The 142,118-nt window shown below is 50.2% G+C and overlaps 3 protein-coding genes across 5 annotated transcripts; 1 reads left to right on the top strand and 2 right to left on the bottom strand.

Moving 5' to 3' along the window:
- The first annotated feature begins 32,451 nt into the window (after positions 1-32,451).
- ACAN (aggrecan) lies at positions 32,452-94,550 on the top strand. 3 transcript variants are annotated; one of them, XM_081229881.1, is made up of 18 exons: positions 32,452-32,834; positions 59,349-59,425; positions 61,170-61,553; positions 62,502-62,676; positions 63,991-64,118; positions 65,855-66,148; positions 67,160-67,564; positions 69,421-69,595; positions 70,094-70,221; positions 71,549-71,842; positions 73,634-73,849; positions 76,982-80,062; positions 87,921-88,034; positions 91,266-91,424; positions 91,848-91,930; positions 92,794-92,938; positions 93,750-93,932; positions 94,305-94,550. In XM_081229881.1, exons 2-18 carry the CDS (start codon positions 59,356-59,358, stop codon positions 94,379-94,381), a joined length of 6,111 nt encoding a protein of 2,036 aa, XP_081086007.1. In that variant the 5' UTR covers positions 32,452-32,834; positions 59,349-59,355; the 3' UTR covers positions 94,382-94,550. The 3 variants fall into 3 exon arrangements, with proteins under 3 accessions (XP_081086007.1, XP_081086009.1, XP_081086008.1); XM_081229883.1 differs by lacking the exon at positions 73,634-73,849; XM_081229882.1 differs by lacking the exon at positions 87,921-88,034 and having other exon boundaries at positions 32,453-32,834.
- Positions 94,551-96,106: 1,556 nt separating this feature from the next.
- Positions 96,107-111,822, bottom strand: HAPLN3 (hyaluronan and proteoglycan link protein 3). Its single transcript, XM_081229880.1, has 5 exons — positions 111,695-111,822; positions 103,681-103,860; positions 101,434-101,802; positions 98,722-99,024; positions 96,107-97,802 (listed from the first exon to the last, which is right to left on the bottom strand). Exons 2-5 carry the CDS (start codon positions 103,802-103,804, stop codon positions 97,516-97,518), a joined length of 1,083 nt encoding a protein of 360 aa, XP_081086006.1. The 5' UTR covers positions 103,805-103,860; positions 111,695-111,822; the 3' UTR covers positions 96,107-97,515.
- A 3,102-nt stretch (positions 111,823-114,924) lies between these two features.
- Positions 114,925-129,113, bottom strand: MFGE8 (milk fat globule EGF and factor V/VIII domain containing). Its single transcript, XM_081228487.1, has 9 exons — positions 128,927-129,113; positions 125,872-126,000; positions 125,354-125,485; positions 122,962-123,143; positions 122,386-122,541; positions 121,547-121,691; positions 117,078-117,262; positions 115,795-115,950; positions 114,925-115,673 (listed from the first exon to the last, which is right to left on the bottom strand). The coding sequence occupies exons 1-9, from the start codon at positions 128,997-128,999 to the stop codon at positions 115,536-115,538; spliced, it is 1,296 nt and encodes a 431-aa protein (XP_081084613.1). The 5' UTR covers positions 129,000-129,113; the 3' UTR covers positions 114,925-115,535.
- Between the last annotated feature and the right edge of the window lie 13,005 nt (positions 129,114-142,118).

Genomic DNA, 142,118 nt, shown 5'->3' with positions numbered 1-142,118 from the left:
AAACATCTGCCCAAGCCATCCACTTCTCTCCATCTCCACGTCAACACTGCAACAATCTCCCAGCTGTCCACATTCACCTTCACGTCCATCCTCCAGCAACAGCCAGAGGGCTCTTTCCAAAATGAAAATCATCAAGTCCCCTCCCTCTCTAAAAGCTTCCCTCTGATTATTCTTGGGAGAAAATCCAAAGACTTGAATAAGATCTACAAAATCTCACTCGAATGGTTGATTCCAAGAGCTTCATCTCACATTCCCTCCACGGCAGTTCTGTACACCCACTGACAGACCATGTCCAAGTGCCTGGCATGCTCCTTGTTCCCCAGCATCTTTCCGGGGGCCATTCTCTACATCTGGAAGATTCTCCTCCTCCCCCTGCCTCCCCCGTGACCCAGCTAACCTCCATTCATCCTTCGACTACAAGCTGCCTTCTCCTCTTGTGTGCTCAGTGTTCTCTGCACTAATTAACTGACGTAGAGTACGCTGGTCACTATAGCTGTATCTGGGTTGACTGGTTTGGAAAAAGAGAATTTTGTGGGAAAGGATGTGGAGTTAGAAGTGGGGTAAACTGGACAAAAAATATGGGGTGGTCAGGGAGAAATAAATAGTCTCCCAGAAGCAGATACAAGACAGGCCTTCCAGAAGGGCTTGGTCAATCCTGTCCTCCCCAAAGCTTCCCAACAAAACTGTCACAGGCAAAGTCCATTAACAATTCTCAGTGAATAAACAAAAGAATCTGGATAATAAAATAAAGTCTAACCTTTTTGTGTGTGTGTGTGCTTAGTCTCGTCACAGGGTACAGCGTGCAGAGGCCTGGGCCCTGGCACTTCAGACCAGAGTTCCTAGTGTGAAATGGCCGCACCCAACACTTCAGCTCCATGGGCGGTGTGCAGAAACTCTGTGCACAACACCTCAATTCAAGATGGCAGCATTTGGCCATGTGCTGGAACTCCAACCTCCTTCCCACTGACAAAAGCCCTATAAAGCAGCCCTGCCAAAAGCTTTTCAGGGATAGCGTGCACTCTAGAGTGTGACCGCGCACCTCTCTATTCTTTGATCAAAGAATAAAGCTTTCCTTTACTTCTGAACCTAACTCAGTCTCATTCTATTGCCCCGAGCGACACCAGAAGAAGGACCCTGTTGGAAACCGACCCAGGAGAGATGGTAACAAAACTTGTCTTAAAAGGAAGAAATGAGCAGTCAACCCAAAGGGACTTCAGAATCAGAACAACAAGGAAACTGTGGGTCCTACTGACCTGAGTGAAACCGCACCCCTTGTGGGCTTTCTCTAGCCTGTGATGCTCTCTGGGGCCATGTGTGGCTGCAGGGCAGGGAGGAGCCAGGCCAGGGGCAGCATGGAGAGCAGGACCTGGAAGTTTGACCCTGAGTGTGAGAGCGAGTAGGGGTGCAGGACCCAGAGGACAGAGCCCTGGTGGAATTTCAAAAGGTCCTTCAAAGTTCTCAGAGCTTTAACCCACCATTTCTCAGAGTGCGACAGTGTAATTTCCCACTGTAGCCACAGCAGTCTCCCCCATCCCACTTGCTCTTCTTAATGTGACCTTGACACCCAAGCCTGTCATAAAAGACATGTAGCTGCTGCATGGGTTTCTTGGAACACTCGCCTGGGAGCCCTAAGCCACCAGGTAAGAAGTCCGACTACCGAGAGGCCGCTAAGCCCAAGGCACGCGGATGAGACACGCAGAGGTGTTCCAGCTCCCAGCCCTGGCTGAGGTCCCAACCACAGCCAGCATCAACTGCCTGGCACATGAGTGAAGACAGCCTCCAGCCATAGTTACCCCCAGCCTTCAAGGCCTTTCAGACAAGGTCCCAAACAGCATGGAGAAGAGACAAGCCATCCCTCCTGTGTTCTGTTCGAGTTTCTGACCCACAGAATCTGGGAGCATAATAAAACGGTTGTTTTATGCCACTAAGTTTTGACATGGTTTATTACTCATCAATAGTAACTGAATACACACGATGTTAATAGACATTATGCAAAATAGAGTGGGGGGTCCCTATAATTAAATGTTTTGGAAAGTGCTCTGTTACACAAATTCCAAGTGAAACAGGGTTTTATTTTTCTCCAGGACTCCTCCCTCACAGCCTTTAATACACAATGTGCACTGTGAATCTCCAAGAGGGAGATATGGTATTTGGTGTTCCCAAAACATACTTTTTTAAATGAGCTGTCATCCTGCAAAAGGCTGAGGGTCCAGCCCTAATGGGATGGAGAATCCATGTGAGGCCCAGAAAGGTCCAGAGACCCGTCCAGTCATAGGCAGAGTCAGAACTGGGAAGCCAGGTCACCCGGCACCTGGCTTGGGGCTGGTTCCACGGTGCCAGGCTGCTCCCACGGGGCCAGCTCGGTGTCGGGCACGTGGGCTGTGCAGACTCAAGTGGAAGTGTGCGGTCCATCTGTTTCCCCATCCCTTCAGCCTCTCCTGTGGGCTGCACCTCTCGCCCCTGCCTCCTTCTCACCCCTTGCCTGCTCCCCCCACCTCTTCCTCCTGTGAGGACGCCTGTCTTCCTCCACAGGCAGCTGGGAGATGGGAAAGGAGAGGCAGGGGTGGGGAGCAGCACAGTCCTCACCCCACCACACCCCAGGCACGCACCACACAGCCCACACACTGCCACCTCCACAGCCAACCTCAGCCCCTCACAGCTGGGCCTGCCTCCGTGAAAGCTGCTTCTCTGCCCTGAACACTGCCTGTTGTCCCATCCATGCAGCCTGGGGCTTCTCCTCCTGCTTCCAGCCCCTGCTGGAAGAGGAACACAGCCCTGCCTTGTCCCTCCTCTTGATATTTCCAGTAAAAGCACCTCGAGCACAATCTCGCTGCCACAGCCCTAATTATGTGTGAAATAATTTTTTTTTTTAGCTCGAAACCAAAGCAAACAAGCGCACACAGAGAAGCCCATTCTCTGCGGCCCAGGAGGAGCAGCCTCGCTCCTGTTGGGTTACCTCAGGCCTGCACAGAGACCCCGCTGTGTTTCGCAATCTGCCCGCCTGGCCAAGGTGCCTCCCAGGCCTGACCAGGGAGGCAGTCCACCCGCTCAGGGGAAAGAGTTTGTTTCACACTGAAACTGGGTTTCAGTTTGTTCTGCACTCTCCACACAGGCTTCCAGGAGCCTCACACAGGCCTGGTATACTGTGAGGCCACAGGAAAGGCCTCTTTAAAAAAAAGTGGGTTCTCGGGAGCAACATGGGGCAGAGCGCTTTCCCCAGAAGACAAGTAACTGTTTTCCTGATCCTGACAAATAACTATGCACCTTGGTGAAATTTTTATCATTTTACTTTATTTTACTATTTTGTTTTATTTTAGGGCTTCAGGTAGCCACAAGAAGATCATACGCATCCTTGTCCCCACATGGCCACTTTCTCTGGCTTCCATTTCTTCCTCTTCTCCCCAGATCCTCACTCCCAACCTTCTCCATTGACAACTGCATTCAAATTTGTTTAATATGCATTTTTTATATGTATGTGCCTTTGAAAAGATAATACTATGGTAAGTGTTTGTGATTTTAATTTATGTAAGCGGTACTGTTAGAGATTCACTCTATTTCTAACTTTTACATCATGGTCCTATATTTGGAAAGTGTATAGTGTTGCTATTTAGCCCTTCTACATACGACCACTACTGCATAACAGCCCACCACACGCCCCCACCACCTAGGTCCATTTGCCTGTTGATGGATACCTGGGCTGTCTCCAACTCCTAGCTACCACAAATAATATAATGATGAACAGCCATGAACATGTCCCTTTATGGATCTTTGCAAGAAATTCTGGGACTTACATGTCCAGGATTTGGATTGCTGACTTGCAAGATACACACTCACTTGGTTTCACTAAGTATTGCTGGAATGGTTTCCTGAATGCCTGTAACCAGTTTACACTTTCACCAATAAGGTATCAGGGTTCCTGTTTCCTCACCATCTGACCAGCACTTGATATTATTCAGCTTTCTAATGATTGCCAATATTTGCATTTAAAATGCTATTGCTTTTTAAAATTATTTTTCTTATGGCTACTGAGGTAAAGTATCTCTTCAAAAAGTTCAGGTTTCACTTTCTGTAAATTGCCCCTTAATATCTTTTCTTAACCATTTTTCTAAGTTACACACACACACACACACACACACACACACACATCTCTGCTGGAATTGTGATTGGAATTGCACTGGATATAGATTGATTAAAGGACAATTTACATCATTACTGTGTTAAGTTATACCATCTATAATCATGATCTACCACTGTGAAACAGAAATATAATGTGAGCCACATATGTAATTTTAACAATTTAGTAGCAATATTTTTTAAGAAGTAAAAAGAAATAGGTGAAATTAATTTAACCCAGTATGTCCAAAATATGATCATTTCAACATGTGATCAATATAAAGAAACTAATGAAATCCTTTACATTCTTTTGTTATACTAAGTCTTTGAAATAAGTCTTTGAAATTCAGCGTTTACACTTATGCCACATTTCAATTGGAACTAGCCACATTTTAAGTGCTCACATGTAGCTAGTGGCTATGGATTGGATAGCATAAGTCTATCTCTTCATTTATTCATGTATTCATTTAAGACCTTAATTTTAAAATTGTATTTATAAATATTTCAAGCATTTTTTTGTCATTAAAATTTTTCTTACTATTGCAAATGTTATCCCATTTTCTGGTTGGTTTTTCCTGGAGTACAGAAATGTTGCTGATTTTTTTCAAGTTGATCTTGAATCTGGTAGATCTGTTCAACTGTCTTAGTAGTGCCAGAGGTTTGTTGATTCTGCTGGGTTTTTATGTAATTGATCATCTTATTTATAAATGATGACTGTTTTAATTCTTCCCTCCTAATTGTTCTCCCTATTATTTTCTTTTCTTGTCTTACTGCACTCACAGCACCCCAGTTGCTATGTCAAATAGCAAGCATCCTTGTCTACTTCCTATTATGAAAAGGAATGTCTCTAAAATTTCTCTTTAAGTATGATGTTTTTGGTAGATATCATTTATCAAGGGAGCTTCTGTCCATTCTTAATTTTCTAAGAATTTTAAAAGTCATAATTAGGTGTGCACTTTATCAAAAACCATGTATATATCTATTGCACAAAACAGATAAGATTGTCTCTTTGTCTTTGGTGTGTTTTTTCTCCTCTACTCATTAACATGGTGAATTGCATTGACTTTTTTCCCTGATGCTGAGCCATTCTTGCTTTCCTGGGATAAACTCTACTTCATTGTGATTTTTTAAAAATACATATTTAGATTAGTTCAATTAATGTCTCACTTAGGATTTTCACAGTTATGTTTATAAATTAAACAGGCTTATAATTTTCTTTTCTTGTGATGTCTTTTATCAGTTTTGAAATCAAGATTATACTAACCTCATGAAATCATTTTATTCATTTCATTCCTATTTTCTGGAAAACTTGTATAAGATAGGGATTATTTGTCCCTTACATGGCTCATATAATTAACTGATCTTAGGGCTTTTTGATGTAGGGAAGTGTTTGGTTACTACTCTAATTTTTTTTTTATTGGTTTATGCGGGTTTTCTGTTGCTTTTTGTGAAATTTCGGTCGAGCTGACTTCCACTTATGTCTCATGGCATAGAACTGGGCCCCAAGGCCACTTCACTTGGAATGGAAATTATGAGAGTAACAGTTTAATGTTTCAACCTCTATAAAGAAAAGCAACAAGGAAAAAGGAGTTAGGAATAACACTTTATCTGTCACAGTCTCTGGAAGACAACATATTGCTTAATCTTGTTTTGTTTTCATTTTGTCATCCAATCTGATCAGTGAGTTTAACTCACATTTATTTTAATTGCTGGTATATTGGGACTTATTTCAGCCATCTCACTTTGTGTTTTACTGTATTTACCATCATATTTTGTATTTATTCTATGTGCTTTCCCTCTTTGTCTTACTTTCCATTGCATGAATCAGATTTTCTTATGCTATATTGAAAGTTGTATATTCTATTTTTATTCTTCTAGTTATTTCCCCTAACTTTTTAAGTATGATACTTATGTTTACTTTTCATTGTCAATTTCTTTTCCCTTGGCACTCACTCACCTCTTTCCAGTCTCTACATCTCCTCAACATCATCCCCACCCTGCCACACTGGTATCACCCAGAATTGGTTCTTAATTGTCACAAACAATTTTTATCCCTTTATTTAAAATTTTATTTTTAGAGAATGACAAACCTTAGTAAGTTATTTACAAGTCCTTCTTTCCCATGCCTCATTGCTTCCTGATGAGAAATCTGACGTCAGTATAATTCTTATATTTGTACATGATCTGCTTTTTCTTCTGCTTTTTCTGAAAGTAAACTTTCAGAATTTTCTCCTGTATTTGGTGTTCTGAGACTTCTCTGTAATGCCTCTAACTTGAGTATTTGTTTGTCTTGAGTCAATGTGCCCCATTTAATACTCTATGAACTTTTAAAATTCGATTTATTTCTTTCAATTCTATGAAATTCTTAGTCACTATTTCCTCTTTTCCATACACTTTTTTCTATCTTTCTGGAAATCTTATTTAACGATCACTACTAAGTACCAAGTACTTTTCTAGGTGATGAGGTTACAGTGCTGAACAAAGCAAAGCCCTCATGGAACTTGCATTATGGTGGGGGGAAATAGGCAACAAACAAATTCCTATGTAATATGTCAAAGATAAAAATGCCATGGAAAAAAATTAAGCAAGATAAAAGGGGTAGGAGGTCCCAGGTGGGGCTGGGGGTAATGGGAAGGTGTCTCTGTGCAAATGCCTAAAAGAACTAAGGGAGCATTAGTTAGAACTAAGCCATGCAGACATCTAGAAGAGCACTAGGCAAAGGCCTTGGGACAAGAGCATGCTTGGCTTGTTTGAGGAGCAGAAGGCAACCAGGGAAGATGGAATGAGTAAGGAAGGGACAGGGCAGCAGGGAGAGGTATCTGGGAGCCAGATCAGGTACATCCTTGTGGTCATAGTAAGGACTTGGGCCTTTATACTGAGAGAAGGATAGCCATCAGAAGGTTTTGACCAGGGCTTCCCTGGTGGCGCAGTGGTTGAGAGTCCACCTGCCGATGCAGGAGACGCGGGCTCATGCCCTGGTCCGGGAGGATCCCACATGCCGCGGAGCGGCTGGGCCCGTGAGCCATGGCCACTGAGCCTGCGTGTCCGGAGCCTGTGCTCCACAGCGGGAGAGGCCAAAACAGTGAGAGGCCCGCGTACCGCAAAAAAAAAAAAAAAAAAAAAAAAAAAAAAGGTTTTGACCAGAAGAATGACATGACCTGGATTTCTTTTTAAAAGACTTATCCTGAAGGAGAAAAAAAAAAAAAGACTTACCCTGGCTGCCTGGGAATAACATGGGGAGCAAGGGGGACAGAAAAATTAAGAAACTATTACAATAATCCAAGTGAGAAATGATGGTGTCTTGGACTGGAGTGGGGAGTGTGGAGGTGGTAGAAGAAGGTCAGATGCTGGATATATTTTAACAGTAGAGCTAATGGAATTTTCTGACATATTCTATATGGAGTGTGAAAGGAAGACATGAATCAGCAAAATTCAAAGGCATGAAATGTCTGCAACAGTTCCAGGCATTACATCCAATCCAACAATGTCCAGTAGAGGAAGAGATTATCTCTTGCATTTCTCTCTTAAGGACTAGGAAATCTTCCCAGAAACCACCCAGCAGAATTCTCTTCATGTTTCACTGGCCAGAATTATGTCACATAACTATGCTTAAACCAATCACTGGCAAGGGGACTAACATTATCTTAGACCAGTGGTTCTTCAAATGTGATCCTTTTCTAAAAATTGTTTTATTTTATTTTTATTCTTATTTTTGGCTGCATTGGGTCTTCATTGCGGTGCGCGGGCCTCTCATTGCAGTGTCTTCTCTTGTTGCAGAGCACGTGGTCTAGGTGTGCGGGCTTCAGTAGCTGTGGCATGTGGGTTCAGTATTTGTGGCATGCAGGCTTCAGTAGTTGTGGCACGCGGGCTCAGTAGTTGTGGCTCAAGGGCTCTAGAGCACAGGCTCAGTAGTGTGGCACACGGGCTTAGTTGCTCTGTGGCACGTGGGACCCCTTTAAATGGGTCTGTAAGATTAAAACAATTTTCATAATAATAATAATTAAGATTATTAAAACAAAATAATTAAAACAATTTTCAAAATAATATAAGACTTCCTACGTCTTGTTCATGTTCATTCTTTCCTGAGTATATAGTAGATTTTCCCAGAGGCTACATGATATATAACGATATATAATGTCAGATAGTTCATGAAATGTATACTTGTGTATTGCTCTGTTTTCTAGAATTTTCTAAGAAAAGTAAGCTTAGGGCATAAATATCAATACAGGCATTTTCAGAGATTAACTCAGTTTGTTCTCAGTACTTCTACTGTGCTTTTATTGGCTATTTTTAGTTATACCTGCTGTATTCTGTGACCTCATTATCATCCAACAAACCATTATTTTGAAATCCCAAAGTTTCTTCTGCACCTACACAGAAATATCAGAAGTACAACTTGTTGCTCGTTTTGAAATACTATTCACTAAATGTTCAAAAACTTTTCTTAATTTTTAAATTGGATCTCAAACTCTTATTTAGAATTTAATAATATTTTATTCTGAAATTTACAAATTTATTTATAATATATATTTTCTTACATTTAAGAGTCAATCATTAGCTTTAAAAGGGGTGCTTAGAAGACTCACTTTCTCAACCCATCACTAAATATAAAGATCCTGAAGAAGATGAAAGTGATATGTCAGAGAGTTGGCTGACTACTGATAGGAGGAATCTACTCTAAAGAAATTGGGAGGAACCGTGAACAAGAAGCAAAAATAGGATGAAAGCAATCTCTCCCTCAGCTTTATAGAAATTAATTATTTACCTCACTGTGCCTTATGCAACAGAACATTTCTGAATGGCATTATGGTGCCCAGAGCTAGTTCTAGCGGGAGGCTAGTGAGGTTCCCAGGGTGCAGGATGTCAGGAGGCACTCGCTCTCAGGCTCCTACAAGTGCAGGGAGGCAGCGTGGGCACCTCCTTATACCCTGTGCCCTCGGCTCTCGCTTGTCTCACCCCTGTTCCAGCCCTGATGGGGCCATTTGAGTTGTGGCATCATTTTAAAACCAGAGTTTAAAGAAAAAGGAATTAAATATTTTAAACGTAGACGTTATGAGCTCTTAAAAAGCCAGAAATGGTTTGTTACAGCTCTTGCAACTAGAAGTGAAAAAGCCACAGAAGCATCTGACAGAATAAGTCATCAAACGGCATTAATCGAAAGACCACGAAAAGTCTTGTCCAGTGGACACTGCTGAATGCCTACTGAATGAAAACTCAGTAAAAAAAAAAAAAAAAAAAAAAAAAAAAAAAAATCACAGCACTGCCATTTCCCAGTGATACGACAACTTGTTGAATTAACAATTTACTTGTCAACATGAAGACTGAATTGATCTCTCGTTGGCAGAGTTGTACATTTGTCTTATAAATGGACAAATGCACAGGGGTGGCTGTGTCAGCTGCTTTGTTTGTATTTGTTCAAGATCAGCACTAGCTAATCATCAAAGATCTTTTATGTGAATGCTCGGCAACAGACGAGTGGTGCTGAAATATTCAGTGTTGAAGAATTTTTTTTGAATCTTATGGTTTATCTTAAGGGTTATCAACCATGTTGACATTTGCACTGCTGAAGCAAAAGCAGTGGTGGGTTAAACTGCTGAGGTCTTAGCACCCAAGCAGTGGCAAACAGTAGTATCATTGTATACTTTGGTATCATGCTCTCCCAGTTAAAAAAAAAAGCCAGTTTCACTTTAGGATGTCCGTGATGAAGCAGTAAGAATTATTAATTTTATTAAATCTCAACACCTAAACACGTCTTTTTTAACATGATATTTTAATATCCTGTGATGAAATGAAAATTATGCATAAAGCATAAAAGCAAACAGCATGTCTGATGTATGAAAATGGTTGTCTAGAGAAAAAGCATTTGTACAATTGAGTTGTAAACTAAACTAGCCACTTTTTTCAGAAAACATTATTTTTACGTAGAACAACAATTGCCAAACTATAGTTATTCAAACTTGTGTATTTGGCAGACATTTTCTCAAAAATTAACAAAGTGAGCCTGTCATTTCAGGGAAAACAACTGACAGTGTTTGTGGCCAATGACGAAATTCAAGCTTTCAAGCGAAAATTCAAATTTTGGAAAACTTGTGTCTGACATCATGACTTTGGCAGCTTCCCAATAAAAGCTTTTTGGTGGTGATGTTAACAAATATGATTTTATTTTTTACACTGTATAACAAAATGTGTCAACATTTGGAGTATGTGCATACTCAGTAAGCCAGTATTTTCCAAATATCACAGATGGGTAGACGATCCACCCAAAGCACAAGGTACACCAATAGATTTTCCTGCGACAGGGTATGAAAAGTTCTTTGACCTCCTTTCAGATAGCAAATTACAACTAACTTTTTCAAAACTACCTCTCGTTGAGTTTTGGTGTAGTATCAAAGAAAAATATCCAATTATATGAAAGAGCTATTCAAATATTCCTTTTTTCTTTCCTTCCTTTCTCCCGCAGCCTTATTGAGGTACGACTGACAAATAAAATTGTATACATTTAGGTTGTACAACATGATATTTTGATACTGGTGTTACATGGTGAAATGATTATCTCAACCAAGCTAATTAGCACATCCATTAACTCACACAGCTATCTTTTGTGTGTGTGGTGAGATTTACTCTCTTAGCAAGTTTCAACTATACAATACATGAATACTCCTCTCTTTTACAACTAGATAGTCCCATGAAATATTTTTGTGTTAGAAAATATACTAATTTGTCATAAAAAGTATGTTAACATGTAATGGGTCTACTGTTGTTGTTTTTTTTTTAATAACAGAGTGGAGGTTTCTTTGATGTTTGTTTTTATAAATTTATGTATTTATTTTTGGCTCAATTGGGTCTTCGTTGCTGCGTGCAGGCTTTCTCCAGTTGCGGCAAGCAGGGGCTACTCTTCGTTGCGGTGTGCAGGCTTCTCATTGTGGTGGCTTCTCTTGTTGCGGAGCACGGCCTCTAGGCACGTGGGCTTCAGTAGTTGTGGCACGTGGGCTCAGTAGTTGTGGTTCACCGGCTCTAGAGCACAGGCTTAATAGTTGTGGCACACAGGCTTAGTTGCTCCGCAGCATGTGGGATCTTCCCAGACCAGGGCTCGAACCCATGTCCCCTGCATTGGCAGGCAGATTCTTAACCACTGCGCCACCAGGGAAGTCATCTACTGTTATTTTTTAAATGAACTAATAAATAATTTTTTAATTCTCAGCTATAATTTCTAATCTGGTAAAATCAATTGATATACCACATAAACAAAAGCTCGTTAGGGGTCCTCAATTTTTAACAGTCCTGAGAACTACCGGTTTAAACCCAATCAGGATTCACCCTCTGGGATCCAAGGGTTGTCCACCCTTCCCAGAGGCACATGGCTGCCTTGATGTGAAAGGGGCCTGAAAACCCTTGAGGTTCCCTGAGGAAGGAGGAGTGAATGTGGGTAAGTGACCACTTGGTCTGCTACAGTGGCTGCAGAGTGAATGATGACCTGGACCAGGGACTCCTGAGACACCTCTGGCCAGCAGGGCTGCGTTAAGGCCAGTACGCACTGTGGCAGACGGTTGGAGTGAGAGACAGGGGACCTTTCTCCTGTAGAACAAGAAGGCTTTGTGAGGCACGAGGCATCTGCTCTGCAGTGCTGCATGACCTCTTCTGTGAATGGGCAACCCCCTGGCTGTGGAGGCCCTTCTCTATGGAGTGCAACTATGTATTTTGACTTTCCATACAACACCCCCTCATCCCATCTTTTCACTATATTTGCAAAGTGAAAAGCCAGAGCCGACAATTTAGTTCTCCTGCCTAAACATACAATCCTATCACTTACCCATTCAAAATTCTGAAAAATCCAGTGTGTACAGAATAAAGCCCAAATTTTTACCATGCACTTAAAAGATTTCCACATTGTGGCCCCAGACCATCTTTCCAGACTTTCAGAATAAGTTTAACCTAGGGGTTAAGAGCATGCACTTAGGAGCCAGGCTGTCAGGGTTCAAGACCCAGGCCTACCAACCACTTACCAACTGAGTGCCCTGAGAATGCTATGCCGGTGAATGTTTAACAACTGGCTCTCGGGGTGGGCTTGACACCCTGATTTGTGGCATTTGCCAGTTTCCATTAATACTTCCACTATGGCCAGTTTCAAACTACCAATATGACATCACTAAATTTAGAGTTGGGAAGAGATGCTTATAATCTGCTCTCAAGAGCCAGTGCAAGCCAGCTCCAGCACCCCTCCGGACCTTGGGTAAGTTACCTTCTCACTCTGAGACAGCCTCCCCATCTGTACAATGGAGATAATGAGTGCCCGGCTATGGCGTTGTTGTAAGCATCAAATTGGATGGTGTAATGGTTCTCAATCATTAGCATGCATCAGAACCATCTAGAGGGCTTGTTAAAACACAGATTGCTGGGCCCCGCTCCCAGAGTTTTTGATTCCACGAGTCTGAGTGGGGCTCAAGAATTTTCATTTCTAACAAATCCCCAGGTGATAACATTTTGAGAACTACTAGTTTGGTGCCTATAAAAGACTGAACCCAGTCCTAGCACAGAGATGCCCAAGCACAGAATTAGCTCTCCTTTGCCTGATGCCTCCCCACGCATCCCCCATCATAGCCACACCAGGCCTCCCATCTTTCCCTGAACCCACAGTACACTTTCCAATCTCTGTACGTTTGCTTCCTCCTTTTCCCTGCACCTAAATGCCATTCTCTCTGCACCACTAACCTTTCCCGTTGAAATCTTAATTCAGCTTAAATACCACCTCCCTGCTAAAGCCTTCCCTGAATCTTCTACTTAGAAATAATTGTTCCTAACCTGTCCCCTCTCAAATTTGCAGTTGCTCTTATTCTTCTCATCAAAGTTTGCCTCGAACTGGAATGACTGCCTCAATACCATCTCTCTTACTCAAGTGTAAGTACCTGGTGTGCAAAATACTGTCACATCCATCCCTGTCACCCTAGCCCAGCACCTTATATATAGAAGGAAACTCCAATCGCCTCTCAGTGGACAAGCCTCTTGCTAGCAAAGGAAGGTGTCCTGTTCAGGGATATATGACCCATCCCCAAATTACAGGCTTCCTCATGTTCAGCAGAGTTGTGCTAAGGGAGCTCCCAGGCACCCTCTGGGGTTAAATGAATGATACATACATAGAAAATGTAGCAAACAAATAAAAATATTCTTAAGTAGAGGGAAAACAAGAAGTTCTGTAAGAAAAGAAAATATATGACAGTATTCTACATGGCTGAGCTGTGAAGCACATTTCCACTCTCATAGTAATGCTCTTACTGACTTGTCCAAAATTATGATTTAACTCTACCAGGAGGATGATGGGGACAGAAAGTGTGCACATTTTGGGAGATGGTGGTGAAAGAGAGCTAAATCTTCATTTCCAACACAATGAGAAGTCAATAGATAATGCCTAGAACCTAAAAACCAAGAAGTATTACTATGTTCATACTACTTAAGGATATAGAGATGAATTCCAAATGAAAAAGATAAAAGAATTGAAGTGGTTGCCTCCAGGGAGCAAAAAACAAAGAGAGGCAGGGTCTGATTTGAGAGGTAGAGTAATAAGCCTTAAAGTATAATTGACTCTCTAAGCTGTGTTCACACACAGACACACACATACATCTGTGAAAAAACAAAAACTAAATGTTTTTTAAAGTGACAAAGAGGAACCTATGACACAGCTATAATAAGCAAAACGGTGTGGCACTGTCATAAAGACAGATATATAGACTAATGGAATAGAATAGACACCCCAGAAATAAGCCCTTGAATATATGGTCAAATGATTTTCAACAAGGGTGCCATGCAGTGGAGGCCATTCAATGAAAACAGGACAGTCGTTTCAACAAATGGTACTAGGAAAGCTGGACATCCACAAGCAAAAGAATGAATTTTGGACAGTTTGTAACTGGCTTTGAACAGAAGGATAACGGCACCTAGGACCCAGCTTGGGGAATGTCTACATTTAATGGCTTGTGAGAAAAGAATGAGTCTACAAAGAAGACTGAGGAGGAGTGAGCAGAGAGGTAGAAGGAAGTCAGGAGAGAGCAGGGAGGGGGGACCTGAAGAAGGGAGTGGTCAGCTGTGCCTCCTGCTGTTGACAGGTCAGGAGGTCAGTCAAACAGAGAGTAAAAAATCCAACAGATTTGGTTACATGGGAGTTAAAAGGTAACATCAGCCAAAGCTGTTTCAGTAGACTGATGGTGGTGAAAGCCAGTGGTTGAAAATACAAAAGAGAGAAGGGATCACCAATGGGAGGTCCTGAGAAGATAGTGGGGTTGGGGGATGCATGGGTTCTCCGAGGTGAGCTGGAGGACTGGCCTCAGAGAGGGGGAAGGAGGTTCCACTATGGCAACAGGAAGGTTGGGGGAAGGATGAGTGAGGACACTGCTGGGTTTGGAAGTTGCAGTATCTTAATCTACAGCTTCAATTTTCTCTATAAAATACAGGATGGGTGCAGGAGTGTAGGGGGCTGGCAAAAGAGTTACTGAAATGATAGGTTGAGTAAGAGAGAAGGAGAGGGTGAAGACTAGAAGAAAGGCGAGATCCCACTGAGGATGTAGCAGGATGGGGGCCAAAGGTGGCCGGAAGGAGAAGCCATCATGGTAGGAAAGCAGGATGCTTGGATTGGGGGTTTGTGGGGATGACAAGCCCAAGATGAGAATCAGGGCTGAGTCGTGAGGTGGGACAGGAGAAGCCTAAAGAATGAGCCTAAAGCCCCTAGACCAACCAGCTCTCCTGAGTCACTGCCCTGCCCTGCCACTAATCACCAATCTGCGGTATCATGGCAGCATGCAAAGGACGGAAAACACAGAGCCAAACAAAGCCTATGCCCTTTGCAGCCTGTTCCCCAGCCTGAGGTACTATGTTTTGCACCCAAAAGGTGATCTTAGGGTGGACACTGGAAGAGCAACAGTTACAGCTGAAATAGGAATTTAAAGAAAGTGGGGTGAGAGACTTCCCTGGTGGTCCAGTGGTAAAGAATCTGCCTTCCAATGCAGGGGACGCGGGTTCGATCCCTGGTCAGGGAACTAAGATCCCACATGCCGTGGGGCAACTAGGCCGGCGCGCCACAACTACAGAGCCCACATGCCCTGGAGCCCGCGCACCACAACTAGAGAGAAGCCCTCGAGTCACAATGAAAGATCCTGCATGCCGCAACGAAGATCCCACATGTCGCAACTAAGACCCAGCACAGCCAAAAATAAATAAATAAATTAATTAATTAATTACTTTTTAAAAAAAGAAAGTGGGGTGATACCCCTATAATTTTAATCAAAAACAAAATAGACTGTGCCATGTTTCATCCAAGGAGGCATGTCGACTAAGGTTGGCTCCAGACCCCCCAACTCTGCCTCACCTCGTCTCAGTGTTGTCCTTTTAGATAGAGCAGCTGCTCTCACACTTAGCAGTGTGTTGGAATCACCTGGGGAACTTTACAGATACTGTAACCCCCGATCCCACCTCCAGAGATCCTGGCTGAATTGCTCTGGGATACAGCCCGGGCTCCAGGAGCTTTCAAAGTTCTCCAGGTGAGGGGCTTCCCTGGTGGTGCAGTGGTTGAGAGTCCGCCTGCCGATGCAGGGGACACGGGCTCGTGCCCCAGTCCAGGAAGATCCCACATGCCGCAGAGCGGCTGGGCCCGTGAGCCATGGCCGCTGAGCCTGCGCGTCCGGAGCCTGCGCTCCGCCATGGGAGAGGCCACAACAGTGAGAGGCACGCGTACCGCAAAAAAAAAAAAAAAAAAAAAAGTTCTTCAGGTGATACTCGTGTGCAGCCAGGGCTGAGAACCACTGCTTCTGACCAATTTCAGAGCTAAAGCAGCTGTGCCCCAGTGCCCAGGCTACCTCCACTTCCAGGACAACAGCCAGTTGCTGGAGTTTCTGGACCATTCTATGGAACAGCAAACAGGCTCCCCTCTCCTTACAGAACTGCAGGGCTCTAACCCAGACCAGAAAGAAAACCATGTAAAGCTGAGCTTGGTTAATGCCTCCAGGGCCTGGATGCCCTGTCTATTGAGCTGGGTTTGCACATTTTGAGCAATCAGGCTGGACAACGTGCCCAGAAGCACTGATCAGGTGGAGGAGGGGGCGGGGAGAAAGGCCAAATGGCTTCAGGTCTGGTGTGAAACTGGGCAAGAGGGACAGTCAACCCTACTAGGAGAAGCGACCCAGACGGCAAACAAACAGGGCAGGGTGGACCGAGACCAATTTACGCGGACAGCTCAGCAGTCACAAATCCACCAGACCCAACAGAGCTGCCTTCTCTCAGCACCTCCAGAGACCAAAACTTTCCACTAGGGACAGAGCACTTGGAGACAGCCTGACGCAGCTGTCCCAAGACAAAGCCAGAAAGTTCACAAGTGTAGGGAACGTGACATGCAGTCTTAACCTCAAGAAGGAATTCACACTCAGACTCTAACCAGCACGGGGGTATAGCTAGGTCTCATGGGGGTCTTTGCAGGACAAAGAGAGGCTCCCTGTATCCCCAAACTGCAGCATCCACAGTGGCACCCAGGACCACCAGATTCACCCACTCTTCCCACAAGGCTCTGTCGGACCCATCTGCACACACGGGGCTGCACTGGCCTGTTTGCTTGTTCAAACAAACCTTGTTCACTGAGGCACCTCAGAGCCCAGCAGAAGAGCCAGTCATTATGTGTCTAAGGAACACACGAATGAAAAGGAGAGGATGTATCCATTGTTCTTAAGCAAAGAATCAATAGCTCTTAGTCGGGGAAGTTTTCTTCTGGGGGCTTACTCTAGACCTGCTAAATCAGGCCCTGTGAAGGTGGAGCCCTGGCATTGGGTGATTATCATTTCTATTCCTGATTAGGAACCAATGCCCTATGACCCAAGGGTCTCATACTTTAGCCAGTACACGAATCACCAAAGGTGCTCGGTAAAAATGCAGATTTGAACCACAAACCATTTGGGAAAAGAAATCTAAAAAGTAATATCATCAAGTAGCTTCAAAAACACATGATCCGTCCATGGATGAATGGGTAAACAGCCTACAAGCTGATTTTCAACAAAAGGGCCAAAGTAATTCAACGGGGATAAACTAGTCTTTTCAACAAATGGTGCTGAAAAATCTGAATATCTGTAAGAAAAAAAGTTAATCTTAGCTCTTACCTCACATCACACAAAAAATAACTCAAGATGTATCACAGACCTAAACATAAAAGTTAAAACTATAAAACTTCTGGAAGAAAACAGGAGAATATCTTTCTGACCTTGGTAGGCAAAGATTTCTTAGGTGGGACACAAAAAACACTAACTATACAGGGAAAAAACTGGAAATCTGAACTTTATCAAAATTAAGGACTTCCACTCTTTGAAATTCACTGTCAAGGAAATGAAAAGGAAAGCCATAGACTGGGAGAAAATATTTGCAATATTTGCAATATTTATATTCAACAAAGGACTTGTAAAGTTCAGTAAGAACTCTTAAAGTTCACTAAGAAATTAAACAACACCTCCTACACACACAATGGGCAAGAGATTTGCACACGCATTTCAGAAAGATATATAAATGACCAATAAGCACACCAAAAAATGCTTACTTAGGGAGATGCAAATTGAAACCACAGTGAAGTACCTCTATACATGGTACATATCATGGAGGAATATTAAAATCAAGCTGAGCAAAAGAAATCAGACACAAAAAATTGCATACTACATGCATTAATTTCCTAGAGCTGCTGTGAAAAATTACCACAACCTTGGTAGCTTAAAACAAAAGAAATTTATTCTCTCAGAGTTCTGGATGCCAGAAGACTGAAATCGAGATGTCGGTATGGCTGCACTCCCTTTGGAGGCTCTGGGAGAGATTCCATTCCTTGTCTCTTCCAGCTTCTGGTGGCTGCCAGTATTCCTTGGCTTATGGCCACATCACTCTAATCTTTGCCTCTGTCTTCACACTGATTTCCCCCTGTCTGTGTGTGGTATTCAATCTCCCTCTACTTCTCTCTTATAAAAACATTTGTTTAAAATCTCCCCAGTTCCACTTGAAAAAAAAAAAAAAATTTGTGATGGCACTTAGGACCCACCCAGATAATCCAGAAGTATTTCCTCATCTCAAAATCATTAACTTAATCCCATCTGCAGAGACACTTTTTCCAAATAAGGTAACATTTACAGGTTCCAAGGATTAGGACACATCTTTGGGACTACCATTCAACCTACCACATCACATGTTTCCATTTATATGAAATTCTGGAACGAATCTCTAGAAACAAATAGAAGTGGTCATCTGGAGCCAAGTGGGGTAGTTGATTGACTGCAAAGGGGCAAAAGAGAACTTTCTGGTGTGAAATAAATGCTCTATATCATGATGGAAATGATGGTTACATGACTGTGTAAATTTACCAAAACTCATCAAACTTTATTACAATGGGTACATTTTGTTATACATAAATTATGCTTCATTAGCATTAATTTTTTTTTGATGTGGACCATTTTTAAAGTCTTCATTGAATTTGTTACAATACTGCTTCTGTTTTGTGTTTTGGTTTTTTGGCCACGAGGCATGTGGGATCTTAGCTCCCTGACCAGGGATCGAACTGCACTCCCTGCACTGGAAGGCAAAGTCCTAACCACTAGACAGTCAGGGAAGTCTCAACAGTAATTTTAAAATCAATCAAAAAAGTGAAGATTTGGGGGGCCAACCTTGGAAATTCAGATCTGGCAAGTCTGGGGTGAATTCTAAACAAACAGCCCAAGTACCTGGAAGGCAGGTGGCCCTGGAACGTCCCTGGAGAAGCAGCACTCTGGAAGATGGCGAAAGGACCCACCACGTCCTGCAGCCTTCCCCTTGGCTTCTCAGATACCTGAGAGCCAGGTGCTAGGCTGGGAGTCCCCTGCGGTGGGGTCCTGTCCACAGAGAGATCAGGCTGTTGGGAGAGACAGCCGTAACTAACTCGAGCACAAGGCACCTATGACAAGAACTGACAGATATAGAATCATAGAAGAAAGTATATTTTGATCCGAGATTACAGTAGAACTCTCTAGATGGGGTAGCATTTGAGCTGGGCCCTGACAATGGGGCAGGGTTTTTACATGCAGAAATATCAATGCCAGTTTCCTCTTGCTCAGAACCCTTTAGTGTGTCCTGGGTCCTCTTGGCCCCTTCCCCATTCGAGTCAAGCTTACTCAGGGTGGCCTCTCCAGGCATTCTATTCTGCCTCCTGTCTTTTGCCCATGCTATGCCATGTACCAGTCATGCCAATGCCTTCTCTAGATTCGTCACCAACAAAGCCCCAACGACAAGACATGACCTTCAATAAGGCCCCTGTTGTAGACAAGCTGCCTGGTTGTCCCTTCTCTTGACTCCTCCACCCCAGGTTCCAATCCACAGCTCCAGCCAGGCGTTCATGTTCCCAGGGTTCTACTTCTTTGACTTGAATCCTTGGTCCCTTCCTGCATCTGCTATAGCTCTGGTTCCTCATGAAGCCTTTACCTGCCTCCGGGTGAGCCCTATCTTACATAGTGCAGGGGGGGGGGCTATGGATGGTTAGGCCTTCTCCTATGACCTGGCTCCTGATCCCCACCTCCACTCCCCATTCCTGGCTCTTCCTAGGCCACAGTATTTCAACTCCTAGATTCTCACAGATGGACCCAGGCCAAGGCCCCATGGCTTCCCTGGACCAAAAATGAAGCAATTTGAGGCTTCTCAGGCCTTAGTCCCAGCTCAAACCCTTGGATTTTGTTCTGTGTGCCTTGCCTAAGGAGACAGCTTGGAATCCCTTAGCCTATATCCTCCCCTTGTCCCAATAAGCCAGGAAGCTTCTCCCTCCTTTGCTGAGTGAGGAAGGGCAGGCTTCCTGGAGCCAGGGCCAAGCCGCGACTAGGAAAGCGGAGCCCTGTGGCTCCAGGTATGCCTCCCTGCATCCTTGCTGTCACCGCACAAGATGCTCCATTCCTTTCTTACAATCATTCCTTGTTTGTATCATTTTTAGGTGTCATCAGAGCTCCTCACTGACCAGCTGAGCAGGTAAGCCTGCAAGAGGTCCCCAAATGGGAATAACCGGCAAGACCACAACCAACTCCAGTGATGCCTCCACCTTTTGGAGAGCCCAGTGGCCTCCAAGATCTGGTCCCAGAAGACAAGGAAGAAAGCCATGGGGAAGGAAAGGGGCCTTCTGCAGAGCTAACAATCCTAGAGTGAAGAGGAGCCCTCACCCTGGCAAGCACAGTGAACCCACCACCTTGTGTCAAAGACTTGAACACATCTTAAGTGGGGCCTCCAGGTCCCAAATGCCCAGGTAAGGAACACAAGGAGGAGGCTGCCCTCCTTTCTTTCCAGAAGAGTGGGTCTAGACCACAGGCAAATGGGCACTAAATGGGGTTCCACCAAATGTCCCAGACCCTTGTCAGAGTATGAAGGCTGTTATGGCAACAAGGATCCAATAATGGGGCCATCCAGGCTGCACCCCCAGCCCCCCATGCATCATATCACCCTTATCTACTCTGGGAGATATTCTGACCCCTAAAGAAGGGATCCCAGGGACCGAAATAGCCAGGTAGAACCCAAACCTTATTCGACCACTGAGATACTGACTAGAGACAGTAATCATGCCTTTCACAATATTCCAGCTTTTCATCTACCTGGCACATAGCATTACACTTCCTCTCCCACAGTAGCTGGATAGGATCACCTGACTAGTTCTAGCCAGTAAGTTGTAACCAGAAGTGACGTGTGCCAGTTCTGGGCTGGAGCATTTAACTACTGATACACAACATTCCAGGGCTCTCTTCCCCCTTCTGCCATGGAAACCTGCAATGTTCAGATGGTGGCTGCTCCATCAGGCTGACCTGGAGGATAATGACCTGGTGCAAAGCTCCCAACTATCCACAGTGGACGTGGGCAAGAACTAAATCTTTGTTATTTCAACTCACTGAGATTTGGGGACTGTTGTTACTGAAGCATAACCCAGCCTATCCTGACTGAAACATGGGCCAAAGGCCAACCAGCACAGCACAAGGTCAATATCACTATTCCCAGTGACCCATGCTGCTTTGCTTCCCCATCATCCACTTTTAATTTGGGGTCCAAGTCAACGCCTCAGTCCTAACACAATGAAAGAGTAAGGATGCCACAGAATCCTGCCCAGCTTGAAGACTCCAAATCTATAACCTTCTCTGAGTCAAAGATGCCAACTCTTCCGGATTTGGTAGATTCTGGTTCAGTGTTAAAGTCAGGGTTAGGCAGCTACAGGTGGCAAACTTTAGGCTGCAAGCAAATGCCAGAAATTGAACCATGACATATGAACTGACGTCTGACGTCAGACTCCGGAGCTCGAACACTTCTTGCCAGGTTTGACTAAAGAAAAACTAACTTTACGTCTTCTGTGGTTTCATCTTGGAAAAGGAGAACTCCCATCTGTGGGTCCTGACTTGACGGCTCTGCTGGGTCATCATCTTCAGCTTCACGTCCTAATGCATCCTAGCAGTACTCCTCTTCTCCCGTCAATTGTCTAACTTGCTATCTCATGCGATTTGTAGCTTCTAGTCATTTTTGCTCCCCACCCTTGCCAGCTCAAGCCTCAGCCCATGGCCTTGGCCTGTCATCACCCTTCTCTCCTGTCATTTAGACTTCTCCTAACCCCACCATGCCCAGGAAATTCTCCTGGCTGATAGAGGCTGGCTGATCAGTACAGAGGCCTCACCCTACACACCCTTAGAGATTTTATACCTTACACATCTTTACTGTCTTATATAGCTCTAATTTGACCCTTTCAACCAAGTGGACAGGGAGGGGGAAAGGATAAATGAATGTTTATGAGCCTCTGCAATGAGCTAGTTGCTCTCCTTCACTCACTTCTCATTCAAGCAGGATGGTGAGAGGTTAAAGGCACCATCTCTGGGACCTAATTGTCTGGCATTGAATCTCTGCTCTGCCTTTCACTAGCTATGATTTACAGCAAGGGGCTTGACCTCTCCGGGCCTCAGTTTCTTTTTTTGTAAAACAGGAATAAGTTGTGAGGGCCATTAACAAACAGTAAGATTACTATGGTTACTAAATGAGTTACTAGACATAAAATGTTTAGAACAGTGCCTAACACAGAGTGCTCAATGCATGTGAGTTATTATGATTCACTTCTAGATTCTCTAAATGTGCCAGACACAGCAGATACAAAGGAGAGCAAACTAGACCTACTCATTCATTCAACAAATATCGATTGGGAGGCTGCAATGCCCCACACTGAGATGGGAGCTGACGATATGTGTCCCTACGCTCCTGAAGCTCAGAGTCTGGTGAGAGAGGGCGGTGGACACTACACAAGTAAACAGCTCAAAATACACACCAGCAAGGCGTGGTCTAGCCCGGGAAGGGAAGGAATGAGATGCCGTAATAGAAACTGGGGGAGGCAGAGAAGTTAGGTGGTCAGGCAAGGCCTCTCTGATATTTAAAGTACAATCTGAGGGACTTCCCTGGTGGCGCAGTGGTTAAGAACCCGCTTACCAATGCAGGGGACATGGGTTCAAGCCCTGGTCTGGGAAGATCCCACATGCCGCAGAGCAACTAAGCCCGTGTGCCACAACTACTGAGCCCACGCGCCACAACTACTGAAGCCCGCGTGCCTAGAGCCTGTGCTTGGCAACAAGAGAAGCCACCGCAACGAGAAGCCCGCACACGGCAACGACGAGGAGCCCCTGCTCACCGCAACTAGAGAAAGCTCGTGTGCAGCAACGAAGACCCAACGCAGCCAAAAATAAATCAATCTATAAAAAAAATAATAAAGTACAATCTGAAAATGAAATGGAGCCAAAACACAGAGGGGAAGAGTAAGGTGACTCGTGGGGAGATGAGGTGAGAGAGGCAGGGCCAGATTGCTCAAGCTCTGTTGGCCGTGGTGTCTTGAATGCAACTAGAAGCCACTGGATGGTTGTAAGCAGAGAAGCAGCAGGATCCCATCTGCATCTTTCTATGGGAATATTGAAATTCCTCTTTTACTGAGGTCCAAGGTCACATCGTTGGTAAACGGTACAGCTGGACCTAGAACAGTTCTCATAAGGCCAAGCTCAGGGAACTTGCCAGTTCGCCCTGCACTGCTCATTCATCCCTGTCCCATACAACGGAACCAAGTGTACAAGGTAAGAGCTTATTACCTCTAAAAGCCCTTCACCTGCTCGTGGGGTCATGGTGCCTGCCTTGGGGGCCTGGTGACAGTTTTCACACCAGTGGCTTCTGCAAACGGGCTGCTTCCCTGCACTTCTTGCCACCACTTTTTCCGTCCCCCACAGTCACCAGAGTTGACACCCAAGCCAACAACCACAGGTAAAGGTGTTTCTCCCTGGGACACAGAGTTAAACACACAACCACAGAGATGCGTCTTGGGCCCAGAATGGAAGGGGTCAAGGTGCCAGGGATGACAAATCCCCCAAGAATCCAGCTCCAAGCTCCCCCAAGAGAAACCCCTTCCCAAAATAGGCAGAGGGGTCAGGAACACTCGTGCAAACAGCTGATCCACAAAATCCCACTGTACCCACGGCTTTCCCCACCTCAGTCCCTTCTATTTTTATCAGGAGGGTGAGAGGGGGTTGCCAGGTGGGGCTACATGGCTGTTTATGTCTGAAATTTGAAAAGATGCACAGTGTACTTGGGAGAAGGCGTTTGCAGTTAAAGGAATTTCGGAGGAGAATTTCAAACCCAGCAGCGTGAATAGGGGCCTTGTGCTCTGGCTTTTGACTCTGGAAAAGCCACGTTTCCAACTAAGGCATGCAGAGGGGCCCGCGATGGGGAGAACATTTACGGGTGTGAGATTTGGACAGGCAGTGGGACCCAGCTCACCTGGGCACAGGCAACAACTGATTTGCAGACTGAGGGTACTTGGGGAGGAAGCTCTCTGCCCCTCCAGTGTAATTTCTATTATTTATCCCCCAGATATTCATAGACTTTCCTTGCCCTCTTAGTCTTCCCTGATTCAGCCCACTCAGTGCTAACCATTCTCTCCTCTGCATTTGTCATTTATCACCTCTCAATCAGGGACTTTTACTGAGCATTAATTTTCTTTTATATACATATTTGCTTGTTATGGCTTTAAGTCACTCTCATTTGTCAATTTTCTGTTTTTGAATTCAATTGTAAGTGTCCCTTTGGTAGCTATATGGCTACTATTCTTTTGACACACACACACACATACACACACACACATACACACACACACACACACACACAACTTAGGACCTGGTCGACGATTTCACTCTGTAGGCACAATAGTGGGGCTCAATGGTCCTATTCCTTCAACTGTGGAAGATGGGAGGCAAGAAAGAACAACAATTAAACGACACCACTTCCTAAGCTGAATGAATTTTACCATGTCTCTTTTCTTCATTTCTCAAAGGTTAAACTGGCTCTGACACAACTCTGTGGAGAACTTCTAGCCTGAACTATACATGCACTTATTAAGCCAGGGATCCTCAGGAAGGCTGGGGTGACTTTTGCAGGGCTGGACTTCTGAGTTGATCTGGGACCTAAGGTGGACTTGATGCCATGGTTCCATGGTGAGATCTGGCCAGTGTATATAAGAAGGTCATAGCTGTTGATCTCATTTATTTGGGCCTAGGAGTAAGTGCCACGAAGCATCAGATTCATATTGTATTTGTGCTTATAGCTGCAAAAATGCAATAGTCATTCAAAAAATGAATTTAAAAATTCATTAGCTACACGGTCCTAATAGCCACAAGATGCAGCTGTCATGCAGTCAAACCCTAGTTTTGTCTACGGCCGCTGGAAGCTCACTGCTTGATACTTGTCCACATTTCTTTTTCTCTAGAACCCCCTTACATGCATCGCTTTTCCTTGGTGCGTCAGGGTCTCTGGCATTCCTTTCCTGTTTCTGCGCATCCTTGCATTTCTCTCCAACAGCCTCTCTTCCTCCCCCTTTTCTGCCCCTCTACTCTCTCCCTTAATTAGTTACAGTATGAAATTAAAGTATATTTTAGCATTTGTTGATTGGAATTTAATGTTCCCTGATCTTATATTAAAAGCAGACGTGTGGAATCTCAGGCCCAGCATTTCCCCAAGCCCCAGCCCCACATTCCTCTCCGCCTGCTGGCCACCTCCTTCTGGATGTCCCTCCACCTCGGAAAACCTAACTTGTCTACAAAGGGGACTCCCTGTCTTTTCTCCCCTTTTCTTCCCCTTTTCTGCCCTTCCCGACTGCCCGGCTCTTGACAGGGACTCCCCATTCCCAGTCATTCAGCTTCAGAAGGTTGAGGCCATTCCTTTCTTTCTTTCTTTTTTTTTTTTTTTAAAGTCCCCCATGGAGTCTTAACCACTGGACCACCAGGGAAGTCCCGAGGCCATTCTTCATTCTCGCTTCTCTCTCTCTCCCTCAAGATCCAGTGTCTCTGATTCTTCCTTTCAGATGTCCTTTCCTGTCCATTCTCACTGCCATCACCATAGTATTTATCCAACCACCCATAGATGAATTTTGCTTATCCTTCAGTGTTTTGACATGTACTATAACTTTTCAAATTAATCATTTGATATTCCATAAAAATCTAGATATTTGGCTTCTCAAGGAAAACAACAATAATAACTACTACTACTACTACTACTACTACTACTACTACTACTACTACTACTACTACTACATGACCCAGCAACATTGAGCCTGAACTCCTGAATGGCGACACTTAGTTGGAGCTGGCTAGTGGCTGTCCCTTTGGGTGGGCCATACCCTCTCCAGTTTGCCTCTGGTTTGAGTGAAAGAAGCCAGACAAAAAAAGAGTACTCATGTGAAGATCACATTTCTATCAAGTAAAAAATAGACAAAACTGGTCTGTCAGTGAGGTTAGAACAGTGATCTTCCTGGGGCGGGGGCCGAGGGGGGAAGGGGGCAGGAGATGGTGTACTCACTAGAACATGCACAAGGGAACCTTCTAAAGAGCTGAAAATTGTTCTACATCCTGATTTGGTTGTGATTACAATGGTGTTTGTTGATGTAAAAAAATTACATAGAATAAAGTGCATACTTAAGATGCACTTTATTCTACGTAAGTTATATATCAAAAGAAAGAAAGGGAGGGGGGAAAATGGTACAATGCCTAGCCTAGTACCAAGCACATAGGTGCTCAATAAATGACTGATATTGACATTTTCTTTAAGTATGAGAGCTCTGAAGCCAGGTGGCCTGGATTAGATGCCTGGTTCTACCATTTAGCAACTACACGAACTTGAGCAGCTTACTAAACTTCCTTGTCCTCAGTTTCTTCATCAGTGAAATGGAGGCAACAAGACCTCACAGGATCATTGTGAGGTTTAACAAAGCACTTAGCACAGGGCCTACCTAGCACATGGTAAGTACCCAGTAAATACTACTGTGAAATAAAGAAAATTCTGACGCCTGCTACAACATGGATGAACCTTAAAGACATTAGGCTAAATGAACAAGCTGTCAATAAAGGACTAATGATGTGTGATTACAGTTATACGAGGTACCTAGAGTAGTTAAACTCAGAGACAGAAAGTAGAGTGGTGGTTGCCAGGCGCTGGAGGGAGAGAGGGCATGGGGAGTTTACTATTTAATGGGTACAGAGTTTCAGTTTGTGAAGATGAAAGAGTTCTGGAGATGGATGGTGGATGGTGGGGGTGGATGCACAACAATGTGCATGTACTTAATACCACTGAACTAAACACTTAAAACGGTTAAAATGATGAATTTTATGTTACTTATATTTTACCACAATAATAAACATTAAATATTATAAATAACAAATAAACAAACCAATAAATATTAACACGATGATGAGGCTGTGCTAGCCCATGAAGAAACTGAAATTCCAATTTTAAACTTGGGATTTTTGAGACCAGTCAGAGAACCCTCCAGCATTTTTAATGCCTATTTTTATGACTCTTTCAAGATTAAAATGCTAACAAGTAAATGTCCTAAGAATAAAAGATAATCTGCTTAATTAAGACTTTTTCTCATATTCTGAGTTTTCTTATATATTCTGGGTTTTCTCCTCTTGAAGGACTACACATTAAAAAACCAGATAGATCAGGAGAAACAACCAAAATGTCAAGATGACTATTCTCCAGCACCGTATATCAAATGAGTACCAAGTTTTGTGGGGAAAAGTCATGCCTGTGTCTTAGCAGATCATTTTCAAACTATGGAGTTGCTGTCTGTCCCTCTTATATTTCATTTCTAGCAAGCATTTGTTTGTGGGGTACCATATTTGTTCATTTTATACATATTTTGTATCTGTACTATAATGTGTAAAAATCCAGGAAAAATTTTCCAGAATAACACAATGTTTACCAGTGAAAGAAAATGAAAACCTCAAGCCCAGTGTGACAAGGGCTGGGCGGTCAGTCCCCAAAGACTCTGATGGTTGGAATAAAGGGAAGAGCAGAGAAGAGCCAGCTCAGCTCAGGCCCGGTTGTGGGAGGTGCCCCATAGGATGCAGGGTGGGAAAAGGAAAGATGGGGAGGCTTTCAGGAGCTTTGGGGCCTGGAGTTACCTAGGGAAGCATTCTTCTACACCTCTTCTTACCCCAGACCTGCTTGAAAAGTGTTTTTGTAATTGGTGACAATGATGATGAAGATGATGATGACGACTATGATGGTAGAAACCAACACGGTAACACCCCACTTGGCATCACTCCCTGCATATTCTCGGTGATAAAACACAACTGAGGGACTTTCCTGGCAGTCCAATGGTTAAGACTCCGCGCTTCCACTGCAGGGGGCACGGGTTCAATCCCTGATCAGGAAACTTAAGATCCCGCATGCCGTGCAGCACGACCAAAAAATTAAAACAAAACAAAACTAACAAACAAAAAACACAAGTGAGTCACGAGTAAAATGCTTGCCCTGATTTTCTCTTTTATAAATGGGGTTTCTTGAAAATAGAATCTGAGATGAATTCGGGAGAAAAAAATCAAACTGAATCTTCAAGAAATGAAAGTTTCCTTAAACGTGCCCTTCAACTTCTATGTCTTAAATGACACAGCACTTTCCTGTTACTGTACATCATTATTCCACACAGTCCAGTGTGGAATTGTAAGTGTTTCATTAACGTACCCCATGCTCTTTATTATTAGAACATTTCCCTCTGAGTTTGTCATTCGCACAGTGTCAGAGAAATAAAACGGTACTTTTCAAATGTTCCACTAGTTCTCAGAAGACTGCACTCCCCGGCCCAGTTCTGCAATAAGAAGGCTTTTCTCTATCATGTTTCTATGGCCCTTTGCTTCCAGAAAGGATCACAGTGTTTTCTACACACATTACATATAGTATTAATCATTGACACACTCCTATGAGGTGAGTATTTTTAGCTTCTTTTACAAACCCAGAAACCAGCCTACAGAAGAGAATGCACTTATTCAGGGACATCAAACCACAAAGAAGCACAGCAGGGAAGAAAACTAACCACCTTGCACCTTGAGCCAGATCATTTGCTAGGTGCTAACATCCTAGCTCATCCTAATTCTCACAACAATTCCATAAGGTAGCTCCATTTTTCAGATGAGAACATCAAGACCCAGAGAGGTTACAAAACTTGCCCAAGATCTCTGTGCCAGACATGGGATTCACATCCAATGCTCTTGAACATACAAGGAACCTTCCCCTCCTCAACCCTGTTTTGTTGCTTGAGATACACAGGAAGCCCTTTCGTGGTGGCCAGCATGAAAACAGTTTGATGGTTTCAACTGTCCACAAGTTTCAATATCAACCAAAAGCATAAGCTCAAAGACTCACCAATCTTTGGTGGCACCAATAGGAGCAGAATGCCCAAACGGTGAGAGGGAAATGTTGTCTTGGCTCTGCCCTGGTCAGTCCACAGCTGAGCTTGGGCATCCAATGCTAGGAATTACACATTTGAGGGGCATCCACAAACAGGAGTTTCCAGAGAGTGAGGAAATCAGAAGGAAACTGCTTTGGGAAATAGTTGAAGGACCTGAGGGCATTCTGCTGTGAGGAGAGACATAGAGGGATGATATGAAAACCCCCTTGGGCTAAATGAAGCCTGTCCTGCAGAAACTGAGACAGATGTGTTGTCCCAGGGAGCAGGTTAGACCCTTTACTCATACAGGGGTACTGGAAAGATGCTTCAGAGGAATTCTGAAAACACCTTCAACTTGGACTTAGTGAGGCATTTACATGGTATCACCATGTAAGGAACAATAACATGATGATACAGTTAGATGGACTGGGAGACTGGCCATCCTCTAACAGTCAGTTTAATGGAGGGTAGAAGCCAGATGCCTCCAAGATGCCTCTCGGCAATCGCCATGCCCTGGTATTCACACCCTTGTATGTCCCTTCCCACACTAATACAGGGCTGGCCCTATGTGACCAATAGACTACAGTGGACATGACCATGTGTGACTTCCAAAGCTAGGACATAAAAGCATTGTGGCTTCCCCTTCGGCTCTTGTATCACTCACTGTGGTGGAAGCCAGGTGCCATGCCATGAGGCAGCTCCACCAGCAGGCCCTGTATGGAGAAGATCTGAAGCCACCAGCCAATAGCAAACACCGACTTGCCAGCCATGTGAGTAAGCCACCTTTGACCTGGATCCTCAAGCCTCGGTCTAGCCTTCAGATGATGGGCCTGCAGCTGACATCTGACTGCAACCCCATGAGACAGCCCAAGCCAGAACTGCCTGGGCGAGCTTCTCCCAAATTCCTGACCCATAGAAACCATGAGAGATAGTAAATGAGTCTTAAGCCAGTAAGTTTTGGGGTGATGTGACATACAGCCATAATTACTGAGATATGGAGCCATGGCGTCCTAGGAGGGCTGTCTCCAGTGCTCTGCCCTAGAACTCAGTCCCAGGCTGAGTGAAGACCCAGAAAAAGTTGTCCTCAACATTCTCTAAGAGCGCTTCCTAGCTCGGAGATTCTCTTGTTCTGCAATGAGTAAACCTGCTGAACAATGCCAGCACAGTGCTTCTCAAACATCAGCAGGTATAGAAAATACCTGGGGGGTCTTATTAAAATGCAGATTCTGAGTCTGGGGTGGGCATGAGAGTCTGCATTTCCAACAAGCTCCCAGCTGACTGTGCTAGTCTATAGACTACTCTGAGCAGTGAGAGGTTAGAACTTGCCCATGACAGCAGACCAGGTCAGGCAGCCTGGAAAAGGCAGTGGGCAGTTACAAAGTATTTGAGCAGAGGAGAGATGACCAGGATCAGAAATACTACACAAGGAGCTCCCTTGTGTAGACTCCTGCATTGAATAGGGGAACGTCCATATGCCACCAAGGGCTTCCAGACACTCACGTCCTTTGATTCTCTCCACACAGTCTTTAAAGTATCCAAATGCTTTCCCATCATGCAGCCTGTAAAGGTAGGCAGTGTGGAGTCATGCCAACCTGCACTCATTCACTACCTGGGTGGCCTCTTAATCTCAGCTTCTTAGTGTTTAAAATGGTAATAAGAGCCACATGCCAGGCCGTGGTATCAAGCAGTGTCTGGCACACAATAGGTGCCTATTATATGCTTCTTAGTTTCGTTACAAACTAGATGATCAATAAACATTCATTCCCTTCATTACAAAGATTAATTAGCTAATTAATATTTGTCCTTGAATTGAATTGTCCTTCACTAAACCCACGTGTCCTGGGATATATGTCAGATATGGCCCCATTTCACAATGAGGGTGTGGTTTGTTCTCACCAAGAGCATCTGATGAATGAATACTGACATGAGAATTCATGACCCTCCTGTTGGAATTTTAAAGATTGTTTTTTTCTAGAAGGGTCATGTCCCCTGGTCCTGACATTAGGGCCAGTAACTAATAAGATTTCATCCCATTTCTTTGAAAGTTGCTGTTTCCGCCTAAGGGGCTCTGGTCACTGTCCTGTCAGCAGTGCCCAAAGTGCTCTGCAACTTAGAGACCTGACTCGGAGAAGCCAACAGACTCAGGTAGAACACTGGTGAAGCCAGAATCGCCAACCAGTGGAACACCTTAACCCCGGCTCCCCGGACCAGCGGGTGGAGTGGGCACCACGCCCTCCCTAGGCTTCACTGTCCTGTGCAGGGAAGGGGTGGTGGGCCGCTCCAGAGAATGTGCTGGGCCAGGGCCAGTCCTGCCCCGCAGAAGAGACGGCCAGTAAAATACCCACACAATTCCAGAGGACTCACGCTGGGGAAAGTGAGGCACTCCGACTCCTTTTAACCAAGGAAAAGCTGGGTCTGTTATCTACGTAATGGGCAGCCCACAAAGATCCCACTTCTTGTCCTTCTCCATTCAGTCCCTGCCCAATGAGGGGTCTAGCGGCTTCTACCACACTGACCAAGGCCACTAAATCTTAGTGTCAATCACCAGCAGCTTCCTCCATAAGGACCTTGAAGGCCACCAGCCAGCCTGGGTCCCCCAAAGTGCTAAGGTTGAACCAGCAGCTTGTGTAGCAGCAAAGAGTATATGACCTTGGGTTTGAATTCAAACCCCACCTTGACTGGTAACTCCATTGCCCTCTGAGCCTCAGTTTTCACATATTTTTTTTTCTTTGCAAGGGGAGATTAGTTGTAATATTTACGTGTATTTACCGCATTGGGCTCTTTGAGAAAATTAAATGAGACATTAATGTGTATTAAACAACCAGCTCAGAAGGTCTTCAAAACCTGTTAGTTCTTTTATTCTTTTGCGTGGAAACAAAATTAAGGAGGGTGGTCTCTGCAGCTACTGGAGAATTCCTGCTTCATTTGAGATGTCCTTGGTCTCCCCTAGATTTTGAAAACCCTCAGCCTTTGGTCTTGAGGCTCCCAGCCCCAGCACTCCTCCCCGCTGTCCCCTAACTTCCTCCCCACCACCACCCCCAGCCCCGCTCCGCACTCCCCTGCCATCTCGCCGCACCCCATCCCCAAAAACTTTTAACCAGCTCTTCAGGAGGGTCCTTCCGAATTGTGGCCTGGGAGCAGGGGGCCACGCCCCTCCCGATCTCATCTTGAGGGGCGTCAGCTGCAGACCCCCGCGCGGGCGCCGGGGAGCCCTGTCCGGTCGCGGCGGCTGCGGAGCCGGGCCCGCAGGGGCTGCCAGTGCGGGTACAGCCCTCCCGGGCCCCTCCGACTGAGGAGCGGCCGACCGCATTGCAGACGCGGGCGCTCCAGCCCTTCCCGCGCCGCCGTCCTCCGGCGGGCGCCGGGGCTGCCGGGGCCGCGCCGTGGCGGGGAGCGCTCCTCTCACGCCCTGCGCGCCCGGCGGCTTCCCTAGCCGCGCGCCGGTCCGGAGCTGGGGACCAGCGCGCTCCAGACGCCTCTGCCTTCCCCTCCCCTTGTCGGCCGCCCCTCTGGTCCCCCGGGGGTGGGGTTTCCCTTCGCGCTCGCCCCCTCCCGCCCCCCTCCTGGGCCTTCCCCTCCCCCGCCCGCCCCTATGTATGTGTCACCGCGCGCCGTGCCCGCCCGCCCACCTACCTTCCCGCTGTTCCAGAGGGGGCTCTCAGAGCTGAGGACGCGCGCGGCGCTGCTCAAGTCTCTCTCTCAGCACCCTCGCCGGCAGGCATCTGACACGGGTGCCAGGGGGCTACGGGCGCCTTTCAGTGTCCCTTCCCTAGGCCGGCCGGGATTCCGCAACCCAGACGCTGCCGCTGCGGCCACGGCCCGAGGGGACCTGCGGACAGGACGCCGGCAGGAGGAGGGGTGCGCAGCGCCCTCCCAGAGCGTCTCCCTCTCTGCGCGGCGAGACCCGGGCGCCTGGCCCTAGGAGACCCCGCTGCCTCGCCAAGTGTATGGGACTGAAGTTCTTGGAGAAGGGACCCAACTCTTCAAGGTAACCGTCTCCTGCCCTCCAAAGAGAGGCTCTCCCAGGGCGCCTGGCGAGCAGGGAGCGGTGCTGTGGCTGCCCCCTCTGTGCTGGAGGCTGTGCTGCTTCCGTCTCCCCCCACCCGCCGGGGAGGTGTGTGCTGGGGGCCCAGACATCCACCGGCTGCGTCCGCAGTGGACTTGAGCAAACTTTCTGGCTGTTGCAGACTCAGAGTGAATGGGGCGAAGGGACACGTGAGGAGGGGCTCTTGTCTCCTGGTCCCCAGAATTAAGGGACCCACTTTTCAAGCCCCAGTGTCTGGGAGGAGCCATAGTGGACAGAGTAGCAGCTCCAGAGTCAGGAAACTGTGGGTCCAAATCCCGCTGTGCTATTTTTGAGCTGGGGGAGTTGATTCATCTTCCTGAGCCTTGGCCTGCCCTCTGTCAGGGGTGAAGGAGGAGGCCTCTTCAGCAGCAGAGTGGCTGAGGAATAAACGAAATGACACGGCAGTGTGTCAGATACCCAGCAGGTGCCTAAGTAGAGGCTGAGAGAACCCTTTGGTTCCACTTTCTTGGCCACTGGGCACCCGGAGGGGTGGGGGAAAGCCAGGAGGAATTGGCAGAGCCTGGGACAGGGCTCCTGAGCTGCCAGCAAGGGAGACAAGAGCAGCGCTCTGAACATGCCACCAAGAAGGGGCATTTCTCAAGGAAGAGGAGGGGAGGGGAGGACACATGGCCATGGGTTGCCTTTCCATCTCTGGATCCCTCTGCAGAAGCCAGTGATGGTGGAGCAGGAATCCTTTCTACCCCTGGGGTTGGGTAGGCAGTTGTCAATGCCAATGGAACCCACATTCTATGCTACAGCAAACTGTAGGGCTGGGAGTCATGTCCTATTGGGGGACAGGATCCAACCCAAACTTCTTCATCATTCTCCTCCTTGCAGTCATAGCGGGGTTCTGATGGGGTTTTTCTAGGGTTTCACCACTAAGGAGCCCAGGTCTCTGCATTTTGATTGATGCGTAAATCCCAGTTCTGCGGGGGTGGCTGGCTACCAGGAGGGAAGGGAGGAAGATGCAAAGCTGAATTGGGTTAGTGTGGCATTTTGGTTCCTGGATGCTGCGGTGGGTGGGTAGCTGACAGTCTGAAACACACTCATCTCATCTCATGATAAGTGAAAGTGAACCTAGAAAGGTGTGATCATTCACTAAAGGTTGCACTGTGACTTAGGGGTAGGGGTAGGACTAGAATCTAGGTTTTCTGAGGCCATAGTTGATCACTAGTACTGATTGAAGGGTCCGGAGGTCTGGGATCAAATCCTCCTCTCTCTTCCTTGTCTTCTGGGCTGCCAAGGAGAAGGGGCAAAGGGGCTTAGGAGGCTCTGTGAAGATCCATGCTGGTGTGTTGGCCTGTCAGCCACTGAGCCAGGAAGAGACGACTCAGGAATGGAAAAGCAATGGGGGAGAAAACCCAAAAGCTTGTTAGGGGTGGAAGTGTGGGGTTGGGGAGACGCTTCTAACCTGAAAGAAAAAATTACAGAACCAAAGATCTCTCCAGTTTAAGAAGTTTGGGATAGAGGAATTATCAAAAGGAAGAAAATCTCTCTCAGAGAAATGCTGGAATTCCTCAGGTTACATCAAGTTGTGTTTAAATTAGATGTATTTCTGTGCAGTTTCTAGCTAAACGCATGGTATATTCATTCATTCCTTCTGACATCTACTAAGCACCACCTAGGTGCCAGGCTCTGTGCTCAGTGCTGGCCCATAGCGGGTCCTCAATAAACAGAAGCTGTGATGTGACCCAAGCAAAGCTCTTAGCACAGTGCCTGCCACTGGACAAGTACTCAAAGCTGTTTGATATTATTATTATTACTGATTTTAATCTTAAGTAGAAGTTTTTCCTTCCTAGAATTTTCAGTGAAAATCATACTTAAATTGGCATTCTTCCTTTATTATTTGAAAGCCCTCTGATCAACACAAGAGCAAAGAATCCAGAGGAGAAAACAACATATATTATTACTTCTTTGGAGGAAGTCTGTGCGCTTGAGGGGTGAGCTCCTGCTCTGTCTGGTGTGAGCCACACCTGTCCCCACGCCCTTCCTCACACCCAGGCACACATTTTGCCCCTGTCACCCTCTCACACACACACTCCTATCCCAGGCAGCCTGTACCCCCGCCTGCCAAGATGGGGCACTCTCCATCCTCATAGACCCAGAATGGCCTGTCAGACTCCCCAGTCTGAGAGGGAGTCCAAGAGAGAGCTCACCTGCTGAGCTGGTGGGAAAGAGCCATGTGGGTGGGCAGACAGCCTGCCGGCCAAGGCAGACCCGGGTTCAATAGCTACATGACTTTGTCAAGGTTTCCTTGACAAAGGAAACTCAGTTTCCTCTTCTCTAAAAAGGGGATGAAAACCTCCGATTGGGGATTTTTGTGGGGATTAAAAGACCCAATGTGGGTGCCTTGTTCGGCTCTCAGCAGGTACCACAAGCCTGAATTCCTCTCCTCTAGTGGATTCTAGGCCCCTTTGGGGTCCCAGTTCTGTCTTAGTAAAAGACTGTGGGTCCAACTTTTGGTGTGGATTTTTTTTAATGATCCCTGCTAGAACCTGGTCCCCCCAAGGCCCTTCTTGTTGGATACTAGGAAGACCTCAGCTGAGCCAGGGGAAGCCCGCAGGACCCTGTTCGGAGTGTCATTTTTAGTCGGCTCCCACATGAACATCTAGAACAGGAGTGGTCCAACTGCTGGTTTTGAAACCAATTTCGTGGAGGTTTAATGAAATAGAAAAGAATAATCTCATAGTGCCTCCCACGTCATAAAGGTAAGTATTGCTTCTGGAAACTTTTCTTTCTGATATATACTTATGCAGGTCTACATAAATATATATATATATGTTGATAATATATATGTATACACACAAATAGACACAAATTTGATATTTGTATAATGTATTTCTTGCTGCGGGTTGTGATCAAAAGAATTTGAAAGACTCTGATCCTGATGATATTTCTGTCTCTGAGAAATTCCTGCCTCGTGGCTCCAGCTGGTGGACGCTGGGGCATATCCTTGCTGGCCCTATAGGAACAAAACCCTTAAGTATCGTGGGAGTAGAGGCAGCGAGGGATGGAAGCTGGAGGTGGGAGTGAAGGGCAAGTTCAAGGAAGAGGACAAGCCTGCTTACAAGTGGAGCAGAAGAAGCGACAGGGCTAATGGACTGCCCTGGTAAAGGGGGTCTGTGGATGGGAACACATCTTGAAATGGGAGCCGGGAGCCGTCCTCTCCTGCTGTCACCAGGCTGCCTCTGGGCCATGCTTTGGGTCCTGACGGGAGCTTTACTACCACCCTCCTTCCTTAAGAAAGCCCTGTTCCAGGGGCCAAAGGTTGGGCTGTCCGTGTGGCATCTCCCCTGGGGAGGCTGCTCTCCTTCCCCTGACCTAACAGAACAACCCCATCCCTGTCAGGGGGTCTGGGCCCCTGGGCACGGTGGGAGCTGGAGTGGAGACTGCAGAGGATGGGCTGCTGGGGGTGGGCAAGGGTAGGGGTAGAGGGAGGGAGCGGGATTGAGGCAAAGGGAAGACCAGAGAGATGGGAATTTGTAGGGAAAACGGTAAAACGGTTCCTTTTTTCAAAAGTTGAATCCAGGGCAAGAACGGAAACGGTAGAGTTTACTTTTAAAAACTCAGAGCCTTCTTGTAAGCGGCCGAGTATGTGTGTGTGTGTTTGAGTGTGTGTATGTGTGTGCTGGGAGGGAGGCCCTGTGGGCTGGCCTGGGCGTGTAAGAGGCGACTTTTCTCCCTCTCAATGGCCTTACAGTGTATCCTAAAGAAGCTTTTTGTTAAACTCATGAATAGGTGGATTTGGGGTGTGTGATGCTGGGCACCGTGATTTGGATATTTGGTTACCTTTGAGGTTACATGTTTTTCCTTTTAAGACACACACCCAAAAAAGGAGCCACCTCTGCTGCATATGGTCTTGGGGCGGGAGCGGGCTGGGGGGGCGGGTACTTCGCGTCTCTCTGTAATTGATTTGACTTGGGGAGCAAGAGTAGGAAGGAGAAACTCAAGACTGGGCAGATCTCAGTGTCCAGCCTGGGAGAGAGCCCCTCTCCTCAACCCCTGGACTCCAGGCCTCTGAGGTGGAACATGGCAGTTCCCAGGCCACAGACGTCCAGGGCTTCTGGGCCAGTGAGGACCGTTATTTAAGAGATGGCAAAGGGGACCAAGGCCTAGAGAGGAAAAGGTATTGTGCTCCAGGCCAGCCCAATGCAGGTCAGTGAGGATCTGGAAGGGAACCTAGGCCTTCAGGCCCTCATCCTGAAACATACCGTGTCCGTGGAAACTACTCGTTCATTCATTCATTCATTCATTCTTCTTTCAGCAACACTTGTCACATGCCAGGCACTGCACTAGGTGTGGGTAACACAGCAGTGAATAAAACAATTCACTCTTCCTGCCCTCCAGCCACTCATGGTCTAATGGGGAAGACAGGTTATAATCAACTTGACCCTGACCCCTCATTTCTATAAAGCAGTGGTTCTCAACTGGGGAGCTATTTTGTCCCCCAGGGAACATTTGGTCGTGTCTGTAGACAATTTTTGTTGTCACTGTGGGAGAGGAGCGATACTACTGGCATCTAGTGGGTAGAGACCAGGGATGCTGCTAAACATTTACAATGCACAGGACAGTGCCTTCTCCTCAACAAGAGAGAATTATACAGCCCAAAATGTCCCTAGTGCCAAGGTTAAGAAACTCTGTTCCAGATCTTCATTTAGTCATTGGGTCAGGCCATGCCCCCCCCAGCTGTGTGTAACAGCAGGAAGGTAAGCTGGGGGTAGGAGGGCAAGAAGGGAGAGTTTGGCAGGCAATAAAGAGGAGACAACAAATGAAAAAAGAGCCAGGGGCACAGAGGTAAAGTAGAGAGAACTTGGACTCTGGTGGCCCAGCTACAGGTTGAAATCCGAACTATGAGTACTTAGACAAGTCATCTCAGCCTCAGTTTCTGCACCTGTGAAATTGGGCTTGTGAGACAGCTGAGAGAATTCAAGATAAAGCAAATAAAGGACTTGACACAAAGTAGACCTACAATAAAATTGCAGCTGTTATGATTATCTGAGGTTTTTAAAGGTCCCACTATGGAAAGTTACAGTATCAGCAGGTACGGACATGTGATCATGAGGTCAAAGAAGGTTGTTGTTTGGGACACGGTTGCCACAATAATGCCTTCTGATTCTGGGGGTGCAGGGTCAGCACCTCCTCACACACACAGCTCCCAGCAAGGGGTGAGAAGATGGGAGAACGGTTAGCTGCAGCAAGAACCCCAATGTGTGCATCCTCCAGTGTGTGCAGGGGGAACAGCACTGACTTGGAGTCACATGAACTGGGCACTGCCTGGCTGTGTGATGTGGGGAAGTTGTTTCACCTCTCTGAGCCTGAGGTTCCTTATCTGTAAAATGGAGATACTAAGCCCTGCCCTCACAGGTCGAGATCCAGTGAGAAATTACTGTCCAGGAAGCTGCCTTCTGGGGGTGCCTGTGAAGCCTAAGCAGGACTCTTTTGTATCTGGTGAGCATTGTGCTCAAACCAGTGCTAGGCACAGACAGTCTGAATGAATGAATGAACAAACCAGTGGACCACTGCACTATAAATTCCTCTCAATTCTTGACAAGGAAAGTGCCAGCAACACCCAAACAGGCATCCTCCACTTTGCCACTCCATCCCAAGAAAGCCAGAAGCCAGGACCTCTGGTTCCCAGTGCCTGCTAGGGTCAGGTTACCGCACCAGGCAGCAGCGCCCTCTAGAGGGAACTGCAGATACAGCCATTGAGCTGTGACAGTCCCAAGAGCAGGATCCCCATGGGGGGAGGGAGGGAGGAATGGGACATCAGAACTGAGGAAGCTGCTGAACAGAGGACCAAATCAGGATCAGGAACCTGGAGACTTATCTCAGTGCAGGCATGTCATTGAATACCTCCATTTTCCTTTCTTTAAAATGGAACCATTACTCAACCACATGGAGTTGAAATCACAACAAATCAAGGCCTAACTGAAAGCCACTAGCCAAATGGGTGGATTTGGGAAATCAGCAAACTTCCCTGAGCCTTCTCAGAATCATGAAGCATTAGAGCTCAGGGGAACTAAGGAGACATTTAAATCACCTGGCTCCTTCATCATGCAGGTGAAGAGACTGAGTCCCAGAGAGGGGAGGGCCTTGGACTGGGAGGGCACAGGATGCTCTTGGCAGAGCCACGGCTTTAACCAGGCTTCTGAGGCTCCTCCCTCCACATCATATGTCACATCCAAACCAGTAATAGGAGGTGCTAGGTCACATAAACACTGTGCCATCCCATCCAACCGTGGACACATTTTGTCCTGGGACCACCCATTGCCCACCCTTGGGCCACCTTCTGACTCTGTCCTTCCAGGGTCCTTCCTGGCCCCAGGGTTGCTTTTGGGAAGAAAACCCTTTAGAAGAGAAATGTCCAAGGCAAGGGGGGAGCCCAGACTCCCATCTCTCTCAAGAAACCTGGGCTTCCTTGTCCTGGCCACCACCCTGGGTCATACTTAGGGGAATTTTCCCCAACAAACCCTGGATCTTCCCTGACCTTCCCCCCACTACTTCCCTTCCCCATCAAGGGTGCTCCTTCCTCCTCCCAACCAAACCCCCTCACTTTGACCTGCTTATTCAGATGGTTCAGGGGAACACCTGGATTTTAGGATGACTCAGGGATGTAGCAGATGTTTGCCAGTTTTACGAGGCACTGAAAAGGGGGCCTGGAAGGCTGTCACCAGAGGTACTCTGTCCCTAGAATCAGAAACATTTAAGGAGCTTTTGAGAAACAAGGGTTCCCAGGCCTCATGTGCCCCCAGAGGTTTTTGGTAGTGGGGGGCAGGTTAGTAATCTGCGTTTTTCAAAATCTCCCCAGGTGATGCTAATGCAGTCCTGATTCTGAACCCCTAGTTTAAAGCCCAAAACAGTTCCTCTTGTTGCATTTGGTTCTAAGCCCCTCCCTCTAGCCCTGCCTCTCAAGGTGTCTTGTCCTCCCTTCCCTGCAGACAGAACTACAGCCTCTGGCCTCACCTTTGTCCTTTAGGGGAGTGAGAAAGTGGAAGCCTGCCTCCCCTCTCCTGCCTGAGACAGGGACCCTTCTTCCTTAACACAATTGTCCTTGACCCTGGATTAAAGTACATTTGTCCCAAGGGGCAGAAAAAGCTAGGCCAGGGTTCCCCAACGTAGAACATTCCTTCCAGGGATGTCAATAGCATTGCATGTAAAAAGGATCTCATCCCTTAGGGTTAAACAGAATAAAAAGTGCCCCTTTCTTGCAGGATTTCACAATATGCTAAGGGGCATTGGAAATCTCCATCAAGTTCCTCACATTGAATGTGACCAGAGAACTCTTCTTCCCCAGAGCAGAGTGAGGGACTCAGTCTAGAGATGCTGATCTAGGCAGTCAGCCAGGTCTGATGCTGCAGCAGGAATGAGGCTGCTGCACCAGGGCCCCAGGGCCAACCCAGGACAAGGGAGACCCCACCAAGTAGAGGTTAAAACCCTAAACTTCAAACGTATTCACTGACGCAACAAGCCCTCTCCACCACCAGGGCAAGGCTGGACCCAACCTCTCCTTTTCCACCTCCTACCTGCTACCTTCCGTTTAAAGGTTGGTCATGTTGGAAGTTCATTTTGGTTCCTTTTTTTTCCCTGGATTTAAAAGAAAAATGGGGAGAGGGGTAGAACATTCAGTGTGGTTTTCCAGAGGGTGGGGCCTTGGCTCCTTGGCTGAGTCCTGCCTCTGAACACTTTCTCTCTCCAGACCTGACTGCCCTGCCGGCTCCACACACACCCCTCCTACCCCATCGGCTGCAGGCCTAACCCTGTGTGCTCTACTGGCTGTCTGACTCCAGGGGGCACCAGTCTCCCAGAAGTCTCAGTGAGTAGCATCCCCAGGGGGGGAATGGCAGCCCCAGAGCTGAGCAAAGAGGTGCCCTGTCTACCTACCTGTCTCTGTCCCCTGTCCTCACCACTCCATCGGTGGGCATCACCCCCACCCAGGCCCACACAGCCCAGCCAGGGGACTTCTTCAGCCCTTTCCTCAGCCCTTAATTCCCCTTAGGGCAGCCTCATTCTGGGATTCCTACTTGCTTCCTAAGCCCAACCTGCAGTGGCTTCTGCCGTAACTCGCTTTGGTGATGTTTTAAGAGACAGGGTCCCCCTGGTGTGAGGGAAGCTGATTGCTTAGATTGTCTTCAAACCCATCCCTGAGGGAGAGGACTGCTATGTAGACGGTTTGGGGATTGGAGTGGCTTTGTTAGTCAAGGAAGCTCCTAGCACTGACTCAGAGCCTTGGCCTCCTACTGCCCCCTCGACCCACCTTGGCCTCCATCGCTCGTCTCTCAGGAGCTCCCTCTGCCCTCTCAGTGCCTGGGGGCGCCCGGGCTTTACCCACGGGGGTCAGCAAGACTCTTATATACACCAGATAAGGCTCAGGCAACTTCGATGGCTGGAAACTGGCAACTAGTCTGGACTACTCCTCAGTCACTGCAAGTACCCTGTGGGATGACCTACCCTTAGATGCAGGCAGCAATCACGCCTGCCTCAGCCTTCTGGGGATTGCAGAGGCTCTTAACAGGCCGTAGAGATGTGGTCCTCTCACACTAAGAATAAAGCCCAATGCCCTTCTTTGGCCCAAGACCCTCAGGAGCTGTCTCCCTGCCGTCTCAGCATCCACGATTCACTCTCCCCTCACCCACCACCATCCAGCCACTGGCCTCCCACTTCATTCCCACCTCAGGGCCTTTGCCCATATGGTCTCCCCTGCCAGGATGCCCTTCCCACATCACTTTGCGTAGCTGGTTCATTCTGGTCATTCAGGTCCAAATGTCACCGCCTCGGTGAAGCCTTTAAGTTGGCCGCCCAATTTCAAGAAGATGAACACCTCCACCCCAACGCCCCAGCAATCCTTTGTTGCATTTTCTCTGTAGCTTATCACTATCTAAAAGTTGCTGCTTGGTTGTTTTCCTTGGTGATTGTCTGCCCCCTTCCCAGCCCCTCCAAGAACAAAAGCTTCATGGGACAGGAGCCCTGTCTGTCTTGATCGTCTTCTATCTCCAACACCTAGAAAATGCTTAGCATGCAGTAGGTGCTCGGTCAAAGTCTGCTGAGTGACTTCAACCCAGTGCTTTTCAAACCATGCTCCACAGGGAGTCGGCATGGGGGCGGGTGTCTCTGACACCCCTCAGGGGCCACAGAAGTGAGTTGAGAGGGGCAGTGATTGTGAGGGTCTGTGTCAGGTTCTATGAGAACAACTCTGATTTTATGTCTTTTGAAAGCCATCCTGTGGTGCATCTTTCTCTTGTCATAGATATGAAAGCTGGGACCTAGAAAAGAGTATGTCCTGGATAGAGGTGTGGCTGTCAGAGCTGGAACTAGGGCCCAGTCTCCCAGCTCCCAGTGCTCTATCTCTGGAACATGGCGGCTGTCTAAGAACAGTCCCCACTGGCCCAGCCACCTTAGTAGCCCCATCCCAACCTCGCCAGGGCCCAGGGACTCTGCATAGTCACCTGAGCCAGCTGATGTTCTGCCATCAGTGGGACCCAGCTGAGGAGAGGAATGGCCACTCCCCTTCCAAGCTTTCCTTAGCAGTTCATGATGACTCGAATGTCTTGGGGAGCAGCTGCTTCTAGAAATAAATTTACATTTTTAGGTTCTACCACCTTTGGAGCTTCAAATTCTATCATTGGGCCACCCAACATGGACCATGGGCTATCTTTCATCTCATTTCCTGTACATCTTTCAAGCTGCAGGGTCCCAGCACTACCCATGACATGGTAGGAGGTAGGCCAGGCACCGGGGAGAGGATAGAGAAGAAGACGAGGTTTCCTTGGCCTCAGAGCTCAGTGTCTTCATGATTCTGAAGACCTCGGTGGGCAGCTCTTCTGCGCCTTCACTGTCCACACTGAGCAACATTACCCCGGCCCAGCTCTGCACCTGTCCTCTCAGGCCCCGCCCACTCTGGGCCTTCCTTGAACTCCAGCTCCACCTTGTCTTTCTTTTGTGGTGGAGAGTCCAGCATATTGTCACCTACGTTTTATTCCCAGTTCCCTTCCTGATGACATCTAGCCACTGTCTTCCAGGGGTGGAGTCAGGTCAAAGGGCTCCAGGCCCAGTTTGGCCAATTCGCCAGCGGTGTGACCTTGCCAGAGTTGATTAGTCTTGTATGCCTCAGTTTCCTTATCTGCAAATTGGGTATAATGACTCTCCCCTCATAAGTTTATTGGGAGGATAAAGCAAGATAACACAGCTAAACCAAGGTACGTAGCACAGAGCAAGTGCTCTCAAAGCACTCTCGAAGCTGTTCATCATGAATATCCCCGGGCCCATTCCTGGTGTCTCAGAACCTGACATTTTGTAGCAGTGGGTTGGATGATCATGTGACTGCCTCCTCTTGCCCAAACTGAAGTTCCTCAGCTGCTTTCCTGCCCACTTATGCTCTTAAGGTAGTCATAAAAGCTTGGAGCAGGAAGGGACCTGAGGGATGCAAAAAGAGCCTTATGTTCCCTGCCACTTTGAAGTTAGCACAAGTCTCCCCACACACCTGGAAACTGCAGCAAGCCTACTGTACCATTGTAATAACTTCATCTTAACTTGATTATATCTGCAAAGATTCTATTTCCAGATAAGGTCACATTCACAGGTACTGGGGGTTAGAGCTTCAACATATCTTTTGGGGTGGGGGAGAGACAAAATTCAGCTTATGGCATTCTTTATTGACTTGCTATTATGTTTTAGATCTATGCTTCATTTGTAAGGTATAAAGGAAGTTCTATCAGTGAAGGCAGATTAAATAAATGATACATCTTCCAATAGGTCAGTGCATGTAAGCTAACCAGAGACTGGACAAGTTGAGTACAAAGGATATAAATGCCCTCCCATGACCTGAACCAAACTCCCCATGTACACACACTTCATGCTGAGTCAGCAGGAAGCTCTATGAAGTAGGTCTAATTATCCCTATTTTATAGATAGTGAAACTGAGGCAAAGTTGGTAAGTGGTAGGGCCAGGACTTGCACTCATGACTATCTGATTATAAAGTTTATGGTTTCCTGGCTATTCCGTGCACTGTGCCCCGAGAGAAGATGAATTTCCCAGATCAGACCCTGACATCTAGCATAAGAAAGAGAAGCACCAGGACTTGTTACCCAGTCTGGGGCCTGTCCTTCAGGGGGTGTGTGTAAAGCCCTGTTTATTCCTGTGCACCATGCCCTTGAACTTCATGGGGATTCCTTGGCTCAGGGTCAGGGCCACCTTCAGGAGAGGGAGCCATGAGCTGGAAAGACCTTGGGCCTAGAGTCTGTTGAACACTCACTGTGACAGAAGAAAATTCTGTTTCCCAGCAGGTTTCCAAGACTTCTAACACATAGGGAACTGTCTCCCTCCTCCCTTCCTCCCTGAGACACTCCTCCCCACCTCCCCACACCAACCTTAATTGGCTGTCACCTTGGTCACTGGGGAGTCCGTTGGCTTTGACCCACAAACTCCAGTTCTCCTAACGGCCTGGCAGGACTGGAGCTTATTTCCTAGTGCGATTGTCCTGAATGTAGATTCTTTAGAAGGACATCAGCTCAGCTTTTTATTAATTAATTAATTTATTTATTTATTGGCTGTGTTGGGTCTTCGTTTCTGTGCGAGGGCTTTCTCTAGTTGCCGCAACTGGGGGCCACTCTTCATCGCGGTGCACGGGCCTCTCACTATCAGGGCCTCTCTTGTTGTGGAGCACAGGCTCCGGACGCGCAGGCTCAGTAGTTGTGGCTCACGGGCCTAGTTGCTCCGCGGCATGTGAGATCTTCCCAGACCAGGGCTCGAACCCGTGTCCCCTGCATTGGCAGGCAGATTCTCAACCACTGCGCCACCAGGGAAGCCCCTAGATTTTTTTAAAGGATATAAAATTTCATTTTATTTTTAGAAACATTTTTCCTTTAAAAAATAATAAAGAACAACATAGAAAGTTTAGGAAATAAAAATGCTCAAAATGGAAAATATTAAAATCTACTATAAACTCTCCTCCCAACAATGACCAGAGTTAAATTTCTGTGTATTTTTCTGGTCTTTTTTCTGTGAATAGGTATACATAAGAACAGAATGGAATTGCATTCTACATATTATTTTGCAACTTGCTTTTTGAGCTTTATGATATAGGGTGAACATGTTTCCAAGTCAGTAAACAGTTTTCCATAATTGGACTATTCTACATGCCAGGCTCTCTATTGGACATGGTAGGGAATACAAAAGGAGAAATTAAAAGTTTTCCCTGACTTTCCGGAAAGCCCACAAGCTAAGTCGGAGAAAGTGATGTGTGCTCGTCATGTGATGCAGAGAGCCCTAGTTTCTTGCCCTCCTACAGCTGATTGTGCAGCTGTGAGTGAATTTTTCCATCAAGGGAAATTGGCATCAGGCTCTCCTGGGCTGGAGGCTCAGCTACAGTGCAGTGGCGGTCACTGGGAGAGAGCATGCTTTAGTAAGAAACTCTGCAGGCATTCCGCTGATGGGTCTGTGTTCTCAGTGAGCCAGAGACAAGGGGCTCAAATTTGCTGCTCCCAGAGTTGGCCTCTGTTCCCTCATTTCTCTGAGTGAGAGCATTTTGAGGCACCACACGTGTATCTAGTGTTTCATGACATGTATTTCTCATACAACATGGCCCTCCTAACAAGCAATTCATCTGCTGCTCAGATAAACAAACAACAGTCTCACCCAGTAATGGAAGAAAGATGATGTGTTCAACTCTTTAGGAGAGAATGTGGGGGGCTCCACCATGACACCTTCCTAAGAGATTTTCAAGGTGAGTTTTGATCGTACCTGGTTTCCATCTTGTGTGCGGCTTTAGAGCCCAACCCCATGAAGATGCAACTCCTCTCTGGGGTATGTGAAGGCGTCCCAGGATGCTGGAGGCCAGGTGGTACCCGGGAGAGCCCTGAGTATGTGAAGGCCTCCTTGGATGTAAAAAAACAGTCCAGAAAAACATGGAAACTGTCCAATAGAAATAGCATGCAAAGATCTCTAGATGTTTCCAGTTACGGATATATATTTGCCTCCTCAAAAGGAAAGACAGTAGTCCAGTTCATACAGACAGAAAGTAGAATGGTGGTTGCCAGGGGCTGGGCGAGAGGGGAGGAGGGGAAATGGGAGTTATTGTTTAATGGGTACAGAATTTCAGTTTTGCAAGATGAAAAGTGTTCTAAAGATGGATAGTGGTGATGGTTAAGAAACAGGGCTTCCCTGGTGGCACAGTGGTTGAGAGTCCACCTGCCGATGCAGGGGACACGGGTTCATGCCCCGGTCCGGGAAGATCCCACATGCCGCGGAGCGGCTGGGCCCATGAGCCATGGCCCCTGAGCCTGCACGTCTGGAGCCTGTGCTCTGCAACGGGAGAGGCCACAACAGTGAGAGGCCTGCGTACCGCAAAAAAAAAAAAAAAAAAGAAAAAGAAACAATGTGAATGCACTTAATGCAACTGAACTATAAAATATATGAACTTGAAAATAGTTAAGATGGTAAATGTTATGTTATGTGTATTTTATCACAGCTTTTTTAAAAAGGAGGTCAATTTGTTAAAAAGGGAAAGGTAACTTTCTTGTGAGGACAATTTTGTTGAAGAAACCCTGACTGGGAGGCAGCAGATGGCATGAATCCCTCGAAGGAGCTTTCATGAAGCTCGCTGCTCTGGCATCCTGTCGGGAGGCTGTTGGGCACCATAATCCTGACAGCCTTGCAGGGCACAGTTACACAGCCAGGAACAGCTGGCAGAGAACTGGGGACATGCCGGGGACATGCCAGGGGCAGCTGGAAAGGGAGGAAACGGGAACGGGGTGGGGGCAACATCATTTCATGTCGATGTTTGAGCCTCTTCGCCGACTATTCTCGAACAAGTCAAGAGTCAGAGAGGTCTGTGAGGGGCTCAGAGAGCAAGCTCTCTGCCTCTTGTGGGGTCTTATTCTATAGCACCGAGGTGCCTTGGTGCTTTGAGTCAAAATGTGAAGCCTCCCCGTGTAGGAGGCACACAACCAATGTCCGTTCTTTGAATCGTGCTTTTAAGCTGAGGCCACAGATTGTCAAAGGTCTTTGGGTGACAAGAACAAACCCATGACAGGCTGCATCCTCAGCACCTGCCCCCATCCCTGGCACAGGCATGGGAAGCAGAGAATTGGTTAGGAGCACTGGTTTTGGAGTCAGACTAATCTGGGTTTGAATTCTGGCTCGGCCACTCCTTGGCTGTGGGATTTACGGTAAGTCATTTACCCACGCCGAGCTTCGGTATCCTCCTTTCTAAAACTGGGACTAGTAATGGTGCCCCTCCCAGGACGATTGTGAGCCTTGAATGACATGATTTGTTTGTTCACACTGCTGCTGCGCACCATGCCCAGCCTGGGCTCAACCTTCAACAGACAGCCATTTTTAGAGGAAGTAGTCATGGTAGGTGCTCGTGGGTGAGGGAGACCCAAGGATGGGCAAGCCCAGTGTACACCCCAGTGGGTGAAATCTCCCTGCAGAGGCAGACAAATGCTCTAGGAGCATGTGCTCCTGCTGTAATGGAGGAGGTGAACCTGAGCACCATGGGAACTTCACAGAGCCAGGATCAGCCAGCAGAGATAGTGGGGGCTGTGATTTCCTCCTGACACACACCTTAGATCGGGTCATTCCCCAAACCCCTGAGAGCCCCCCATCACCTACAGAATAGCCAAACTCATTAGCCCAATCATGGAGGTTCCTCAGAATCTGGCCCAGCTTTGTTTCTAACTTTATTTGATCCTTCACCAGTTGGATCCACTCCTTTTGCCATGCCTTTGTTCATGTGGTCCCTTCCTCCTAGAATGCCCTCTCCCTACCTCCGTATGCCCAGGGTGTCCTCATCTTTCAAGGCTCAGCTCAAAAGCCACCTCTTCTTCAAAGCTCTCTCAGGTCCTCCCAACAGGAGTGATTTCTGTATCGTAGCTTCTGGAGACCTCTCATTGAGAGAGGCTCCCCTCTTGTACTGTAGAATTTATTCCCACATCTTATCTCCCATCTCCCACAGTGAGCCTCAGGGGTGGATTCACACTGGTCCTTCCTTAAATCCCCCTCATCACCTGCTGCGGAGTTTTCCACATGGTGGGTGTTTGACAGAGGAAACGAGAGAGGGAGGAGGGCCAAGAAGTTCTTGGAACTTTTCCAGATGAAAGGCAATTATTCCTTCCACATGAGGGCCAAAAAAAGAATGCTCAGCTCTTCAGAGCACATGCTCCAAGAAGGGAAAGCAGTGTCACTGACGGACGGCTGTGGGAAGAAGAGGGCTTGTCCACTGTCTTGTCCGCTCAACCCACACTGAACCACCCTGGGCAGGACAAACTAACCTGAGGGAGCAGAAAGGTGCAGTTTCAGGAGGTCTCCAAGACCTCCTCCTGGCCCAGTAATTCACCAGAAGGACTCAAAGAACTCAGCAAAGCTGCTTTGCTCACGACTTATGGTTTATTACAGCAGACGAATACAGATCAAAATCAGCAAAGGGAAGAGGCATGCAGCACAGGGTCCCAGAGAGACCAGGCATGAGCATCCAGATGTGCTCGCCCAGGGCATTATGTGGACAATGCTTACTTCTCCCAGCAACAATGGGTTACAGCATGCACAGAGTGTTGCCAGCCAGGAAAGATCACTTGAGCCTGGCTGTCCAGGGTTTTCACTGGAGGTTGGTCATATAGACATGGCTGACCACCCACATGGCTGACCTTAGTCTCCAGCCCCTCCAGAGGTCAAGTTGATATCACATGACCCAAGACCCCCACCGTAAATCACACTGTTAGCATAGACTATCCAGCATGGCCCAAGGCCCCCAGCTATATAAGGGCTTAGAGATTACCTCCTGGGAGCCAGGTGCACAGCTCCCACTGGCTCTTAAAGAGAAGCATGACCCAAAAGGAGCTAAGTGGATGTTCTCTATGAAGTCTTCCCAGTCTTGGAATCAGGGCATGCAAACTAGAGTCAAAAGAATGAGGTTTGATTCCAAATGACTAGATCCCAGGACTAAACTCCAAGAACGTGCATCTGCCCCTAGAGTTTAAGGGGTTGGGCTAATTGCCTCTTGTTTCCTTTCAGCTGCATCTCAGGCACCTGGCCCTCTGCTTTGTTCAGGAATTTGGCTGTAACCCCAAATGCCTGGTGGCCCTTTCTGGCAAGGACCCTTGGCTTCTAGAAACCTTTACTGAAGATAATTTTTGAAACCTGGGCTCAGTTTCCACCCAGAGAGGCCACCAAGGAGTCATGCTGGGTCCCCTAGCCCCTTCTCAAACTCCTGTAGGAAGGAGCACTCTGTCCTGCCAGGTTGGTGGTCAGCGCCAAGTTGAGGGAACTCAGTTCTTGGCCCAAGATTCCTGCCCCAAGAAAGGTGCTTGTGCCTGATGGAAAGTTTGGGCTGAAGGATACTCTTCCAAACTCCCAAGTCTGATATTTACACAACGTCTGAAATTAATGCAGAGAAAACCTCCAAAGTGCCCGGGCTGGAACGGAAGCCTGAGAACAGGAAGGGGCATGTCCCAAGTACCAGGTTTTTTTTCACAAAGAGAGCAGGGCAAAGCTCAGTGTCCCTGGGTGAGTGAATGAGGAGCCATTAACCTTGCCGTGTACCACTCTCCACTTTAAACTGGTTTTACAAGGAAATTGCAATTGGGAGTGGGGAGAGGTGGGAATAATGGGGAAAGGTTGGTGGTGCTGAACTGAATTCTTCCCTCTGGTGCCCACCCTGGTCCAGTCATAGCCTTCAGGGCCAGGTTTGGCTGCTTCCTTCCCACCCCAGGAAGTTCCATCATGGCTGGCCTTCCTTCCCAGCTCTGGACTTGGCTCACTTCCAGCACCTTAGAAAAGCAGCCTTCATCAAGCTGCCAGCATGACTCTGAGCTCTGTTTTGTCCCTGGATGCCATCTCCTGGGTCACCCACCACTCCCTGCTTGGTGGCCCCTGGGCCCATCCTGACCACTCCTGGTCCTCTCTTTACAGGAGAGGAGGGTGGATGAATCTTTCCAGGGGCCATGGCATGCTCTAGGCTACCCCTGTTAGCCGCATTTGGAGTTACCCTTCCTCCTAGAGCTTCTAACATATTCCAGGACTGCGGAGGCAAGAATGCTTTGAAATCACATGCAACAGTTATGATCAGTCTTAAGCTTAACACTCCTTCCATTCCAGAACTTAATCCAGAAAGAACATTGCCCATTCATGAAGCACCATTCATTCATTTATTCAGCAAATATTTGTTGAACACCTGCTATGTGACAGGCACTGTTCCAGGCACCTGAAGTGTGTAGAGTAGTAAGCAAAGCAGACAAAAGTCCCTGCCCTCATGGAGTGTATATTCTAGGAGGGGAAACAGACAATAAACAAACAAACAGAAAATGGCAATAATTTCTAATAATGATAATGATGTAAATAAACAATAATAGGGTGACATGATAGGGAGGCACTGGGTAGGGGTGAGGGAACAGGGTGGTCAGGGAAGGGACCTTTGAACTGAGGCTGAAATGATGAAAAGTGGCCAACTAGGGAAAGATCCAGAAAAGTGTACCAGGAGGAAGGAAGAGCAGGTACAAAAGCCCTTAGAGGGAAACAAGTTTTTATGTTCAAGAAACAGCTAGGGGCTTCCCTGGTGGCGCAGTGGTTGAGAGTCCGCCTGCCCATGCAGGGGACGCGGATTCGTGCCCCGGTCTGGGAAGATCCCACATGCCGCGGAGCGGCTGGGCCCGTGAGCCATGGCCGCTGAGCCTGCGCATCCGGAGCCTGTGCTCCGCAACGGGAGAGGACACAACGGTGAGAGGCCCGCGTACCGCAAAAAAAAAAAAAAAAAAGAAAGAAAGAAACAGCTAGAATGTGGCTGGGAATAGAGGTAGGATGAGGTGTGTGTAGGAGCGAGGGCATACCATGTAGGAACTTACAGGCCATAGGCACGGGCTGGACTTCATTCCAACGACATTCGTCTTGTTCTGCCATGAAATATAGGCCAAGATCCCTCTTTTTTCCCCCAGATTTCTGGATCTGAAATTCAATGAGAACATCCCCTATCTTCCCTTTAATTTAAATATGTTTGTTGACTGAAGAGTGGAATGAATAAGTAAAACTAATGAATGTAGAGGGGCTGGGAATGTTGAGAAGAAACATGGAATTGATAGCCATAAGACCTGAGTTCCAAGCCAAGTCCAGCCACTTACTATCTGTGTGACTTTTGGCAAGTTGCTTAACCTCTCTGAGCAGTCATCTCACAATCTGTAAAGTGAGGATAACAAAACCAATCTTTGAAAGGTTTTTTTAAGCATGGCGTTATGTACCATTATGATCAGAGTATAGTTCCTGGCACATAGTAAGCCCTTCGTAAAGGTAGTCTTCAGATGGTCCCTGAAACCACTGTATAAGCTGATTCTGACTGTAAGATACTCACTGTTGCCGGAGGGTGGAATAGGGAGGGCCGCCCTCAGTCAGTGAACATGCAGAAGCTCTGAGAGTGACAGGTCTTGTGTCACTGGATACAACACCAGCAGCATTAGGATCTTACATACAGTCCAGAATTTTACTTGAACCCACATCCTGTGCCCAGGCTTGGTGCGAATGCAGGAATGAGCCTAGGTTAACCAAGTTGGTGGGGGAGGGGGTCCCATGGTTTGTTATCATTGCAGATCAAAAGTCCATCCTCATGGGGCATCATTTAAGTTAGATCGAGGCATAAACTGTATTTGGGTGTAACTTCTTATCAAGTCAGCACGTGTTGGTTGTGGGGCTACTATGTGCAGAGCCCTGTCCTTGGCGACCACGGCAGGTGCTCAGTGCATCTATGCTAGACTGAATGCCGTGATGGGTGTACATGATGCAGCTATTCTCTTCTCCCTCCTCAATGAGGGAGGATTCAGTTGGACAAGACTTAGGAAAGGAGACAAAATTTACTGAGAGCCACACAGTGTCTCTCATTTAATCCCCACAAAAGCCCTATGCGATAGATCCTATTTGATCATCACTTTAGAAGTAAGGAAATAGATCCTTCAAGAGGTTAAATAATTGAGCCAAGGTTTTATGTTCCCATATAAATATCAGGACTGCGATTTAACAGCATCTATGTGACTCCACAGCCATCTTCTCACTACACAGCCCTGCCCTCCACCCAAGCCATTCCACCCAGCCACCCACACACCCCCATAAGTGCTTGGCCTGGTAGTTTAAACCAGCAGTGGGAAAGAAGCCACAAGCTGGGTTGTATTTGTTAATTAATTGGTGGTAACAACAAGGAATGACAAGAACATGGGCAGAAAGGAGATGGTTTCAGGCCAGGGTACCTGGAATTTCCCAGGAGGTAGTATTTGCACTGCATTCAGAGAAGGCTATGATTAGGTCAGATATAGAGCTGTGCTACAGATGCAGAGTCTTCTGGAAAGAACAAACTGTGTGAGCAAAAGGAAGGATGGGAAAGTGCAGGGCCAGACCCAAGCCAAGGGCACTGTTGGGAGATAAGCCCATGGCCACATTAGCAGAGATACCAGGTATGACAACATCTGGACCTGTGTCATTTCTTGATTTCTTTATTTTTTCTCCCAATTCCACCACTTGAGCCTTGCTCCTCCCCTTAGAGCCTCCTCTAATTCCTCTGAGACTTAGGCAGGACCTCCACAACCTCACAGCTCCCCTCTTTGCATCCTGCTGCCCCTCACTTCTTCCCCAGCACATTGAGGGCACAAGGGACATCTTTCCAAGTGGGCTTGAACTTTCCCAGATAATGCTGATCTTAGTGCAGGGGCAAGTAACAGATGAGCTGGTTCTTAACCATGGGGGAGGCTGTGATGTGACTGTGAGATGTGACTCACTCTGACCCCATATCAAATGAGTCTCTCTTCTGAACTGTGTGGCGCTGGCATTTAGAATCTCAGAGAACTCCAGGGCCAATTTTCCCACTCTGCCCCATGTCAAAGATGGAAAAACTGATGCTCGGGGTCATACAGTCATTCTAGGCAGGGTCAAGGTTAGGATCCAGCGCCCACTCACTGATGTCTGCTACCTCTGGGTATAGGTTTGTCTCCATCCGCGAGGCTATAAGCAACTCAGAGGAAAACCCTTCCTCCCCACCTCATTGTGCCCTTCTGTCTAAGCACAGTGCTGCTTGAGGCCAATCCTAGACAAAACTATGGGCTTGAAACGTCGATCTACAGCCCCACACCCACTGCCAGAAGCCTTTTTCAGAGGACCCACTTAATTGCCCAGAAAGCAGGAAAACATTTGCAGAATTTACTATGCTTTGGTGATGACCAAGCAAGTAACATAATAGGAATAAGGAAATCAACTATATGGAAAGAGATATAGATGGAGAGAGAATACAGAAAAGGAAGAGAAGAGAAAGAGGAGGAAATACAAAAACAGTATTAGCATCCATGAAAATTACCTTCACAGCGTTCCTGGGGTGAAGCTTGCATTCTGATTCCAGTTTGCAGTTAGGAAAACTGAGGGCTTGCATATGTTCTCCTGGAATCAGTTTCCTGGCTCCCCTTTTGCACACCACCCCCCACCATGTCTATTTAGAATATGTGGAAAATTAGCAGCTGCAGTTGGGGTCACTCTGGCCAGATGTGTCCTTGGTGTGGGAGCCCTACCACTTCCCCTATGCTGGGTTTAAAACTCCAATCCCAAGTGCATATGCCACCACTTGTATGCATGGATCTGTGAGTGGTAAGAGAAGAGGCACCACTGGGAAGTTAGCCTGCAAATAAATGATGTGCTGGAGGCTGGTGTCTAGGGGAATGGCTGACCTTGGTCTTCTTGAATTCCTCCTCAGGACTTAAGTCACAGACACAGAGCTCCTTGGGTACTGGCAAATCTTACTGGTCAACCAGTCTACTAAATTCCAGCATCCACCCATTCGTTTAATAAGTAGGTGTCAAATACCATTTTTTGTCATTCCTGACCCCCAACCCACTCCCCACCGGACCCGCACTGTGTGAATTAACACACTTAAGACTTGATTTTAACTTTAAGGAGGTCACAGTCTGCATGATGAGGCCAAGCTAATGTATGTAAAACAATAGAGAAAAATAAGTGCCAAAGTGGCTGTACAAGCAGTCACAGCTGGGAGAGCAGAACTGAGGGGCAGGGCCTGATGAGGCTTCATGGAGGACACAGGGGCCCTGCAGGGTCAGGGAAGGGGGAGTGAATACATTCACTTAACCAGCAAACATTTGCTGAGTCCACACTAATGTGGCTGTCAGGCTGGGCCTGGGAATATGACATGGAGATGACTGTGACCCCACCCTGCCCTCAGGCTGGCAAACTGGCCTTGGTTTCAGGGTCAGCTTCAGAACTCATGCAGGACAGCAAAACGAAGGAAGAATAAGGCTTCATTAGAAAAGGAGAAGTGCTCATTACCCTTCCGCCGGCCGCCTTCTTTATTTAGTGTTAGTAACTTCCAGGAGTGTGCTGGTAAGCCCACTCTCAAAAAAGGAAAGAAAAAAAAAGAAAAGCCCTTGTCTGTAGTGCTTCCTGATTTCCATGGTGTAAATACTCCCATCGGGACCAATTTCAAGCACTGGCTCTCCCTGGAGCCCTGGGAAGGGAAGACCCTGGGGGGTCACACTCCCGGACTGCACCTGGACTATGACCTTCCCAAAGTCACACAGTGTACTGATGCACTAGCATTAATCATTACTGCTGTGTGCATCACAAGCAAGCAATATATGTCTCTAGCTGAGATTTATTGACTGCAAAATGGTCTACCTCAAAGGGCTGTGTCCCTCATGGGTGCTCAACAAATGTGGGCCTCCAGCCCAACCCTCCTCCCTCAGAGGCCTGGGGTTGAAGGAGGTGACTTCTAAGGTTCTTGGGCCTCCATTTGTTCATTCATACATTAATTCATTTGGTAGATAATTCCTGATTGCCCTCTCTCTCTGCTGGGGGTCAGCGAGACAGTGAGGAACAAGCAGACACGGTCGCCGCCTTGTGGAGCTCACAAACCTGGCATTACGACAGCCAGTCCTGAGAACTCGGGACCAGAACGCTGGTCCTGGCTCCATCTCCAACTTATTGTGTGGCCTTGAGCAAATCACTTACCTCCTTGGGCCTCAGTTTCTTCACCTGTGAAATGGAAGAGTTGGACTTGATGTTCACTAAAGTCTATCCCAGCTTTGACCTTCTGTGGCTCCAGGGAGGGAGGAGAAGCCACATGAGGAACATTTGAAGGAACTAGGAATGTCTCCATAGGAGAACAGCAGATGGGAGAGCAGATTAGACCCCTGAAGACCTGGTATGAGTCCCATAAAAGAGGAGTGGGCTTGTTTAGTGCGGTCCCTGAGGGTAGAACTCATGGGTGGAAATTGTAATAGGGGTGGGTCACCTTGACTCCGTCTTGAAATATATTGAGCACAATTGGAGCTGTCCAGCCATGGGTGGGTCACCCCATGAAGGAATGAGCACTTCCTGTTCGATTAGAGGCTGAAGACCACCTGTCCCAGCCACATAGAAAGGATTTCTGGCAGTGAGGTCATGATTGTAAAACCCCAAAGCCATCAGTTCTGAAGGAACCAAAAGCAGTCATTTGGTCCACCGTGCTATGTGGAAGAAGCAAATAGGATGCAAAAAGATTACAACTCCGTGAAACGCAAGTAGATGCCTAAGGAAAAAGACCAGAAGGAAAACTATCAAAACACGAATAATGGTTGGATTAGGACTGAGGATTATGGTGATTTATTTTCTCTAGTTTCTTATTTTCCAAATGTTTGGTAGGGTGGTGATGTTGTTTTTGAAGCAAACGCAGTTTTATTCTTTATGGAAAGTCATCTAGTCCAACCCTCATCCCAGGGCAAGAAGCCTCCCTGTAACCGCTGAACTCTCTCCAGTCCCCACGTTCTGAGGGACTCACCCAGGCCTGACACCAGGGAGGTGGGAGGAGAGTGGCGCTGGTGGATGCCTGATGAGTGCCAGACCCTGGGCTGGGTACCAAGCCAGAGACACAGCTCCCGCCCTCCAGAAGCGGGGCCTGCCTGGCACATTATCCTGCTCGGTCTCTGAAACAGCGGTGAAGGTGGGTCCTGTGTTATTAGAGCAGGAGGTGGCCGAGTCAGGACTGGGACCCAGGTCTGGGGGTCTCCACTGCACGTTGCTGGAATAGGAATTCAGGGCAAGCAGGCAAGTTGCGCACTCAGTCCCATAATCTGATGGAATAAAGGTCAAAGGCCCAGCAGGGTTGGCAACCATGGGACAGAGTCTAGCTGATGAGGAGGTGGAGGGTTTTCCTGTGTTCAGCTATGGGTCTCTCTCTCTCTCTCTCTCTCTCTCCCTCACACACACACACGCACACACACACAAACACGCAGCCTCAGCTCAGGTTCAGAGCACTAGCAAGCTTACTTTTCCCATCAAGCCTCCTAATAATTCTCTCCTAAAAAAGCCGATTCCTTGATGATGAACCCAACCTCACACACATGGCTCCCACAGAAGGTCCACTCACACACCCCGGCCTTCACCCAGCATCCACTTCCCACTCTCCAGGCTCCTCCTTCCCTCCATTTCAGACGCCCCCTTCCCCCTTCCTCAGTCCCAGCTACCCAATCCCCTCGCCACACCTAACTCTGCTTCCCACGGAGAAAGGCCTCCCTGTTGATGGGACTGGCAAAGTCCATCTCCTCACATAAAGGCTCAGTGAGTCCTGGAGACACTTGGAACCCAGACAGAATGGAATTTCTCCCTATTTTCTTTACAGCTGAGAAAACACACACAAACACAAGAGCATATTTATTGCGATATTTCTATCCCAAAGTTTGTCTTAAAAAATAGAAGAAGAAATAAAATTAGTTTCTCTGCCCACACCGCACCCCCCCCATGCCCACTCCCTGCCCTTTTCATTCCTGGCCGAGGCCAGGGAGAAAAACAGAGCGGGCCCAAGCCCCACAGAGAACCATTGCCTCCCGGACAATGTCAGGCTTGTTCAGAGAGTGAGGAAAGAAGCACAACTCTGAAAACATATACAGAACTTCTCCGTGAAGGGTGTTCCTGAGGGAAGAAGAACAGGCGGGCTTGTGTCTGGACACGGTTTCCGTGAGGCTCTGGGAAGAGGGGTGCCCGCAAGTCTAGCCCCCTCCTCACAGTGGAGGAGACACCTGACCGTTTTAGCCTCCGGGGGAATATTTCTTGGCCATGACGGATCACACTGGACCTGAGAGAGCCAGAACCGGGAGCCCCAGAGATTTTTCTTTTTGAAGACAGCTTCTAAGGAGAAAAATCCCTGTGGAGAGGCAAGGGGCTGCTTCTTAAGCCTTTGGGATTTCCCAGACTTCCCACTCATTTTGTGCCTCATGGCTCCATCTCTGGGGCCCCAGCAGCACCCATACAGACAGCCCTTCACCCCTCAGGTGCCCAATGTATGTGGAATGAATGAAGGATAGCAGTGGAAAGATCACTCAAACGACAGACTGGGATCACCCAAGAGGGTCCCCAGAGTCCTGGGCCCTGCCTGCCCCTCCCGCACAGATTCCAGAGATGGAGACCACGGGAGGCCCTCATCCTCACATCCATCCGGCCCCAGCTGACGGTGACTGAGCCAATAGCGACGCCTGCTGGGCCATCAGATGCTGACAGAGTCAAGGTCAGGGACACTGGCCGCAGCCTCAGTTGAGCATTACGCTCAGCCTCTGAAAGCTCCCCTCTTGTCTTCAGTTCCAGGCTTCCTCCTTCCTTCTGGCGGAGCATGCAAACACTCATTAAACCAAGACTAAATGCTCACAGACTGAGAGGAGGGCAGGGAAGGCGCCAATGCAGGTCCATCCAACAGAACAGCTCAGTAACCATCCTCGGGCACGTGTCATGGGGTGCAAGTCACAGGTGTCGGCAGTGTGACTGCCCACATCCTGGCTGCACGTTAGAACCTTCTGGGGAGCTTTTAAAATGTCTGAGGGCCAGGCTGAAGCCCAGGTGATCTCAGCGTGCAGCGAAAGTTGAGAACCACCGCTCTGGTTGATCTCTCGCAAATTCAGATGGGTTTTCTTGGGGTCTACCTTGCACTCGCCCACTTGGAGTCAGGATCCCAGTAATGCAGGGGATGCCCTTCAAAGATTAGTATACTTAGCGTGACAGTTTTCCAGCAGATGGCAATAAGGAAAGTTTGTTTCTCTAATTCACATGAAGTCATTGTTTGGGCCAGCAAGAGAGCTCCAGGGATCCTGGGCTCTCATTTCTCTCCTAAATGATTAATCTGTCCATCCCACAGAGCTCTCTGGGTGAGCATCCTTCCCCTGACTTGAACCAGGCCCCTGAATTGTGCCCCAAATCTTGGAGCATCCTCCATCCTAAAACACACAAGATTCCTGAATTTGAAATTGGTGGCAGGTCCAGATTTCATCAGGGAGGTTGGGTAACTCATGTCACTTTTCTGGGCCTGGGGAATGGTGTTAGTCAGGGTTCTCCAGAGATATAAAACCATTTGGATGTGTGTATACATATAGAAAGAGATTTATTCTAAGGAATTGGCTCACATGATTACTGAGGTTTTTGGCAAGCTAGAGACCCAGGAGAGCCAGGGTGTTGTTCCAGCCTGAGTCTGAAGCCTTGAGACCCAGGAAGAACCAATGTTTCAGTTCGAGTCTGAAGGCAGTTTGAAGGTCATCAGGCAGGAGAAATTATCTCTTATTCAGGGGAGGTTCAGCCGTTTTGTTTGACTCAGGCCTTCAACTGATTGGACGAGGCTCACCCCCATTAGCCGGGCAATCTGCTCTACTCAGTCTGCCAATTTAAAAGTTAATCTCATCCTTGGGACTTCCCTCGCAGTCCAGTGCTTAAGACTTCACCTTCCAATGCAGGGGGTGTGGATTTGATCCCCAGTCAGGGAGCTAAGATCCCACATGCCTCACAGCCAAAAAAAACAAAACATAAAAAGCAGAAGCAATATTGTAACAAATTCAGTAAAGACTAAACAATGGTCCACATCAAAAAACAAGAAAAATCTTTTTTAAAAATGTTAATCTCATCCCAAAACACCCTCATAGACCCACCCAGAATAACGTTTGACCAAATATTGGAGCCCGGTCAAGTTGACATAAAATCAACCATTGCAGGGATCCTTTAGGATGAGCCTTTGTTGGTCAGAAGATGAGAGGTTCCCTAGAAAAGGTAGGAGGAGGTTTTCAGCCTCACACTGGTAATTAAACTGAGAAATCCGTGAAGGTTTTGTGAGGAGGGGATTCTTGGAGAAGATATCTCTCGAGTCACATGCAGCTTCCTTACCTTTTTTTTTTTTTTTTCATTTTTATTGGAGTATAGTTGATTTACAATGCTGCATTAGTTTCTGCTGTACAGCAAAGTGAATCAGTTATACGTATACATATATCCACTCTTTTTTTAGATTCTTTTCCCATATAGGTCATTACAGAGTACTGAGCAGAGTTCCCTGTGCTTATACAGTACAGCCTCCTTATCCCGATGCAAGTTCAGAACCACAGGCCAGGAGTTTATCACACTTGTCATGTGACACATGACCCTCATCCTCACTGTATCTGAACCTCTGAATAACTCCTCTCTTCCAGGTGAACTATGACCACTTTACTCTTCGTGTTTGTGACTCTGAGAGTCATCGCAGCAGCCATCTCAGTAGAAGTTTCAGGTGAGGACATTCCCACTCATGTCTCATCTACCCAGCAGGCACTGAGGACTGGACTCTGGGGATGGGGGAACCGAACCTAGTCCTGCCAGAGTCCTGGTGCTTACTCTGGGCCATCACCCTAGAGGCCCCTCTTACCCTCCTCCAGCCCCAAAGCTCTCTAAAGAATGAGGAATCTGTAGGGCCAGTGAGATGTGTCCGCTCAGGTCTATGCTCCCTCTGGGTACCCAGAACGCCCAGAATTCCCTGTCCACCTGGACCCAAGTCACATCCAGGGCTGCATGGTTCATTCCTCTGGGTCCATCCTCCCATGGAGGAACCACGCCTCCAGTCTGAGAGGTGAAGAGGTGGCTGTTTGAGTGTAGACAGAGCTGGGATGTGAGGACTGGGGTACACACAGACCCCTCAAAGTGCAGAGCTGTGGTGGGAAGAGAAGGGGCCCTGATTTCCCCTCCTCCAGCTTGGCCAACACATCTCAATGCAAAACTCTAAGGAATCCACGAATTCTAAATTTGAATCCGGCTTTTCATTTTGAAAAGTATCACTGTCAAATAAGAAGATGGAACATGTTTTACTTAACAATCTGTTGGCTTGATTTATAGCTTTTAAATATTTAGACATATGGTCCATGGGTCTCCATCTGTGCTCTTGCTCTGGGACCCACAAATATCCACCCCTGGCTATAACCTGGGGTGGTTTGCCCACACAGGCCGCCCAGTTCACGAGGGTTGGTCGAGAGCTTTAGAAACTTTGGAGCCAGGCCCTGCTGTCACTTCCAGCTGTCCCCAGAGGACCGCCACCACTGAAACCACACTGTGTCATGTGCTAGGACTGAGTATCAGAGGGAGGTTTCTGTGAAGGGCCTGGCGGTGACCGGCCAGGACATCAAAGGGTTAGAGTTCACCCCAAACCTTCCTGGCTCCCCTTTCCCTGCCTTGTTATGTATCTGCCACCCACAAATACCTGAAACAGTTTTATTTTCAACCTCTAGGTTCTCCTGGGAAAAAAGATTCAATAAGTGTATGAATCTCCATGAAAGGTGCTATTTTTTCAAAGGCTCTTTCTTTCCAATTCCAGGAAGATCTTTGACTTCTAACAGGATTTGGCAGACATGCTGCATCTTCCCTATCAATGCTCTCCATGTGTTTTTGCGGAGTCTAATCATATCCCACCCCACCCCAGTCTAACCCTTTGCAGACTTAAATGTCTGATGCTCTCATGCTTCTCCAGCTAGGCTCCCGATCCCCCAACAGCAAAAGAGAATGATTCATCCTTCTGCAAGGTCGGGATGGAGCCTGAAGCAGACCTCCTTAAGTATTTGATATTTTTATATCTTAGCTTTAAAAGTTGTGTGGATTTTTTTCCTCCCTATAATAATTTTTTCTATCCCCAGATAATTTTATGCCAATTTTTGAGTCAAGCTGTCACTCCAGGAAGATGGGGTCTGTTTATCCTATGGCTTGGCATCGCTTTGGGTACCCCAGTTTGAGAAACAGAGAGGTGGTCTCCCCTCTGAAGCTTCCCCTGCCCTCCTCTGCAGCCCTTTCTGGCTCCATAGTTCCTGTCTTGAGGCACAGAGACCAGAGGTCTTGAGAAAGCTGCTCTGGAAAGAGAATTCCATATGGCACAGGATAGACACCAGCACACTCGTGGGATTTTGTCATTTCCAGAAGCACTGACAGGGAGGCTGGGTGGTCCTCTCTGGGCACTAACAGGTCTGTCTCCCACCCCCGTGTCTCCCGCACAGAACCTGACAACTCGCTGAGTGTCAGCATCCCTGAACCGTCCCCGCTGCGGGTCCCCCTGGGGAGCTCCCTCACCATCCCCTGCTACTTCATCGACCCCATGCACCCCGTGACCACCGCCCCCTCCACCGCCCCCCTCGCCCCAAGAATCAAGTGGAGCTGCATTTCCAAGGAGAAGGAGCTGGTGCTGCTGGTGGCGACTGAAGGGCAGGTGCGGGTTAACAGTGCCTACCGAGACAGGGTCACGCTGCCCAACTACCCGGCCATCCCCAGCGACGCCACCCTGGAAATCCAGAACCTGAGCTCCAATGACTCTGGGATCTATCGCTGCGAGGTGATGCACGGCATCGAGGACAGCAAGGCCACCCTGGAGGTCGTGGTGAAAGGTGAGAGCCTCCTCCCACAGGGGCCCTGCTTCACCTGCAGGAAGAACCAGAATGGCATCCTCTCTCGGGCCAGGCTGTCTGGCTTTCAAATCCTGGGTCCTCCCCGTGATGGTTTGCACCTCAGTCAAGTTACTTAACTTCAGTTGCTTCCCCTGTAACACAGAGCTGGTAACATCACTCTCTCTGGCATTTAAATGAATTAAATTCTTCAGGGCCACAGTCACATGAAAATTACAGTCTATTCTTCCCATCAGTCCTGTGATTCGGTTGCCTTGTGATCATCCCCATTTTATAGACAAGCAAACTGAGGTTAAGTGACTTGCCTGAATGAAGTTTCCCTGGAAGTGAGCCAGAACAGTCTCCTGACTCTCTACCCAGGTGTCTTTTCCCTCCCCCGCCTCCAGTTCCAGAAGCCAAAGAAAGGGATGAGGACTCCCGGGTTCCCTTGCTCTCGATGGACCAAGGAATATGGTTGTCCTTGGTTGGCTCTAGGACTTCAGTCAGCACCAGATTTTTTCTGCTGGGTGACTCTGCCAAAGACAGTCCACTCCTGCCTGTGCCTTAAACAGGATTCCCACTAGGATGCCCCTGGGCTGAGGGTGCATGGAGCTCTAAGTGTCTCTTTCTGCAAAGCAAATATAGGGTCCTGCAATGACAAGAAAAAATTATAAGGAGGCAGATTTTAGTTCAAGTCAAAGAACTTTCTGATTATCAGAATTATCACAGGTTTCCAAAAAGATGCCTTGTGAGGTAGTGAGCTCCCCGTTACTGGAGGTGTTCCAGGAAAGGCAGAAGGACCACATGCAAATGTGGAGACAGGAGCCACCCATCAGCTAGGGGCCCGACCAGATGTCTCTACATCCCCTTGACTCCTGCCCTAATTCTGCAAGGGCCTGGGTGACGGGAGGCTGTGCCTGACCTGCTCTCTTGCCGTCGCGTGTCTTGCAGGCATCGTGTTCCATTACAGAGCCATCTCCACACGCTACACCCTGGACTTCGACAGGGCGCAGCGGGCCTGCCTGCAGAACAGCGCCATCATCGCCACGCCCGAGCAGCTGCAGGCCGCCTATGAGGACGGCTTCCACCAGTGCGACGCCGGCTGGCTGGCAGACCAGACTGTCAGGTGAGCCCCAGGCTACCATAGGAGTAGGGTGGATGATGGGCTGGAACGTTGAACAGCACTGAGCTCGTGCCAGCCAGACACAGAGCCCAACCTCAGCTGGGGCTGAAGGGATGCCTTGACCAGTTCTAGGTCAGGCCCCGATGACCTGTCCCAAATCCTTGGTCTTCTGTCCTGCGGTGGAGTGGGTGACCACTAGCAACTTTGTGCTACACGAGCATTTTCTCCATGCAAATTACACATGATTATTCTTCCTACTCATTTTTCCCTTTGCCGTGATTTCTTCACTTACATCTTTTTAAAACTTTGTTGTTTATACATTTTTGTAAACCACTTTACATTCAGTTTGTCTTTAATAAGGCAAGACATACGTAAATTAAGCTTCTCGGTGCATTTTTCCCTGAGCACAGCTGCTGAGGAATAGGTTGCGCAGAAGGACAGTCAGAGCCCTGCCTTCAAGGGGCTGCAATTGTGTGAGCAAGCCTGTAAAAGCAAGATGAGACAATTCATTGGGGATGGATCAGAGCTCTAAATGCAAAAGCCAGAACCACAAAGCCACAAGAAGAAAACAAAGGGAAATACCTTTGTAAATCTTGGGGTAGGCAAAAGATCTTAGGACACAAAACCCATTAGCCATTTTTTTTAAAGCAAGGTAAGACAACAGCCTAGCATAGTGCAAGAGCCCACACCTCAGCCTCAGAAAGAGCTGGGCTCAAATCCCAACTCTGACACTTGGAAGCTGTGTGACCTGGAACAAATTGCTTAACATCTCTGGGCCCCAGTTTCTTCCAGCTTAAAATAGAGTTGTTATAGCACCTCATTTGGTTGATGTGAGACTCAAATGATACAGAGCAAGGGTCAGCAAACTATGGCTCATGGGTCAAATCCAACCCACCCCTTGTTTCTGTAAACAAAGTTTTATGGGAACACAGCCACTCCTGTTATTTTGTCTGTGGTTGCTTCATTCACACTACAATGGCAAGGTCACAATGAAGACCCTACGGACTGTAAGACCTAAAATATTTACTATGTGCCCTTTTACAGAGAAGATTTGCAAGCTCCTGATAGAACATGTTTGGTACCAATAAATATTCAGTAAAGGGGTCCGCCTTTAATCACCAGTAACGGTGAAAACATATATCTTAATAAAGTTGGGGGAAAAGCTGTAGAAACAAGTAGCCCACAGATCTAGGCAGATCTCAGCAAACACATCAGTAAGTCACCGTTTCCTCCCACAAGGGAGGAGGATGCAAGGGCACGGGCCACTGGCCCCCTCCATCCCCTGACTGTCACATCCCTACTTTGGGTTCCTGGCAGGTACCCCATCCACACTCCAAGGGAAGCCTGCTATGGGGACAAGGATGAGTTTCCCGGTGTAAGAACCTACGGCATCCGTGACACCAATGAAACCTATGACGTGTACTGCTTCGCAGAGGAGATGGAGGGTGAGGCACGCCCACCCCCCCAAGAGCCGGCTCCCCAATCCCTTCATCCTGCTGACCCTCAGGATCACAGGGGCCTCCTCCTGGGCAGGACGTTAACCCAGGACATCACACCCTCAACACCCGCTTCCTCCCCGCCCCTGCCCCTCCCCCCTCCCTGGCCCCCAGCCTCATCATGCCCAGCGTGGCTGGGGGAGGGAAGAGTTCAGGAAGGAAGGGTCTGGCCCCCTCACTCTCCACTTTGGGGAGGGCCTCAGTGGCCCCAGGCACCTGCAAACTGAGCCATCACTGGGCCCAAGAATATTTATAGCTGGTCTCTCACCTGCGACTGTTCCTCCCAGCCAGGACCCCCGCTGCTTGACCAGCCCATCGCTGTCCCAAGCTCCACTGCACAATTAAAGCCCAGCTCAGCCTTGTCACCCTCACAAAGGACCCCCTCCCACCCAGGCCACTCCAGGGGGAGCCTATCAGAATTGTCATTCCCAGGAGAGCTGGCCTCCCAGCCACCCTCTCTCAGCTTTTGTGCTGCCAGCCCCCAGCCCTATCCAGGCCGCCCCAATGGGCTAGTTCTGGAGAGCACCAGGGGCAGCGAGAAGGAATCTATAGTCTTTCTCTGGTTTGTAAAGGGAGTTAAGTTTGGTCACAGTCAGAGCTGAGCAAGTTACCCAGGCAAGTGGATGACACCCCTTCCCCCATCAGCACTCATTCACCCATTTTGACGTTGCAAACTCTGCACCTCCACCCCTACCCCGAGATCACAGCTGCGCCCAGGCAGGAGAAGGGCTGACAACCTGGCCCACTGTGAGGCAGGGAACGTCCCCAGCCTCCTCACCACCGTGACCCCTTTCCTCATTCTCACCCCAGGGCCTAAGCCGGTAGATTAAGTAACGAATATTTGTGTTCCCACTTTGGGCTAATTAAAGACACTGATTAGGGCCAACCAGAGCTGCCACTGAGCAGGGACAGCCAGAACAACCCCCGGGAGCGACGCCCACCACCCTATCCCTCCCTGCAGCACAACCTTGTTAGGTTTTCAGAAACAGTAAAAAGAGCCTACAGGCCCCCACCATTGCCCTTATGGACACTTCGGGGCCTAGAGACCCCAATTTGGGAAACACTGCTATTAGGGTCAAAGTCTGATGCCTGCTTTTCCCATCAGAATGTGGAATTTTAAAAAGGAGTGCTCCAGCGACTTCCCTGGTGGCCCAGTGGTTAAGACTCTGCACTCCAATGCAGGAGCTGTGGGTTCAATCCCCGGTCAGGGAACTAGATCCCACATGCCTCAACAAAGATCCCATGTGCTGCAACTAAGACCTGGCGCAGCAAAATAAATAATTTTTTTTTAATCAGTTTAAAAAAAAAAAAAAAAAAAAAGGATTGTTCCAGTGGGCAATGCTTGACTCATAGGAGAGATGCCCCAGTGGTAGGAAGTTCCATAGCGAAGTGTGGGCGAAGATGCTTTCCGGCAGGAGTTTCCTCCCGGGCCTCACATTTGCTCTGCACTTTCCTCACTTCTTTGTCTTTTTGGCAGCTTCTTTATTGGTCCCTGTTTTAGGAAACTGACATCACCCCACCCAAAAGCCCATAGGAAGTGGAGGGCAGGATCTGAAATACAGACATGTGGGACCAGGGCTTTGAGAAGTTAGAAGCCAAACCCCGAGGAACCACATGGATCTCCCTGGGCACACGGGGCAGGCGTGGGAGGGAGCTCCTCACCCTGCCGGCTGTGTCTTTCACAGGCGAGGTCTTTTATGCAACATCCCCGGAGAAGTTCACCTTCCAGGAGGCAGCCAACGAGTGCCGGCGGCTGGGCGCCCGGCTGGCGACCACGGGCCAGCTCTACCTGGCCTGGCAGAGTGGCATGGACATGTGCAGCGCCGGTTGGCTGGCTGACCGCAGCGTGCGCTACCCCATCTCCAAGGCCCGGCCCAACTGCGGGGGCAACCTCTTGGGCGTGAGGACCGTCTACCTGCACGCCAACCAGACGGGATACCCCGACCCCTCATCCCGCTACGACGCCATCTGCTACACAGGTGGGCTTGGGCTGGAGGCCGGAAGGGGGATCGTGCCAGCAAAATTCGGGCCCAGAGGATGAGATCTTAGAGTGGGGGGCTGGTTTCTACCCCCTCCAAAGGGCCACTGGGTACCTGAACCCCTTGTCCTAGCACCCCCTATTTTCACGGGTTCCTAGGGGAGCTAAGGTAGAAGCACTGGAGGCTGCAGCGTACCCAGCCCTAAAACTAAAACTTTAAAAAATGTTTTTATCTTATATTTTACACAGTCTTGGTTAGACTTACAATTAAGTGCTAATTATTGGAGGGGAATAAAAACAATGAATAATTCGGAGTTGAGTAAATTTTATCACAAAACTGGTGCTAGCACAACAACATAGCTCATTTCCTGTTTAACTTCCACAGCCTGGTCTTACACGAAGAGGGTTACTTGTGCAAAAATAATTAGGATTTCCCCCAAAACTTCTCTTAACCTTTCAATATTCCTACCACCCTGTTTGAAGTTCTAGCATCCTCATGGTTTCTCTCTTTGTTAATTACTAAATGGCTTGTTTCTGCAAGACCCCCGTTTGTTCATGACTGAGGCAGGCAGTTCTCTCAAGGCACCTTCATCAACTTCATGAGCCCCTGCATCCTTGGGAAGATGTTTCCATTTCTCTTTGTAGCTGATTTACATTGTCCGGTTGGCTAGTTATAACATCAAATGGTCAACAGATACTCACAAGATAGGTAAGCAGACAACTGGCTGGCATTAATCAGGAAGGGATGTTGGAACAAGATGGCTTTACAAGCAGTGAGCTGATTGGTCAGTCTTGTGCTCTGGTGACTGCATTCTCTTGCAGTCTGGAAACCGTGGGCACCCCTATAATAAATACTCAAATCACTGAGGACACCTGCAATGGGCCTGGTCAGGTACCAGGCACACAGTAGGTGCTTTCCTTCCTTAGCAGAGGAGGAGGCGATCCATTGCTCACCTCCCCCAGGCCAGCCCCAGGCTGAGCACTAATGCCTGTCTTTAACACCCGGCCCCAGGTGAAGACTTTGTGGACATCCCAGAAAATTTCTTCGGGATGGGGGGTGAGGAGGACATCACCATCCAGACGGTGACCTGGCCTGATTTGGAGCTGCCTTTGCCCCGAAACATCACCGAGGGTGAAGCCCGAGGCAACGTGATTCTTACGGTGAGACCCGTCTTTGACGTCACCCCTACCGCCCTGGAGCCCGAGGAGCCCTTCACTTTTGCCCCCGAAGTAGGGGCCACCGCCTTCTCTGAGGCCGAGAACAGGACTGGAGAGGCTACCCAGCCCTGGTCCTTTCCTGAGGAGTCCACACCTGGCCTGGGCGCTCCGACGGCCTTCACCAGCGAGGACCTCGTCGTGCAGGTGACCACAGCCCCAGGTGCAACTGAGATCCCTGGGCAGCCACGACTGCCAGGGGGTAAGTGCCCGCCCCTCAGGGGGCTGCATTGGGGGTAGGTGGAAAGAGCTTGGCCTGGGGGTCTTCTATACCTTTAGCTTAACCTGGGACCTGGGACAAGCCTCCCTCCTCTCAGACTTGACTCTCCTCATTTGTGAAACAAGGGGGATGGGCCAGACCAGTGATACACACGCTCTTTTGTGTGTCTATGGCTCTTTTGCCACAAAGCATTTCCTTCCAATGAAGTCATAGGTGGTATATATCAACAGGTAGAGGTGAAGTGTGGTGGAGAACGGGGGCTCTTTTTCCCAGGGGCCCTCCTAGCCCCATCAGGCACTTCCACAGAATAAAACCGCTTGAGATCGGCTGCACTGGGTGACCCCTGGGCCTCACACAGCACTGACCCTCCAGGACAGGGGTCAGCAAACTGGCCCGTGGACCAAATCCAGCCCATCCTCTGTTTTTATATGGCCCATGAACTAAGAGTTAAGAACCTTTTTAAATACTTGAGGGGAAAAGTCAAAAGAAGAAGAATATTTTGTGACATATAATGAAAATTATATAAAATTCAAACTTTAATGTCCACAAATAAAGTTTGATTGGAAAAAAACCACACCCATTTGGTAAAATGTTGTCTGTGGCCATTTAGGGCTGTCATGGTAGGATTAAATAATTGTGCAGAAACCATTAAGCCCACGAAGCCTAAAATGTGTTCTGTCTGGCCCTTTCCAGAAAACGTTTGCCACCCCAGTTCTGGGATGATGGTGTTTCAGGTGCTTAATAAGTGTCTGGATGATTGGGATGTCACATCACATAAAGCCCAACTTGTCCCCAGACTCAAGTCTGTGATCAGGAAGGACGTACTGGGGTGGCCTCCTTAAGGACCTTGGTGGTGTCCCCTCCTGGAATATGGGCAAATGGACACTGCCATCCACCATCACACCCACGATGCCACCAAGTGAGATTTCAACCTGAATTGCCCAGATTAATACAGTAGGTTGAGAAGGAGGAGTTGTTTAGAAGTTTTGGAGTAACACCAACAATAGCTGAGTCCCAGGGTTGGCCCAGGGCTGGAGAGACCCTCACTCTCTCCACGTGGCCACCACATGGGAAGGTGCCAATGGACACATGAACATCTAACCCAGAACAGGACAAGAACAGGGGCAGACTCAGATTGGGGATCCACAGCTGTGACATAAACTGGCCAGTCACCCAGGGGAGTGTCAAAAGCAAATGTGTGTCCAGCTGAATGCAATGGGGGAGGCAGAGTAAGTAGGGGCTCCGGGATAAGCTGTGTGGACCCCAGACCCTTTGGGAATCTGGCAAAAGCTATGAGCTCACTCCCCAGAAATACACCCGGTGCACCCACACAAACTCTTGCAGCCACTTTCAGGAGGACCACCCATCCCCTGAACCCTGGACCCTGGGCCAAGTGGAAGAAATGCAGTGGTTGTTTGATTTCTTCCTTATCCTTCTCTATATTTTCCAAATGCTCTGTAATGATTGTTTATTCTTTCCATAATAAGAGAAAATGCATTTGTTTTAAAGAGTAACGGGAACAATGAGCAGCCTAGGAGTGGGGAGCCCAGAAAGGAAGGTTGGGAAGACTTACGGCAGAAGAGTCCTAGAAGGCTCTCTCAAGGAGGTGGCTTTCAGGAGTGGTTTGAGCAAGCAGAGAGGACTAGCTTGACTAGGAATCAGATCGGGAGTAGGAAAGGAAGGAGGGGATGAAGGGAGGTCATTCCTCAAGAAGCCAGGGCTCCCTCCACACCTGCAGAGCCTTGAGAACCAGGCACCATGGTCACTGGCATTGTGGCACCTGGTCCATGCCTTGAGCCTGACCTGTCTCTCCTTCTCTCCCTCTCCTCCCCACCCAGGAGTTGTGTTCCACTACCGCCCGGGCTCCTCCCGCTACTCACTGACTTTTGAGGAGGCCCAGCAGGCCTGCCTGCGCACCGGGGCCGTCATCGCCTCGCCCCAACAGCTCCAGGCCGCCTATGAAGCAGGCTACGAGCAGTGTGACGCCGGCTGGCTGCAGGACCAGACCGTCAGGTGACAGACTAGCTGGGCTCCCCTCTTAACCCAAACCCAACCATGAGAGGTCAGGCTTGGGGAGCCAGAGCGGGCACTCACCACATTGCATGCCCATTAATTAGTGGTTTCTGGCTAATCCCTTAATTTCTCCCTCAGAATCAAGGCATATTCTGAGACAGTGGGAATGGGCCTCAGGTGACATTAACTCCTTGGCCATTTCACCACAAGAGACATAGAGAGAGCTCCTTGTCAAGCCCCGCAGTCCTCCCCAGCTTGGCCCTTCCATGCCGTGGGTTTTCTTCTGAAGCCGGGAATCCCCCAGGGGCCCCCAGACCCTTCCCCCAGCCACACAGGGAATGTGCTGCATGAGAGGTTCCTTCCTGGGTTGAATCCCACTGGACAGCAGAAGACACACCCTGCCCAAGTCCCCAAGTGACCTGCTGGCCACACTCTGAGGCTCTGCATCCCCAGCCCCCTCAACAGGCCTTCATCAGCCCCTCCCATCCTCCTCTGCAGATACCCCATTGTAAGCCCACGGACCCCGTGTGTGGGTGACAAGGACAGCAGCCCAGGGGTCCGGACCTATGGCGTGCGACCACCATCAGAAACCTACGATGTCTACTGCTACGTGGACAGACTCGATGGTACAGACCACGTTCTCACATTTCGGTCTCTAGACAGGCAGGGGGCTGATGGGGTGACACAGAGAAGAGGGAATTACCATCCACCTAATCCCATTCCCACCTGGGCGGGGAGCAGGGGAAGGATCCTGTTTAAGAAAGAAGGGCTTCCCAGCCGGTCTCTCAGGTCAGACCCCTCCTCTCCCTCCCAGATGGTTCATGTGGATTCCCCAGCATTGCAGGGGAGCATAGGTTTCTTGAAAAAGCAATAAGTTCTATGGATAAATGGATTAATTTACTTATACCAAAAAGTATTATATACACCTTCTGCCTCATGGAGAATCCCAATGCCCATGAACAAATCAAAGGCTCTGACAAGTCCTGCAGTAAAAAAAAATCTCTTTAACTCTGCTTAACAAGCATCGCCCAAGCTTAGTTAAACACAGACCCTTGGGACTTCCCTGGTGGTGCAGTGGTTGAGAGTCCGCTTGCCGATGCAGGGGACACAGGTTCGTGCCCAGGTCCAGGAGGATCCCACATGCCACGGAGCAGCTGGGCCCGTGAGCCATGGCCACTGAGCCTGCGCGTCCGGAGCCTGTGCTCCTCAACGGGAGAGGCCACAACAGTGAGAGGCCTGCGTACTGCAAAAAACAAACAAACAAACAAACACAGACCCTTTGTTTGGTCTTATTTCATTTCTTTTCATTTCAATTAAAATCACCAAATTACCATTCCAGTGAACCCAATTTTGGAAATGCTCATATTCAGGAAAGAGCTCAACATTGCCACTCACTTGTTTTGGGAACTGGACAAGTTACTTAACCTCTCTAGGCCTCAGTTTTCTCATCTATAAAATGTGGCTGATTTATGCTTATGTCAGAGACTTTTTTGAGTATTAAATAAGACGTGCATGAAAAGTGCCTGGTATAAGCAGGTTTTCAGTAAATGTGAACTTCCTTCTCCAAAATCAGACAGAGACCCGGGTATTGTTCTGGGTATTGGGACCCCAACCCCCAACAGCAGCTACAGGCCCCGCCTCCTGCCCTCGATGAGCTCACAGGGTGGGGATGACAGTGGGGCGAGTGGGTTGGCAGGTCCACAGCATTCAGTGCTCAGTGATTAAATGCTGTGGTTTGGGGGAGCACAGGGTGCCCAAGGGAGTTCTTCTGTTAGCCAGAGGAGGGGGTGTCTAAGTGTGACTGGAGAATCCAGAAAGGAGGGAAGGAGGGGAGGTTCTTCCCATGGTGAGAAACCAACTCGTCTTACTTCAGTTCCCCTGCCCCTGGGTGAGCAGAGGCTGCTCTGGCCGTGAGGGTGGAGGGTCACACCTGCCCTCTGCCTCTGCCCCCAGGGGAGGTGTTCTTCGCCACACGCCTGGAGCAGTTCACCTTCCAGGAAGCACAGGAGTTCTGTGAAACCCAAAACGCCACACTGGCCACCACGGGCCAGCTCTATGCTGCCTGGAGCCACGGCCTGGACAAATGCTACGCTGGCTGGCTCTCTGACGGCAGCCTCCGCTACCCCATCGTCACCCCAAGGCCTGCCTGCGGCGGGGACAAGCCAGGTGTGAGAACCGTCTATCTTTACCCCAACCAGACAGGCCTCCTGGACCCGCTGTCCCGGCACCACGCCTTCTGCTTCCGAGGTATGTGCCTTCACCTCTCCTTCGGCACCCCTTCTGTCTGGGGTGGTGACTCCCCTGGCTCATCCCTCCTGATCTCCGTCCATCCATCACAGCAAAGAGGAAAAAGTCAGTTTTTCTGGGCAGGGGCAGCTCTGGAGCTAGCATGACCTTAGGCTTTGACCCCAAGGCAAGCACATCCTTCTAAAATGCTCCCAGAGACACATAGAGAGACATGAGTAAGAACTTGGGCTCTAGGATCAGGCAGACCTGAATTTTAATCATGGCTCTGCTGCTTAGTAGCTATGTGACCTTGTGCAAGTCACTTAACCTCTCTGTTCCTCTGCTTCATCTATAAAATAGTGATACAATAGTTCCTACCTCAAAGAGTTGCTGGAAGGATTAACAAGGGTAGTGCACACAGAATGCTTGGCATGGTGCCTAGGACATAGTAAATGCTCAATAAATGTTAACTTTATTATTATAACTAAATAACACACACACATATATATACATAGACTGTTTTAATTTGTACACCTTTGTCAAATTTTCACCTTCTAAGTATTTCTGTGATGAGTTTAGTCAAATTATTATTCTTCACCAAGCACCAAAAATTCACATTTTAAATTGACCCATGCTGGGTACTCAATGCCATGTTACCAGAGTTCTGAGAGTGACATCATCAAACAACTCAGTGGGCATGGCCAGGGCATGGCCAAGGCCTTGCTGGGTTCTGATTGGATGAGTTCTCACAGGGTCCATGGGTCTGGATGCACTGCCTAGTGTGTAGATTGTAGTAATGGCTTGTACCATATTTTACATATTATACATCAAAACTCAGTGTATTTGTAACTGCCCATGAATCTGTAATTATTTCAAAATAAAGTTAATTTTTAAAAAACCCTGAGTGCCCCAAAGTTTCCCAGACTTTCAGGTCCCCTTTTAAAACCCAATTCAAAGAAAGTTCAGTCCCACTCTGCCAGCCTAAGAAAGCCAATCCCCTCCCAGAGGATTTGATGAGGCTCTTGCCCCAGTACCCTTCTCCCTGCTCTGGGAATTAGAAGCCAAGCCAGTTAGCCTCCCAGTAAATTCCTCCTATGCATCTCCACCATCAATGCCCAACCCTCCGTAAACTCAGCCTCTTATATAACTGCCAAGAAGTTTGGCTTCCTTCCCAATCAAGCCCACTAAACCAGAACAATTACCCCCAGTCAATGAATCCTGCCTTCAGCCATCAGTGCCAGGATGGCTTCATGCATTTTAAATAGAACTCTCCTGATTTTGATCCAGACACACTTGGAATATAATTTCTGATCCCAAGAAAAGCAGCATCATTGCAGTACTTGAGAGCAGAGAGTCTGGCACCAGATACTTGGATCCAAAGACTAGATCTATCACTTAGAAGCCACTGATACTGGACAAGTCACTTAACTCCGTGCCTTAGTTTCCCTATCTGTAAATGACATAATAGTATCTGTTTCACATGGCCATTGTGGGATAAAATGATTTTATATACATAACACCTTTAAACAATGCCTGGCAGGTATAATAGATTCTGCAGAAGAGGCGCCCCAGACCACCCTGAAATAAAGTGCCGATGGTGTGTGCATATTGATATAGCTGATGCAAACGGCTCTTATTAATTGAGGACAAGAGCCATCCTACTGGACTGGGTGGGGTGGTGGGAGGCCGAGGACCAGTAAGGTTTGTGCACAGGCCTGGCCCACCTCAGGATCCCCTAGTTCCCCTCAAGAAGGGCCAGCCTGGATTGGGTCACTGGTAAGAAGGAACCCTCACCACCCGCATGCCCTTTAGGCATCTCGGCGGCGCCCTCTCCAGGAGAAGAGGAGGGTAGCGCACCCACAGAGCGCCCTGAGGTGGAACACTGGATCACTACTGAAGTGGGGCCCAGCGTGGCTGCTGTCCCTGTTGGGGAGGAGACGACTGCAATCCCAGACTTCATCACTGAGCCAGAAAACCAGACGGAATGGGAGCCCGCCTACACGCCAGCGGGCACTTCCCCACTGCCAGGTCTGTGTGGCTCGGGCTCCGAGCCACGTCCCGATGCGTCACACACCTGGCAGCCTAGGGTGTGCCCCGGTGGGGGGAGGGCAGGGTGGTCCCCCCCGGGACTTGTGCTCTGTTTCCCCAGCCCTTACACTAGCTAAGTGTGCCACTGTGGGCAACTTCGGCCACCTCAGCGAGCCTCTAGGACCAACCCCCAAGGGAGAGAAAGGGCAGCTTTGTTCATAAAACACACCTCTTTCCCTCTCTCTGTCTCTGTCTCTCTCTCTCTCTCTCTGTCTCTATCTCTCTCTCTGCACTGTCTTCCAGCTACACACCCCAAATGCCCAGCACTGTGTCAATCAGAGGGCTCCCATTCTGTGCTCCTGCAGTTACACCCCTACTCTCTAACCTCTTAAAAACTCTCTTGCAGGAGGAGCTCCAGTAGAGGGGAAAGGGCCTGGGAGGGGGTGGCTGTGGGCAGTCTGGCTGTGACCTGTCTCCTTGCCCTGCTTCTCCTTCCGTGTCCCTCTTCTGGGCCAGGCGTCCCCAGTCAGAACTTGCTGAGCAACACCTGTTATGATTAAATCAGATGGGACTTGATGGGACGAAATCGGAAGACCCCAAACCCTATTGGAAAAAGTGTTTTCTAGCCATAAGGTTTGGGAAGTCCTGGCTTACAGGAGGATACAGATTTCCCCCACTGCAGACCTTCTCAGAGCCTTGGATATGCTAATATGCACTGTAAGGCAGAGGGGGGCAATGTACTCAGTGTGTGCCAAATGAATCTGATCACAATGTCTTTTTCTTTTCACGGAGCATTTTCATTTTTTTTAAATTAATTAACTAATTTATTTATTTATTTATTTAGGCTGCGTTGGGTCTTCGTTGCTGCACGTGGCCTTTCTCTAGTTGTGGCGAATGGGGGCTGCTCTTTGTTGCAGTGTGTGGTCTTCTCAGGGCTTCTCATTGTGGTGGCTTCTCTTGTTGCGGAGCACGGGCTCTAGGTGCACGGGCTTCAGTAGTTGTGGCTCGTGGGCTCTAGAGCACAGGCTCAGTAGTTGTGGTGCACGGGCTTAGTTGCTATGCAGCATGTGGGATCTGCCCGGACCAGGGCTCGAACCCGTGTCTCCTACATTGGCAGGTAGATTCTTAACCACTGTGCCACCAGGGAAGCCCCTTCACGGAGCATTTTTAACATGGCCCACTTTGGGTAAGGCTGAATTAGAGCAATGCACAGTAACCTGTGTGCACCTTTTAGAGTCAGCTCTCCCAGGGGTACATGCATTTGAAGAAAGGAATATATCAAAGCTTCCCACTAATTTATCCAGTCATTCAGTGCACAGTTCCCAAGCAATTTGGCCACACCAAGTGCTCCTCTGGGTGCTGGAAATGCAAAACCAGAAGGTAAAGGTACATCAGTGGAGCAGGTGGGATTCTAAACCTGAGACCTCACCCAGTAGCCATACCTGCTTGAGGCCCTTTCCTTGACCTTCACAAGAACAAGAATGACCAAGTCCTCTTTGGCATGAGTGTGTGGCTTGGCACAGGACTCGGGCAGCCACTAACAGGAGTTATCCATGGGAGGGGACTCCATTGGCCCCATAGAAATGTTTTCCAATATTTCTTCAGTTCCCCACCACCTCGCTGATTTGAGCCTTACCGGGGAACCATCTCTACTGCTATTAACTCTGTATCTTTTTCTTTAAATTGACCTCCTTTTGAAAAGAAATGTAGATGTATTTCTAAGAGAAACGTTATATCATATCTGTAAGTGGCTATTTTCTGATATGTGCTATATATATATATATATATATATATATATATATATATATATATATATATATATATATATATATATGATTGGCCAAAAAGTTCGTTCGGGTTTTTCCATAGCCTCTTACAGAAAAACCCGAACGAACTTTTGGCCAACCCAATACATGTATGTGTGTGTGTGTATATATATATCCATTTAAAACCATCTTACATGTCACCACTGCTATATCGAACTCCCCACCCCCCTCCAGGATTCTCCTTTAAGTGAGAGTAGGCTGTAAACCTGCCCACTGGGACCAAGTACCCTCTCTGCTCATGTTCTCTGCCTGGGAAATTAGCCCAAAAATACATGCAGGTTATTGTTAAATGCCAAAGGAAGCAAGACAGAAAGAAAATAATGTAACCATGATTATTTAGGATGGTGGGGTTTTCTTTTCTGTTCTTTTCTTTTTTTTCTATATTTTCCAAGTCCTCTGTAATAGGGCTCTCAGAATTGAAAAAGTTGACGTATTTTTGCAAACATCACCTGGCCCTCTCAGCCTCAGAGGGATTGGTCCCGATGAACAATTCCCACTTTCAAAGAGTATCAGCATGGTAGGGAGAGCTTATTAAAACACATAGTGCGGGCTTCCCTGGTGGCGCAGTGGTTGAGAATCTGCCTGCCAATGCAGGGGACACGGGTTCGAGCCCTGGTCTGGGAAGATCCCACATGCCGCGGAGCAAGTAGGCCCGTGAGCCACAACTACTGAGCCTGCGCGTCTGGAGCCTGTGCTCCGCAACAAGAGAGGCCGCGATGGTGAGAGGCCCGCGCACCGTGATGAAGAGTGGCCCCCGCTTGCCACAACTAGAGAAAGCCCTCACACAGAAACGAAGACCCAACACAGCCCTAAATAAATAAATAAATAAATAAATTTAAAACACATAGTGCCATGTCCCGCCCCAGAATTCCTAAGTCAGTGGAGCTGGGGTAGGATCTGAGAATTCGCTTTTCTGTCAAGTTCCCAGGTGTTGCTTGTGCTGATAGTCTGGAGACCACACTTTAAAAATCATGGTTTTAGATAAATGAGGTAATAATGTGGAAGTACTTGAAAGGTGACCTTGACTGTCTTCAGTGGCAGCCAGTCCCCCACATTCTGTAACTAGTGTGAATGGCGCCCCCTAGGGTCTCAAAAAGTATAGCCTGAGGGTGGCGGGGAGTTTCCTGGTCCCCATCCTTCCCAAGAGGCTGTGTGAGGTTCCATTAGCAAATGTCTGGACACATCTCTGAGCTCTTGAGAGAAAAGTTTTACTGTGGAAGGAATGGAGTTCAGCTTCTCTGCATGAGCTTAAAATGGGGCAGAGTTACTAAATCCACACCTCATCTTTCTTCTTCCTTTCCTCCAGGGGTCCCTCCTACATGGCTTCCCACTAGCACAGCAACAGAGGAGAGCACAGAAGGCCCTTCTGCAACGGAAGTGCCCTCAGCCTCGGAGGAACCATTGCCCTCAGAAAAGCCGTTGCCCTCAGAAGAACCATTCCCCTCAGCGGAGCCATTCCCCTCAGAAGAACCATTCCCCTCGGAGAAACCATTCCCCTCAGAGGAGCTGTTCCCCTCAGAGGAACCATCCACACTTTCAGCCCCAGTGCCCAGCAGGACTGAGCTGCCAGGCTCTGGGGAGGTATCTGGGGTGCCTGAAGTCAGTGGTGACTTCACAGGCAGTGGAGAAATTTCAGGACACCTAGACTCCAGTGGGCAGCCCTCAGGGGAAATTGCAAGTGGACTGCCCTCTGAAGACCTTGACTTCAGTGGGCTCACCTCTACAGTGGGCTCAGGCCTGCCTGTGGAAAGCGGACTGGCTTCAGGAGATGAAGATAGAATTACGTGGACCAGCATTCCTGAAGTTGACAGGTTGCCCTCTGGAGGTGAGGTCCCAGAGGGCTCTGTCTCTGGAGTAGGGGACCTCAGTGGACTGCCTTCTGGAGAAGGTCCAGAAGTCTCTGCCTCTGGAGTAGGAGACCTCAGTGGACTTCCTTCTGGAAGAGAGGATCTAGAGACCTCTGTCTCTGGAGTAGAGGACCTCAGTGGACTGCCTTCTGGAGAAGGTCCAGAAGCCTCTGCCTCTGGAATAGAGGATCTCAGCAGACTTCCTTCTGGAGAAGGTCCAGAAGCCTCTGCCTCTGGAGTAGGGGACATCAGTGGACTTCCTTCTGGAGGAGAGGGTCTAGAGACCTCTGTCTCTGGGGTAGAGGACCTCAGTGGACTTCCTTCTGTAGGTGAGGATCATCTAGAGACCTCTGCTTCTGGAGTAGGGGACCTTAGTGGACTTCCTTCTGGAAGGGAAAGTCTGGAGATCTCTGCTCCTGGAGCTGAGGATCTTAGTGGGTTGACTTCTGGAAAAGAGGACTTGACTGGGTCAGCTTCTGGAGTCTTGGACCTTGGCAGAATACCTTCTGGAACTCTAGGAAGTGGGCAAGCTCCAGAAGCAAGTGGCCTTCCCTCTGGAGTTAGTGGTGAGTACTCTGGGGTGGACCTTGGAAGTGGCCCATCTTCTGGCCTTCCTGACTTCAGTGGACTTCCATCTGGGTTCCCAACTGTCTCCCTAGTGGATACTACATTGGTGGAAGTGGTCACAGCCACCACTGCAGGTGAACTAGAAGGAAGGGGAACCATTGGCATCAGTGGTGCTGGAGAAACATCTGGGCTGCCCTTCAGTGAGCTGGACATTAGTGGAGGAGCAAGCGGGCTCTCTTCAGGAGCTGAACTCAGTGGCCAGGCATCTGGGACCCCTGACATCAGTGGGGAAACATCTGGACTCTTTGGTGTCAGTGGACAGCCATCAGGGTTTCCTGACATTAGTGGGGGAACATCTGGACTTTCTGAGGTCAGTGGGCAGCCATCAGGGTTTTCTGGGGAAACATCTGGTGTGACTGAGCTTAGTGGACTGTCCTCCGGACAACCAGAAATCAGTGGAGAAGCTTCTGGAGTTCTTTCTGGCATTGGTCCACCATTTGGCATAACCGACCTGAGTGGAGAAACGTCTGGGATCCCTGATCTCAGTGGGCAGCCATCGGGGTTACCAGGGTTCAGTGGGACAACATCCGGAATCCCTGACCTGGTTTCCAGTGCTGTGAGTGGCAGTGGTGAATCTTCTGGCATTACATTCGTGGACACCAGTTTGGTTGAAGTGACCCCAACTACATTTAAAGAAGTAGAAGGTTTAGGGTCCGTGGAACTCAGTGGCCTCCCTTCAGGAGAGGCAGATCTCTCAGGCACATCTGGGATAGTGGATGTCAGTGGACTATCTTCTGGAGTAATTGACTCCAGTAGGTTTACACCACAGCCTCCAGAATTCAGTGGCCTGCCAAGCAGAGTAGCTGAGGTCAGTGGAGAGTCCTCTGGAGCTGAGAGTGGGAGCAGCCTGCCCTCCGGAGCATATGACGGCCATGGACTTCCATCTGGTTTCTCCACTGTCTCTCTTGTAGACAGAACTTTGGTGGAATCTGTAACCCAGGCTCCAACAGCCCAAGAAGCAGGAGAAGGGCCTTCGGGCATTTTGGAACTTAGTGGTGCCCCTTCTGGAGCACCAGACATGTCTGGAGACCATTCAGGACTTTTGGACCTAAGTCAGTCTGGACTGGTAGAGCCCAGTGGAGAGCCATCAAGTACTCCATATTTTAGTGGGGACTTTTCTGGCACCACTGATGTAAGCGGAGAATCCTCTGCACCCACGAGCACCAGTGGGGAGGCCTCAGGACTTCCAGAAGTTACCTTAATCATTTCTGAGTTCGTGGAGGGTGTTACTGAACCAACTGTTTCCCAGGAACTGGGCCAAAGACCCCCTGTAACATACACCCCCCAGCTTTTTGAGTCCAGTGGAGAAGCCTCTGCATCTGGGGATGCACCAAGGTTCCCTGGGTCTGGAGTAGAAGCATCATCAGTCCCAGAATCTAGCAGCGAGACGTCTGCCTATCCTGAGGCTGAGGTGGGAGCTGCCCCCGAGGCCAGCGGAGGCACTTCCAGGTCCCCTGATCTGAGTGGAACCACCTCCGCCTTCCATGAAGCTGATCTGGAGGAAGCCTCAGGCCTGGGAGTGACAGGTAGCACCTCAGCCTTTCAGGAAGGCCCCAGGGAGGGCTCGGCTGCCCCGGAAGTGAGTGGAGAGTCAACCACCACCTATGATGTGGGCACAGAGGCATCAGACTCACCTTCGGCCACTCCCGTGGCTTCTGGAGACAGGACTGAAATCAGCGGAGACCTGTCTGGTCACATCTCGGGATTGGATGTTGTCATCAGCCCCACCATCCTGGAATCCAAGTGGATTCAGCAGACCCAGAGCCCTGCAGAGGCGCATCTAGAAATCGAGTCCTCAAGCCCCGTGCACTCAGGAGAAGAGACCCAAACAGCCAAAACACCCACCTCCCCAACTGATGCTTCCATCCCAACCTCTCCAGGAGGGACAGATGAATCAGAGGCAACCACGGCAGGTATTGTTGGGATTATTTTCCTTTAAATGGTTTGGGTAGTTCAGACTGTAGCCATGTAGATTCAAGTTCTGAGCACAGATGAGCTGTGCAGCCTCAAGCAAGTTTCTTAACCTCTCTGAGAACTGTAGAACAGGAATAGTACCAAGGAAGATTAAGCAAGATATAAATATGTAGAGAACAAGTGTCATACTTTGCACACAGTGCACACTTGTAGATTCGTGATTATTATTGTTACAGTGGAGTTACATGACACAAACATTTATATGTGAATTCAACTGTCTGTACTGGGCACGGGAAACACTACTTAGATAGTGCTGGAAATTCTGCTCATGCCCCTTTCCCATGGAGTGAGTGTGAGTTGAGAGAATGAATCTGCTGATGACATTTATGCCCCAGTATTTGCTTTGTGCAGGGTGAAAACCTGCACAGTTCAAGGAACTATGTAGTGTCATTTTGGCCGTGTCCTGCCTTTAGACCCTGCCTCCCCACCCTCACCCTGCACAGGTGAATCCTCTGTACTATAGTGATGGCCTCACCTTGACACAAACCTGGCACTGAGCACCAGAGGCCGATGATTTTCCTTTGCTTTTTGCGTTGGGATCCCTTGCCTCCCCCTGTGTACTGAGAGACCTTCCCCAGTCAGAGAGCCCCCAACCGCTCCCAGATGCTGGGACTCAGGAGGGACAGAGTCCTCAGAAGCGTGTTGACCCAGAACCAGCCTTGTGGGCTTCTGGGGCCTCAGGCCCCACCCTCGAGGTCATAGAGGCTGCGCTGTACCCCAGGCAGCTACATTCTTGATGCTCAGCCTCTCCCCGGGGGTTGCAGACCCCACCACCTGTGCCAAGGAGCCCTGTGGTGCTGGGACCTGCCAGGAGACAGAGGGACACGTCATATGCCTGTGCCCCCCCGGCCACACTGGCAAGCACCGCGACATAGGTAAGAGCCTCATCGGCCATGGGGGGTGCAGGCAGAGGGGTTGGGAGGAGGCAACCAAGGTCAGTTGGGGCTCAGGCTTCTCACACTGGGAAGGAGAGTACACAGTGACGTGCTGAGTAGCAGGCACAGGGTAAACACGGCACGTCTTTCTAGAGCGTCCGGTCTACATGGCAGTTGAGGAGAAAAAAGTCAAGTAATTAAAATGAGAAGTAGTTCATTATTTTTGTCAAGCCAATGATTGTTTTATGAGTAGAATGCAAAACGTGCTGGAATTTTGAAGATAAAACTTGAGACTTCAAAGAAATGTTGAGCTAGGGTGTGTGTTAAGGAGACCCCATCGTGCCCCACAGCTCCCGGGAGGGAATCTCCATGGAGGCTGTCTTGCATCACGCAGAGTGGAGCCCTCCAGGAAAGCCCCTATGGTCCCCTCCATGCTTGCCTCTGGGTGGGGTTTGGGTCCCCTTCTGGCCCTGAAGGAGATGACACAGTCAGAGCTTGTCACTCCCAGCTCCAGGATTCATGGCTGCAGGTCAGCTGTGACCCAGCAGTGCCCCACCCCTGGGCACCCACCACGCTGGGGCCCTTGTTTGCCCAAGCAGCTTGTGGGATGAGTGAGGAGCCTGGGGGATCCTCTGACTGGAGGTGGCCCTGAAAACAAGATTAGAATCTACCTGTCACCCCCTGAACACCTTGAGGACTGTGGCCATGAGGACATCTCAGCTCATGAACACCACCACCCCTGAGAAAAGAAACGCCCCGTCCCCTCCAAGCTCAGATTCTTGGGTTAGCTCTCTGCACTGCTCCCAGGCCCTCAGGCCCGCCCTGTCTGAAGTCAGGCATCAGAGACCCAAGGCCTTCCCTAAAAGGGCTTCATACCTAGGACACATGCAAAATACCTTTACATCATCCACAAAGAAGCCTTCTGTGTTTATAGACATTAATATATATATGCAAAATAACACCTCATAATACATTATATACTCATAATATAAAGATGCTGTATCCTTGGCACTTAGACAGGAAATATATATGTTTATATATAAACAGGCACTAAGATGAATACCTATTCACTCTCTCCCGATTTGGGGTCAGCCTCTGCCCACGTGTCGGGGGCCGTGACTGAGAACACTATGGGCCTCCATGGCCAGAGAAGGTAGGCTCTCCTAGGAAGGTCCTGGCCTTTCTACCGAGGGGACAGTGTTTCCACTGAGCCATAGTGACCCCAAGGGCTATAGACATCCCCCTCTGTCATCCACCCCCAAGGGGAAGGCAGAACACTGCCTTTGTCCTGGGAGAGCGCGTCCCTGAGGAAAACTTAGGGAGACCTTGTGCGCTTTCCAGCACACAAAGTCTTCAGTCAGCGGTGGGAGTGGCTCTGCCTGTCCCGTGAGCAGTGCCCCTGGGGGGCATCGTGCCAGGTGTGCAGACACATCCCCCCCGGGTCTGGGTGTGCAGGTGGAGAGCAGCAGGGGGCCCATCTTGGGTGAAGTGTTGTGGAGCTCAGCTCTGTCGGCCAGCTCATCCTGGGTCAGCGAGGAACAGACTCAGAGCCCGACAGGACTTCCGGGGTGGGGACAGCCGCCGGGACAAGAACCCCCTTGCCCTCTTTTGGTATCTTCTGACACCTCTCTCCATTCTTAGCAACTGCTTCCCCAACCTGATGCTTGAAACAAAAATGTGACACTGGTATCAGAAGTCACACAGCAAGGCTCATGTCCTGGCACCTCTGAAATTAGAAGTAGGTGACAATGGCCCTTAACTAATCTGCTATAAGGACAGCTTTTCTCTAATGGTGTATATTTCCAAAGGGCTTTCTTTCCCACAATTTCTTCCTAGGCAGCTCTGAGAGCTTGGTAATCATCCCCATTTGAAACTGCAGCACAGAGAGGTTAGGTGATTTGCCTAACTTTACTGAGCAAGTCCAATCAAGAATTGAGGTGTTCGCTGTTTAACACACTCGATTAAATAAGAAGCCTTCTCTTGAACATAACAACCGGTTGTCGGTCTTAAAGAGCTAGAAGCCAGACTTCAGGGGAGCCAGAATGAAGAACAGCTGTAGAATTGGAGTTGGTCCTACTAGACACACAGACAAGCCCTCACTACCTCATTTGTAAATAGGGTCAAAGGTAGTGGTTCTCAGCCTTAAAAAAATTCTGATGCCTGGGTCCCACCCCTGCAGATTCTGATTGGAGTGGTTCTGTGGCCTTGGCACTGGGTCCCATCCCCACAGATCCTGATTGGAATGGTCCTGTGGCCTTGGCACTGGGGTTTTTTAAACTCCCAAGTGACTCCAGTGTGCAGGCAGAGCTGAGAAACACTGCTATGAGAATTAAGAGCATCTGACCAGTTCCCCTTCCCCATCTCTCAAGCCACTGATTTCAAAAAGCTTTGTCATCTCTAAAGGGCAAGTGGTAAGAGTCATCCACATGCAAAATCTGGGGTCTCATTGTCCACGACTCTACCCCTGGGGTCCCAGGTCACTCCTGTTCAATTCAAGCTCAAGATCTGGTGCTTCCAAAAGGACTGCAGAAGGTGTCCAGTATCCACAGATCACCCACCTGCCATTTGGCTCTAGAACTGGGAACCACAGGTTGTTAAAAAGACCGTATAGATCAGTGTCATCTTGTTTAGTCAGCATTCCACAAATAAGTTCTTGATAAATAATTAATCTCTACTCTTTACATCAAAATAAATATGTTTAATGAATACTTAGATTCTTTAGCAATTAAAAGCACGACTGGGGACTTCCCTGGTGGTCCAGTGGTTAAGACTCTGCGCTTCCCACTGCAGGGGGTGCGGGTTTGGTCCCTGGTCAGGGAACTAAGATTCCGCATGCCTAGCAACGTGGCCAAAAAAAAAAAAGCAGGACTATCCTATTCAGATCCACTTAAAAAGCAGAAGCATCCTCCCCACCTCCATTGCTAATACAGTATTTCCTGTGGGGATTAGATTTCTGATTCTGAGGCTTCAATCCTGGCTACTCCTTAGAATCACCTGGGCCCTGCCCTGAGCTATTCTGATTCACTTGGTCTGGGGTGGGGGGGACTCTGGTGCTGGTGATAATTATTTTTAATCTAAAGATTAACTACCACCGTGATTCTAATGGGCAGCTAAATTTGAGAAATCAGGTCTCACGTCCAATTTCCCAGGAATCACTGGCATTGCCTGGATTTCTCTAAACTCCTTGGTTAGAAGGGCATGAACTTAAAATTTAATCAGCCTCTTTTCTGTTTAACTGACATGTTTTACTTTGTGGACTTGGGGTTCTGATCTATGACCTGACCCTGTCTCTCCCCCTAGTGGGGTGATGTTTGAATTCCAGTGACACCTTATCCCTGGGAGGTGGGGGGAAGTGCTTTCCAAGCAAGTGAAAATACAGGGTTACGAGTGAAAATACAAATTACACCTTCTTGACTTGACTTAACCAAGAAGTCCATGGACAGATTTTAGCAGGCAACTAATTGAATTTAGCAGGATATTAAAGTTACATTCAAGATCAAACTTTAAAAATATGAACAACTTGATAGTATAAATAACCATAACATACTTTTAATCTAATCATGTTTGTTTTTAAAGCAAATTGGAACTGATAAATATGCTCTTGTAATCCTTCTGTCGATTGTGATACACCAGAAAGTGGCTGTACGTATTCAATTCTGTTCATCCTGATTGATCCTAGGTCTTTGCAGGGTGCAGAGCATCTGTTGAGCTAAGAAATTGTCTCTGTGCTTCTTGAGGAGATGTTCCGCCTATCCTTGTCCAGGAAAGTCATGTCCAGGGTCACTACATACAGCTGCACAGGTTGTACACTGAACAACTTGAGGGGTACCATTCATTCCATGCTATTTACGGGTGGCAACCCTTTTGGTTGGGTATCACTTAAGTAAAAGCGCCTGCTGTCACTTTATTCAAACTTTTCTATGAACAAAATAAGCTCTAACTTGGAAATCCTGGGCTCTGACCCAGGCAATAGCCGGACAAGACCCCTTCAGGGTGGAGACCTGTGGTCTCCAACTCAGAACCCTCACCTTTACCAGGGTTCTCAGTTATTTTCTCCCTTAAGTTAGAGATATCACTAGAGGGCCTTGTTCAGGAACAAACCATCCCTTTTGGTTGGACTAGAGAGAAGAGGACGCAAAGTCCCTGCTTAGTGATGACTGGTGAGCCCTTGGCTGGGGCAGCAGAAATGGTAATGGGATGCTGAGATCCAGGACTCCAGTGTCTTTCTCTGTCTCCATGTGGAACAGAGGCCCAGCTTTCATCCTCATGGTCTAATTCTCTCCTCCATCTTCTCCAATCTGTCTCCCCCACTTACCAGCATGGGCAGGTCACTTCATTTGTTTTCTTATCTGTAAAATGGCCCAGCGACGTGCATGCCATAGGGCCGCTGGGAGGATAAGTGTGTGTGAGACATAGCGTCTGGCTCAGAGAAGATTTTGGGGAGATATTGGCTCCCTCTCTTTCCTCTCCTCTTTCATACAGTCTGCCCATTGCCCAAAGCCCTTCCCATCCTCCATCTGCTGTCACCTTGTCTGGGGTACCCGAAGTACAGCAGGGCCCAGCCCAACTCTTCTCATGGTTCCAGAAGACAAGCAATGTTCCAATTGCCTTCACAGAAAGAGGTGGGCAAATCAGGGCCAGAGTGGCTCTTCCAGCCAGTGGAAGGGGAGAGGACACACCACAAGCCTGACAAGGCCCCACACAGGATGCTCAGCCCTCTCCCTACTGCTGAAGGCCTCTCTAAGCTGCCCCAGTGCCACTCACAGGCTCTCTGGTCTTCAGGATTATGGCCCTTCCTTTCCTCCTCATCTGTGAATTCAGGGCCCTGCATAAAACAGCTTCTGAGCCCGGGAACCTGGTTCCTTGAGTTTCAGTCCCTGCAGCCTTCTCAGATCCTGTGCCCTGGCCAAACACCAAAGGAAAACAGTCCTAGACCTCAGGCCGCCTTGCGGGGGCGAGTGATGTGAAATAAGCTTCTGGGACCACTGGAAGCTACCTGGCCTGACCTCCCTCGGGGCCTCCGCCCTCCCACCCTCTCCCGCATGGGTTGGCCAGAGGCCCCAGGGTTGATGTCTGGCTCTTCTCCCCACGGGCCACTTCTGTCCCCTGCTCTGTACAACTGCTTTAGCGCCTCCATTTGCTTAATACCCCCTTGCCCAGTGCTTCCCATCTTCCATAATGACACTAATGGACGAAAGACAACAGTAGCTTTTCTGAAGCAGGAGAACCTCCCCCAGCTTCCACCCACCGGCCTGACCTATTGCTGCTACTGCTGCTGCTGGGAATCCTGGTGCATGCTGGGAATCCAAGTGCATGCTGGGATTTCAGTCTGTTCCTCCATGCATTTTGGTTTTGCTTGGAACAGTTTCAAACTTGGAACTGTTGGTTTCTAGCCCATGGTGTACACTCCCTGAACTAAAGTCAAGAACTTCGTGGGAAGAGAGACATACCTGAGGACTTGAGATTTTCAGGCCTTCCGTTGCACAAACCCAGCTCTGGTCTAGATAACATCGGCTATGCACTAGTGAGAAGGATCCAGAAGAAGGTGCTTTTATCTTCTTATCAGAGGATTGACTTTAAGATCTAGTCTGTTCTTATGAGAGGTAAGAACTAAGTCCTGGAACATATTTAGGGAGCTGCTTACGTGGAGACCACCCACAGACGCGCCAGGTCCTGAAGGTTGTATGAACATAGCTGTACATATCATGCTGCCCCCATAAGCGAGTGGAACCCTTTCATTCCCGAATTTTATTAATCCCCTGGGAAGAGGAGCTTCACAATACCTTTTATCATGTTCCCAGAGGAAGTACCCCAGCTGGTGTTTTTGGAGAATGAATACAAAGAGAGTAGAAGGATCCTCTAGGTCTCTGGCTTCTCTGAAAGTGCAGAAAGACCAGATTAGGAGTTTCAGTTCTCACCTTGGCTAATGGATGAAAATTTGAGGCAAAGGCCAATGACTTACCAATGTAAGTCCCACAAAGAAGCTGGATCACAAAGCACATCCTGGACCAGAAGAACAGAAGGAAAGAAGAGTCTTCTGGGGAACAGAGGCTGATGGGGACCTGCCAGTATCCCAGGCTGGTGCTGGTGGGTGGCCACTTACTAAGCGCCTTGCTGGCTTCAAACCCTGGTCTCCCACTGGCCAGGATGCAGCCCTTCGAGAAATCATGACTCATTGGAGATGTCCATGTTCTGAGGCCTTAAACTGGAAGGAGATTACATGGGGAAATATTAGGCTGGGTCTCTGTCCCTCCCCCCAAGATAACAATGTTGGCTTATCTTTATAAGATACTCTAGAATCTTATTTACTGAAGACAAAGAAGGTGTCTGCAACCAAAAAAAAAAAAAAAAATCTACCAAGTCTCATGCGGATATCCCACACTGCCATTTTCTCATGATCCTATACTCTGTGAACCACTTCTAGCTTGTTTGTTCTAGTACTGCACGGCCTTGTCCTCTTTCCTTGGTTCATAACTACAAAAGAAGCTAGGAAAAGAAAGAGCTCTAACCAGCCTTCAAGAACTGGAATTCCAGTGTCCTTGCTCACCGTCATGTTTGAGAGCCAATTCAGACCTCAAGGCTTCTTGAAATATTCACAAGAGAAGACGTCCTGGAGGAACTCCAAGCTCACTCTCACAGTATGCATTTGCCCTCAGAAGCAGCAGATCCCTTCACCCACTGGGAAACCTGGCTCCAATGCTCCAAGCTTGCCCATCCAGAACCACACACATCCAAGAAAACCCTTGTTGGATCTTTGGCTCAGCACTCCAAGATGGCGGCAGCAGCAGCAGCAGCAACAGTTCTTAGGAAATCCAGGGCTCTGGAGAGCAGCAGGGCTGGCCACCCATAAAGAAGCTGCAATGCAATTGTGAAGCTGGAGTTGCCGGCAGGAGTCCTAATGGTGGCCCTTGGTTTCTTGCAGACATTGACGAGTGCCTCTCAAGCCCTTGTCTGAATGGAGCCACCTGCGTGGACGCCATCGACTCTTTCACATGCTTATGCCTTCCCAGCTACCAAGGGGACCTGTGTGAGATCGGTACGACCGTCTCGGCTTCAGCTAATGTTACTAACTGCTGCACCCCCTCTTCCTCCCTCATCCTTCCCTGCTAACCACAGGTTCTAGGCCCTGTGGGGCCCCCAAGATCCATCCAGACAGCCACTTCAGGGGCCACAAGTGAGAAGTCGGCCCCACTCATTCTCACTCCTTCTCTTGCTGTTCCCTGCGGAAACCCTCCTCTGGGGCACTGGCTGATCTGACTGCAGAAGAGACACGCAGGCTGGGCCAGCCTGCACTTTGGAAGGTGGGGCTCTGGGGGACCTTTCAAACACTAACCTGCTCCAGGGCTTCCAGATGCCACCAGCAAAGTTGGTGCATGCATCAGACTAAGAAGACAGAGCCAATTCCATGCATTTGTCTTGAAGGACACTATGGGTGGGAGTCATTGGTTCTTGCTCCGGATGAGAGCCCCGGATCTTCCCAGCATGGCCATGGGCATGTGTCTGCCAGCCATATTGCCCACGGGACCTCTGTGGCCCCTCCATGGCCTTGGGACCCACCGTGCCACACTGGTCAAGCTGCCTTCCTCTTCTTCTCTGGCAAGAGCTATGGTCTGTCTGTCTGAGAGCTCCCGTGTCACCAGCATGCTCAAGTCATGCATGCACAAGGACAGCTGCATGTCACCTTGTCCTCATTGCCACCGTGACAGCTGCCACGTCAGTGCCACTCCGGTCCATGCTTCCTTGCTCCCTCCCTGGTGCAAGGCAAAAGGCTGGCCAGAGAGAACAGAGCCTCGCTGCAAGGGCTCTGAGCTTCCTCTCTTGGGCCTTGCCAACCCCTCAGTTTCTGCACCTGGGCCAGGCCCTGCCAAGGGGAGCTGTGGGCCAGGAACTTCCTGAGGCCAGACTGAGCCCACAGCCCTCTCACCTTCAGTGTTTCCTAGTCTCCCCATCTCAGGGCCACCCCAACTCAGAAAGGGGGAGATGGAGCTTACAGTTGCTAGTAGCAATGGTCCGTGCAGAACTGGAAGTGTTTAGGAGCTCAAAACCATTTTCAATGAACTCTCAATTTAGACATCCCAGAAACTTCCAGACAGCAACTGAAACTCCTAATCAGAGTGGGAAGGTAGTTTTGGATTGCATGTTCCTTGGAGGCACTGCCAAGGTTACAGACTGGTGGAGGAACTTCTGGAAGAAAAGACTTGGCCTGGACCCTCCTTCCCTGCAGCCTCCCATTCTCCACCTTCACCCCAAGACTCCAAGAAATTGGTGCATGGGGTGTTGTCTGGGGTGGGAGTGGAGAGTTACAAGGATTTCCTCCCCAGGGTGCCAGAATATTTGCCACAGGGAGAAGGGCATGGAATGTCCACGCAGACAACAGCTCTTGGGTGTCAGACTGGGAGAGGAAGTGCCCTGCTGGAGTGGAGGCCAGGCCCGCAGAGGGCTCTGCACTCTGATGGAGCAGAGAGAGGGTGCCAGAGCTCCCGAACCAGGCCCTGGGCCTGGGCCTGGGCGCCCAACTGAGCAGGGCTGCATCTCTTCTCCTGCTCCAATCCTGAGTGCTCACCACCCCAAGGGTGCTTCAAGCCTTGGCTCTGGTCCTGCTCCTCTTGCAGCCTTCCTGGAATTGTGTTGCTGTTTCCCCAGAGCCTCCATCCTGCATGGCCCTGGCCCCTCCCAGCACAGCTGCTGCCTCCAGCTTTGCCCACCCAACTCAGTCCTTAGGCACTCAGGTGGCCCAAAAATGGACCCCACAATCAGCCCTGGGATGATATGTCTCTGGCCTCCTCAGGTGCTCAGCTACCTCTGAAGTCTCTCTGCCTTTCTTTCCAAACCCTGGGGAAGGCATTGGCAGCAGGGAACTGGCAGCATCTTCCTAAGCCTTCCTGCTGCTCTGCCTCTTTCTTCAAAGGCTGCTGGCCTCAAACTCTTCTCTCTCTCTGCTCTTCCCAAGCGTCTGTCTTCCAACCCTGCCAAGCCTCCACCCCCTTCAGCTTAAGCATCCTTCCCTTCAGGTACTGGTCCTTTCTTCCTGGAACAGCCAGACCAGGGAGGCTGCCATACAGCCTGAGGGGTTCATGGCCCTACACTCAGCCCCAGGGCCCTAGGGACAGCCCTTCACCTGTGAGGCACCAGGGAAAGAAAGAAAAGAGGGTCTTGGAATTCCCTCTGTCCCGTACTGTGCTGGCAGATGTTTAACTACTGACTCTCAGAGAGGAATGAGGATCCCTGATTTGTAGCATCTGCCAATTTCTGGGGTATAACACTCTCACGAGGGCCAGTTAAAGCTACCAATGTAATGTCACTAGAAGCCGAGTTGGGGGACTTCCCTGGCGGTCCAGTGGTTAAGACTCCATGCTTCCACTGCAGGGAGTGCGGGTTCAATCCCTGGTCAGGGAACTAAGATCCCGCAAGCCGCACGGAGCAGCCAAAAATAGTTAAATAAATAAATTAATTAAATAAAAAAATAAAGACCGAGTGGGGAAGACACACTCCTAATGGCTTTCCCAAGCCTGAAGGAGCCAGTTCCAGCACCACCTGCCTCTGTCTGTCCCTCCAGGCTCTGCTCCAAGAGCTCCACATCAGTGCCTTCTGCTGGACTCAGAATCCATTACCAATGTAGGCTTGGGAGGAGAGAAGCCCTTCCCCTCTTCCCATCTGCCACCAAGAAATAGAATGAAAAGCCAGGGTCCCTGGGTCGTGGACCCTGAGACAGTATGATGTGCTCGGCTAGAGCCAGCTCTGATAGGATAGACTTAGAGCTCTGTGTCTTCTTTGGACCCAAAGCAGACATTTCTGCTCCTCTGTCCCCACCCAAGTTTCCATTTCGTGCCCCCAGCACTGCCTGCTGCTGCCCCCTTCACACACTTCCCCGCAGCTCCCTCTCTCCCTGGAGCCCCTCAGAGCCTCTGAGACATGTTTTTCCTTAAGCCTCAACACCTCCTACCTTCCCACCTCTTTTTACCTGGCTGCTGAGCTCTGCCAGCCCTGCAGAGCAGACTTCAACAGGAGAAAAGCTTTGGGGGTGGGAGGCAATATCAGGAAAAGAAAGGGTCCCTGGCATTTCCCAGAGGCTCCTGGGGGAGGAGGGGGCAGGGCCAGGCCTCTTGGCTTCCAACTGGAGCCCCGATCCAGTCGGGCCTCTCCCTTCCTTTGGGGAGTGACCCGGAAGGCAGGGTGAACGCAGGAATCCCTGCCCTGAGACTGGCAGCAGACGCCATCCCCAGTCGGCCTCCAGGCCCTCTCCTCAAGCCCCTGACCTGTGTTGCAGACCAGAAGCTGTGTGAGAAGGGCTGGACCAAGTTCCAGGGCCACTGTTACCGCCACTTCCCCGACCGGGCGACCTGGGTGGACGCCGAGGGCCAGTGCCGGAAGCAGCAGTCACACCTGAGCAGCATCGTCACCCCTGAGGAGCAGGAGTTTGTCAACAGTGAGTGTGGCCGGGCCTCAGGGGCCCAAGCGGAGAATGGTCATGTGGGTGAAGGATCTCCCTTGACAGCAGTCAGCGAACTTGGGCCCAGTGAGGCGGCAGGGGTCGGGGGCAGGGAGGGAGGGAAGGGCACTTCCGCCGCCTGAGGGGCCACGGCTCTGGCTGCACCCAGGACAGCCCACTGTCTGTCAGAGTCAGCCCTGGATTAACCCCGAGTCTGTCACTAGTCCATGTCAGCTCAGGGAGATGGTCCAAATGCACTCCAAACATGCAGGTGCTAAGACCCTTTTCAGGACCCTGGAGGCAGGTGTCATGCTCCTAGGAGCCCACCCAGTTCCTGCCACCCCTCCATCCCCTCTGTCTCTACGAGCTCAAGTTTCTCAGACACCTTCAGGGTGTCCCATACCCACGTCCTCTCTCCAGACAATGCTCAGGACTATCAGTGGATCGGCCTGAATGACAAGACCATCGAAGGAGACTTCCGCTGGTCAGATGGACACTCCTTGGTGAGTTCTACTGGGGGCACCCGGGATAGTTGGCGGCCCAGAGAAGATGCATAAAGACCCCCAGAGAGAGACACATTCAAATCACATGCAAACATTTGCTGAGCAGCTACTGGACCGGGAGCCCTGAGATCAGAGATTGTGTCTCGTTCTTGTTCCTTTAGAGACCAGCCCAGAGCTGGACAACTGAATAATGACATGAAAGGAAGGGTGAGGGATGAGGAAGGCACTGAATGAATGAAGGCAGACCACCGAGAGGGAACATGGAAGCTTTAGAGTGGTTCCTTGCCCACAGAGGACTCGAGTCCACTCAAGGAGACAGACAGGCAGATAGAAAGCAACATAGATGCCAGCTGAACAGTACACATAGTAAATGATGGTGGTCAGCAAAGGACCTCAGGGAAGGCTCCCTGGAAGAGGCGAATATGAACAGGGTCATGGGGGAGGGGAGCAGTTACATTAGAGGAAAGGGGACTTGTTTGTCCCTGAGTCAGGCTAGAGGGAGAAGCCTGGGGAGGCAGAGTCTGGACTTGGGAGCCATAGCTCTACCTCCCAGTCCTGCCCAAGCAGGCAGCCTGGGTGACCAGCCCCGTTGGCCCATATGGAAGAGGAGAGTGTCGTCAGCTCATTAACAGGGACTGTGAGTCCTGGGGGCTCTGAGTTCCTGACAAGGACCACAGCCAGGCGGTGTGAGCAGTTCTTTGGAGGGCCCGTGGGTTCCATGGCACCTGGGACAACCCTGATCAGACTCCCAGCAGTCTTTGCGCCAGCGCCAGGAAGGGGCTTGATGGGGAGGGAGAGCAGGGGTCCGGCCAAGCTGTACTGCTGCTGCCCCCTCCTCACCCCTTCCCCACTCCCACCCACAGCAATTTGAGAACTGGCGCCCCAACCAGCCTGACAACTTCTTTGCCACTGGGGAGGACTGCGTGGTGATGATCTGGCATGAGAAGGGCGAGTGGAATGACGTTCCCTGCAATTACCAGCTGCCCTTCACGTGTAAAAAGGGCACAGGTAAGCAGCAGCCTGGGAGGGATAAGCAGCGTGGAGAGAATCAAGACTCCAGGCTCCTGCTGTGTGACCCGGGGCAAGTCACCCGGACTCCTGGCTGTTGAGGTCACCTCACCTGCCCAACTAGCAGATTGGAGCTGACCTGAGGGGCCACTCCCAATGCTAGCATCCCAGAGCTGATGGCAAGGGCCAGCCCACTAGGGACAGGGAGAGGGTGAAGGCCACAGGAGGACAGACCCCCTCCACACAGACGGTGCCTTGGATATTAGCACAGACAGTCACCCACAATCACACATAGGTTGGGAGCCTCCCTCTCTGGGGTTCCCAAGCCCGTCCGTCGCAGAGTCGGAGTTGTCAGCCTTGATCATCAGCTTTAAGTCTGTGGACACCTAGGTGCGGGTAGGAAACTCCCCACCTGTTCCTGCTCCTGGCCTCGTTCCCCTCCCTTGCTCCCTAGGCCTCCTTTAGTTCCCACTTTCCCCTGCATCACTGTTTTCATAGAGAAGTCACAGACAAGTCTGCCCGGCTCTCGCCCTCTTTCCCCACCTTTCTCCCTTTTATTCCCTTACTGCTGCTCTAAATCATCCAGGAACCCAAATGTTAGAACCACCGTTTTCCAGATTCTTAGTGCGGCATGAAAGCACCCCTTCCCCAGCAGTCAGGGCTCACTGCTGGGTGTTCAGGTTCCGTGCCCCTTCCTTGGGCTCTGAGCCCATCTCCTCACGGCCAAAGGGCGCCATACTGGCTCATGACCAGCATGGGGCATCACGGGAGACCCTCTGAGAGCCCTTTCTGAAGGGTGTTTGCCCCTCAGTGGCCTGCGGAGAGCCCCCCATGGTGGAGCACGCCAGGATCTTCGGACAGAAGAAGGACCGGTACGAGATCAATTCCCTGGTGCGGTACCAGTGCACCGAGGGCTTTGTCCAGCGCCATGTGCCCACCATCCGGTGCCAGCCCAGCGGGCACTGGGAGGACCCTCGGATCACCTGCACAGACCGTGAGCATCGCCCCACACGGCGTTAGATACCGCCAACACGTCCTCCTCCCCGCCCCCCGCTGTCTGCACCATCCGTGGGCTCCATCACAGATGTCCGCTGCCCCCAGGGAGGGCTCACTTGCACTGAGAAGGTGAAGACGAAAGCGGGTGGCCCACTTTCCTTTTCAACACCAGCCCCGAAGCCCCTTAGCCCAAGGTGGTTCCAAGAAAAATCAAAACCAAGAAGTGGGTAAAGCCTCAGGCTGCCTTCGTGAGCCCATGGTTTCTGCAGGGAGGGGAGCCAGCGGAGAAGGGGCAGGACGGGGAGAGGCTGGGCTGGCCCACTTTCTTCCCAGGGTTCACCCAGATGTTTCCATCTCCCTTTCACCCCAGCCTCCACCTACAAGCGCAGACTACAGAAGCGGAGCTCACGGCCCCTGCGGAGGAGCCGCCCCAGCACGGCCCACTGAGAGGAGCTTCCAGGACGTGCCCAGGATGCTGAGCCCAGGAGCCTTGCCAGGCTGACATCCCACAGGGATGGTGTCCTCTCCTTGTCGCTTTCTGTCATATAAGGAATTCCATTAAAGAAGGAAAAAAAATAAATCCCACATTGTGTATGCACCCACCCACCCTCCCAAATCGCCAAAACTGCATCTAATTTTCCTCCCAAATGCCAAAGCAAAGCAAACGTATTGTAACCCGTGGACTGAGTTTAGAGACGTTTCTTCAATCTCCCGTTGTGCCTTTCCAGGGACCAGCGCAGGGACAGGGGAGAAGGGGAGGGGTTAAGTTAAATAAAGAAGGTAATTTTTTGTTTCCTGACTTTATCCAAGAGCAGTGCAATCGTTGGTTCTTTCACCTCCAGGGAGAGCTAGGGAGGAGGGAGGAAAGGGCAGAGGCCTGAGGGCATGAAGAGTTCGGAACCGCAGCTGAATGTATGGATGAGACGGAGTCGGAGGGCTGCGCCATCTGTGCGGGGGAGAAGCCTGGGGGAGAGGAGGTGGCTTCCGGCCGCAGGTGAGCGTGCAGGAGAGAGCCATCGAGGGATCTTCTGAAGCGTGGGGGTCGGGTTCCCTCCGAGGGTCCCTTCTCCAGAGTCCTCTCACCCGGGTCTGCCACCCTAGCTGGTGTCGATCTCGATCTCGGCAGGGCTGGGCGGGGGGCATTTCCTTCCCGGTGGGAGTGCCGCCCAACCCTCCCCCCTCCCTCCCCCACCCCCGGGACCGTGCAGGCACCAGGGTTCCGTGCACCTATTTATATTTTTGAAAACTAAAGATTATGATAATTATAATGATAATAAAGACATTGGAAGAGATCTATTTCTTTTCTTTTCCCTTCTTTTCTTAATTTAAAGAGAAGGCGACCATGGTCCAGGGTCAACTGAAGGGGCTCTTAGGTATGGGGGCAGTGGGGACACATTTTGATCAAATGACCCCGAATTCTTGCAAATCCTGTCTGATCAGAAAGCCTGGGACAGTCACACTTGTGGTGCTTTATTTTCACAAGTGTACCTGTGCATATGATGGATTCTGTGTGTGTGTGTGTGTGTGTGTGTGTGTGACAGCCAATGGGTGCTGTGTATGGATTTGCCAGTTGGCATGCTGTCAAAGAACAACTCAAGTGAGACATCTGGCCACTATCCAGAGTTTGGTCCTTTGATTTACACTGTTTGCTCACATAGGAAGAGTCGATTGGTAGAGAGAGTCCAAGAACAGAAGCAAAATCAGGACTTGTAAGAGGGAAGAAAAAAATTGCAGACAGCCTAGGAACAGTGAATCTTGCTTATACATTTTTGAGGTCAAATGGATAGCTAGCCGCTAGCACAAAGGTCTGGGCATCCTGTCCTTAAGTAGGCTGTAGGATATCAACGAAAACGATTTCGACTCTTTATGGATTTCCCTCAACAGACCTTGAGTCGAGTTGGAGTGTGCACGCCAGGCAGTGACCCTCCGCCAGCCTCCTCCTTAGAAGGCCAGGTCGGCGCCACCCTCTCATCATACTTGCTCAGCGGGCATTGATTCTGTGTTTATGAAGGTGTCTGGGTGTTGGTTAGTGTGTGCCAGTGTGAGTCTGCTAGTGTCTCTTTGGGTGTGTACGTGTGTGGTTGAGTATTTGTTGGTGAATATTTTTGTGTACCCAGGTTACCTACAGATCTGGAAAGGATCAGTGGACAAAAGCAGAGGATGCAGCAATGGTCACATTGTAGGAACACAATAATCATGCAATTTATTGATTAATTAACTGATTCATTGGGAACACAACTGTGTCAGTGGTTTTCAACCCTGAGCCTGCATCAGCATCGAGAGGGCTTGTGCTGGGTCCCACTCCAGAGTTTCTGACTCAGCAGATCAGGGGTGGGGTCCAGAAATTTGCATTTCGAACACGTTCCCAGGTGAAGCTGGTGGTGCTGGCCACACTTTGAGAAGCACTGGGCTACTTGAAGGGTAGAGTGAATTACTGATTGTGGGTGACAGAGGTGTGCCTGCGCAGAGGCAAAAGGTCTGGTTTCCTGAGGCTGACATGGGGGGCGGTGGGGACAGAGGGTGAGGCACAGAGAGGGCTGGTCTCCAAGATCCTCTGCAGGGCACAGCTTCCTCTGGTCTCCCGAGAGGTACCTCCCACTCTTGGGCTGTGTCCACACAGACTCACAGCCGGGAGTGAGATGGTGGGACAGCGAGCCAGCGCCTCCAGCTGCTAGGCCAGCCCCCGAGGCAGGGTGTCCCCAGGGCAGGCAAGGCCAGACCACGGCAGCCCAAAGGTGCAGCCCATGGCGTTTCCCACCCACTCCAGTGGACAGACCCAGTCGACCTTTGAAGTCTGGGACAGAATGGTCCCCCATTCCCACCAGGCAGGGAGCTGGGCCCTAAGACTGAATGAGATAAAGAGTGAGACCCAGAGCACGGACTCGGGGTGGAGGAAGGGGTCACAGCACCATTTGTTGTCCAAAAAAAGTACACACACCTGAGGGCTGCTCCCCAAATAGGGAAAAATGAGAACAAAATATGGACTCTTTGGAACTAAGAAAAGGAAAAAATGGGGAGGAAAGTCTCTCTCTTCCCTGGGATGTCACACAGAAGCCCAGGGGCCTGCTTCCAGCCCTAGCTCCTCCGCCATGCTGATGTGGGCCAGCTGCTTGCCAAAGAAGTACGAGAGGGCAGGAGGCTGCAAGGCCCAAAGCTCAGCTCCAGAGCCACCCTGGATGCCCTCTCCTCTCCTCAGGCTGAGGCGGAGGGAGGATTGCAGCCACCACGCCCTGGCATCTCGTGCCACTGCCAGCTCTGGGCGCCAGCCTCCCAGGAGCAGGGAAGGGGTCTGGGCTCAGCAATGGCAGAGAGCCCTCGTGAGCCCATGGACCTCAAGTGTCCTGGAGGAGAGGGGCAGGAGGATTCGTGGAGGGGGAGAGCCTTGGAGTGTCTACCTGAGTAAAGGGAAGATCTGGGATCTGTGGGATTTACAAAAAAAAATAGTATTTAAAAAATTTTTAAGTTGAAAAGTATAAAAACAAAATGAAAATTGCCCCAACCTGCAAGGGAAAATGAACTACTCAATAAATACAGCCCGTGAGCGGATGGGGTAGGCGTGAGTACAGAGCTGGAGCCCGGCGCTAGCGCGGCCGGTAGCAATAGACGCCATACTTGCGGCTATGTGGGTCTGGGAAACCGAAGCTTCGGACCCCAGGCTCCAGGGACCCACAGTTGCGACGTGGGTGAGCCACAGGGTAGCGGGCACTGCCATCTGCCAGCCAACCAGCGTCGCAACGGTCCAGGCCGTGGAACTTCCAGGCGGCAAAGAGCTGGCCCACCTTGGCGATCTGGGCACCATCTTCCTGGCAGGCCTCCTTTGCCTCTGCCAGTGTCAGCTTCTCAGGGTGCTCCAGGTAGTACACCTGCCCTGTGGGATGTGGGGCGTGAGAGCTGGGCAGTGGAGTGGGCAGCCAGAGAAGACAACAGGGCCTGGAGCAATGCCAGCCCATCCAGACCCCACCAACCAGCCCCCAAAGACCTGACAGCTCTCTGAGCCTAGGGAGATGCCAGGCTGTGGGCATCTGCAGTGGATACTGTTGGGGGATAACTTCCCAGTCCTCATCCCCTCTCTGAGAGTGCCATCCTACCTGCCATGGGGCTGGGGTTCCTCCAGTCATATCGGTACTCCACCCCAGCCTTCCCTAATTGCACCCTGGGTTGGTGCCCCACCTCTGCTGGACCAATCAGAGTCTCTCATTCACTCAGACATTTACTGAGCACCTACTATGTGCCAGGCACTTTTCTAAGTGCTTGGGATATGGCACGGAACCAATTTGTTTTTATTCATTTATCTTCCCATGAAATGAGCTCCTCTGTGAGGACAGACTGTGTTTTATTTGTCTATGATGACCAGTGCCTAGCCTTGGCCCCAGCACATAGTGGGCACTCAGGAAATGTTTGATGAATGACTAAACCAATGATGGGTGTGAAGCAACAGCAGCAAAGCACTCAAAACTCAGCTGGGGGACTTCCCTGGTGGTCCAGTGGTTAAGACTCCACACTCCCAATGCAGGGGGCATGGGTTCAATCCCTGGTTGGGGAGCTAAGATCCCGCATGCTGCAAGGCGCGGCCAAAATAAATAAATAAAATAAAGAGCATCCCTAATGAACACAGGAAACTTAAAACAAAACAAAACAGAACAAAAACCTCAGCTGGACATGGCTTCAACATGTACAGGTGCTCCAGACCTCCAGGTGAAGGTGCCAGCAGGGTGGGCAGAGAGGTCTGAAAGCTCCCCAGATGCTGCCCTTCCACCCGCAGGCCTGTGCTCAGCCATTCCACTCACCCCTGAGGGCAGCAGCAAAGCAGAACACATCATAGCGGTGCAGGCGGCGGTGGCGTGGGCCGTAGCTGCGCACGCCAGGTGCCAGGCCCAGGCCACCGCAGGGGTGTCGGGCCTGCGTGATGGGGTACTGCACAGAGGCGTCCTGCAGCCAGCCTGCGTTGCACCAGTCCAGGCCTTCCTCCCAGGCCCGGAACAGCTGCTCAAAGGAGGCCACCACCGCGTCCTGTTCCTCGCAGGCCCACTGGGCCTCGTGGAAGTTGAACTGGTAGCGCCCTTGGGGGTGCTGGTAAGGGAAGACCACACCTGGGAGGGAGGAAAAAGCAGCTTGAATGGATGGGCTGGGCCCAGCTGATTGGAGACCTAAATCTATTGGGACAGACGCTCCCCTCAACACACACACACACACACACACGCGCGCGCGCGCGCACACACAATCCCTCAGAAAAACTCTGTAAACCTGTCATCTCCTGTCCAATATCCAAATCTGAGGCAGAGCCTACATCTGCTTTACATCTCCCTCCCAGAGCTAGACTGGCACACAGCAGTACTCAGAAAACTATTAGCTTGTTAAGGTAATGAATTAATCAGCTAACTAATATCCCCAACTACAGAATGAGACTAAGGCCTAATTCACAGGGCTGTTGCAAGAACCCCAGTGCTATGGTCTCGATGTGTTCCCCCAAATTCAGATGTTTAAATCCTAATGCCCAATGTGTTGGTATTAGGAGGTGGGGTCTTTGGGAGGTGATTAGGTCAGGAGGGCGGAGTCCTCATGAATGGGGTTAGTGCCCTTTTAAAAGAGACTCCAGAGACCACCTCCCACCCCCAGCCCCTTCCACCGTGTGAGGACACAGCGAGAAGTCTGCAATCTAGCAGAGGGCCCTCACTTGACCATGCTGGCACTCTGATCTGGGACTTCCAGCCTCCAGAACTGCGAGAAATGAATTGCTGCTGTTGTTTATGCCGCCCACACTGCGGTATTTTATTACAGCAGCCTGAGCCAAGACACCAGTGAGGAGGTACTGCCATCTACAGGAGAGGGTGCACTGTTGGGCTCTGGCTCTCCCTGTCACTAGCTGAGACCTCATCATCTACATTAACACTAACATTAATGTGGAAGCTTCTTAGGAGAATACAAGTTTCTACGTGGGACAGACGGATTCAGGGGAAGAGGAGGGATGGTAAAAGGTCTTAATAAAGGGGAGGCTCAAGGTCAGGGAGGTCCTGGGCAGGGGGCTTCCCTTTCTGGTGCCAGAGGCTTATAGGTACCATAGGCTCCCTCAAAAGTCACCATTCATGTTTGAAACTTTACCATAATAAAAAAATTTTTAAACACCCTAGATCCAGTCTCTACCAAGTCAGATGAAACCTTAAGGAGAGGCGGTATCCCTAGTGCCTGGGACTGGCATTGTTTAGAAGCAGGGCCTGGAGTCCTTAGAATCTCCTTCCTGTGGCCAGGGGCCTGGGAACATCTGGGCCCCACACCCCCAATATCACCTGGGGCAGGAAGCCAGGCCCCTGGGCAGAGCCAGGTTGAGGGGGCAGAGAGGCCCCTGGGCCTCGACCATCAGCACACAACCTCCATGTGTGTTTGCAGGGGGCTTATTTCATGCCTGGTTCCGTCCCAAATTCCCAGCCCATCCAGCCGCAGGAACACGGTGAGGGTTCCCTGTTTCTCTAGGCTGCTTCTGTGGTCCCCAGACAAATGGCTCTCACAGGCTCCCTCCCATCCCCCACCATCCCCAACGTCATAGGCCACCTCTGGGACACCATCTAAGCCACGTGGACTGGGGATGCAGCTGCTGATGGCAAAGATCTGCACTGACTGATAGGCCCTTGACTCACATTTATCCTCATCTCCTCGAAGGAGGTAAAGGAGGAACTGCCCTTGTTCTTCATTTTACACGTGAGGGGACTGCAGCTCTGGGGGTGAAGCACTGACCCAGGGTACCACAGCTGGGATGGGATGGACATAGAGTCAGGTCACCCTTCTCTACATACCCCCCAGCTGCCTCCCTAACAGGTAGGAGATATATGAGGACACACAGCCCCATTCTAGAGACAGAGAAGGTAGGAGTCATGTAGAGATCACAACAGGGACCCATACATAAGATCTAGTGTGTAGAGTTTGGCTGGCTTGCACAGCACTGGTTTGCTTTTTTTTTTTTAAGTTAGATTTCACATAAAAATATAAGCTTCTCTTTTCAAATCAGAAAATCTGGCTGCACTAGGCCTGCTTCTGATGTGGCATCATCAGCTGGGCCTGAATAGAGCAGCTACTTTCGGATGGGATGAGGGCTCAGGAGTGCGCCCCAGTCCCCACCACTCCCTATCACTCACCCTGGGCTGCCTCATTTGCTTGTGTTGCCTGCCAACCCTGCTTGAATCTCAGCTCTGTCTCCATCAGCTGTGTGCCCCGCTCTTGTCCCCCTCTCTCTGAACAGGATGTGAGCAAGAGGGAGTAGAGAGTAGTAGATTCTGAGGCCAAACCCCTACTCGGCCATTTATGAGCTGTGTGACCTTAGGTAAGTGACTTGACCTCTCTGTGCCTCAATTTTTTCAGCTGTACAATGGGAGTGAGAATAAGAGCAGCTTCCTCCTGAGGTTGTTCTGAGGATTAAATGTTTATCTGCCAAAAGCACAGAGGTTTGGATGCTTTCTCAGAGCCCTCTCCCTGTAGCTCCCAGGACCCAGCCCCCATTGGGGTCTCACCCCGCAGCTCCAGCTCCACCAGGCCACTTTCATCCTCCAGCCCATCAATGACCTCGCAGCGGTAGCGCCCATAGTCCTCCAGCCTCAGGTCCCGGATCTCCAGTGACACTTCACGCTCCCTCTCCTGCCACAGATGTACCCGGCCTCGGTAGTCTCCGAAGGCGCGGTGCCTCAGCCCAATAGCCACCAGCACGTCCTGCTCCGGGGCCCCATTCTCTGACAGTTTCCACCATTTGATGCGTACGGGCCGAGGAGAGACCAGGGCCGGCTCGTAGTGGTAGCGGCAGGGCAGGGTCACGTTGGCCCCACGGTAGGAGAACAGGATCTCCTCAGGCGTCTCTACCACCAGCTTCACTCCATTGAAGATGCCTGGGGGGAGAGGCAGGTGCAGATGGGGACCTGCTGCAGCACGTCTGTACCCCTGCAAAGGCCAACCCCACCCTCACTCCCAGCTCCCACCAGGCCCAGGGTTCTAGATTACAAGAATGGCCGCAGTGCTGCACCCCTCCCTGTATCCACACGCTCTGCAACACAACTTTACATCTCCTTCCATCAGGAGGTGACTCTATGCACCGCCCCCTGCCACCTTGAATCCTTGCTGGCCCTGCCACTTGCTTTGACCAAATGAATGTGGTGGAAGTGACTGTTCTGTGGTGCTTGCTCTGAGCCGAGGCTCCAGGAGGCCCTGCTGAGGCTACTCTTTCTCCCGGAACCTTGCCAACCACCATCAGAACAAGACTGTGCTCACCTGCTAGGTGAGAACACGCAGAGAGCAGAGACAAGCCATCCCAGCTGAGGCCATCCTAGACCAACCAGCCCCCAGCTGATCTGCCTGCCAACCGCAGGCACGATCAATTAAGTGAGCACAGCCAAGACTGAAGAGATGGAGCCCAGCCCAAAATGCTGACCAAAATGGAATCATGAGCAAAATACATGGCTGTTGTCTTAAGCCACTAGGTTTGTTAGGTATAAGAAGCAAACTGGGGGACTTCCCTGGTGGTCCAGCGGTAAAGAATCCTCCTTCCAATGCCGGAGACACCGGTTCGATCCCTGGTCGGGGAAATAAGATCCCACATGCCGCGGGGCAACTAAGCCCGCGCACCATAGCTACAGAGCCCACGCGCTCTGGAGCCCACGCACCACAACTAGAGAGAAAAAACCCGCACACCACAACTAGAGAGAAGCCCGTGCACTGCAAGGAAGATCCCACGTGCCACAACTAAGACCCGACGCAGCCAAAAATAAAAAAAGATAAAATAGAAAATATTTTTTTTAAAAAAGAAGCAAACTGGTGTAGCAGGCAGCAAGAGCACCCCCAGATGGGTGGGTGGCTGGGACTCTAATCCCCCTGAGTCTCCTTCCCTAACACACTGGCCACAGGAGACCACAGCCTGCCCCTCACTCTCTGTCCACTGTCCACCACGACTCTTCCCAAACACCCGGAAACACAGGTGAGATGAGGCCAGGACTTCTAGAGATTATAGTCAGGGCTCAGGGGGACAAACAAACACAGAGCCTCCCGTGCACCACAAGAACCAGGTTTATGGGCTAAGGCTGGCCCATCTCTAACTTGAGCCCCTCTGTAGGGGCCTCATGGTCTTAGGATCTTGGGTCTGGACTTGAGACCTTGGAGGTACACAGGGTGGGGGCAGGGGGTAGCCTCGGGGGTAAGAAGGAGACAGACAGGGAGGCTCCCTGCAGAGGAGCTCATGCTGAAAAACAGCTACACCTAACAAGGCCTCGCCTATGTCAGGGTTTCTGTGAGGATCATACGAGGTAACATATGTAAGGCACCTAGAAGCATGCCTGACACACAGTAGGTGTGTAAAACCACTGATAAAAAGTCACCTGCCCAAAGCCACGTAGCCAGTAAGTGGCAAAATTGAGATTCAGACTCACATCTCCCTAACCCCAAACCCCCTTTCCACTGGGGAGACCTGGGGAGGTGATGTTTAAGCAGAATCTTGGAAAATGCGGCAGGACTTTGGGGAAAGTCTAAAAAGCAAAAATGACTGTCCTACAGTGCACTTGGCTCCACATCTGAGCGGCCAGCAAACACGGAGTAACAGAACCACACCTCTTCTGCTCATCTTAGAAACGAGGCTGGACCACTGCACAGCTGGGAGAGGAGCTGCTGGCTTCATACCCTCGCCCCTGTCCCAACCTGGAACCTGCACATCACAGCAGGGGCCGGGACAGGTCTTCGTCACCTGGCCGAGCCAGAAGTCGACCCAGGAGGCCACCCACCTTCGCCGTGGCCCTTGCCCGGGTTCCAGCCGTGGGGACTATTGGAGTAGTAGAAGCCGTTGTAGAAGGGCAGGCCCGAGACACAGCACAGCGGGAGGAGCAGGCCCAGGGCCGGCAGGCCCATGACGTCATGCACGTGGCAGCGCCCAGGCGTCGGGGAAGGCTGGGGGCTGGGGCAAACTGGGAAGAGGAGAAAAACAAGCCAGTGAGAGAAGCCCTGAGGCGGGGGTCCAGGGACCCCTGGGTTCCAGCACCCACTCATTCACTCGATCAACAGGAAATTGTAGAGCATCTTCTGTGTGCCAGGCACCTTTCTCGAGGCCAAGGAGACAGTGGTGATGAGCTAGACAAGGTCCCTGCTCTAAGGGGACTGCACCCTGCAGGCAAGATGGGCAACAAGCAAGCCAACAAGTCCTAAACAGGAGTTAGGAGGCAGCAAAAAGACCATGGAGAAAATTAAGCAGGATGATATGACGGTATCACCATTTTTCAAACAACGGGATTGAATTGGAAAAGTTGTGAGCAGCATTTTTTAATGACATCCAAGAGACTAGACTAGACTAGAAAACACCAGGTGGCATTCATGGTTAGTGAAGATGAGTCCTGCACTGCAGAGCTTTTGTTTCAGTCCAGAAACATCTGTGGGGATGAGGTGAGGGGGCGGGGGTCACAGTGTGAAATTATTTCTTATCTTGGGTCGAGGTAAAAAAAAAAATTTAATACCATGCTAGAGTACTTCTGGGGGGCTATTCCAAGTTCAGTGGACATGCAAATAAAATAGGCAGCTGGCCCATGGGCTGTAGATTGTTGATTCTACTTTTTTGTATTGCATCAAAATATTATATCTTTTTAAATTTTATTTTATTTTTGGCTGAGTTGGGCCTTTGTTGTTGCGCACCGGCTTTCTCTAGTTGCAGCGAGCGGGGGCTACTCTTGGTTGCGATGTGCAGGCTTCTCATTGCGGCGGCTTCTCTTGTTGCGGAGCACAGGCCCTAGGCGCGCGGGCTGCAGTAGTTGTGACTTGTGGGCTCTAGAGCGCAGGCTCAGTAGCTGTGGCGCACGGACTGAGTTGCTCCGCGGCACGTGGGATCTTCCCGGACCAGGGCTCGAACTCGTGTCCCCTGCATTGGCAGGCAGATTCTTAACCACTGCACCACCAGGGAAGTCCCAAAATATGATGTCTTGATTATTGAGGGGTTTTTTGCACACACACTCCCCTCCCTTAAATTTGCACATGAAGCTAGTGCCTCACTCACCTTCCCCCATCCCTGCCCTGCTCATTGCCATTTACTGAGTACTCTCACCAATTAAAAGGCCGGGTGATACCTTGGAGGAGCTCAGTCCAGGAAAGGGGCAAAGTCACAGGCAGGAGATATCGTGTGGTGAGTACAAAGATAAAGTACAGAAAACTAGACTTGAAGACACAGGAGGTAGCCAGGTGGAAAAGGACAGCAGGGTTTGCCCAGGAGGGGGCGCAGCAAGTGCAAAGGTTCAGAGGCCAGAGAGCACGTGGAGGGCTGGGGTGTCTTGCCAGTTGTCCATTTGTGCGCCCCCCCCCCACTCCCTGGTCCATCTCTGCTCTTTTCTACCCTGCACTGATCACTCCTCCCAGGCCCCCAGGCCCTCTGGCTTCCAGCTAGATTCAGCCAACAGGAGGCACACACAGGAGATGGGCAGGAGGGGAGAGAGGTTGTGTCTCTGCAGTACCCGTGTCCCGGCAGGATCACAACTCCGCTCTCATGGCTCTGTAACACTCTTTCCTCCCCTTTCCCCCCGAGGCCAGGGGGGCACCGACTGCCATTGCTTGTCTCTGCACCCTGACTCCCTAGTTTGTTGCCTTTACTCTCCTCTCTAAATGTCATCGCATCATTAGAATCTCTTTATGGAAACATCTAGGGTGAATTCTGCTTCCTGCCAAGGCGCTGGCTGATATAGGGGAAAGGAGGGGAGAGGGCACGGCAGGACCAGAGTCTACATGCCTTTGTGGGTCAGACCCAGCAGCCTGTCCTTTGTCCCCAAAGCCCTAGGGTGCCAGTAATGGCTTTAAGCAGGGGAGCCACAGGATCAGACCTACATCTTAGAAACATCCCTCTGGGGGCTGAGTGGAAAGTAGGGCAGCAAGACCTGAGTTGACAGCAGGCATTTGGAAGTATGGCTGTGATTATCATGCAGCAACATGGAAAGTGCTTAGGGTATCATTTAGAATAGACAAGGGAGAACATAGACTTGCCACTCTGCTATGATTGTAAGTGTGTGGCCCTAAGAATGGCTGTGAACAGGAACCAGAAGGGGAGGGAGCAGCAAAAGGAGAGAAAGGGAGAGGAAGGGAGGGAGGAAGAAGAAAAGAAATGCATTGGTCTGTAAGGGTGGTGGGATTGTGGGGGAAACATTCTTGTTTCCAGAACAGTTAGGAGCTCTTGCTGGAGAGGAAGGAATGGATGTGAAGGAAGTTGAGGGGTAGAATTCACTGTTCCCTTAGTCCTCTTTGCAGAGAGCCCAAGGCCCAGACTTGCCCTCTGTGCCTTGCACAACAGGAGGACACTGTGAGCCTTGCTTCTTGTCCAAGAGGAATCCCCAGGTGACACCCACAAAGCCTCTTGGTGACTTGGATCTGGGCAGCCTAAGCACAAACAACCTAATAGAGAAGTTTGGACCCCTGGTAATGCGCTTTTCTGTTATATGTATGCTGTGCAGTTAATATGCTCCCAGTTAATATGCTTGTGAGCAAAAATAATACATGCCACATGCAGGTCTTACACTGAAAACGATCTGGGATACCTTTCCTTGGTATTCTTTCCCCCAACCTGTTGGCAGCCAGAGTAGCCACCTTAGACTCAGAGATGGAAACCACAGGCTTAATGACAGAGCCACCCCACCAGCCCTGGACCTCCCCCACCTACACTGTGTCATGAGAGAGAAAGAAAGTCCTATTGTATTTAAGCCACCACATTTGAGTCTCTTCATGAACGTAGCTTAGCCACACTTGGCCTAAGAAATAACTCCACAGGGCTGCTATGATCAGCATAAAAATATTAACAGCTGACTTTAATGAGCACTTACTATCTCACTTAATTCTCACCACAACCTCTAGAGGTGGGACCTATTGGTATCCCCATTTTACAGATGGGAAAATCAAGGCACAGAAAGATTAAATAATCTGCCCAAGGTCATCCAGCTAGGAAGCAGCAAAGCCAGGATTTGAACGCACTCCAGCTCCAAAGCCTGGAACCACAATATCAAACTAGGGAAAGTGACATGTATAAAGCACATAGTCCAGTGCCTGGCACAGATCAGGTCCTCGTAGGAGTTAGTTTCCTTTCCCTTCCTTGGGTTTCCATGTTTAGAATGCAGAGAAAAGTGGAATGAGGTTGGAGAGGCTGGATGTCCCAGGGTCCGCCCTGTCCCTGGGCACCCAGAGCCTCCTGGAGCAGAGAGGCTCCCCAGCCTCCGCCCGCAACGTTTCCAGCCTCTTTCCAGCACCTCATCTAGTACAGATGCTCCCCAGTGAGAAACGGCTTCCCCAGGATGAGCAAATGCAGGCATTTCTGCCACAAAGTGATTTTCGTCTGCCTGGGGGGAAAATGTGTATTTTTGTAAAATCACGCATTAAAAAATAACAATGTTAGGGGAAAAATAAGTTTGGGGCAAACTACTCAAAACATATGCAACTTTATAACCAGAGCACTAACAAAAACAAGAGCAATCCTAAAAAAAACAAAACAAAACAAAGCACCAGCATCGTTAACACTCCACTGACACTGGCACCCACGTCCCATCAATCAGTCCTTTGCAGACTTCACGCACCACTGGGGCAAGGGCTTCTTCCTTCAACATGTAGGTCCTTGGGGGCATTGGATTCCAATTTTGGTAAATTCCAATGGATTTACCAAAATTAAAAATCTGACACAGGGTGAAGTCACCTTCTTCAATGTTCTGTTTTGTTTTGTTTTGTTTTGTTTTAACACAGAGGAAATGTCTTTGCAACTTCTTCGGCTGGTTCCAACTTTTATCAGAAAACTTTATGCTAAGTTCTGTTAAGCAGCTAAACCAGCTGTACAAGCATTCCTCCCTCACCAAATCTATTGCATCCTTGAGGTGGGATGGCAAGAGTTTGGATATTAAGAATTTGGGGGATCCAGATAGGGAGGGATGCTGTGTTATTCAAATCTATTTGGTTTCTGTGTTGGACAGTGAATAGCAAGCATTTGGATAGTGAGGGACATCTGTATTAAAGAAAGGCACTTTCTGCAGGACTGGCAGCATTTATCTTAAGGAATTCATACATTGCTAAGGTTTTCTCTTTAATTGTGAGAACTCTTGTTTCAGTCACTCCAATACATTAGCGAGCTGGAAAAAAATCACCACCAGACCAATGCGATTTCACCGACGTTGTTCCCCCAGGGTTCTTACCACCCATGGATGAGGTAATTCACAGTTCAGAAACATGAGCTGAGGCAGAACAGACCGTTGCACCTTCTGGTGTCTCCAGAACCAGAGTTCTGCCCTCCAGAACCGCAGAGCGTAAGTCTCTGAGGCACCCTTTCCCAGCCTCAGAGACCCCAGCCCACACTCACAACCTTGAGCCTGGGCACCACACTTTCTCCCTGGCTTTTAAAGGGCTTCCACATCCAACAGCTCCCTTGATCCTCCCAAGAGCTCCCCACCCCCACCTGATCAGCAAGGAGAATTTCATTCTCCCCAATTAATCCACAAGTGAATTAAGTGAACAGAGACACCGAGGCATGAAGCAACTGTCTAAAGGTGACACGGCCTGGAGGTGGTAGAGGCAGGACTCTGTTGAACTCTTTTTAGCCAATCTCCATAACAATCTGTCATACTTAAGGGCTGCCTTCTACTTGTCAACACACTTTCATGAACATCATTGCTTATAGGCCTCACAATGTCAGAATTATTACCCCCATTGTACAGACCAGGAAACTGAGGTTCTGAAATGTTAGGCTGCTTGGCTAAGGTTACCCAGGTAATAGATGAAGGAGATGGAACTTGATCGCATTCACTCAACAGATATTTATCATGCATTTACCATGTGCCAGGCATGGTTCTAGGCACTGGGGTTACAAACCAGGGGTCCTTGTGGGGTTTACACTCTAGTGAGGGAGACGGACAATAAACACCACGTGGGATAATGTGATGTGAATGAACATGTGGCACGTGATAGAAGATGATGAAGCAGGGGGGTGGGGGGGTCCTGTCAACAGGATGGGTCAGGAAGGCCTCCCTGAGAAGGGGATGGGCAGTGAAGGCATGAGCTTTGAAAATCCCAGGGAAAAGTTTTGCAGGAAGAGGGAACAGCAAGGGCAAAAGCCTATGGCAGGAGCAGCTTGAAGGCCAGTAAGGTGGGAGCCCAGAGACAGAGAAAGGGAGGGTAGCAGGAAATGAGGTCCAAGTAGCAGTCACAGGCCCCAGGCTGTAGCCCTGAAGGGAAGATACGGAAGAGTTTTCCACAGAGGAGTGTCATGAATCTGATTTACATTCTAAAAGGGTCATTCTGGCTATCTTCGTACCTCAGTCAAGTGCATGTCCTCATCCTGGCTCTTCCTTTCCAGCTACAAACAGCCCTAGTTCTCTCCATTACTTCTCTGGTCTGAGCACCCACCTTGGTTTACTCCCTGGCTTATTAACATAGCTGCAAATGGAGAGGTGTGATCTGGTTAACATCCCTCTGGGATGTCAACCCAGCAGTCAAGCAACCTTAGAATAGGTGGGGGGATGCCAGGAAAAACAAAATGAGTCTGAAGAAAAGATCAGCCTGTGTCCAGGAGCTACAACCCTCCTTAGGAGTAGTGACCCTGGGCAAGTCATTTGACTCATCTGAACAGAAGTCTCCTTGTCTCCAGAGAATACTAACAGAATACTAACAGGCTCAGGGGCTGAGGACAAGGACCACCCTGGATGTCAAGGCTAAAACACAGAACAGAGTCCTGGGTGTGAATCAGGGGTGGCAACTGCTGCCTAGTTGCTGCCCTGCCCCAGGCCAATCCCCAACCACAACCACCAAGGGGAGCGATGGACGGCCTCTGCTCCCTGAGGCTAGCTACCCTGCCATCAGCCCCTCAGGACCACCACAGAGATGTCACCAGCTGGAAGGCCCATGTTCAAGTCCAGCCCAGTCACCTTGGCAGTGAGTGGCTCCAGCAGATTTGGGGCACCCAGACTTGGGCACACAGGTCTGGGCCCAGCATTAGGGCTGGACACACCTGCATCCTGCTGTGTGACCTTGGGCAAGTTACTCAACCTCTCTGGGCCTCCACTTCCTCCCCTGTAAAAAATAATAATAGTAGCACCTCCCTATGGGTCTGTGGTGAGAATTATAAAGATGAATTTTGTTCAGCCCCTGACACACAGCAGGTGCTCAACAAATAGTAGCTAATACATATTGGTGGAAGACACAGTGACAGGCTTCAGGCTCTAGAATCAGATTGGCCACCTGGAATCAGTTCTGGCTCCACCCACTTACTAACAGTCTGTCACTGGGCAAGTCACGGAGCCTCAGTTTCCTCATCTGTAAAGTGGTAGTCAACAATAATACCAACCAGAAAAGCTTTTTGTGAAGATTAAGGAAGAGGAGGGCTACTGAGCACTTTGAAAACTGCCTGGAGGGGGCAAGCACTCAAAAAATATTAGCTATGATTACTACTGTTAACAGTTTACAAAGTGAGTCTCACAAGATTTCAGTAGATTGTTCTCTCTCATTGTCTAGAAGAAAAGCAGCCACTGTTGGCGAAACAGGCCAAGGGAGGTGAAGACCCAAGGCTTTATCTTTGGAAAACAGGTTAGAGAAAACTCAGGTCTCCTGACGGCCCATCCCCTTGCTTTTCCTAGCACCACTTGCCTTGGGACCCCTCCACACACCCGAATACGCTGAACCCTGACTTGGAAGGAAAATGGAGCTCCACCGGACCACCCCGACTACACAGCTGGGGAGTACAGGTCTCCCAGACACCAGCAGAGGGAAGCATTGCCCTCCAGGTCTCCAGCAGACCCGGCTCCCCGAGAGGAATTTGACTTCGGTGCCCCCTGTTTGGGCAAGGCTTACAAGGGCCTTTGAAACCTGCGGTTCCCGGAAAGTGGAAGCTGGAGGTGTTTCCTACCAGCATTCCCAGCCCATTGGCCCATGCAAGGCCGCGGGAAAGGGGCCAAGGGCGTCTGTCAATCACCTCCCCCCCGCCCCGTTGCAGTGGGCACTCCGGAGGTCGGCGCTGGACGCCAAGGTCCAGACCGGGTCACAGGCTGCTGGAGGCCACCCAGCGAGCTGGTGACAGGGCTGGGTCCAAGTGCCCGGAGCTGTTTCCTTCCTGGCTGCTCAAAAGCCCTAAATTCCTCCCTTAGCGATCCCATCTCCCACCCAGGGCTCTACCCTCCGCCCTCCCTGCCCCTCTGCTGTCCCTAAGACAGAAACCCCAGTGAATCCGGGCCTGAAACCGACGGGCATCCATTGAGTTTGCCCTGGGATGGCCAGAGCAGGCCGGCAGAGGCCGAGAGGCGCAGGTCCGCCTGCCCGCTGCCTCACGAGTTGTCCCCAGCCCCTGCCAGGGTTCCCGCGGCCCCCGGAAGCATCGGACAGATGCCCCGGGGCAGAGCCTGGCGGGCGTTGCGCTGTGCTGGAGGCTGCAGGACCGCGGCAGGACGAGACGGGAAGGGACCCGGTGGCTCCCGGTGGGAAAGAGGGGACCCGAGTAGTGGTCTCGGAGGCCACTGGTTTCCCTCGGCATTTGCCTCCTCGCGAACAAGGGTCTATGCACAAGGGTCCCAGGCAAGTCAGCCCGCGCCCCGCGCTGCTCTCAACCCACTGGCGCCGGGGGAGCCCCCCCCCCAACCGGCGCTGGCGATCACAACCCAGCTCCGCTCTGGCCCCACGGTGCCCAGCTCACTCCTCCGGCCGGTTCCCCAACCCTGCCCCGGGAGGCGTGGGGCCTGCAGGAGACCCAAAGCGGGAAAGGAGGAACCGGCCCACAGGGGGCCCCAGGAGCCCGGCGACCTCTGATCCACGTACTGTCCCCAGGCGGCTCCTCGACGGCTCGAGCGCTCCAGGCTGCGGGCTGACAGGGTCCGAGGAAGCAGGCGGATTTCGGTATCTTGAATGGCCAGAAAGGAAGCGGCAGCGGACAAATCCCCGCGCTCCCGCCGGGCCAGCCCCTTAAAGGAACACACGCCCCTTTCCCTCCCTCGGGCTGGGCCCAAAGGGAGGAGGTGCTACAGACTTGGGCTGTCTCCAGACTCGGCTGGAAACCACCCAACCCGCAGAGCTGCTGGCCGCGCTGTGAAGGGAGAATCCAGGAGTTGAGGCTGTCACATCTGGGGGAAGGAAGTCGGGGAGGATGGAAGCGGAGCGTTTGTAGAGGGAGGGTCTCATTAGAACGCTCCGGTTTACCAAAAGCATTGGGACTAAGCAGGTGGAGCCCCTCTCCACACTGCAGGTGGACTATGGCTGCCCCCCACCTTCAGGAGAGGGAGGGGTGAGCGTTCTGTATACCCGCCTTTCCCCCTATAGAAGGCAAGGGGGCACTGACATCCCTCCTGCCTCTGAGTTTGACCGTCAGGAAATCACCAGTCAGCCTCTTAACTCAGTGTCAGGCACAGGGATGCTGCCCCTAGTAGGTGGGGCTTGAATGAGCCCTGGGAGGAGGGGGAGCACAGGATGGGGGATGGTGATCCCAGCAGCCCACAGGGGCGGTCAGAAGCCTTTCTGACTGGTCCTCCAACAGCGGTGACCCTACCTTAGAATCCTGACATCTGTCAGCACAGCCATCAAGCAGCCACCTCCCAGGATGCCTCTGTTTGGACAGGGTGTTTTCTTTCCCCTCCAGACAAACAGGAGGCCTGGCCTGGACAGCCCCTTTGTTTCCTCAGCAGCAAAGCCTAAGGAGGTCCTTCAGCCTTGGCTAAGTGGTCACTGAACCCAGAGCCTCTTCCTAAATACACCTTGACAGCGTGTGTGTGTGTGTGTGTATGTGTGTGTGTGCATGCGCACGCACGCATTACATACCCACAGCCAGGAGCAATTCAGAGCACAAAGAGCTGTGGTGGACAAGGCTAAATTGCACAAAGTGAATGCCAGCTTGATGAGCAAAAGGGAGCCAATGAAAGTTCCTCCATAAGGAAGAGAGACCAGTCTGTGCACTGGATGCAGGACGGAATGGAGGGGGAAATAAATAGGACACGAGTTCCAATTAGGAAAGTTGCAAGCTTTTCTAACAACAATGACCAAAGTTTGTGAGGCCTCTGATGGGCCAGGCTTTACATCAGTGCTTATGTACATTCGCTCCATCAGTCTCAAGGCCATGGAGGTTCTATTATTTCCACCTTACAGATAGGGAACTGAGACCCAGAGAGATTTAAGTAAATTGCCCAAGGTCACTCAGAGCCAAGATTTGAACCCAGGTTCTCCAACTTGAGGCCCTGCACTCCCCATCACTCCACTGTATTTAAACCAGGAACAGAAAACAATCTAGACTCCTGGGAGAGGCAGGTCAACAGATGCCAGTGCTGACGGCCACATGTGTAGGGAGAGGGATGGACAGCAGAGAAGTTCAGTTTTGTAACAGCTAAGCAAGTTTAATGTCCCAGCCAGTGGCAGGGCTGGCCAGCAGGTGGAATCTCAGAGCTGGCTCTAGGGACTGCAGTCAGGAATAAAAAAGTAAATTTGTGGAGGTGATAGTGAACACTGTGGAAGTGGAAGGGGCTGCCCAGAGAGAGAAGCCAAAGACAGAAGGGGTCATGAGGGAGGGGGCCCAGGTCCAGGGTCCCAGGAAGGGGACTTTCAGAAGGCTGTGGCCAACACATCCAAGGCTGCAAAGATGAGCAGGAAGAAGGGACTGAGAGGTGGCTTAGGCAATTCCATAGTCACCTTGGATCTCCTGGTCCAGGTGGGGGGCTTGTGACACCAGCCCACCCAGCCAACCAGCCAGTGAGACTGGCCCACAGAAAACATTCAACGCCACAAAGAAAGACAAATTGACAGATGGGAGTGACACTTGGTTTCCCCTTCTGCAAGTGGGACTCCTGCATTCTAACAAGGCTCGAGCTGCAGTTACTTATTGGGGAGGCATCCAAGAGCAGAGATGCAGGGAAAAAGCTGTTTCTCCCACTGTCTGCTAAGTCCCCAGGAGAGGCCTGAACAAGTTGGGTGGTAGGAAATGCTCCCAGGAGGGAGACCTAAAGCCAGCAACCACCCAGAAAGACTGACTTCAAACCCAACCCATGCAGCTCCACAGAGGAGAGCTCTGAAACCGGAAGGAGTGAGCCAATAGACCCCCAGGGGTGGGGAGCCCCACAAACCCATTTCATTCAGAGACCACAGCCTGGGCCTTTTATTCCATCCCTGCCCAGCCAAGAAGCCCTGGCAACAGGAGCTCTTGGGGGGGAGCCACTTCCAGACTAATTTCTCTGATGAACTTCCAACAAAGCCACACCCTCCGTTTGGCAGCCACATGGCCAGATCTGCTGCCTAGAGGTGCCTATGTGTACGAAGGCATGGCTCCCAAAGTCTGTTCTGGAAAATCCATCTTGTGTCCCAAGGCGTTGAATACTAGGGTAGTTTCATATGCCCCTTCCCAGCTAGTCAGTCCCTCTTTTTTCTGCAAGCCCCACTTCCAGATCACTGGCCTGCACTGCCTCCCACTGGCCACCTCCTAATGGCCCCTGCATGGTGTGAGGGGGTGGGAGGAGAGGGGTACCCCTGGAGCTCTCCTCCCAGCCCTGGAGTGGAGTTGCCAGTGGCCTCTCAGGAACCAGGGCGCTGGGCCAGGAACGCCCCGCCCACTTGGCAGAGCCCTGGCCCCTCCCATTCCACACTGCACCCCGCCCTGGGGCTCCTACAGCTCTGAAAGCAGCCCAGGTTCACTGAGTTTCTAATAGTTTCTCCAGCCCACCGCTCCAGTTGCAGAGAAAATGGCAATTGCCGCAGGGGAAAACCAGCAGCCTCTGCCTGTCTTCCTGGCGTGGGAAGGGAGCAAAGGCATGTGTGAAGACAGCCTCTGCACAGGCCCCGCCCCGGGCACTCACCTGGCAGCAGCGATGGCCCTGGGGCTGCATGGGTCTGGAGGAGGAGAATTGAGGGGAAGAGTCCTGGCCCCTCCAGGGGGACCCCCCCCAGTAGTCTCCTCCCTCTCTATAGTCGGGCAGGTGACACAAGAATGCTGGGCCTCGGAGAGGACTCAGGGTGGGGACACCAGCCCAAGTCAAAGCCCATTTTGACGGAGCAATGATGAACCACAGCGAGAGTTCAGGGGGTGATATAAATATATTTTGGAAGCTGCCTGTGTACTCAGGGGTGAAGGACCAGCACAGAGGGTCACCCAGGGCCAGCCACCTCCTCCCCCATCTCTCCACAGACCCACCCCACCCGCCTCTGTCTCTCTCTAAGCTTCAGGAGGAGGGTCAAGAGGGGTCTCCAGGGAGATGAGGGGGAAGTGTCGGGGGGCTAGGTGGCAGCTGCAGAGTGGCAGTATCATGCCCCAGGGCTGAGGGGCAGGAGACCAGCACTCTCCAGCTTGGGGCCTCAGGGCCTATTCCTCCAGGGCCTTGGGAATGGGGGGTGTGGGAGAGGCGCTACGGAAGACCCACGCGCCCTACTTCGCCCTTCCCTGTCCATCCCAGACCTACTCAACTCCCACCGTGCCTAAGAAAATGGGATGGCATGAGGGATAGGCACCAGGGGCACGTGGTGGGGGGGAGGGAGGGAGGGAGGGAGAGACGACTGAAACCCCCGCCCCCAGGGCAGCTACAATCAGGAGGGCAGGTGGAAAAGGCAGCAGGTCCCCAGAAGGCCAGGAGAACCAGGAAAGGGGCAGGTGCCCCCTCGGCCCTTGCAGTCACTGCAGCCGGGCCTACCACTAACAGCCCAGCAGCTCCACGCGAAGGGTGATGCGGTTGTGCCAGGCCACAGGCAGGATGCGCACAAAACGAGCCAGGAAAGGCGCCTCGAACATGTTCTTCTTGTGGGAATTATTGTCCATGTTGCCAGGGAAGATCTAGAGACAGAGAGGGGGTCAGGAGGGCCCCAGAGCCAGCCTTCCTCCCCTCAGGGCCCCGGATCCCATTCGCAGGGCACCCCTGGAGTGGGGAGGGAAGGACAGCTAGACACACACTCACCTTGCTTTCCACGGCCCCCTGGTCCCTGTACTCAGTCCAGTTCACACCATCGCCACCATAGGCCACCTTGTAGGCTGCCACATATTGGATGTGGCCAAAGTCTCGGGCCCCCTGGGTGATGATGCCAGTCACTCGCTTCTGAGAGCCCAGGTCAATCTACAGGAAAAAAAAAATCCACCCCATCTTCTTTGCTTGGACCATCTCCAGTAAGGTGGGAAAAGGCAGACATACTGGGGCATACAATCTAGTTTTGGTAAAACTACTTCACTTGGTAGAGCCTCAGTTTTCCATCTATAAAATGGGCATAAATAATCCCACCTACTTTGTCAGACACTGTTAAGCACTTTGCTGCAATGAAGCTCAGATTTCAGAGCCTGGGCTCCAGCCAACTCACTGCCAACCCCTCATAGGATAGGAACAGGGACAGGGGAGGCCATAGCCTATGGGGACATGAACTCCTCCTGAGGCCCCTGCAGGGCTGTCCACAGCCTGACATTGGTCCTGAGGGACTCCAAAGGCAGGCAGCTCCTCACGGAACCCAGCCCCACAGGCTAATGTGCTTGTTGGGGCCTAGAGATGCCCCTCCTGCCCCCCAGTTCCCTGCCCATCCCAGGGAGCCTGCCAGCTGCCCCTGGGCAGGCAGTGCCAAGACCCAGGCTGCAAACCCAACTCACTGCCAACAAGCGGGTGAGCCCCAGGCAAATCCTCACCCTGCCGGGACCCAGTTTCCTCATCTATAAAATGAGTGGATGCTCTGGTTTTCCATGACTCTCCTGTGCTTCCCAATTTCAATGAAATCCAAGGGCTGTCACATGGTGTGTTCTCAGACAGCAAGTTAGAGAGCATCCTCTGAGTGCAGGCAGAGAACTCCTGAGGTGTCCCTCCTCCATCCTGCCCTGCTGTACGTGGGCTCAGCCTTATCACCTTGTGGCAGCCAATGGAGGTGGCCCTACCCCTACCCCTACCCACACACACACACACACACACACACACCCACACCCACACACACCCACACACACACACACTCACCACCTGGGGCTGGCGGCCTTGGTGGAAGCAGCACTGAGCTCCCCCACCATCCCCTCCTCTGGAGTTACAGAATCAGGAGAAAGGTGGGGATATGAGAGGAAGGAGCAAAGCGACCACAAAAAAGGCCGTGCAGAAACTCCCTCTCGGGGAGCAGAAGCCTGAGTTGGGCCAGGGTCATAGATCCAACAGCCCCACCCAAACCCACCCAACGCCAGTCTACTCCAGCCCTGCACCCCAGGGGGAGCCTGACCCACCTGCAGCCACTCAGAGGCACTGTTGGTCCGGGCGGTCCAGGCGTTGAACTTGCCCTGATTATCCAGCCGCGCATAGGAGGGATACCAGCTAAAGGCACTGAGGCCCCAGGTTTTGTAGAAGCTGGAGGCTGTGATCTGCTTGTTGGGGATGGTGTTGTCCTTCAGGCCTAGGGGTTCGGCGCATCCTGCCAACAAGGGGGGTGCTGTCACCGAGATCTGGGGTCCACAGCCTCCCAGGGGTGTGAGCATGAGGTGGTGAAGGGGAAAGAACTCTGTGGCTCCTGACCGACCTCTGGCATCCTCTTGGACAACAGAGGAAGATCCTTCCACCTTTTAGGGCCAACTGTTCTATTTGCTTACTGACAGCCCCACCCACTCCTCAGCTCAGCTCCCACCCCGCGCCCCTCACTTGCTCTGCACAGATCACCCACCGCTCTTCTCCCTCTGCACCACGGCAGGCCCTGATCCACAACCTCCACCCTGTTTCAAGGCCTGACTCATGGGACACCTCCTCCAAGAAGCCTGCCCTGACCACCTCACTTGGGTGGGACTTCTCCCTCCTCTGGACTCACAGCACTTCCTCTGTCACTCCTACAGTACAGCTGCTATTCACACCGCTGAGTCATGGGATAACCGTCAAGAGTGCTGATAACAACCATCTCACTGACTCAGTGCTGACTTAGTCATTTAATCTACCACACAAAAACCGGAACGAAGAGGATATTAGTAACCCCATTCCACAGATGAGAAAACTGAGGCTGAGAGACATTAAGCATTGTGCCCAAGTCTCTCTCTCTCTCACACACACACACACACACACACTCCTAATCACCATGTCACACTGTGACACTATCTCCACCATTCCTGCACCCACCCAGAGCCCTGAAGGCCTGCCTGGTGGTGACCCAGCGACGAGCAGGACAATATTCCTGCTCTCTAGCAGGTGGAAGCCGAAAAGTCAGAATTCCTGGGGCTCAGGAACAACCCTGTATCCCTGCCCCACAGCCCCTCCCAGAGGGCCTTCACACACTCACTACCTGGCATGCTGTCAGAGAGGCCTGGGAGGGCACCTGAGAAGCTGGCCTCGGTTTCACTCAGGCCTGCTCCAAACACTCAGGAATGTGCCAGGCTGTTCTGCACCTGCAGGCGGCCAGAACAGTTGGGAACAGGCAGGAGATAAAACTCCCAAAAGAATGATGGGCGTGTCTCACACGTGGCAGAATCACCACTGCACAACTGCCTGTCCCTTTGCAAAATTAGGAGTGGGAGAGTGGGCTTGGAAAGTCATGGCTCCAACTGGGAGCTGACTATGGTACCCAGTACTTTACCTGTCTCCCCACACGCCCGCTCCCTTGCCACTAAAGACATTTGCCTCCAGAGTGTGCTGGTGCCGACCAATCGTACCATCTCCTCGTGATGGTGGTGCACCAGGTAACCTCCACCCTGCTCCCACAAAGAGAGGCTGCTGGGCTGGGAGGTGGCTCATCCCACGGCTCCAGACCTGGAGGGCCATGAGACCCGCCCAAGGCTGGAGCATTCTGCAGAGGACGCCAAGGCATCATTTGCCCATGGTGGCCCCTTCTACAGATCATCTGCTTCCAGCAGTTCATGCCCCCATCACTTAAAGCATGTCAGACAGCCTTCCACATAAAATGCACTGGCAGGGCACCAAGCCGAGAGCAGGACTCTCAGCTCCACCACTTGCTATGTGACCCTGGGAAGTCCCTCCCCTCTCTGGTCCTCAGACTCCCCATCTATAAAATGAGGTACCAGAGCAGTGCTTCTCAAAGATCACCTGGGGACCTTGTTAATATGAGGATTCTGTCTCAGAAAGTCAAGGGTGGGGCTGGGAGTTTGCATTTCTACAAGCTCCCAGGTGATGCTCATCCTGCTGGTCCATGGAGCTCACTTTAGTAGAAGGCTCTAATCTGCCCAGTCCATTGACTCCACCACCCTGATCCAAGCCACCTTATCTTCCCCCATGTCTCTTCCCTCACTCACAATGGCCCTCTGCCCCCATTCTCCCTATACAGCCTCAGGGATCTCTTCTAGACCCAACTCTAATCGTGTCCTATTAGCACTCCCTCCACAATGGCTGCCCCTTGTTCTCAGGATAAAAACCTGAATCCTTAAAATGGTCTACGTGGCCCCTGCCTGGTCCATCTCTGCCCACCTCTCCAGCCTCATCACCCACCAAGCTACCCCTCATTCTCTAGGTTCCAGCTCCATTGGCCTCCCTTCTATCCAGGGCCTTCGCATGTGTCAATTCCTTGCCTGGGATGCCCTTTCCAAGTTCTTCACACGGCTTGATCTCCATCATTCAAGCCTCTACTCAAACGCCATCCCAACACAGCAGTCCCCATGCCGCTCCCTCTCTTCACCCCAAGTCACCCTCATCACATCTCCCTCTAATGTTTCCTTCATAGTTCTTGCTGCTATCTGACCTTTCTTTTATTTGCTCCTTGTCTCACATCAGCCTCCCTCATTAGAATGCAATTTCCATGAGGTCAGGGATCTCACCTATATTGCTCCCTAGAGCCAGGCACTCAGAAGGAGCTTAATAAATATCTTAATAAATGTCTACGGAGTTAAATAACTAATCAATTCACCAAGGACACCTTGCCTGCTGGTGAAGAGGAATCCTGGTGCAGGCCATGCCCAGAAATGCCCAGACCTCAGCCCCACGCATGTGCACATAGGCACACACCAACACTCTCTCCAGGTGACTGGAATGCCTACAAGGGAAAGGAGATGGTCCAGTCCTTGAGGGAAGTAGACAGAAAAACTTCACTTCCTCAGCTCACCAGATTTACCCTCTCTTGGCCTTGGAGGTAACTGGCTGTGACAGGCCTAGGCCGGCAATTAGCCAAAGGCTTCAGACTATGACAGTGAGTAGTGAGGGACTCCAGGGAGAGGAGCCCAGGGTGGGGGGGTGCCCAGAACTGTCTATGTCCTTTACCAATTGCCTGAATTTCCTTTTAGCAAAAGGCAAAGTCTTTAACTCCCCACTTAAAACAGTTAGGTTTGGGGGACTTCCCTGGTGGTCCAGTGGTTAAGACTCCACGCTCCCCATGCAGGGGGCCTGGATTCGATCCCTGGTCGGGGAACTAGATCCCACATGCATGCTGCAACTAAGGATCCCACATGCCACAACTAAGACCTGGCGCAGCCTAAATAAATAAATATTAAAAAAAAAAAAAGAACAATTAGGCTCAAAAAGCAGTGACCCTGGGAGCAAGAATATGCTGGCTCAAGTTCATACTTTAAAAAAAGACTAAACCCAGACAGTCACTGAACTGAGCTCTGAGTGGTATTGGGCAGTAACTAAAACGGGATAACAGAAAGAGGTGCCACAGAGGGTGGAAGGGGGAGCAGAGGGTGGGTCTTGGGTTAAGACGAGAAAGACAGAGAGCCACCTCTGCTCTGCAGCTCTGCCTAGTGAGCCCTACAGTTCTGCCGGTGGCCAGCAGGTGGCACTGTGGCTGCAAAAAGAGGGAAATATCCAGACCTCAGAGAAGGCAAGGGCTGGGCTGAGCTAGGCAGAGACAAGGCCCTCAGCCCAACCTCTGCACCCTGATCTCTCCAGTGGTGAGATTTTTTATGACTCGGCAGAAACCTATCCCCTTCTGGTCCCCCATCCCTCCATCTGAGAATCTCTCCAGAAAGAGCAACAAGAATCACCATCCCCAGGGGACTTCCCTGGAGGTCCAGTGGTTAAGACTTCATCTTCCAATGCAGGGGGTGCAGGTTCAATCCTTGGTCAGGGAGCTAAGATCCCATATGCTTCTCAGCCAAAAAACCAAAACATAAAACAGAAGCAATATTGTAACAAAATCAATAAAAACTTTAAAAATTGTCCTCATCAAAAAAAATCTTTAAAAAAAAGCACCATCTCCAGCCCTATGACCCTAGAAGTCCCCATGTTTCTCTTGAATGCAGGCTACAGGTTTGGGGGAAGAAACAGTGGATGGGTAGGTGTCAGAAGCCCAGGGATTCAGACCAACTTTTAATACCTACCAGCTGTGTGTCCCTAATAAACAATTTATCTGGGCCTCATTTTCCTCATTCATTCATTCACTCACTCATCCATCAATATTTACTGAGTGCCTATGAGCCAAGCTCTGTTCTAGGCATTGGGAATGTAGCAGTGAACAAAACAAACTCCTTGCCCTCGTGGAACTGACATCTGCAAAACAGAACTAACGCTACATGTTCTAGAAGCTCAAGGAACCAATCAGAGTAAGTGAAAATATTTTGAAAATTGAAGTGGTGTCTTTTTTCCTCTACCAACCAGCAAAGAGAAAACACCTGGGCAGGACTGCTGATGGCCAGGTGATCCCTCTTGTGGCCATCTCCTGTGACAGCCCAGGTTCCTGGGCCTTGCTGCCACCCTACTCTGCTCAGCTTGGCTGAGAAAAGAGGGGGCAGGGAAAGCCATCTCCGAGGATTACAGAGCCTCCAGCACTCACCATTCAACTCACAGCCAAGGAGCTCAAAGCGAAGGGTGCAGCCCCGGTGGCAGATCACGGGCACCAGTCTCACATACTGCACCTCCAGAGGGGTTTCAAACAGGTTGACCTTCAGGCCGTTGTTGTCCACATTACCCATAAATATCTAGGAGGGAAGAGGCAGATTGGAGGAGTGGGTCAGTGTGGGCAGTCCCACTTCCTGGGGTGGTCTCCCCTTCCTCTTTGGGCCTGGAGGCAGAGGTGGGCTTAGCAGAGCCAGGAGGGGCTCAGCCCTTCCTCTGGCCACCTCACAGCCCTCAACACAGATTCCCCTTTTCAGATCTTCCTTGGTCACCATGGGGCCTGGGCATAAACCCCTGTCTTTCGCACAGGGCCACCTATGATCTATAGGGTGCCTCTGTGCAAATTAGGAAAAGGTACTCCTTTCTCAAAAGACTTTTTTATAACAACTTTCCCACAGATGGAAGTACACAAACATGACGTGAATGGTGCTGACTTAGTAATGACACCCTTGAGCAGTATACAACCTGTATGACTGTACATGGTATCCCTAACGGCTCTGAATGCATCCCATATCCACCACTACCGCCACCCTCAACAAGTCACTGAACCTTTTTGAGTCTCACTATTCTTATCTATAAAGTGGGGCTATTACTTTTAACCACAGAGCACGGGCACAATCTGGGTTTCCCAAATTCTTCAAACCAAGATACACCTGAAAACCCACCTCATGGCCAATCACCCAGGGCACCCTCACCTCACTGGGGGCCCTCAAACAGCGCTGGGGCCCCAGGGGTTGCTGACCACAGCCCTTCTTTAGGGCTCACAACAAACCTCACCTTATCTCCTGACTCCCCTGCACCCTGGATGAACTGGAACTTGCGCCCATTGGTGCTGTAGGCCACCTTGAAAGTCTTCAGATACTCGGCACTGCCTGCGCGGCTAGCACCCTGAGTCACCACGCCCGTCACCTGCATCTTCCGCATCAGGTTCACCTGGACCAGGACAGGAAGGACAGAACCCCTATCTCCCAGGTTCTTTTCACCCCCATCACTGCCCCAGCCCAGAAGGAGAACAACCCAAGCAGGACAAATAAGGGCGGCTTTCTCATCTGGCCCTCTCCAGGCTTTGGGCCCAGTGCTCTGGGAAGCACACAGGGACAAGCTTCCAGAGGCCTCGTACAGTGCAAAGAGCCCCTCTACAGCCTAGTGTTCACTCCCCCTCATCCTGCCCACGCACTCCAGGCCCTCCAAAGCTGCCCTCTACTTAAAGATACTTCACCCGTGGGAACCTGCTACCATGCTACCTGGACCCCGGTTATGAACCCTCCCGTGGTGACCCCCAAATGCAAGCGCACTCATCCCACCTTCTCCATTCCCATCACTCTACGCACCCCTGAGCCGTCCCTTCCATACCTGGATCCAGGGGCTTCTGTCGTAGTTGCTGGATGTCCACGCGTTGACGATGCCCGTGAGGTGCAGGCGGGCCAGATACGGGGCCCAGCGCTGCAAACCCATGAAACCCAAGTGCATGGACGAGGCGGAGATCTGGGAGTCGGCAATAGCGCCCGTCTCCATGCCCAGCGGCGAGGTGCAGACTGAGGGGGGAGGGGGCAGTCAGAGGGCCACCCAAGCAGGCGGGGCCCAGAGGACACAAGAACAAGACAGTGTGGCCTCTGCCAGGGACCCAGAGCAGAGACCATGAAGGGACAATGAGGGCCAAGGAGGAGGTACCAAGACAAGGTGCACAGTGAGGAAGAGAGGGGCCGGGCAGAGTCACTGGGGATTGGGACCCTGGGCTGCCAGAAGGTTCTAGGGCAGGCAGGCACTCATGGTATTGCCATGACTGGCAGCTGGTGTCCCCCACCAGGCTGCAGGAGGTGGTCTCGTTTTTACAGGATATGGAGCAGCAATTATTCGAGGGGGGTGGTGGGCTGCTGAGCGAATAGCAGCATGGCCTCCTCTTCCTTCATGCCCCCGCCCCATCAGGAGGACCGCCACACCCAGCCCGGTCCCTGGCTCCCCCAGGAGGATGGCTTCGGAAGAAGCGACGCCTCAGACAGCAGTGAACAGTACTCGTACTGCACATAAAGCAAGAAGCACATCTGCCTGGAGTTTTCTAGAATCCCACTGGCAGGAGTTTTCTGGATGGGGTATGAGTGCCATTCTGTTTGCCCTCATACCCTTTGCCCCTTCTAGCTACTGGTCCTGACCCAGACATCTGGGAAGCTGTCCCTGGCCAAGCGATGTGGTCCTTGGGGGCTGAGCCTGTGTGCCTGGGGCTCAGCTCCCAAGCAGAGAACCCGGGACAGATCCACTCATATTCCAACACCCCAGGCTCACGCCGAGCTCGGTGTCTGACATTCTCGCAGGGAGAGTGAGGCACAAGGGAGGCCATACACTGAGATCAGAGCCGGCCACTGGCTGAGCAGAGACCTGAACCCAGGTCTACTCTGCTCTGTCCTCACAGCCCCCATGCCCACACCCAGAGGGCCCCAAACGTGCATTCTTTGGGCCTGTGGGGTCCTGGTGGGCTCCAAGGAAACACACCATGTAACAGATAAGGAGGGGCTGCAAAGGTCTCTCTGGGAGTGTTCCTCCAGCTTTGTGGTCGCCACCTGCCTTCTGCCCCAGGTGCTGCCATATCCAGCCTGGGACAGACCCCAGGCCGAGAAGCAGAAGGAGGCTAGATGAGTAATCCCCACTCAGGTACACCCAGGGTTACCTGGGCTCCCAGCACGGTAATTAGTGGGCCCACCTGGCCCCACCCAGGGCTCCATCGGCTTTGGTGGCCCCGCCCCCCCGCATTCCTCCACCCAGTATCTCAGACACATCGGCCTCAGCCCAGGGCCCAGGGCCCAGGCCCTCGGGGCTGTCTCCTCTAAGATGAAGGGCATCACAGGCACTTCATCTGCTCTCCCCCAGGAGCCAGCTCCCACAGGGCTGGCCCTGCCCTCCCTCCTCCTCCTGGAGCCCAGCCCCACATCTGCCTACAGCAGGACCGCCTGCCCCCTGCCCGCAGTGCTCAGTGACAGACCCACCGGACTGCAGACGTCTGGCACCACCACCCCTACTTCCCCTACCCCTGCGCCTAGACATGGCCTCGCCCACCCCACGGCAGGTGAGGAAGAGTCCTGGTCTTTGGGAGGGACCCCAGCCAGGCCAGGAGGGAGATGGCGTGCACAGACAACGCTGGCCAGGTCTGCCGGGTACCCGCCCAGCGCCGTTCAGTGGCCGCGTGGATGACCAAGCAGGCCAGGCGGGTCAGCCCCTCTGCACACGCAGGGCCTCTGAGCGCCTGACCGTGAGGGGATGACCCAGCCTGCCCAGGCCTCTCCCTCTTCCCAGAGCTCTGTGATGAAGCCAGAGGTCAAACCTGGGCCAGAACTGGCAGATCCTGAGGCTCAAACCTTATTAACTAACCTCCTGGGCCCCAAAAGATTAAGAATCTGTTGGTTTTCCCCTCTTGGTAGAAAAATGCCAAGACTTTACCCTAATGCTGTGTGTCTGGCTCATGGTGACAGAAAATAACACTCCCACGACCTCTGGGGTTACCACCAACCCTCACTTCCCTGCAGGGACATCAGGCCTGGCCTGCAGTCCCAGGAGAGAGGGCCAGGCAGGAAGAAGCCTGGGGAGGGACAACAGGGTCCCCCGCCCCTCCCCCCGCACACCACCCCAGCCTAACTGAGGCTCTGTCCCCTGCCTCAATGCACCCTGACGCAGGAATAAGGCCAGCACACTGCCTGGGCTGCCAGGACCGTGGCTCAGGGTCTGCCCCCTGGAACAGGCACCCCCAGATACTCACCGATCTCACAGTGGATGCCTGTGTAGCCATGAGGGCACTTGCAGATGTAATGGGTGAAGACATCCCCTCGGTGGAAGTCGTCAATCACCTGGCATTCAGCATCATTGTGGCAGGGATTTGGGAAACAGGGACCTGGGGAGAGGGAGGCAGGTGAGATGGGCAGGTGATCAGGAAGGAGCTGGGGACAGGCAGCAGCAGATGGGCCAAGCCCGAAAGGACCCTCCACCCAAACTCGGCCCACTGCCCACCTCCCCCAACCATCTCGTCCCTCCCCCTTCCCAATCTGCCCGATGGGGCCTGGGCCAGCCTGGAGCCAAGAAGGGTCACAGGTAGGTGAGTCAGCCCAAGTGAAGGAAGCACCCAGCTTTCCAAGTGGCCTGGGAGTTTCCAGGGAAAAGCTGGCAGGCAACAGGAGGGGTGCTGGGGACCAGTGTCCACTTCGGGAGGAGCTCAGCCCAGCAGCCTGGGCTGCAACTGGGAGCCAGTGGGAAGCGGCAGGTATAGCCCAGGGCGGGTACCTCTCTCAGTCTCGTTGCATATAAGGCCCGTGAAGCCTTCAGGGCAGAGGCAGTGGAAGGGGGGTTTTCTGTCCTGGTCCAACAAGCAGGTCCCACCATTCAAGCACTGGCTGGAGTCACAGAAGTCACCTGCAATGACAGTTCTGAGTCAGGAACAAGTCGTTCACTGAGTAAATATCTGGGGGGCCAACTACCATGTACGTCCTGGGCCCCTGAGACAGAGAAATCAAATGCAGTCTAGGCCTCAAGAAGCCAGAGGAAAGAGGCAGACAAGTCACGACGTAATGAAGAGGGACCATGAGCTCTGACAGAAGGCTGCATGAGGGGCCAGCAGAGGATGGTTTCTGCCAGGGAGCAGGAAGTTTCAGAGGTGGGGACATTTGAGCTAGTTTAAAAGTCAGAGAGGGGCTTCCCTGGTGGCGCAGTGGTTGAGAGTCCGCCTGCCCATGCAGGGGACGCGGATTCGTGCCCCGGTCTGGGAAGATCCCACATGCCGTGGAGCAGCTGGGCCCGTGAGCCATGGCCGCTGAGCCTGTGCGTCCGGAGCCTGTTCTCCACAGCGGGAGAGGCCACAACAGTGAGAGGCCCGCGTACCGCCAAAAAAAAAAAAAAAAAAAAGTCAGAGAGGGAGGGACTTCCCATCCAGTGGTTAAGACTCTGTGCCTCCAATGCAGGAGGCACAGGTTCGATCTCTGGTCAGGGAACTAAGATCCCACGTGCCCTGTGGCATGGCCAAAAAAAAAAAAAAAAAAAGTCAGACTGGGAGGTTGTCGGGCTGGGGAATGAGGAAAGAACTTTCTTCAGAAAAGCAGAAGCACAGAGGACATGGTATGCTGGAGAACACTAAGACATCGCTGAAAAGGGAGACTGGTAGGGACTCAAGAATGACAAGTTTAGACTTTTCATCCTGCAGAACAAGGGTTCTTAACCTTCCTTTAGTCTCCCCACCATTGTCCACCAGGAAAAAAAAATCAGAGATTCTCAAGCATGAGGTGGGAGTGGGGAAGCCATTTCTTAGTTGGGGATGGAGAATGTCAAGCAAAGGGCATCTGCAGAGATGTGGATGCGCTGCCCAGGGTGGGGAGGCATCCTGTAGCTACACAAAGATCCCTCTGGCTCTGTGTGGAACTATGCCGGGAGCAGGTGAGGTAGGAAACCAGGAGAGCATCAAGGAGGCTGTCACAGGCCTCCTGGTAAGACAGGAAGTCAGGCGAAGGGGTGAGGAAGAAGGACAGATTTGAGAAAAACTGGACAACGACTAGAGGTGGGAAGAGGGCTAGACAGGACATCACAGCTTCTGGCTGGGGGCCTGGCTGACAGATGTGCACTGTTAGCCTGTACCCAATCCCTTGACTCGAGTGAACTTCAGCCCACTAGGTCAGCCAGGCCTGCGGAGCACCTTCTAGCTGACCTTAGCATCCCAGAAGGGCTGCCTCAGACCCCACACCCAAACCCGTCATTTGGGGTAAAACATGAGACATCTTTTCTCCTCCCTGCAGAGTCAAGTCATCCCAGGCTGGAGGCCCTCCTGAGATCTCAAAGCCCCAGAGACCTGGGCCGGGGCTCCAGAGAAGGGAACACTGTTAATGAGTGAGGGAGGCCTCAGAGTTCCACCTCAGCGTGGGCCTCAGGAGCTTAAGGCGGCTCCCAATGAGCTATTAGTCATTGGCTTTAAATAGCAGGTTAATCCCCTCCCTGACCTGACAGGAGGTGGGCACTGCCACGGCAGAGGCTTGAGAATGGCCAGAGCCCTGGGCTCCCGACCAGGCAAGGTCCAACTCCCCTCTCTCCCCCTCCCAAAGTGCCCTCTCCCTGTACTGCTCCAGGGCAAAGCAGGAGTGGGAAAACGGGAAAGGGAAAGGTCTCCCCTACCTGGCAGGCCCTTGACTGACTCACCTGCGCACTGCAGCTGTGGTACTTCCCCCTTCCCACAAAGCCAGGTCACCCTCCACAAAACCGCCTTTGGGATTTCAGGGTCCTACCCTCTTTGGGAGATTTCCCCAGGGACATTTTGCCAGGGCTCAAGCTCTGGGGCCAGAGAGGAGTGGCAAGGGACTTTTAAGACCCAGCCAGCTCTCCATGTCTCGGGGGAGCTTGGAGTGGCCTTAGGCTTCCACTCCTGGCCTGGGGGTCAGACTGGCACCGGATGGCACAGCCAGGGTTCATCTGGGATCCACCCCCGCCCAACTTACTTCAGCCAATCCTATTTCTATGAGAAAATGATGGAGGGGGTGCCTGAAGAGTCTTTGTCATCTCCCCCCCACCCCGTGGGCACCCTTTCCTCAGCCCACTGTGAAGCGAATAGGGCATCCCCATGACCACCCTGCTGGAGGCCCAGCTGCCAGCAGGATGCGTCCTAGGCGGGGGGAGGAGGACCAAGGAAGATAAAGCAGCAGCCCAAGGCCGCAGGGGTGGGGGGTAGTCAGGAGCCGCCACCTCAGGAGGGAGCCCTTTTCCAAGTCCCTCCCCAGGCTCCTTGCCCCCTCTTGGGTCCCAGCTGGAGGCCCTTCCATTCCACCGACTCCCCAGCCCTTCGCTTATCTGACCAGACACCTACTTTTAAACAGAGGATAAAATTCCAGTGAACTGACCAGCCGCCAGGGCTGGGAAGGGAGTTACCAGGGAAAGTTGGCTGGAGAAGACTTATCAATACAAGAGTCCTAGAAACTTCCTGGTGGAAGGAGCGCGCGAGTCATACACAGTTCAATGGCCTCATTTTACAGATGGGAAAAGAGAGGCCCAACACAGCGGATTCCTTTGTTCTGTGTAAGCCATATCCCTGGGGGAGGCTGGGCTGTCACCCAGTGTCCCGAGTCCCCGCCCAGCGCTCAAGCCTCTATCACTGGCCAAAAGCCCTCCGGCGTGGAGACAGCAGGAGAGGCCGAGAGCATCCCCGCCTCCCTCCCGGGCGCAGCCGGAGAGGTCGCCCCTCCGCTAGGCGCCGGCTCTTTGACCAAGTTTGTAAACAGTGGAAGTAGAGGGAGGGCGCGGCGGCGAACTTCCGAGCGGCGCGGAGAGGAGGGGCGAGGGCGAGAGGGCGGCGCGATCGACTCACCGGAGAAGGCGAAGAGTCCCGAGGCGCAGAGGAGCGCGCCGCAGAGCGCGGCCAGCAGACGGGGACACGGCATGGTGTGGAGATGCGGGCCCGAGACCCGGCCCTTGGGCTGTTCAGACCCGCCGGTTCTCACTCCTTCTCTTGGACGGGAATAAATCAGGCAGCGCAGCACCTCCCACTGGGCCACGTGCTCCGCCCAGGCCCGCCAGAGGCGGACTCGGGGCGGGGCTCCGCGGCTGGGAGGGGATTGGGGGGAACCGAGGGCTCCGCGGCCACCCACTCCAGCTCCGGCCACGCCCGGCATCCCGCGTGGTGTTGGTGACCAGGCCCTGAGTCCTGAGTCGACTGGGCTAGAAAGGGCTCAGAAGGAGTTGTTTGTTTTTTGCTTTTTGATTTTTTAACTGTTGGCTTCAGAAAATATGCTAAACCTTATTCATAATAAGAAAAACGCAAATTACGAGTACCATGTTTCAGTTATCAGATTGGCAAGTATCAGATTATTAGCGCACTGTTAGTGCGAGGCTACGGGAACAGGCTCAAGGGAGAAAATGTAAACTGGTTCAAGTTATCAAGAGAGCTGTGTGGTAGTATCTATGAAAATGACAAATGCTGAGACAGTAAGACCTAGCAATTCCACTTATAGGAATTCACTCTACCAAAACTCACACGTATAAAGTGACATATACACAATGATATCATAGTATATCATAGCAGCATCCTTTGAAATGGTAAGAGACTAAAAAAAAAAAGGAATCAGCATACTTTTTCTGTAAAGGGCCACATAGAAAATACTTGAGGATTTTCAGGCCATAAAGTCTCTGGGGCAACTATTCACCTCTGCCCTTGTAGCAGGAAAGCACCTCAATATTCCAGGAAATGAGCATAGTGGTTGCTAAAGGGGAAGGTAAGCAGGGTGTCAGGGTGGGAAGAGACTTGCTTGTCATGGTTGACTTTTTCCTAAATGATTCTCTTTTATCATGTGCAGGTATTACCTATTTACAAAAAATAATAAGAATAATTTTAATAATAGTGTTCTAGTCAGACTAGACACAGGAAAAAAAAAAAAGCAGCCAGATATCTCCCCTACCAGGTATGCTGATACCTAAGTTGGGATTAGAGTCAGACATAGCTACTGGCAGGAGACCCTTCTTAAAACTATTCAGAAGGAAAATCACTACCTATGATCAACTCAATAACCACAGAAAAAGCATTTGGTAAAAAACCCCTTCATGATAAAACAATCAACAAACCAGGAGTAAAAGGGAGCTTTCTCACCTGATATAGAATATCTATGAAAAACTCACAACTAATATCATGCTTAATGGTGAAAGACTGAATGTTTCCCCTACAATCAGCAACAAGATAAAGAGATCTGCTCTCACCCCTTCTATTCAACACTGCAATGGAGGTTCTAGCCAGGACAATTAGGCAAGAAGTAGAAATAAAAGACATCGAGGTTGGAAAGGAAGAAGTAACACTATCTCTGTCTCTATTCACAGATGACACACTCATATATAGAAAAATCTAAAGAATACACACACCAAAAAAAAAAGTCTATTAAAACCAATAAATGAGTTGAGCGAGGTCACAGTGTACAAAAATCTTGTGTAGTTTTTACACTGGAAATGAATAATACAAAAATGTGATTAGAGTTCAGTGGGATGGTATCTCCTTGGCCTGAATACTTTCTTACCCAGTAATAGATAATTTCAGGTCTTAGTGCTGCAAAGACAACACAACAATATGATGTGATTTGAATAAGGAGGAGGAAAGGGGGACATGTTTAAACAGGGTGGCCCAGAAAGGCCTCTTTAAAAAGGTAATTTTCACACTGACCCTGAATAAGAAGCCAGCCTTAGAAGGATCTGAGGAAGCAAAAGCTCTGAGAAAGGAACAGAACAGAGGGCTCAGAAATCGACCCCAGTGTATACACCGATATGGTCAACTGAATTTTGACAAAGGTGCCATGGCAATACAATGGAAAAAGGATGTTTTTTTTCAATTAATGGTACTGGAAGAATCAGATGTCTACATGCCAAAAATAAAAAATAAAAACAAAGTTAAACTTCACACCTTATACAAAATTTAACTCAAAATGGATCATAGACCTAACTCTAAAACGGAAAACTATAAAACTTCTAGAAGAAAGTCTGCATGACTTCTGTTTGAGTGATGAGTTTTAAATGCAAAACCAAAAGCAGGATCCATGAAAGAAAAATTGATAAATTGGACTTTATCAAAAGTAAATAGTTTGCTCTGTGAAAACACTGTTAAGAGAATTAAAGACAAGCCGCACACTAAGAAAACATTTGCAAATCACATATGTTGTAAAGAACATGTATCCAGAATAAAGAACTGTTAAAACTCAAAAATAAGAAAACACACAATCAGCTTTTTTTTTTTTTTTTTTTTTTGCTGTACGTGGGCCTCTCTCTGTTGTGGCCTCTCCCGTTGCGGAGCACAGGCTCTGGATGCGCAGGCTCAGCGGCTGTAGCTCACAGGCCCAGCCGCTCCGCGGCATGTGGGATCTTCCCGGACCGGGGCACGAACCCACGTCCCCTGCATTGGCAGGCAGACTCTCAACCACTGCGCCACCAGGGAAGTCCCACAATCAGCTTTTTAAATGGGCAAAAAATCTAAACCGACAAAGGAGATAAATGGATGGCAAATAAGCATATGAAGAGATGCTCAATGTAATTTTTCACTAAGAAAGTAAAAATGCAAACAACCATTTAATATCACTGCAGACCTACTGGAATGGCTAAAATCCAAGAAAACTTGATCATACCAAATGCTGACAGTGATGCAGAGCAATAGGAACTCTCTTTCACTGCCCATGAGGATGCAAGATGGTACAGCCATTTTGGAAGACAGTTTGGTGGTTTCTTATAAAGTTTAATATAGACTTACCATATGACCCAGGAGCAGTTACACTCTAGATGCTTACCCAAGTGAATTAAAACATATGTCAACATGAAAACCTGTACACAAATGTTTACAGCAGCTTCATTCATAGTCATCAAAAACTGGAAGCAACCAAGATGTCCTTCAATAGGTGAATTGGCAAACTGTGGTGTAACCATATGATGGAATAGTTATCTGTGATAAAAAGTATTGAGATATTGATTCACAAGACAACATGGATGAATCTTAAATGCATTTTGCTAAGATAGAGAAGACAGACCAAAAAAGCTAAATGTTATATGATTTCATTCACATAACGTTCTGGGAAAAGTAAAACTATAGGGATGAAAAATGGATGAGTGGTTGCCAGGGATTTGGGGAAGCAGGAGTGGTTAACCGCAAAGGGGAAGTATGGGGGAGTTTTTAGGTAATGGAATATTCTGTATAATACTGGGATGGTAGATACATGATGCTACCCAACTGCCAAATCCATAGACACTATAGCACAAAGAGTGAAATTTAACATATGCAAATTTAAAAAAAATCAACCGGGATGCTGGGGGGCACCAGATTGTGACAAAAGAATCTAACTTTATTGCAAATGTATGACAAAACGTCAGTGCGAGTTGTTATATGAGGAGAGAAGTGGAGTGGAGAGGAACTGACCTCAGTAACTTTGGAAAACAGTGTTTTGACTGGAAACTATAAGGCTAAAGACAAACGGAACTGTACATAATCCCTGAAACCTAGTCAGTAAAGTCAATAAAAGTCACTAAAATTGTTTTTCATGGGGATTCTGGTTAACACGTGCATGTATGCTGGGGCTTAAACAAGTAAGTAAATGGATGGTTGATGGTAGGAGTCGGACTTCTCACTGTTGGAGAAGGAAGTTATAGATAAGCAAGGGAGGAGGCTGGAATAATCCACATGGTACTAGATTAATCAGAGATACCAGTAGGACTTTGTGTTTAACTTAACCTAAATACAGATGGGTAGGTACAGAAATTATTATAGATGTGTGTGTATACAAGGGTTATAATACATATGTTTATTTCCTAGCTCTGTCTGCTGAGAGGGACTAGAAACAGTGACACCCCAGTAGCAATGAGCACCTCAGTGCTCAGACCTTGGTCTCTAATACCATTCGCCAATAAAAGGGATGAGAGTTCCTTGGAGAAATGGCTGGTTCTAGGACAGGGAGAATGTAAGATGAGCCTGGAGCATCCAGAAAGTGCTCAAATGCTCTCCAATGACAGTAGCTATGTATGCATTGGGAGACAGATTGGTGTTGTAGGCGGTGGGCTCCCTGTGGCTGGAGAGATTTAAGCAAAGGGCATGTGTCAGGGGGACAGTGTTTGAGAGGCACAGTGAGGACAGGTGATCTCTGAGGTCTACGCTCTCTCTAAGATGCCGGTTTACAATTACGTATTTGTCAACACTGCCCAGCTCCATCCAGGTGGAGAGGAAGGAAGAATTTGTCTGGTCCAGCCCCTCCACTTCTGCTCTCCAGCATCTGTGAATGCAGGCATCACATGGGCTGGAGCAGAATAGCACAGCAGTCCCATCCTCACACTCTCCAAATGCACACCCCCTTTCCTAGACCACATGCTCAAAGCACACATTATGATCTGTGAGCAAATATCTCAGCCCAGGGAATGAACAACCTCCTTTTGTTTTTAAGCCAAAGGCCAAGGGCCAGGGGCCAGCGCTGGGGAATAAATATGCTTTCAGTTTAAAAATGTAAAAGTGTTTTCTTTCTGAAACCAAATGGGTGGGCCAAATTCTGAGGTTCCTTTATGTGATTTTCCTCACTTCTGTTGGGACTTCTGTTGACCACTGTGCTCACTAATTTCCCTGGCGACTCCCTCCACCCTAACTAATTTCCCCTTCTCTGAACTCCTGAAGCCCCGATGCTCAGAGCAGCCAATGGTCTCCTGTGCACAGTTGAGTGGCGCCCTGTGATGCTTCCCCACCTGGTTTGTCTGCTCCTCTGAGACAGGCAGTTTTACAGAAAGATTTAGACCTGGGACCTGGATTTGAGCCCCAGCTTCCCATCTTACCAGCCTGGTGACCCTACCAAGCTGCTAATCAGGCACATTTATTTTCTTCATTCAAAGTTTGCTTCCTTTCCTCCTTCCCAGGAGGTCAGTGGCATGAAAGGAAGTTGCCTTGCTGGTCCAGAGCAGTTCTAGGAGTGAGCATCTTGTGTGGAAAAGAAATACACCCATACCGGGGTTGGGGATTTGGTCTGCAGAGCAGAAAGGACGTGGAAGAAATGCCTTGGAAAGATCTATTTTTATAGGGCTCTGCTCAAAGCCAGCCGGACATCTGGACAACCCATCTCTTGCCTGCGTTCAGAGCAAGGGCATTTCCGGAAGAACATCAAGTCCTTTCTTGGAAATCAACCCAGGGAGGGTTGAAGCCAGAGCCCCAGGTTGGGCAGGGTCAAGGGGTGGTTAGTAAAGCACCGGCCCAGGAGGGTTTGTCACGGGCTAACCTCACCCCCCCACCCCCAAGCAACACTCTCTCATCCTCCAGCTGAAAGGACGTCGCTTTAAGGGTATGGGTTCCTTGTCTCTGACCTGTCTTCTTTCTCCTACTACTGCCCCCTTTTCAAGTCAGCAGCCCCAGGAGAATTTGTCAGACATTCATTTTGCCATTTCTCCCAAGAAAAAGTCAACCCTCTTGTTAAAAAAAAAAAATGAGACAACAGGTCCAAAATGGAATCACTTGTGTTAAAGCCCCATTTTAGCAAACCAAGACTTAATACCTAACCTAATTGCAGTTACAACCTCCCCCAGGAATGTAATCTTTAACCAACCTGAAATTACCTGGTCAGCACTAGTGAGATATTCCGCTCCCCTTAGGAGGGCAACCTTGCCTGAAACAATGCATTTTTTGCTAATAATTTCCTTTTTCTGCCCCCTCTCTGCCTTTAAAAATCTTTCCTTTTCTCCAGCTCAGCAGAGCTCCTTTCTACTTGCTACCTGGGATGCTGCCCAATTTATGAATCGTTCAATAAAGCCAATTAGATCTTTAAAATTTACTTGGTTGAGTTTTGTTATTTAACTCTCAATGAACTGAGTAGCAGACTTAAAATTTCTGATTGCTTGCTCCAAACCTACTACTCTGTAGCTCTGGCCCCAAAACCTCAAGGCACTCAACTCCCAAGTCCTAGCAGATGTCAGATGAACTTATGTAAAGTTGCCAAGTGAAGAAGTTGGTCTACCCAGTCTTTGCCAGATTCTAAGTATGCCGCTGAGCCTAGAGGGACCCCAGCTTGGCTGTATGGGGCAACCTTCTCACCAGAGAGGGGAATTTGGACCACATCTCCTGCCCCAATCCCCAGTGTCACACGTGCTTTGCCATCAATCAACATCCTCCCTACCTAATCCCTACTGTGTTCATTCAGTCATTCAAAAATATTTATTGAGCAACTGCCAAGCCAGGTGGTGTGAGGGCCCATTCAGAACCTCAGAGTTGGTATAGAGATTATTTTAAGCTGAAGACATCTGAAACTCAGTAGATGCAGAAAGAAGCCTTCTCGGAGCTTCCCTATATGACTAAAAGCAGAAAATTTTGAGAAATGAGGATTGCCATAAATGCCCTCTTTGGGGTGGGTCTGCTCCCAGGAAGAGACCAAGAGTAAACCTACCATAAACCCCTCTCTGGAGGAGTTTTAGGGCTCTGAAGAAGACAGAAAGACCATTCATACCTTTTTAGACAAATATTATCACAAACATTCTTATGTCCCCTTAGTTCTCCTATAGAAGCCTATTCCTTCCATAGGAGCCTTTTCTCCCTCTTCCCTTTCCCCTGCTAAGTTAATACACAACCCCTAATTGTAACCCCGCTTTGAGTTACTCACCACTGAGCACTCCTGTGTGTAAATAAATTCTTGTTAATCTGTCTTTTTTTTAATTTTTTTTAATTTTTTTTAATTTTTTTTAATTTTTTTTTAATTTTTAAAAATTTTTTTTAATCTGTCTTTTGTCAGTTTAATTCACAGGCCCTCAGAAACAGATCCTAAGAGGAGAGAGGAAAAGTTTTTTTCCTTGTCAACAATGGTTTGTAATGAATCTTGTTTTACCCTCCAGTTCTCAACAAGACCTGCAGCTCCTAAAGCCCTTACCTAGCACTGACAATCTCTTGATCCTAAGACATTAAATCCTTCTCAGGGGACCCTTGTTGGGGGGGGGGTGCCAGTTCCTAGCCTTGCACCCCTCCCATCCTCACTCTCCAAGTGTTTGCTAACCTCAGCTGAGGAACACCCTGAGACACAGACCTGGAGCCAGAATCTACTTCTTCCCCAGCATTTCCACAGGTCTAAGCTATTTGTCTTTCTAGAATTAAGATTCTAGAATCTATTTGTCTTTCTAGAATCTAGAATGTTGACAGTGTGGGGGCCTTTGGCTGGGGAAGCTTTGGCCCACCAAGCCCAGACCACTTCAAGGTCTCACGAGCAAGGCGACTTGCAGAAAAGCCTCTTCATTTTCCCACTAATCCAGTGCGTCATTGCTGAATAAAATACTCCCAGATTTCCAAAGGGCAAACATTCGTTCTCAGAAATAGCACCACCCAACCCTTAAGGAGGACAAAACAATGTCCCTAAGGGCCCTCAGATACTGAGTTAGAACTTCACACCACCCTGCCCCCAGCCCCTTGGGCTACCAGGACGCGAAAGCAAGCGTCCCAGCCAGTACAGACTCCTTAAAGGCTGCACTCAGCTACACACACAAAGAGCCGGCTGGAGCTCTGAAATGACCGCTTGTAAAGGCGCAATTGCATCCTTAATGGAGGGTGGCCCTCCTCCTCCTTCGCCCCTCTATCTCGGGGGTGGGGGGGGGAGTAGGGGGAGATCGCTCTTCCAGTGATCTTTGTGTTTGGGAATGTAAAGCTGAGATGTCCTAAGGCATCCAGGAAGTTGGCAATAAAGCTCCTGAGAGCCATTTGATCCATACAGATAGATGTGAAAATCATCAGCTCTAAGGTGGCAACCCAGGATGTGAAAATGGGGACGTTTACTTGGGGGCAGACGCAGGAAGAAGGCAGACCCTGCATGCTTTCACCTGCCCAGCTCTGCAAAGATGCTCTCCCTCACCTCAGCCCAGCTTCCCCAGATACTTGGAGAAGAAGGGGCAGGAGGAAATTAAGAGGTTTTGAGTGCCTGCTGGCCCCAAGGCAACATTAGCACGTGAGAAGGCCATGGAATTCTGAGTCCTCCAAAGTGAGATGGAACTGTGGCTCTGCCATTTTTGTGGTGGGGTAACCAGGACCAGCTACATGATGCGCGGGGTCTAGTAGCCTGCTGGAGGCCCCGTCAGATTCATCAAGGTGAGAGTCAGCTGTTCAGGCGGACCTTTCGCATCACCTCTAAACTTGACTTTGCTGCCTTATTATATTTACTAAAAGAACTCTTTTCTATTAGGAGAGGAGGGACTCCTCAAATTACTAGCCAGAGTCGATCCAGATTACTTATCCACCCTTGCAAAGTGACCCTGGAAAGTTACAGATGATTCACTGAATTCTCCATCCTCACGCTGAGCATTTAGTAACTGCCAGGCTGGTGCTGAGTGCCAAAGGGACATAAAGGTGACCAGAAGGGGCTCAAAGCCAAGTGGGAAAGCAAGCTTATCCAAGGCTAACAAGGCAGATGGCGATAGGGGCCCCGTGACACACTCCAGCAAAGACCACAGTGGCTCTCAGAGATCGGACAAACAGCTGGAATCGCACACCACACACTCCATGCCTGTCTCCATAAGGCCTCCCAACTGCAGCTCTAAAGCCTTTCAATGCCAGGGATCTCAGCAGAACTCTGAGAATCCATTTCCTCTTTGAAGTAGCAAGTGGATGCCCACTAGTTGCCAGACCTCCCTGATGAATGTGGAAGGAGGAGTGTCTCAAAGCCCTCCCCCTCAGAGTTAGCACTGGCACCTGGCTCCTGTATCCTCAGAGTGACAGTCCCCAGTTGGCTCCCCCAGCACTTCTGAGAGAATTCTTGCAAACCTGCTGTCCTGCCATCCCCCCTCCCCCCACCAGAGAATCCACAGGCCCTTTCTTGCCCACACCAATCACCCTGACCATTTTCCCCACTGCTGCTACTGAAATCTCTGGCCTGCGTGACCTCAAGCTGCCACCAGCAGCCCCTTGAAGTGGGCTTGGACCACATCGTGCTGCTCAGTTGTGAGGGGGCAGGCCCTATACTCCAAACATTGGATGCCCCTCCTCGCCATCCCTCAAAGGACAGACTCACTGCTGAAGATGCCTAGGGGTATGTCTCCCTCATGCCAGTTTAAGGGCCCCCTTCCCCCAGGGGCGAGTGTGGACCCCAGGCAACGCAAAGCCCTCTCCTCTCCCCACCCTCCAGCAGGCCCCTCTGTTTCTGCTCTTCCAGCCAAACTTCCCCCACAGAGACTCGGGCTGTAGCCTGCCCCCATCCCCGCTTCATCTGGGCTCCCTTGCAGTCATCAGATCTCATTGTGCCCATTTCACAGTTGGGAGGATGCGACCCAGACAAACCTCCCACCTGCTGTTTGCTTGGGCACACAGCTGCTGGTGTTTTGCTTGGAAGCCCAGGCTCTGAGGGCAAAAAGAATAGATCCTGGGCTTCCCTGGTGGCGCAGTGGTTGAGAGCCCGCCTGCTGATGCAGGGGACACGGGTTCATGCCCGGGTCCGGGAAGATCCCACATGCCGCGGAGCGGCTGGGCCCGTGAGCCATGGCTTCTGAGCCTGCGCGTCCCGTTGCTCCACAACGGGAGAGGCCACAACAGTGAGAGGCCCGCGTACCGCAAAAAAAAAAAAAAAAAAAAAGAATAGATCCTGGTTTGCGACACTGGCTCTCCTGGGAAGAAACCTCATCAGAACCGTCAGCAGTGGGCAGCTCCCAGGCTCCAGCCCGGCCACCCTCCCTCAGCCAGCGAACTTGGACGGGAGCAGGCTCCCTGGGAAGCAAGTGCACCGGAAGGAAGCCGCCAGCAGCCTCCCAGTGGACCTTTCAGACTGAGTGTTGTTGAGGAGCAGAGAGCCTGGGGGACAGCAGGTGACAGAGAGGCCACCAATGGGGCTCTTTGTAGGGAAAAGCAGAGAAACACACTTAACTACCAACGACATTTCCTCATCAGCCGGGCTAGCCAGCTCTCTCTGGCCTCCTACCCCCATGCCAACCCCAGAAGTCCACTTGGCACAGACCATGGGCACGGAGAGTTCCTTCCCAGCACAGCAATTAGATCCAGACACGGAGCACATGCACATTCCCAGGGAGGCCAGGCCCCCAGGCCTTGGCAGGGACCCCCATGGCTGCCCATCGCCAGCAAGGCCATCAAAAGGAGGTGAGGCGTGGGAGCCGGGCCCTTGGAGGGACCACCACAGGACCCGCCGAACTGCCATCAGGTCTTGGCAGGAAGAGAAAATGTTTTTGCTCTTATAGAGAGCAGAGAGAAAGGCAGCATGGCCGGACAGGCCAACTTCTGCCAGTCTTCAGGGGGTGGAGAACAAAACCCTTTTATCTCCAGGTCCTAGAACCTTCTGCCAGGCTGGGCCACTGGTTGGTTCTTTCCCAGCTCTCTTGGCACCGGGAGATATGTCAATCAGAGCTGCCCAGGCCCATTGAGGAAAAGCCCTGAATAGGCACACCCAGGAGGCCCAGGCCAGTGGATTCTCCCTCCCAGAATCAGCACCTCACAGGCTTTGCATTCTGAGAGACCTGATTAGCCACCCAGGCTCCATAACCCCGGGAACTTCAGGGTCCTCTCATTTAAAATAATGAGGAGAGGGTATATTGCAAAGTAAAGGAGGCGAGGTGCAGACTGCATGGATAGTGTGCCACCGCTGGAGAAGGCGGGGGAGGGGACATGATATTTACACACGTTTGCTTGTGTGTGCATGAAGCGACTCTGGAAGGATAAACAAAAAATTGCCGCCAGGAAAGGAAATTGGGTGGCTGAGGATGAGGGGAGGGAGGGAGGCTTTTCAGAGTGTACTTTTTGGAACTTTAAAGTTTTGAACTGTTTCAATTACTATATATTAAAAAATAGAATTTGAATTAGAAAACAACACCCAAGGGTAGCAGTGAGTACCTCGCTGGATTGCTGCAAGGATAAAGTGAGTTAACATAAATAAAATGCCATCAGGATGCCCAGTGCGTGACAGGAAGTGGTGTTAGAGTGTGGGGTTTACAAAGCACACGCACGCACACACACACGCATGTGCACTGGCTCACACAGCTCAACAAGGAACGGCGCAGAGCAGGCACGGGCGGGACCCTGAGATCCAGAAGGGACCTGTCCAAGGTCTCACAGCTAAAAATGATGGATGGTAGATCTTGGACTGGAATCCTGTTCCCAGGGGCCTGGGAACCTTTGTAGAAACTAGAAAAACTATTAAGATCTTTGGAGACACCAGCACCAAGTAAAAGTCAGACCCTTCCATGATGACCTGGCTTTCAAGGTCGGCCTTCAGAAGAGCAAGGGGCCCAGACCCTGGCTGATCAAGGTAGGACGTTGGGCTGGGGCCTAACGGCAATGAGGTTGGATCCAGAATCTAGCCTTCTGCCAGACCAGGTTCACCCCAGAGGCCCATTTGCAGAGGGAACACGTTTCTATCTGTGGTTTCTCCTCCAACTCCAAGCTCGGCATGAGCTGGAGATGAACCTTTTCAAAATGCCCACACTCCCTTCCCCACTTCTCCACTGACATTGCATGCCCAGTTAGTTCTAGCCATTCAGCTGTGCCTTGGGGACATCAAGAGGTCTAAGGCACCTCTTAGAGCTTCTAGCTTAATCTGAAGATAGGTCAGGAACAAAGAGGTTAAGCGCAGACTAGTATATGTTCTTGGAGTCCTGGCCCTGCTGCTTCCCAGCTATGTGGCCTCAAGTCAGATACTACACTGCTTTCAGCTTCCGCTTCCTTGTCTGGAAAATGGATTTGATAAAAGCAGCTGCCTGGCTTGTTTTGAGGATTAAATGAGATAATCCATAGAAGGCATGTAAACTGTCCATAGGAAGCACCTGACCCATAGCTCTATCAGCTACTATTGTTTTGCAAGAGAGAAGGGGAGAAGAGGCATTTCAAGACAGAAAGCACCAAAGGTTGGATGAGTGGTATAAGTCTATACTGCATAGTTGGGATTCCCAGGGGTGATCTAGCCCCATGAGGAAGTGGATCTTAAATTGAGCCTTGAAGCAGAGAAAAAAAGGAGAGGGCCTTCCACGAAGGAGGATCAGTGACAGCAAAGATATGAGTTGGAAATGAGTTTGGCGTATTCGGCTGGGGAGACCAAGGCAGCAGGCTCTGTCTTTGGGGAATTGGCCCCTCATCCTCCAGATGAGAGTACTGGGGTCTAAAGCCAGCCTCTGCAGTCCTCCCCTAGCAGCATCCAGGATGGGCCAGAGGTCACCCAGAGTTCTTGCTTGCAACTCATTGGTGTCAGTTTACCTCTTCCCTTTGGGTCTAGCTGCTCAAATTCAGAGTCAGGATGTTCCATTCCCACTCCTGGGCAAAACCAAGGCAATGGGTACAGGTGGCCTAATCCTGTGCCCACTGCCCTCACATTGACTCTACCCACACAGGAGCATGGCTTCACAGTGGTCAGACTTTTCCCTGGTTGGTCAGTCAATAAAACTGAGCAACATCTTTTCACAAGAATTATATGCTCCTTATCAGGACTTTAGAAAATATGGAAGCATTTTAAGAAGGAAAGAAACAATATCTTAATCCTCTAACCCAGAAGGAACCACATCATCATTTGGCCACCTCTGTTCTTTTCATCTTTGGCTTATGGATGCAATTTTGACAAAGTTAAAAATTGTGCCATGTGTGATAGGCAGCCTTCTAAAATGGCCCTCATTGACCCCCACCTCTGGGTGGTCACACCCTTGTGTAATCTCCTCCGCTTGGGTGTGCACTGGATATGGTGACTTGCTTATAATGAATATAGTATGACAAAAGTGATAAAATGTCATTTTCTTTTTTAATTTTTTTTTTTTTTTTACTTGGGCTGCACCACTCGGCTTGTGGGATCTTAGCTCCCCAACCAGGGATTGAACTTGCACCCTCAGCAGTGAAAACATGGAGTCCTAACCATTGGACCGCCAGGGAATTCCCAGATGTCATTTTCAAGATTAGGTTATAAAGGACTGAACTGCATCTTGCTGGCATTCTCTCTCTCTGGCTCTTCTCATATGCTTGCCCTGATAGAGAGGGCCACCCAGCAAGGAACTGAGGGCAGCCTCATCCCAACAGCCTTGAGATCCTGAATCCTGCCGACAGCCATGTGAGTGAGCTTGGAAGC

The sequence above is a fragment of the Mesoplodon bidens genome (assembly GCF_964165515.1).
Source record: "Mesoplodon bidens genome assembly, chromosome: 3".
NCBI classification, from domain to species: Eukaryota; Metazoa; Chordata; class Mammalia; order Artiodactyla; family Ziphiidae; genus Mesoplodon; species Mesoplodon bidens.
This window is presented reverse-complemented; position numbering and strand designations above follow the sequence as displayed.

Coding starts and splice junctions, on each gene's coding strand:
- ACAN (XM_081229881.1), top strand. CDS start 59,356: ATGACCACTTTACTCTTCGTGTTTGTGACTCTGAGAGTCATCGCAGCA. Junction 61,554..62,501: donor CCTGGAGGTCGTGGTGAAAG/GTGAGAGCCTCC, acceptor CGTGTCTTGCAG/GCATCGTGTTCCATTACAGA. Junction 92,939..93,749: donor CACGTGTAAAAAGGGCACAG/GTAAGCAGCAGC, acceptor TTTGCCCCTCAG/TGGCCTGCGGAGAGCCCCCC.
- HAPLN3 (XM_081229880.1), bottom strand. CDS start 103,804: ATGGGCCTGCCGGCCCTGGGCCTGCTCCTCCCGCTGTGCTGTGTCTCG. Junction 99,025..101,433: donor GGTGGAGCTGGAGCTGCGGG/GTGAGACCCCAA, acceptor CCTCCCTCCCAG/GTGTGGTCTTCCCTTACCAG. Junction 97,803..98,721: donor CTTTGCTGCTGCCCTCAGGG/GTGAGTGGAATG, acceptor CACATCCCACAG/GGCAGGTGTACTACCTGGAG.
- MFGE8 (XM_081228487.1), bottom strand. CDS start 128,999: ATGCCGTGTCCCCGTCTGCTGGCCGCGCTCTGCGGCGCGCTCCTCTGC. Junction 123,144..125,353: donor AGGCATCCACTGTGAGATCG/GTGAGTATCTGG, acceptor CTCCCCCCTCAG/TCTGCACCTCGCCGCTGGGC. Junction 115,674..115,794: donor AGGGGGCCGTGGAAAGCAAG/GTGAGTGTGTGT, acceptor CTCTGTCTCTAG/ATCTTCCCTGGCAACATGGA.